At 43.7% G+C, this 141,421-nt stretch overlaps 7 protein-coding genes, 1 long non-coding RNA gene and 4 pseudogenes across 14 annotated transcripts in view; 4 read left to right on the plus strand and 8 right to left on the minus strand.

Moving 5' to 3' along the window:
- Positions 1 to 3,763: 3,763 nt before the first annotated feature.
- LOC106556499 (uncharacterized) lies at positions 3,764 to 13,538 on the minus strand. The gene is made up of 6 exons (XM_087711460.1): positions 13,479 to 13,538; positions 12,244 to 12,839; positions 11,131 to 11,245; positions 10,941 to 11,008; positions 8,295 to 8,424; positions 3,764 to 5,897 (listed from the first exon to the last, which is right to left on the minus strand). Exons 2-6 carry the CDS (start codon positions 12,655 to 12,657, stop codon positions 4,540 to 4,542), a joined length of 2,085 nt encoding a protein of 694 aa, XP_087567586.1. The 5' UTR covers positions 12,658 to 12,839; positions 13,479 to 13,538; the 3' UTR covers positions 3,764 to 4,539.
- Positions 13,539 to 16,666: 3,128 nt separating this feature from the next.
- Positions 16,667 to 29,803, minus strand: LOC106551337 (uncharacterized; annotated as a pseudogene). Its single transcript, XR_015695832.1, has 7 exons — positions 29,736 to 29,803; positions 28,527 to 29,096; positions 27,939 to 28,038; positions 27,798 to 27,841; positions 25,969 to 26,098; positions 22,009 to 23,441; positions 16,667 to 17,232 (listed from the first exon to the last, which is right to left on the minus strand). The product of XR_015695832.1 is annotated as an uncharacterized LOC106551337 (transcript).
- A 9,881-nt stretch (positions 29,804 to 39,684) lies between these two features.
- Positions 39,685 to 49,220, minus strand: LOC148047287 (zinc finger MYM-type protein 1-like). Of its 2 annotated transcripts, none has more exons than XM_087711418.1 (6): positions 49,126 to 49,220; positions 48,301 to 48,484; positions 46,151 to 46,280; positions 45,045 to 45,323; positions 40,700 to 42,836; positions 39,685 to 40,063 (listed from the first exon to the last, which is right to left on the minus strand). In XM_087711418.1, the coding sequence occupies exons 3-5, from the start codon at positions 46,182 to 46,184 to the stop codon at positions 40,702 to 40,704; spliced, it is 2,448 nt and encodes an 815-aa protein (XP_087567544.1). In that variant the 5' UTR covers positions 46,185 to 46,280; positions 48,301 to 48,484; positions 49,126 to 49,220; the 3' UTR covers positions 39,685 to 40,063; positions 40,700 to 40,701. The 2 variants fall into 2 exon arrangements, with proteins under 2 accessions (XP_087567544.1, XP_087567545.1); XM_087711419.1 differs by lacking the exon at positions 49,126 to 49,220 and adding an exon at positions 48,653 to 49,075.
- Positions 49,221 to 51,778: 2,558 nt separating this feature from the next.
- On the plus strand, positions 51,779 to 64,243 carry LOC148047288 (zinc finger MYM-type protein 1-like). Of its 3 annotated transcripts, XM_087711415.1 has the most exons (6): positions 51,779 to 51,828; positions 52,419 to 52,602; positions 56,982 to 57,111; positions 58,649 to 58,927; positions 61,067 to 63,203; positions 63,835 to 64,243. In XM_087711415.1, exons 3-5 carry the CDS (start codon positions 57,078 to 57,080, stop codon positions 63,199 to 63,201), a joined length of 2,448 nt encoding a protein of 815 aa, XP_087567541.1. In that variant the 5' UTR covers positions 51,779 to 51,828; positions 52,419 to 52,602; positions 56,982 to 57,077; the 3' UTR covers positions 63,202 to 63,203; positions 63,835 to 64,243. The 3 variants fall into 3 exon arrangements, with proteins under 3 accessions (XP_087567541.1, XP_087567543.1, XP_087567540.1); XM_087711417.1 differs by lacking the exons at positions 51,779 to 51,828; positions 52,419 to 52,602 and adding an exon at positions 56,434 to 56,883; XM_087711414.1 differs by lacking the exons at positions 51,779 to 51,828; positions 52,419 to 52,602 and having other exon boundaries at positions 56,434 to 57,111.
- On the plus strand, positions 63,728 to 69,427 carry LOC148047289 (uncharacterized; annotated as a pseudogene).
- On the plus strand, positions 68,278 to 85,253 carry LOC148047290 (uncharacterized). The gene is given in 8 exon segments (XM_087711372.1): positions 68,278 to 68,584; positions 70,436 to 70,587; positions 70,590 to 71,041; positions 73,059 to 73,173; positions 73,314 to 73,381; positions 75,235 to 75,364; positions 81,341 to 83,372; positions 83,374 to 85,253. Coding segments are annotated over 7 exon segments (3,036 nt in total). The 5' UTR covers positions 68,278 to 68,584; positions 70,436 to 70,511; the 3' UTR covers positions 83,537 to 85,253.
- On the minus strand, positions 75,602 to 81,332 carry LOC148047291 (uncharacterized). Its single transcript, XR_015696152.1, has 3 exons — positions 81,243 to 81,332; positions 81,069 to 81,132; positions 75,602 to 75,838 (listed from the first exon to the last, which is right to left on the minus strand). It is a non-coding gene; the product is annotated as an uncharacterized LOC148047291 (long non-coding RNA).
- Positions 85,254 to 91,499: 6,246 nt separating the features above from the next.
- On the minus strand, positions 91,500 to 98,361 carry LOC106556498 (uncharacterized). Its single transcript, XM_087711420.1, has 6 exons — positions 98,276 to 98,361; positions 97,226 to 97,824; positions 95,288 to 95,402; positions 95,102 to 95,169; positions 93,958 to 94,087; positions 91,500 to 93,502 (listed from the first exon to the last, which is right to left on the minus strand). Exons 2-6 carry the CDS (start codon positions 97,649 to 97,651, stop codon positions 91,815 to 91,817), a joined length of 2,427 nt encoding a protein of 808 aa, XP_087567546.1. The 5' UTR covers positions 97,652 to 97,824; positions 98,276 to 98,361; the 3' UTR covers positions 91,500 to 91,814.
- Positions 98,362 to 105,662: 7,301 nt separating this feature from the next.
- LOC106546776 (uncharacterized) lies at positions 105,663 to 132,111 on the minus strand. Its single transcript, XM_087711404.1, has 5 exons — positions 131,661 to 132,111; positions 108,872 to 108,986; positions 108,626 to 108,693; positions 107,966 to 108,095; positions 105,663 to 107,483 (listed from the first exon to the last, which is right to left on the minus strand). Exons 1-5 carry the CDS (start codon positions 132,066 to 132,068, stop codon positions 105,856 to 105,858), a joined length of 2,349 nt encoding a protein of 782 aa, XP_087567530.1. The 5' UTR covers positions 132,069 to 132,111; the 3' UTR covers positions 105,663 to 105,855.
- LOC148047292 (zinc finger protein 287-like) lies at positions 111,368 to 115,807 on the minus strand (annotated as a pseudogene). The gene is made up of 5 exons (XR_015696129.1): positions 115,229 to 115,807; positions 114,874 to 114,988; positions 114,693 to 114,760; positions 113,924 to 114,053; positions 111,368 to 112,858 (listed from the first exon to the last, which is right to left on the minus strand). The product of XR_015696129.1 is annotated as a zinc finger protein 287-like (transcript).
- Positions 122,146 to 141,421, plus strand: part of LOC148047293 (uncharacterized) — a 53,760-nt pseudogene continuing 34,484 nt past the window's right edge. Inside the window, exons 1-3 of the transcript XR_015696128.1 lie at positions 122,146 to 123,345; positions 123,592 to 123,706; positions 123,817 to 123,884. The product of XR_015696128.1 is annotated as an uncharacterized LOC148047293 (transcript). The remainder of the gene's footprint in view (positions 123,346 to 123,591; positions 123,707 to 123,816; positions 123,885 to 141,421) is intronic.
- The window catches only part of LOC148047294 (uncharacterized), a 5,601-nt gene continuing 4,219 nt past the window's right edge, over positions 140,040 to 141,421 (minus strand). Inside the window, exon 5 of the mRNA XM_087711436.1 lies at positions 140,040 to 141,421. This exon is cut by the window's right edge and continues 1,377 nt beyond it. Within this exon, the coding sequence (XP_087567562.1) occupies positions 141,144 to 141,421 (278 nt within the window). The 3' untranslated portion in view covers positions 140,040 to 141,143.

Consider the following 141,421-nt stretch of genomic DNA (forward strand, 5'->3'; position numbering starts at 1 on the left):
GGACAGTTTGCCTTCAGACATTGTGGGCACTTCATTTGGACAATCATGTCTCAAATAGAATTGAGCTATCCACTCCAGTGCGCATGCGTGCACCGGGCGGCTGATTTTCAGCCTTCCGGAGGGCCTAGGGAGGCCATTTTCACCCTCCCCAGGCTTCAGGCAAGGGCGAAAAATGGGCCAAACATACCAACTGGAAGTTCGGAAATGATCCGTTTCCGGATTCCAGAGGGCCACTGGGGGAGGCTGTTTTTGCCCTCCCCAGGTTCTAGAGGCTTTCCTGGAGCCTGGGGAGAGTGAAAACAGCCTCCCCCGGAGGAAATACCAAGCTCAGCTTGGAGGCGAGCAGTGTGGCTTGCGTGGGGGGGGGGGAGCGCCAGGGGGATTGTGCACACATGCGCATGTGGTGTGCGCTTTGCATTATGGGTGCCGGCATGTGCAGTAGCCAGCATGCCCTCCCATTTTTGACACTCAACAACAAAAAGGAATATAGAATTCTTTATTGGCCAAGTGTGATTGGACACACAAGGAATTTGTCTTTGGTGCATAACCTCAGTGTGCATAAGACTAAACATACATCAAGAGTAAAAGGACACAACACTTAGTCAATAATAGCAATAGCAGTAGACTTATATACCGCTTCATAGGGCTGTCAGCCCTCTCTAAGCGGTTTACAGAGAGTCAGCATATTGCCCCCAACAATCTGGGTCCTCATTTTACTCACCTCGGAAGGATGGAAGGCTGAGTCAACCCTGAGCCGGTGAGATTTGAACCGCTGAACTGCTGATCTAGCAGTAGCCTGCAGTGCTGCATTTAACCACTGCGCCACCTCGGCTCCTCGGCTCAAGGTAGCCAAGGTTACTAATAAGCTATCAATACAATACAATAGCAGAGTTGGAAGGGACCTTGGAGGTCTTCTAGTCCAACCCCCTGCCTAGGAAGGAAACCCTATACCGTTTCAGACAGATGGCCATCCAACATCTTCTTAAAGACTTCCAATGTTGGGGCATTCACAACTTCTGGAGGCAAGCTGTTCCACTGATCTAACTGCCAGGAAATTTCTCCTCAGTTCTAAGTTGCTTCTCTCCTTGATTAGTTTCCACCCATTGCTTCTTGTCCTACCCTCAGGTGCCTTGGAGAATAGTTGCTGGTTCTGCTGCTCTGCCCTGCCCTGCATAGATAGAGCGGCTGGGGAGCATGTGATCTGGGGTTGGACCGGGCGCGGGTCTCTTCCTCCTCTGCCTCCCTTTGCACCAGAAGAGCCCCCCACCACCACCCCGAGCACGTCTGGATCTCCCTCCACCAGACTCTCCGCCTCCTGCGGAGCCACAAGGGTTAAGGAGAGTGAGTGCAAGATCCTAGAGCGGCAATGTTTGTAACATCACACCTCATCTGGAAAGCCAGCTATGACATTCACCCTCGACTGGACCAATGCAGAAGCACCTGACATTGCCTTCTCTTAGCCTGGCCACCCCCTGGAGGATTCTGCTTGCAATGCAACTGCTCATGCCAGGAATGGAGAGAGGAACCGTTTTTCCATGAAGTTGGGAAGGAGGAAGAAGGAAGTTATCCCCCCCCTCCCTCCCAATCCACAATCTTCTCAATCCAGCAGCGTTGGACAACTTTTGAATGTATCCATCCTTCCATTTTCAAGGAATTGTAGACTCTGTAAGGTTGGAAGAAATTCAAATACTTTGGCCCCGTAATGAGAAGGAAGGACTAACTGGAGAAGAGCCTCATGCTGGGAAAGATGGAGGGCAAAAAAAGAAGGGGACAATAGATAATGACGTGGCTGGATGGACTCATCGAAGCAGCATGAGCTTAAATGGACTCCGGAGGATAGTAGAGGGTAGGAAGGCCTGGAGTAACGTTGTCCTTGGGGTCGCGATGGGTCAGGCACAACTTCGCAACTAACAACAACAAAGGTTGGAAAGGACCTTGGAGATCTTCTGGTCCAACCCCCTGCCCAAGACTTTGTATACCATCCTAGACAAATGGTTGACGAGTCTTTTCTTGAAAGCCTTCAACAATGGAGCATCCATGACTCCAAGAGATAAGCTGTTCCACTGATTGTTATCGCTGTCGGGAAATTTCTTATTTCCCGGTTGAATCTCTCTGACCAGCTTCTATCTATTGACAGCCTGTCAAATATTGGAAAACGGCTATCATGTCACCCCAGCCTTCTCTTTAATAGGCTAAACCTAGACCTAGTTCTTCGCTGCTCTTGTAGAAAGCCCCCAACCCAGGAGAATGAAATATTTTGAGAAATATTTTAAAAAATAAAGGCAGGATAGAATATTTCCCCTAAAGGAAAAATATGGGGGGGGGGATCTTGAGAGGCAGAAAACAGTACCAGTCTCCCTGCCCCAAAGCAGAAACTGAGGCCAGCTTTTAGAAATGCAGATTTGGTCATCCAAATCTGGTACCCCTCTTATTGGTATGATGATGATTGTTACTCGGTTGCTTTGCATGTACACTCAGAGTTTCTGCATGGGAGACTAACTCATTGTGTATTTAATTGCACTTGGCCAAATTGAAAGAGCCAAGGTGGCGCAGTGGTTAAATGCAGCACTGCAGGCTACTGCTAGATCAGCAGGTCAGCGGTTCAAATCTCACCGGCTCAGGGTTGACTCAGCCTTCCATCCTTCCGAGGTGGGTAAAATGAGGACCCAGATTGTTGGGGGCAATATGCTGACTCTCTGTAAACCGCTTAGAGAGGCCTGAAAGGCCTATGAAGCGGTATATAAGTCTACTGCTATTGCTATACAAATAAAAGTATTTGTATACAACGGTTTCTCCATCATCAGAAGCTTTTAAGGGACTGGACAGCCATTTGCTTGAAATGTTATAGGATGTCCTGCTTGAGCACGGGGTTGGACTAAAAGACCTCCAAAGCTCCTTCCCATTCGAATATTCTATGAGAAAATGTGCCTTTGGAAAATCTAAAGCCGTGATGGCAAACCTATGGCACGCATGCCAGAGGTGGCATGCAGAGCCCTCTCTGCTGCCACGTGCACCATCGCTCCATGTCGTTTCTTTCGTGAACTTCTGTTTCCCTGCAAACGACGAAACAGAAGCTCACGAAAAACAAATCTTGCCACACTGCCAGTGCTGGAATGCCCCATCTCCCATCGGCCAGCTAGTCTTCGGATCTTTGCTGCGCATGCACGCATGTCCAAACTGTGTGCGCGCACCTTTCAGTTTGGGCATGTGCACGCGGTTTGGTCACTCAGTCTCTAAAAGGTTCCCCATCGGCTGATCTAAAGGATCGATTTACCTGGAGAAAATCTGTCTCCGTGGTTATAAAGAATTTTTACAGACATGATATCTCATAATCAGTAGACCTTTAAAAAGGTTGGGTACTAAGGCTAGCATTGTCCTTTTAAGGTGGCATGCTTTTCCATATATCTTCTATGTGTCTTATAATATCACATTTGTGTTTCTGATTCATGAAAACTGACTCTTGCATGCTTGGTGAGATATCTTTCTTCCTCTACAACAGTAATGGCCAATCCATGGCACTCTGCCCTCTGCCATTGCCCAGCTCAACTCTGCCGCGCATGTGCATGCACCTCCTGGCCAGCTGATTTTCGGGTCTCTGCCATGCATGCAGAAGACACTCTTGCATGCGGGTGGGGGAGGTCACCCCCCCCCACCCTACTGCTAAGCTGCGTTTAAGTAAACAATTTCAACCTGGACTCCCAAACCCTCACGATTGTCATTTTTAATTGCGTCCAAGGACAATAAAATACAATACAAAAAAAAATCATTATATATTTGATTTAATCTAAGGTTACAGGTAAATGTTTTGTGGGTGTTTTATTATTTCAACGTCTTTTAAATGGTTTTAAAATGTTAAGACTTCTAAGCTTCTCAGAGTCGCTAGGTTGAGTTAGGCAGCCATACAAACTAAACAAAGAAAAAAGAAATGCAATGCCTATTAGCTTTGGTCGTACCCTTGACATTCCCTAGCAAAGCAGGCCTCGAATCGCTCACAGGAGAAAAGGCTGTTCATATGCAACTGTAGGCCTTCCCATCTCCTTTAATGAGAAATATGACCTGTATCTTCACTGATCCTCATTTCGGCCTTGGAATTTGCTACTTCTCAAAAGTCGCAATCAGGAATTAGGATTCCTTGTCTTGTTTGGACCAGAAAGGCAAGATATGCAGGTGTACTGAAGGAGACATATCATTTATATGGATTATTGCCCAAGTAGATCCTTGCAAGTGATTTTAGATGACTCTTCAAATCCAGGCTCTTTTCACATTCTCTGCATTGATATGGCTTCCCCCGTGTGGTTCCTCTTACAGCAGGTAAGATGACTGGTCTTAGTTAAAGCTATTTGTGCATTGCATGAAATTATTTGATTTCGTCCATCTAGATCTCCTGTTGCAAAGTCATATCTGCTCCGAGCAAAGATCTTTCCACATTCCATACATTCATAAAGCTCCTCCCTTTGCAAGCATCCTTTTATGAAAAACTAATCCATCTAAAGCCCCTTTCACATTCCATGCAATTATATGGTTTTTCCCATGTGGGTCTTATGTGAGGTAAGAGTACTCCTCCGAGCAAAGCTCATTCCACACCGCATGCATGTACGTAGCTTTTCCCATATGTACCCTGTTATGGGCAGTAAACTCACTGTACCATCTAAAGTCCCTTCCACATTCCATGCATTTATATGGTCTTTCCCCTGTGTGGATCCTGTTATGGGAATTCAGGGTACTGACCCGAGTGAAGGTCTTTCCACACTTCATGCACTTATAGGGCTTCTCCCCTGTGTGTTTCCTCTTGTGGAAAATCAGATAGCGGTTTTCCAGAAAGGTCTTTCCACACTCCATGCATTTAAAGGGCTTCTCCCCCGTGTGAATCTTCTTATGGGAAAGAAAGGAACTGCGTTCACTGAAACACTTTCCGCACTCGATACATTTATATGGCTTCTCCCCCGTGTGTTTCCTTTTATGGGAAAGGAGATAACGGCTCTGAACAAAGGTCATTCCACACTCCATGCATTTATAGGGCCTCTCCCCACTGTGGATACGGGTGTGGCAAATCAGATAACTGATAGTGCTAAAGCTCTTTCCGCATACCACGCATTTATGCTCCTTCTCTCGTGCGTGGGTCCTAATATGGGAAGCAAGGGATCCGCTTTGAGCAAAAGACTTTCCACACTGCCTGCAGTTGTACGGCTTCTCCCCTGTGTGTACTCTCTTGTGGCGAGTAAGAGAACTGCTTGTCGTGAAACCGTTTCCACACACCATGCATTTGTAGGGTTTCTCCCCTGTGTGGATCCGTTTGTGACTTGTAAGATGGCTGCTCTGAGCAAAGGTTTCTCCGCACTCCATGCATTTATATGGCTTTTCCCCTGTGTGGATCCTTTTATGGGAAATAAGTTCACGCTTTCCCCTAAAGTCCTTCCCGCACTCCATGCATTTGTATGGCTTCTCCCCTGTGTGGATCTTGCGATGGGAATTAAGATGGCCAATTCTTCTGAAGCCTTTTCCACATACCAAACATTTAAACGGCTTCTCCTCTGCGTGACTCCATTTTTGCGATGCAAGAGAAATATTTTCATGAGAAAGAGTGAAAGTCAAAGTTTCTCCATCGTCTCTGAATAGATCGTCCTCTTCTTTAATTTGATATTCTTCATTGGCATCGAATACACCTTCATTTAGCTTCCCAGAGTTCCCAATATATTCTTTATCTATTCTGTCTCCTGGGACAAGAATGTTTTGCATCTGAGCATCAATGGAAGACGAGCTTTCTGAATTCCAATTTTCTGACGGGTTTCTCTCATAGGTTTCCAGTTGCATTTGAATTGCAGGCTCCTCTATTTCCTTTCCAGCATTGATCACTTGGAACAGTTCACAGAAATCCTGGTTCCCCTGGCCGTTATTATCTTCAAAGGAAAAGGAAAAATAAAAATAGCAAGGTTAAGCAAAAGATCAAACTGTAGGACGTCGTATGAATTTCCTTCTGAATTTTGGCCAAATACCAATATATATAGTCCACTACTGACAGCACTTCATTTAGTGATCATTAACATTACAAATCTGGAAAAAAAAATGGATTTATTTCTGTTTTTTACAATTACAACCATAGCAGCACCTCTATGGTCACATGATCAAAATGGTTGGCAACTGGTTCATATTTATGACCAATATATTCATATTTAAACTACACTGGGTATGTCTAGTTTAATGAAAAGAAGGACTAGGAGAGACATGATAGCAGTTTTCCAATATCTCAGGGGCTGCCACAAAGAAGAGGGAGTCCAAAGCACCTGAGAGTAGAACAAGAAGCAGTGGGTGGAAATTAATCAAGGAGAGAAGCAACTTAGAACTAAAGGAGAAATTTCCTGACAGTTAGAACAATTAATCAATGGAACAATTTGCCTCCAGAAGTTGTGAATGCTCCAACACTGGATGTTTTTAAGAAGATGTTGGATATCCATTTGTCTGAAGTAGTGTAGGGTTCCTGCCTAAGCAGGGGGATGGACTAGAAGACCAAATGTTTTTCACAGTTATGACCTTTGGAGTATCCCCATGATCATGTGCCCAAAGTTCAGATGCTTGGCAACTGGGATGAGCATTATGTGTCCCAAGGTCATGTGATTATCTTTTGCAACCTTCTGACAAGCAAAGTCATTGGAGAAGACAGATTCACTTAACAACCAAGTTTATCAACTGCAGGGATTCGGCTATTTGTCTTTCCACTTTTATACTTGTCCTTTCTATTAACTGGATCCTATGGACTACCTTAGGTTGCTACCAGAGGTGGTATTCAGCAGGTTCTGACCAGTTCTGGAGAACCGGTAGCAGAAATTTGGGTAGTTTGGAGAAACAGTAAATACCACCTCTGATTGTCTCCGGCCCCATTCTCTGCCAGCTGATCGGGAAGAAATGGAGATTTTACAGTATCCTTCCCCTGGAGTGGGATGGGAATGGAGATTTTACAGTATCCTTCCCCTGCCATGCCCACCAAGCCACACCCACAGAACCGGTAGTAAAAAAAATTGAATCCCACCACTGGTTGCTACATAAGTCATACAAGATCTTTGTTATTGAAGCAACATTTGAGGAATGCTCTTACCTAAACCCTGCAACCTCTGAAAACTACATGAATAATGTTAGATGCTCCAGAGCTCAAAAGAGAGTGCAGTTCTCTCATTCAACTTTTGGAGACCGCATAAAAGCAGCCTCCAAAAAACATGCAAAAATGAGGAGCATTTCAAGAATAGTTGTTGGGTAACGGCGACCTGTTCCCCATAATTTCATGGCGTCACCTTTGACACCGGTGTCATAAGTTTGTCATTGCTGATATAGACCCCAATCCCAAGGCTCAAGATATAAATTAAAAGGTGGAAAAGTGATCTACTCAACAGCTTGAAGAAATGATAGTGTTGTTGTGGCTTGCTGGCAGCCAGCAGAACTGGCAGCAGAGTCAGACAGTGAGAAGGTTGGGGAGAAACATGGACCAGTCCTGGGGTCTGAGGGAAGCTCAGACAAGGGCTCTGCGTCGGAGGCATAGAGGGAGCTAGACAGCAGTGAGGCAGAGGAACAGCTAGAGCCTGTTCCTAGTGTGCACATGTGCAAAGCTGCCAGAAGATAAGAACGACTAAGAAATCAGAGTTGACTTGGGAGTAAAGCCACATCTTGAAGGTGATTGGCCCCTCCCATAGGGGCGAATGGAGAGTGAGCTTTTGCAGGAAACAATTTGTTTCTTCCATCGTTTCAAGAGTGGAAAGTTCTGTTTGTGATTATGAGAGACTCTGCCAAGAGTTGCCTTGCCCTGCGTTTGGAAACTAGTTATCTGGCAGCTCTCCAAGCGAGATAAGGTTTGTGTTGATAAATATTCCTCTTAAAGACTGCTTGCCAAGCCTTGCAGATTGTGAATGAAAGGAATTCACAGTCGTGTAAATAAAAGAGGTTTTGCCAGGACCAAGACACTGCTTCATGCTTGTTAAGGAAGCCTAGGTCAGAACAAGTCATTCTTAACAGAGATGGAGCAGCATCCGGGCCCAAAAAAGCTGAAATCGATATGATACAATTCAGCAACTCTTGAAGCCAAGAGGTTAGGTTCTCACTGATAGGTCAACTAGAAGTAGAAAAATACAGATGAGAAAAGGCACAGGGTGCATTAAAGCAGAGAGGCAATGAGCTCTTTCCTTTGTTGAAGTATGAGAAGGACAGATCTTTTCCTTCTCTCCGAGGAGATGACATAACAAGTAACTTGACATTATCCGATTTCAATCTATCTTCCCAAGCTCTCTGATTGGGGAGTAACAAATCCTTACCCAGAAAGGCCACATTCCTGTAATTTTCCAGCATGACTTCCCAATGCAGTGCTCTTTGGTCAGGATCCAGCTGAGACCACTCCTCCTTAGAGAAATACACAGCTACTTCCTTGAAGGACACAACAGCCTCCTGCATAGGGGGTGGGGGGGAAAGAACAGAACTAACCCATGAGGATCTGAAAGTTCTGTGTTCCGTTGTTCACAAATGCAATAAGTTAAATGGCTGTGCTTTGTGAGATTTCAAGGTTTGGTTGAGAATTTGCCTTTAACTAATTCTACAGCAGGTTTCATCAACTTCCTTGATTCTGCAGGACTTTCAGTCCCCTTCAGGGAAAGAAACTCCATTTCTGTCTGTCTGTCTGTCTATATATCATCTGTCTGTCTATCTATCTAGGTTTAGGTTTAGTTTATTGGATTTATATGCCGCCCTTCTCCCAAGGATTCAGGGCTGCGTACAACATTAAAAAAAAACCCCACATATTACAAAAGTTTTTTAAAAATTAAATAGAATATCCAAAAAACAAACCCAATTTAGATTAACAATAACATTTTTAAAAGAAATTCGGTTAAAATTAACAATAATCAATAATTTATTTTGTTTTGTTCAGGCCAGGCTGGCTTGCTGGAAAACCCAACTTTTTAGGGCGCGTCAGAAGGACCGGAGGTTGGGGATTATACGAAGCTCCGGGGGCAGCTCATTCCAGAGGGAAGGCGCTCCCACAGAGAAGGCTCTCCCCCTATCTATCTATTTATCTATCGTATCTATCGTATCTATCGTATCTATCGTATCTATCGTATCTATCGTATCTATCGTATCTATCATATCTATCGTATCTATCTATCTATCGCCAAAAAAGCTAATGCAATCATAGATTGCATCAACAGAGGGATAGTTTCAAGATGACATTAAGTTCTACGGTAGTATCACTTTATACTGCGTTAGTGAGACCACACTTGGAATGCTGCATCCAGTTCTATTCATCAAGGTACAAAAAAGATATGAGGCCTTAGAAAGAATGCACAGAAGAGCAAAAAATATGATAAGGAATCTAGAAGCTAAACCATACAATAAAAGATTGAAGACACTAAGTATATCCCGTCTAATGAAAAGAAGGAATAGGGGTGATACGATAGTGGTCTTCTGGTACTTGAGGGGCTGTCACAAAGAAGTGGGGGTCAAGCTATTCTCCCAAAGCCCTGAAGGCAGGACAAGAAATAATGAGTGGAAGATCATTAGAAAGACCTTCAACTTGGACCTTCAACCTCTATCTATCTGTCTGTCTCTCTATGTATCATCTCTCTCTCTCTCTCTCTCTCCATCATCCATCCATCTATCGTCTCTCCATCATTTGTCTATCATCTATCTATCGTCTGTCTCTCTCTAGCTCTCTCTCATCTATCTATATCTATCTATCATCTGTCTATCATTTTATCTATCAATCATTTCTCTATCTATTGTATGTCTCTCTCTCTCATCTACCTCTCAGTTGTCTGTCTGTCTGCCTGCCTGCCTGCCTATCTATTTATCTATCGTCTATCTATCATTTTGTCTCTCTCTCTAGCTCTCTCTCATCTATCTATCTATTTATCTATCTATCATCTCTCCATCATTTGTCTATCATCTATCGTCTCTCTCTCTAGCTCTCTCTCTCTAGCTCTCTCCCATCTATTTATCTATCGTCTATCGTTTTGTCTCTCTCTCTAGTTCTCTCTCTAGCTCTCTCTCATCTACCTCTCAGTTGTCTGTCTGTCTGCCTATCTACCTACCTACCTATCTACTGTCTGTTTCTCTGTCTCTATCTTATCTATCATCTGCTATCTATCTATCTATCTATCTATCTATCTATCTATCTATCTATCTATCTATCATCTGTCTCTCTCTCTTCTTCATATACCTACCTACCATCCTATTCTATTCTATCCTATCCTACCCTGCCCATCTTCTTGCAATCTGGCTGAATGGATGAAAAGCAGAGACAATTCCCTGGGAAAGGCATTTCTCAGGCTTTGCAAAACTGGATTGTTTAGTCTCCACATGCAGGGACAAATCAGAGGATTATAAATTATTTGGCAGGCCAAAAGTGCCTTGATTACATGTACTTTCAGAACCATTTTCACTGAGTTTCCCATTAGCACTGCTCATTGGTTTTTTTTTAAATAAAATACAAAAAGCTTGTTTTATCAATGATTGTGAAGAATGTTTTATAAAACAGTAATGCACCGATGTTTTTAATTATTTACCAGTCTTGCACAATTCAATGACCAAAAGAAATGGTCTCTGTTTAGCAATTGCTGCCATTGTGAGGTGTTTATTCCTACTTCTTGAAGGAGTTTACTTATTCTAAACTCATAGTAAGAATATCCAGCAGAATGAGTTAATTACTGGCTTTAAAAAAACCATTGCTTAAACAGAGTCTGGGGGTGGAAATGACTAACCACTGTGTCCCAACAACAGCCTTCAGATGAAACTAACCTGATTAAGCAATTTGAACCTGCTTTTCCCCTTTCCACGTGGCTCAAAAACAGAAAAATAACCCAGCCCAAGCAAGAGGGGAAAATGGAAGGAGAGAATGGTCTATACAAGGACTTCGTTTCCTGAAGGAAAGCGAGCATACAAATCTTAATAAATTTATTTCTCTTTCTTACTTGGTTTGGAGGTTCAACCACAGTTTCAGCTCCATCATAAAGATCGGAAAAATCCATTCTATGTTTCTCTGTAAGGGAAACAGAATTTTACAATGCACAGTTAACATAATCGGAAGAGATATTCTAACAAAGACATGGGGAGGATAATTGAGCTGAGATCTCTCCGGAAAATAGGAGGACCTTTGATTACCTTCTGAGGTGTCCTGGCTTGGATCTTCCTGAGAGGCCCTCCTGAAAAACATCTCCTGTAAGGGATTTGATGGCTTTATTCTTCCATCAGGATCTATGATCTCCACACTGGAGGACTATGTTGCAGTAGGAGAAAAGAAGCAGAATTAATGGGACATCAGACAACACAAAGTGGATTATTGTGCACTGAATACAACCTCCATGGTCCCACTATCCATCAGTGAAGCTGAATGAGAAATGAATGAAACAATGTCCTACAAGAATTAGTGAGTGTCCATAGAAAGAAGAAAGGAACAGCTGCCTCAAATCTAGAAGTCATAACGGAACAGTTTCAGGAACTGGGCATGGCTAGTCTAGTGAAGAGAAGGACCAGGGATGACGTGATAGTGATGCTCCAATATTTGAGGGACTGCCACAGAGAGGAAGGAGGGTCAACCGATTTTCCAAAGCACCCGAAGGCCAGACAAGGAATAATAGATGGAAACTGAACAAGGAGAGAGTCAACCTAGAAATAAGGAGACATTTTTCTGACAGTGAGAACAATCAGCCCATGGAACAGAAGTTGCCTTCAGAATATAGAAGAATATGGAAGGGACCTTGGAGATCTTCTAGTCCAACCCCCTGCCTAGGCAGGAAACCCTACACCACTTCAGACAAAGGGTTGTCCAATCTCTTCTTGAAAACTTCCAGTGTTGGGGCATTCACAACTTCTGGAGGCAAGTTGCTCCACTGATTAATTGTTCTAACTGTCAGGAAATTTCTCCTTAGTTCTAAGGTTGATTCTCTCCTTGATTAGTTTCCACCCATTGCTTCTTGTCCTATCCTAGAAGTTGTGGGTACTTCATCACGGTCAGCTTTCAAGAAGAAACCAGGCAGTTTTAGTTTAGTTTAGTTAGAAACCAGGCAGCCATCTGTCAAAAACGGTGTAGGGTCCCCTGCTTGGGTGGGGGATTTGGACTAGATGACCAACAAGGTCCCTTCCAACTCTTGCTATTCTATGTTCTATGTTTTAGTATGACATCTCCATATATTATGAGAATTTGGGGAAGGAGGGATGAAGAATTCAAACACATTTCTTATTCCTTTCTGAGCTTCTTAGATGAAAATGTCTCACCTCCAACTGGACCTGCTCCTCCTGCTCCTCCTCCTGGCTCAGGAGGAAGCCTTCCACCAGGGCCACCGCCTGGGAGCTGGTCTCTGCTCCACACTCCCGCACCCAGCTCTCCATCTCTGGGGGCAGAAGGGCTAAAAACTGCTCCAGAACAACCATGTCCAGCATCTGAGCTTTGGTGTGATTTTCCCTTTTCAGCCATTGCCTGGAAAATTCATGGAGTTGACTAAAAAGTCCCCGGGGACCCTCGGCCTCCTGGACGCTCCTGGAATTGCAGGGCTGAAGTTCTTCACAGATGGTAGTTTCCTCCTCCAGGATCTCCTGCCCAGTGCTCGCCCAGTTCTCCCCACAGCTCCCAGCCTGAATAGCAGGAGGGCCTTTTCCCGTTCCCTCGCTTGCTGAAAGTTGCGTCTCCATCCTCTCTCAGTCCCGTAAGGCGACTCCAAACGGGTCCAAGCAATCTTGTGGATCTCCAAACACCTTCTCATTCATAGGATCGCCTCTATTCCTGAGTGGCCAACCGCACTGAGTCCTCCGCGTCCGAGCCACGATTTTTGTCCGTTCGCGTATATCATACCGACGGCTTCCAGTGGGTGGATCTGAGGTGGGAAAGAAACAAAGAAATGGAAAATTTCTCCGAATTAGAAAGTGAGCAAGCACACTCATCCTTATACGGGGAGGGGAGGGTGGGTGGGTGGGCGCTGGGAAAAGAGGTCCATTCTTTGAGGTGGTCGGGGATTTCAGTGGCATTAGGTCCACCTTGTGTTGAGGTGCAGAATAAGGGGTGGGGGGGGTTGAGTTCAAACACACAAGAAATGCATTTTGGAGTTATTTTCCATAACTTACTAGGGGAAGATTTTCTTCCCCTTTTTTTATAAAATTAAGACTTAACCTCCACCTCCTAGTAAGGTTTACACGACCTGCCTAATCGCCCAACCGGCGAACCAACCATGGAAGAAGCCAAGTTCGCATTGGAGATGCTTCCCCCTGCTTCTCTTCCACCCCCACCCACCCACCCCACCATGACAGGCCGGGGAGGCGGTCCCTGGTGCGAATCCTGCGCCGCCGCCGCCCCCCCCCCCCGCCCCCGGGATCCCCGCAGCAGCCTTCCTGGCGTCCCCGGTTCTTATTCTGCTGCTGCTCTGGAGCTCCGCTTCCCCACCTGCATGAAGAGGGCGGCTGGGGAGCATAAAAGCCGTGCTCGGTCTCTCCCCCCCAACCCCCACCCCGGCCCTCACCCGGGGCACGTCTGCATCTCTCCCCGCAGCCTCCTAGATTAAAGGCGAGCGAGCGCGGCGTCCTAGAGAGGCAAGGCTCGGCGATGTCATTTCCTCCCCTTCGCAGCCTCCTCCTCCTCTGCAAAGGGATCTTTGCCCCCTAGTGGCCCAAAGCGGGAATCGCACGCCGTGTTCCCTGGGCGAGTCTGCACGCAACGCAAAGGGTGCTTATAATATAGTCTTAATTGTCTTGTTTTTTTAAAAAAAAATATTTTTCTTTCTCATATATACTTTCCCAAATATATATTCTCATAAGTGCTATCTGTCTGTCTGTCTGTCTATCTGTCCATCTGTCTATCTATTCTATTTCTATCTCTAATCTATCTATCTATCTATCTATCTATCTATCTATCTATCTATCTATCTATCTATCTATCTATATCTATCTCTAATTATCTATATCTATCTCTAATCTATCTATCTCTAATCTATCTATCTATCTATTTATCTACCTATACCTATCTCTAATCTATCTATATCTATCTCTAATCTATCTATCTATATCTATCTATCTATCTATCTATCTATCTATCTATCTATCTATCTAATCTAATCTATCTATATCTATCTCTAATCTATCTTATCTGTTGTACTTTAACATTTATCACAATCCATTTAAAAATTTAGAAATATAATCGGGGTCACTCTCCTGCGGGTCACCCCACACATCCATCATTATTTTATAACAACCCTATTCGTTATCTCATCCTCCCAACCTCTCTTCTCCACCTTCTTCTTTCCTCCTCTTCTTTCTTTTTTCTTCTTCCCCTCCCTCTCCCCACTCTTCTTCCTCTTCTCCTTCCTGCCCTCTCCCACTCTTACTACCTTCCCTTACTTCCTCTCCTTTTCCCTTTCTTCTTTTCCCTCCTCTCTTCTTCTCCTTCCTGCCCTCTCTCCTACTCTTACTACCCCTCCCTTATTTCCTCTACTTTTCCCTTTCTTCTTTTCCCTCCTCTTTCTCCCTCCTTCCGTTGTTGCATTTACTTATTTTCTTCTTCACTCTGGTGGATTTTCCGGATGGGATTCAATCAAACCCGATTTCATCTTTACATAAAAATCAATTTCTTCTTCCATATTTTATTTTCATTAGAATAATTCCACATATGTGATCTTTTAACTGTATATTTGTACATTGATATACAATTTTTCCTTCCCCTCCCCTTAATTTAATAGTGTGTCATCTGGTTTACTTAATCTTTTATTCATATTTCTTTTCTAACCAATCATAAAATCGCCCCCATGTCCTGAAGTACACCAATTCCTCTTGGTCCTTTATTCTCAAAGGTCTTTACTGTCATTGTAAAAAATAAAGACAACGTAATTGGTTTTAGATTCACTGGTGCAAAATTATAGCGGAAAAGAAAAAGAAAAAAGTAAGCATACATATCCACGTGTGCATGGAGTGATTGTGGTTGTGTTTAAAGAGTCTGGCAACCAAGGATAGAAACTATTTTTAAACTTATTTGTTTGGCTGGCTATGCTTTGATGTCTTCCGCCCGATGGTAGAAGTGTGAAGAGACACTGACCAGGGTGTAAATCGGGGTCAAATTTTAAGTAGTTCAGAGAACCGGTAGCAGAAATTTTGAGTAGTTCAGAGAACTGGTAGCGGGAATTTTGAGTAGTTCGGAGAACCGGTGGTGGAAATTTTGAGTAGTTTGGAGAACTGGGCTGGCCCCAGAGTGGGTGGGAATGGAGATTTTGCAGTACCCTTCCCCTGCCATGCCCACCAAGCCACACCCACCAAGCCATGCCACGTCCACCAAGCCACACCCACAGAACCGGTAGTAAAAAAAATTGAATTTCACTACTGGTGTGAATCATCCCTGAATGCATGGAAGCACAGAAGAGCAGAGTTTGTTTTATTTATTTATTTTATTGTATTTGGTTTGTCAAGCATGTATGAGAAATCAAGTATAAATATGAATATGTCACATAAACATATAAGTATAAGCAGGTATAAGTATATACATAAGAAATGAGTACAAATACACGGGGACAGTAGGACAGGGATGGTAGGCATGCTGATACACTTATGCAACCCCCCTTTTACGGACCTCTTAGGAATGGGGTGAGGAGGTCCATAGTAGACAGTTTTAAGGTTGATGTTTTGGGGATTTGAGGATGTAACAACAGAGTCAGGTAGTTCATTCCAGGCATTTACCACTCTGTTGGAAGGGAACTTCTAGGTTATAGATTGACAGAGTTGGAAGGGATCTTGCAGGTCATCTAGTCCAACCCCCCAGCCCAAGCAGGAGACCCTACGCCATTTTTGACAGATGGCAGTCTGGTCTCTTCTTGAAAGCTTGAAAGTCATCTAGTCCAACATGCCAGGAGGGGAAAGCAGTGAATTTTTCATGTGGAGCCGGGAGGAAAGAGGCAGTCATATCTCCCTCCCACACCATCCCAAACCTTCTCAATACAGCTACTTTCAGATTAACAGAGTTGGAAGGGACCTTGTAGGTCATTTAGTCTAACCCCCAGCTCAGGCAGGAGACCCTACACCAGGGGTGTCAAACTAAAGGCCCACAGGTCGGATCCAGCCCAAGGGGATAGAGATAGAGATAGCTAGGTCTATTCATAAGCAAATGCCCTCACCCAAGATCCAAGAAAGGTAGGATTAGCCCTCTACCCATCTAGCAACAGAATTCATGACACCTGGGGAGATTATATCATCCAGCAAGATTCAACCAAGCTTGGAACTCAAAACACTACAAAGCTACACTACATGGCCCCATGGGAGTTTGACAACCAATCAGAATACATTTCTTTCACAGGAACAGGAAGCAAGTTCAAAGCTCAAGAGAAGGTATAAATCTCAATCTCTCTCTCTCACCCATGTGCTTGATTGCCCAGGACCTCAAACCATGTGGTCCTGTCCACCATTTAGCCATCTTTCCAAATAGTTTCCAGTGTCTTTCTCCCCACTTGGAATTGAACCCAGATGGACATTTCTCCCAACACCAGCTTCTTTAATTTGGGCTCGGATACATCAACTCCTGCCTCCTCGCCATCTTAAAGTCCCAGAGTCTCAGAAATGATGATAATTCTACAAAAAGAAAAACAGGCAGCAGCCAAAGGAAGCCTCATTTAAAAAAGAAAGGTAAGTATGCAAAAACTAGTGTCTAAGAAGTAGTGACAGACTTTATTGTTCATTTAAAACAGCTGGTTCCTCCACAGTTAACTTGTTTCTTGGTTGCCCCCGTGTGGATTCTTTCATGGGAAGTAATATAATTCCTTGTCTTGAAGCTTTTACCACACTGTCTGTATTTATACGACTTCTCCTTTTTGTGAACTATTTCATGCTTAGTAAGAACACTGGAATAAACAAAGGTCTTTCCGCACTCCATGCATTGGTACGGTTTTTCCCGTGTGGATTTTTTTCATGGGAAGTAACTCCTCATCTTGAAGCTCTTACCACACTCTCTGCATTTATATGGCTGCTTGTTTTTGTGAATTATTTCATGCTTAGTAAGATCACTGGGATAAGCAAACGTCTTTCCACACTCCATGCATTTGTGTGGCTTCTTCCCCACATGGATGTTTTTATGAGAAGTAAGAGTACTGCATCTTCTGAAGCACTTGCCACACTCTTTGCATTTATATGGTTTTCCACCTGTATGAATCCACTTATGGCAAACAAGTCGTCGCAACTTCAAATTCTTTCCACACTCTGCATTTATATGGCCTCTCCTTTTTGTGAATTAATTCATGTGTACTAATGTTGAAAGAAATGTCCTTCTGGGTTTAACTCCAAGTGGGGAAGAAGACACTGGAGACATGGAGGCTGCTTGGAAAGATGGTTTATTGTTGGACAGGGCCACTTGGTTTGAGCCCTGAACAGAAAAGGTGATCACATGGTTCAATGTAGGTGGAGAAGAAGAGAAGGGCTGAGGAAGGGGCTTGCTAGGCTTTTTATACCCTGTTTAGTCCCACCTCTCTGTTTCCTGTTCCTGTGTAAGAAATGTATTGTGATTGGTTGTGAGACTCCCATGGTGCCATGCAGGGGACTACTCTCTAGGCTGTTTTGAATCCAGGTATAGATGAGTTCTCAGATGCCATGTGGAGAGTTGAGTAATATCCCTTCCCCCTGCAGCTGCAGTGGGGAAGTCTTTATTATGTAAAGTGGGCTAGCCTGACCTTCTCAATGGCCTATTGACAAAGTGTGGATGGGCAGGAAGCTACAGGAAACTATTCTGTCTTTTAAAGCATGTTTCTTTCTTTTCACATCCAGAGAAATATTCTGCCTTTTCAATATTTCCTAGGATATTTTACTTCTCTGGGAGAGGGCTGGATGATAACTTCCCACACTAAGATTACAGGGATAACCAAAGGTTTTTCCACACACTGCATTTATATGGCTTCTGCCCTGTGTGGATCCAGTTATGTAAAGTAAGTTGTTGCCTCCTGGGATCCCCGGTTTTTCTTTTACTCTGGAACTCTGCTGCCCCCCCTGCATGGAGAGGGCAGCTGGGGAGCATGCGACTCACGGTTGAAGCCCTAGAAGGGCCCAGCGTAGGTCTCTCCTTCCTTCCCCCCTTTTGGATATCCTCCCCCCCCCCCGACTCCCCGCAGAGCCATAAGGGTTAAGAAAAGCGAGTGGAGCGCCCTAGGGTGGCAAGTTTTTGTGATATCATGCCTCCTCTGGAAAGCCAGTTGTCACGTTCGCCCTCCAGTGGACCAATGGGGAAGCATCTGGTGTTCTATTCTCATGGCCGAGGGCGTCCCTTGGAGGAGGCTGCGGAAATTGGTAGGAGACCCTGCAAAGGCGGGAAAGAGAAGAGCGCACATGCGCGCCTTGAGGAGAGGGAGAAGACGGGGATGATTGGCATGGGAGTAGGAGGAGGGAAAATCTCTCTCTCAACAGTTACCCATCGGAAAAAGATGGCAGCGTTGCCTGACAGGGGAAAAAATAGTTCCAGTCAGGAAAATGGCAATTTCTCTCCGTTTTTCTTCCTTTAGTTCAACCTAGGCAGTTGCCCCTTCTCTTGCCTCTGGGTGCCTAAGGAGAACTGGCAAGACCAAATGGCAAATATTGCCAAAATAAATGATGCTGAAGAAAAAGGAATATTGAAACAATACCAGTTAAAAAATCAGAGAGGAAGCTCAAACAGGGGGATGTTCCAGAAATTTACCTCACGGTGAGGTTCTTTAGTGGAGAAATGAAGAAGGAGATGGTGCCTCCTCTTTTGAGGGGAGAAAGCTTGGAATTTCAAAAGGAAGGAAGGAAGGTAGTAAAAAAGGAAATGGTGTCTCATCTTTGAAAACTAGAGAAAAGGTAGAATTGCAAAATGAAGTCAAATAGTAAAAAAGGAATATAAATGTCAAATCCATGAGGGGAAAAATGAACAAAAATCTACTTAAGGGCTGACCAGGGAATTTACCTCATAGGGAAACATGAGTAGAAAACTAAAAGGCCTGATATTCCCTTATTCGAAGACTGCAGTTGGTCCAGAATGCAGCCGCGCGAGCGATTGTGGATGTACCTAGGTACACCCACGTCACACCTATCCTCCGCGAGCTGCACTGGCTCCCTGGACACGCTTCAAGGTGCTAGTCGTTACTTTTAAAGCCCTACATGGTTTAGGACCTGGCTACCTGAGAGACTGCCTCCTACCATTTACCTCCCAGAGACCAATAAGATCACACAGATAGGGCCTCCTCCGGGTACCATCGGCCGGTCAATGTCGGTTGGCGGCCCCCCGGGGGAGGGCCTTCTCTGTAGCTGCTCCGGCCCTATGGAACGATCTCCCCGTAGAGATCCGGATCCTTACTACTCTTCCGGCCTTCCATAAAGCTACTAAGACCTGGCTGTTCCGGCAGGCCTGGGGCTGTTGATTTTATCCAGCCCCACCCTAAGCTGTATGCATGTTGTGGAATTTTAATGTTTGTATTTTTATTTTTATTTTTTATATATGTTCCCTGTTTATCTGTGAGCCGCCCAGAGTCTTTCGAGAGTGGGCGGCATAAAATATTAATAAACACTAAACACTTATCTTGGCCAGGAGTGCTCCCTGGTGGATGCTTTTGTGTAATGCAGGTGTCCATGCAGAGAAATGGAACGTTTGTGCAGATCCAGGAAAATGGAAGCTGTTATGTCCCCTTAAAAGGCGTCCTGTTACACACACACATACACCGGTTTTATGGAGTATTTTTATTGTCTGTCTTTTTCTGTTCATTGCTTGAAAGTGTGTGTGTGTGTGTGTGTGTGTGTGTTTCATGCCATATTGAACAGCCTCTCTTCTCTGCCACCAGAAAAACCTGTGTGAAACCAATGAGAAATTCTCCTCTGGTGTTCAGAGCTATTTGTGAGATATCCCAGCTGCATGGGACAAATTGTATATGCCCAGTAGAGTTGGCTTTCTGTGTAATCTAGTATTCTATATTATTCTTTCCTTCTTTATTGAATATTGTAAATGAGGAAAACTGCAGGAATAGCATGTTTCTGCACAAATTGAAGGAAATGGATGAATGTGCTAGGCATTCGTGTGAGGCTTAGAAGTGTGTTAGCCAAGAGTGTCCCCGATGGATGTGTGTGCGCAATGCAGATGCCAACGCAGATAGGGAGCGTTTTTGCAGGAGATCCAGGAACTTGGAGGCAGTCGGTCTCCTAAAATGGTGTTTTGTTACCCTCCAGTTTTGTGGAGAATGTTTATTGACTGCCTTTTGCTCATTGTTTGAAGTGTGTGATTTTCATGCCACATTGAACAGCCTTTCTTCCCTGCCACCTACAAAAACTGAGGTGGCACAGTGGTTAGGGTGCAGTACTGCAGGCCACTTCAGCTGACTGTTATATGCAGTTCAGCAGTTCTAATCTCACTGGCTCAAGGTTGACTCAGCCTTCCATCCTTCCGAGGTGGGTGAAATGAGGACCCAGACTGTGGGGGCGATATGCTGACTCTGTAAACCGCTTAGAGGGCTGAAAGCCCTATGAAGCGGTATATGTCTAACTGCTATTGCTATTGCTAAAAACCAGTGAGAAACTCTCCCCAGGGCTGTTTATCTGTTTCTGTTGCTCCTCTCTCAGAGGAGCTTTCAAAGTATCTGTAGCAGGACTATTAGAGTTTGCAACAGCTTTTTTGTTCCTTATGCCACCCGTCATGTAAATTTGCAGGAATTTTTCCGCCATGTATATGTATACATTCAAACCAGACTGTGATGTTTCTGTGTCATGTGCCTGTATGTGGGCATATGCAAAATGGTTTATGATTTGAGAGCTGAATGCAACCAATTTTCATTTTAATGTAGGCTGCTAGTCTACATTTAAAGAGACAATAAAGTTATTCTATTTATATTCTTCTATTTCCATTCGATTTCTCTTCTATTTCTTATTATATTTCTATTCTATTCTATTCCTGAGATTTGCTCCTTGCTTTGGAAGTCTTCCATTCATCACATCCAATCTCCTGAGTTTGCATCAAGATTTCCCCGAGTATCTCAACCTGTGCAGATGGCAAAAGGAGCTGCTGCTTCCCAATTGACTGTAAACTTAAGAATAACATACCTGAAATTAAAAGTACTGAAAAGAGATCTGGGACAACGTGCCACAATCGACTTGCCACAGCCAGCTTGCCACAGGACAAAGGGGGAACAAAATGAAATGTGAACAACAAAAATGATTATTTTTTAATTCTTTTAAATAAGTTAGTTGTTGAATTGTCCGGTGGCAAGTTGTCCTGCAGCAAATTGTCAACGGTGAGTGGGCTGCGGTGAGTTGTTCCATCCCATTGAAAAAATTGGTATAGGGGGAAAATGGACATTAACAATGATCAATCCATTGTCTATAAAGTATGCCTTTCTTTTACCTCAAGACTTTGTGATGATTGAGTACTGAGAGGCCTTTGAAAAAGATTGTATACTTCAAGTCTGATTTTATACACACACATACACACCGCATTCAGAAAGTATAATCTACACTGTAAATTGATTTAAAAAATGAATTAAAAATATAAAGTTAGGCTGCAGCATAACAAAATTGGCAAAAGTGAAGGGGATCTGAATACTTTCTGAATGAACTGTATGTATATACGTATGTGTGTGCATTCATTCACACACACACACCTTCCAGAGTCAGCTGTTCTTTCTGTGTGTTTGGTCAAGATCAGCTGTGGTAATTTTCTGAAGTATAGACTCAGCTCAATTTACAACCATTTATTTAACATATGTTCAAACTAATTGGATTTATTACATTTATATGCCGCCCTTTTCCCGAAGGGGACTCATGGCACTTCCCCCCCCAATAGAATTTCAACTGCATCTCAAAATTATGACTTGTAATGATGTGATCAACATTTTGCTACTTTGGAATTTCTGGATCTTCTTGTGTAAAGTAAGATCGTCATTTGCAGTAAAGCCTTTTCAACATGTCATGCATTTGTATGGTTTCTCCCCTATCTGGATTCTGTTATGGCAATTGTTGATGATTCTAAAGCAAAACTCTTTTCAGACTCTATGCATTTAAATTGTTTCTCATGTGTGGATCCTGCTATGGAACATAAGAGTGCTTCTCTGAGCAAAGTTCTTTCCACACTTCATGCATTTAAATGATTTCTCCCCTGTGTGGATTCTGTTAATGATGACCAGGTTGATGGTTCCAAGCAAAGCTCTTTTCACACTCCATGCATTTATATGGCTTTCCCCTGTGTGGGTCCTTTTATGTTTTATAAGCAATGCATTTTCACAGAAATCCATTCCATAGTCAGTGAATTTATATGGTTTCCCTCCTGTGTGGTTCATCTTATGGGAAGTAAGTTGACTGTTCTGAGCAAAAGTCTTCCCACACTCCGTGCATGTATATGGCTTCTCCCTTGTGGATCCTTTTATGTAAAGTAAGAGAACTGTTCCGAGAAAAGTTCTTTCCACATTCCATGCATGTGTATGGCTTCTGCCCTGTATGGATCCAGTTATGTAAAGTACGTTGATGATTTGACCTAAAGCTCTTTCCACACTCCATGCATGGATAGGGTTTTTCCCCTGTGTGGATTCTTTTATGGATAGTAAGATAACTGATTGCCTTGAAGCTCTTACCACACTCTCTGCATTTATGTGGCTTCTCATTTTTGTGAACTATTTCATGCGTAGTAAGTTTACTGGGATAAGCAAAGGTTTTTCCACATTCTCTGCATTTATATGGCTTCTGCCCTTTGTGGATCCAGTTATGTAAAGTAAGTTGTTGCCTCAACCGAAAGTTCTTTCCACACTCCGTGCATTGATAGGGTTTTTCCCCCGTATGGATTCTTTTATGGGAAGTGAAACACCTGCTTGTCTTGAAGCTCTTACCACAGTCTCTACATTTATATGGCTTCTCATTTTTGTGAACTATTTCATGCGTAACAAGTTTACTGGGATAAGGAAAGATCTTCCCACACACCTTGCATTTATGTGGACCCTGCGATTTGTGGGTCCTTTTATGAGAACATAGATGACTGTATCTTCTGAAGCACTTGCCACATTCTCTGCATTTATATGGCTTCTCGACCCAGCTATGGGAAGTAAGTTGACTGCCTTTTCTAAACGTCTGTCCATATTCCCAATTTTTAGATTGCTTCTCTTCCATGTGGGTCCTTTTTTGAGATGTAGGAGACCTATTTCCCTGAGAAAAAGTGAATGTCCAATTGTAATCTTTTCCATTGTCTGTGAATAAATTACCTTCTCCATTAGTTTGGTATGGATAGTGTCCATTTGCATCTAATTCGTCTTTGATCTGCTTCACTCTTTCCCCAAAATATCCCTTTATTTCCTCTTGTTGGACCACAAAGTCTTGCACTGGAGCATCAACGGAAGAGGAGCTTTCCTGATTCCAATTGTCAGGCTGGTTTTTCTCACATCTTTCTACTTCTATTCCAACTGCAGATGTCTCCATTCCCTCTTCATCGATTATCCCTTGTAATGGTTCATAGGAATCTTTATTCTCCTGCCCATCATCGCCTTTAAAAAAATGGAAAAATGAAAATGACATCAAAGTTATGGTAAAGATCAAACTATAGGAAGTACTATGAATTTCCCTCTGAATTCTGGTCAAATTCCAATATGTTACATGTTTGCACACTTACAGTGGCATGGCACAGAAATGATAATTTCTAAATAATATTTAACACAGCACAGTACTTAAGCAAAAGGGTTCAATTGAGATCTGCATATGTGGGACCGATTGGAGTAAACTGCAGGGGTGATACCAACATATAATGTTATCATCCCTCCTGAAGAAACCATCCTTGGATCCAGCTGTTCTTAACAGCTATCGCCCGGTCTCCAACCTCCCCTTTCTGGGGAAGGTTGTTGAGAAGGTGGTGGCCTTTCAGCTCCAACGGTCCTTGGAGGAAGCAAACTATCTAGACCCCTTCCAGTCTGGCTTCAGACCCGGTTACAGCACAGAAACCGCTTTGGTCGCATTGATGGATGATCTTTGGTGAGCCAGAGATGAAGGACATCCCTCCATCCTGGTCCTCCTTGACCTCTCAGCGGCTTTCGATACCATCGACCATGGTATCCTTCTGCGAAGACTGCGGGAGGTGGGAGTGGGAGGCACCGTGCTACGGTGGTTCTCCTCCTACCTCTCGGACAGGTCGCAGTCGGTGTTAGTGGGAGGGCAGAGATCGTCCCCAAGGCCCCTAAATTATGGGGTGCCGCAGGGTTCGGTCTTATCCCCCCTGCTATTCAACATCTACATGAAACCGCTGGGAGAGATCATCCGCAGGCACGGGATTAGATACCATCAATATGTGGACGATACTCAATTGTATCTGTCCGCCCCGTGCCAAATCAATGAAGCGGTTGACGTGATGGGCCGGGGTCTTGAGGCCGTTATGGACTGGATGAGGATTAACAAGCTTGTGCTCAACCCAGAAAAGACCGAGTGGCTGTTGTGTTTCCCTCCCAAAGATTTGGCCAACATTCCAACACTCAGGCTGGGGGGTCAAATTTTATACCCCTCAGAGAGGGTTCGCAATCTGGGAGTCCTCCTGGATCCACAGCTGTCATTCGACCACCATTTAGCGGCTGTGACCAGGGGGGCATTCGCCCAGGTACGCCTGGTGCGCCAGTTGCGACCCTACCTGAACCGGGAGGCACTCACAACAGTCACTCGGGCCCTTGTGCTCTCTAGGCTGGAATACTGCAATGTGCTCTACATGGGGCTGCCCTTGAGGAGCATCCGGCGACTTCAGTTAGTGCAGAACGCGGCCGCGCGAGTGATCGCGGGTGCACCCCGATTCACCCGCATAACACCTATCCTCCGCGAGCTGCGCTGGCTACCTGTCGATCTCCGGATGCGCTTCAAGGTGCTTTTACTCACCCATAAAGCCCTACATGGCAGTGGATCTGGATACTTGAGAGACCGCCTTCTGCCGATTACCTCCCTACGACCTATAAGATCGCATAGACTGGGCCTCCTCCGCATTCCATCGGCCAGCCAGTGTCGGCTGGCAACTACTAGGAGGAGGGCCTTTTCAGCAGTCGCCCCGACCCTTTGGAACGAGCTCCCCGTGGAGATTCGTACCCTCTCCACCGTCCAAGCCTTCCGCACAGCCTTGAAGAACTAGCTCGCCCGTCAGGCCTGGGGATAAGGACCGTTACCCCGCCCGAATATTGAATGTATGGTGTTGATTTTATTATATGTTGTCGTCTTAATGTTGTATTCCCCCTCCCTTGGTTTTCTGTGAGCCGCCCTGAGTCCCCTCAGGGAAAAGGGCGGCCTACAAATGTCAATAAAACCTAAAAACCTAAAAAAAACCTAAAATCATATATTATCTACATTCTAATTATTGTGTTCTATTCCAATTTCATTTTAAATCATATTGTATTCCAATTCCATTTTAAATTGCTTTTATCAAATTTTAGTAATAAGGACCTTTGCCCTTTGATATGGCCCAAGGGCTAATCAATAAAGACTCACATAAATGGCGTGAATTATAAAAGCTATTAAAAGTTCTAAAACATCCTGTTTTGCCACTAATCACCAATATTGCAAAAATCCTTTTTTATTTGGAATTATTCTGATTTGAGTTTGGGAAGAATCAGGGGAAATGAAATGTCCGAGAAGGAAGAGTTCTTCTATTAAGTCTCAAAAACATGTTTGCAATTGGAAAATGGCACTATTTAGCCCAGAGATGGCAAAAAAATTCGACTCGGCATGTCAAACGTTTAAAAGACGCTTAACTTAGCTGGCATCACACACAGACATGAAACAAAACATAAACAATTCTCTATCTTTCCCCCATCCAGACCACCCTGAACAGTGGCCCTCAGCAGTAGAGCCAAGACTGGGCTTGAGGTAGGTTTCTGGGAATCAACCAGAGCTCTAAGACCACCGCTTCCACTCAAACAGGCTGCCTTGCATTTTTCTACAAGGTGCAGAACCTTAGGGAACAGCACGATTGCCCCACAGTGCAACTGATGGCATCTGACTACACAATGACTTCTTAAGCAATCTGACTGCAGGGTAGCAAATCCTTACCGAGAGAGGCCACGTTCCTATGATTTTCCCGCATGACTTCCCAATACAGCGCTTTTTGGTCAGGATCCAACTGAGACCACTCCTCCTCCGAGAAATACACAGCCACCTCCTCATAGGACACGGAACCTTCCTGAATATGGGGAAAAGGAACAGAACAAGACTAGGACGATTTGCAAGGTCTGCTCCATCGTTCACAAATTCCCAAGCCAAAGATATGCACTAACTTACATGGCTGTGTTTGGTAGGATTCTGAGGCTTAGCTGAGAAAATTTATGAAGCAAAAAACCTTTGCCTGAAGAAATATTTTAGCCATGTTTGTCAACTTCATTTATTCTTCAGGACTTTCAGTGCCATCCAGTGATATTAACCCACTGCATATTGATTGATCCATCATCTACCTTTTAGCTGCTTCCCTACCATCTCTTCATTTAGAGTTCACTTATTCGCTCACAGTTGGATTGCAAACATGGTGCAAGTCCTATGCAGATGCCCATGGAACTGACCCGCCTAGTTATCTGAGAACAGTTTGATTCTGTTGGATCTGAGGAAGGGTTCTGTAGAATGCAAATGCCATTACCTGTGTGTTAGATCCATGCCCTATTACAATACAATACAATAGCAGAGTTGAAAGGGAACTTGGAGGTCTTCTAGTCCAACCCCCTGCCTAGGCAGGAAACCCTATACCGTTTCAGACAAATGGCTATCCAACATCTTCTTAAAGACTTCCAGTGTTAAGCATTCACAACTTCTGGAGGCAACTTCTGTTCCATTGATCAATTGTTCTAACTGTCAGGAAATTTCTCCTCAATTCTAAGTTGCTTCTCTACTTGATTAGTTTCCACCTGTTGCTTCTTGTTCTGCCCTCAGGTGCTTTGGAAAATAGTTTGACTCCCTCTTGTTGTTCCTGGAGGATGTTGGCGGTTTGGATGGGGAACAACAGACTTCAACAGAACCCGGGTAAGATAGAATGGGCCCCTCTGCATCACCTCTAGTCCTAGATGGGGCTGTACTACCCGACAGATCCGGTGTATAACTTGGGGTTCGGTTTGGTCACACGGCTCCTACTTAAAGGGAAAGCGGCAGCTGTGGCCAGGAGGGCTTGTGACCACCTACATGTTTTATGCCAGTTATGTCCCTTACTCGACAGAAAATGGAGAAAATTCACTAGGAAGGGCAATTCTCAGCATTTGCAAATCTACCTAGTTTGGTTTCCAACTCCAAGTACAAATCTCAGGATTACAAATTACTTGGTGGGCCCAAAGTGCCTTGATTGTATACTATTTCAGAGCCATTTTAACTTCAAGTCTATTCTATATTGCTCCCTTCATTGGATTTTAATTATCTGCCTTTTCATGTAATGGGTTGATTTTTCTTATCACTAGTTGTACTTAAAGCTTTATAAAAGTGGTAAAATCCCAATGTGATTATTTCATTTTTTTTTAATCAACCTTCTACAATTCAGTCAAAAATTACAAAAAGAACCGGTCTCTTTTTAGCACTTGCTGTCACTGTTGTTTATTCATATTTATTGAAGGAGTTTTTCAAAAGTTAATTATTATAAACTCATTGTAGCAACAATATTCAGAATGAATTATCCTTAAAAAAACATTTCTTAAACAGAATCTGACAATGGAAATAACAATCCACTGTGCCCCAATAACAATTTTCAGAGAAAGCTAAGCTAGCTGAGAGCAACTTGATTATGCTATTCCCGTTTCCACATTGCTCAAGAACACAAAAATAACCCAGCCCAAACTGAAAGAAAATGGAAGTAGAGAGTGGGCTTCCTGAAGGAAAGGGAGAATACAAATCTAATTTCCCCCACTTACTTGATTTGGGTGTCCAACCACTCCTTCATCTCCACTACAAAGACCTGTTGGGAATACAGAAGTTTAAAACGTATAATTAGCAAACGTGGAGAAGATGAGATAGCTGAGATTTCTCTCGGGAATGTGAGGACCTTTGATTACCTCCTGAGGTGTCCTGACCTGGATCTTCCTGAGAGAACCTCCGGAAAAACAGCTCTGGAGAGAGATTTCTTAGATTCTTCCTTTCCTCAAGATCCATGATCTCCACAATGGATTAAAAATATGAGGCAAGATTAAAAAAAGAACAATTAATGGATATCATACAATATCAACTAAATTCTTGTACTCTGAACACATTGTCCGAGCCCCAAACATCCATCAATGACAGAAGGTAAGAAAGGAAACATTCCTAATCTACAATAAATAATGGCACAATGTCCTACAAGAATTGGTGTGACATCTCCACATATTATGAACGTTAGAGAAATCTGGAAAAGAGGGATGAAGAATTCAAACACATTATTCCTTTCAAATTCCTTCTGGACTTCCAAGAAAGTTCCTTCTCCTGAAACTCAACTTACTCCTTCTCCTCTGCCTGGCTCAGGAGGAAGTCTCAAATCTACAACGCATGATGGATTTAATCTGACATCTCCATATATTATGAGTGCCAAAGAAGTCTGGGAAAGAGGGTTGAAGAATTCAAACACATTTCTTATTCCCTACTGAGCTTCCTAGATAAAAATGTCTCACCTGCAACTCGTCCTGCTCCTGCTCCTCCACCTGGCTCAGGAGGCCTTCCACCAGGGCCACCGCCTGCGAGCTGGTCTCTGCCCCACACTCCCGCACCCAGCTCTCCATCTCTGGGGGCAGAAGGGCTAAGAACTGCTCCAGAACAACCATGTCCAGCATCTGCATTTTGGTGTGATTCTCCTTTTTCAGCCATTGCGTAGAAAATGCATGGAGTTGATTAAAAAGTCCCCGGGGACCCTCAGCCTCTTGGATGCTCCTGGAGTTGCAGGGCTGAATTTCTGAATGGGTGGTGGTTTCCTCCTCCAGGATCTCCTGCCCAGTTCTTGCCCAGATCTCCCCACAGCTTCCATCCTGAACAGCAGAAGGGTCTTTTTCAGTTGCCTCACTTGCTAAAAGTTGTGTCTCCATTCTGTCTCTGTCTCCAGAGTAACTCCAAGAAATGTTTTAGATCTCAAAAAGCCTTTTCATCCAGAGGATGGTTTCTGTTTCCACCGGAGTGATTTTAGTTCACTTTAGCGGAGATACTTTGGCTGTATGTGAAGACGTACAAATGGCTTCCACTTCGTGTATCTGTGATGGAAAAGAACATATATTTCAAGAATTAGAAAATATGGATTTAACCACTGAACACCACCACTCATCCGATGGAAGGAAGTATTTTTCAGAGCTGGCATAGGAGTTGAAGTTGCTTTGCGATGAGTCATGTGAGCGTGTGAGTATGTTAAACTGGAGTATTTTATATTTTTACTTACAAAAAAGTCTTCCTTTTTAAAACCTAGATCTACCTTTACCTGCACGTAGGGTTCACTGCCAAAACCAAAACAGACAAACACTTCAGTTCGCGTCACCCCAACTCTGTTAATCGGTTATCTGACCCTGAGGATGCTTTGGCCTTTGGAGAGCCCAGTCTCCCTCTGACAAGCTGGCAGGTTTACACAATCTTGCCTCGCTAGACCTCCGCAAGGCCAACCCTCCTCTCCCCCCCCCTCGGGCTCTTTCCCGGACACGGGCGGGAAGGGACCCCCGGATCCCCGCGGCCTTCCTGGGGATCCCCGGTTCTTCTCCTGGTCCTCCGGAGCTCCGCTTCCCCCTGCATGGAGAGGGCGGCTGGAGAGCATGGGACCGAGGGTTGAAGCCGAAGGGGGGTCGGCCGCGGGTCTCTCCCTCCTTCCTCCGCCTCCCTTTGCACGGGAACAGCAGCCCCCTCACCCGGGATACGTCTGGATCTCCCCCCGCCAGATTCTCCCGCAGCCTCACCGCCACAAAGCTTAAGGAGAGCGAGTGCGCCATCCTAGAGCGGCAAGAGTTTGTAATGCCACGCCTCCCCTGGAGAGCCAGCTGTGACGTTCGCCCTCCAGTCAACCAATCGGGAAGCGCCTGACGTTTACCTTCCTTTTGCAGAGAGCGCCCCCTGGAGGATTCTGCGCAATGTAACAGGCACCCTCCAAGGGCGGGAAGGAGGAGAGCACCTTGAGGGGAGGCTGAGGGCAGGGATGATGGGCGTCGGAGTAGCAGTAAAGCGACTTCTAGTTGGTTGTCTGTCAGAGAAAAGCAGCGGCGCCTCCTGAGGGAGGGAAATTTTTCCTCTCAGGAAAATAGATATTTCTGTAGGTTTTTATTTCTTTAGTTCAATATAAAGAGCTGCCCTTCTCAAATTCTCAGCTCTGGGTGCCTAAGAATACTTGAAAGACCAGATGGCAGCTTCTGACAAAGGAAATAATGCTGAAGAAAAAGAAATATCGAAGGAAAACCAGTTCCAAATTAAAGAAAAACTCAAGCTGGTGGATGTTGTAGAAATTTTACCTCACAGCAAGGCTCCTTGACGGAGAAAAATGAAAAGGGGAAAATAGCTTCTCAAAAAGTGGAACTGCAAAATGAAGAAAGTCAAATAGTAAAAAAGGTATATAAATGTCAAATCCGTGAGGGAGGGGAAATGAACAAAAATCTTCTTAAGGGTTGAGTAGGGAATTTTCCTCAAAGGGAAACATGAGTAGGAAACCAAAGGCCTCTATAGAATTTAAGGCAACTGGAACTATCTGATATAGTTATCTATATCTGGGGCATGCATAAGCGCACCAAAGTGTTTATCGATCCTGTCCTAATGTCCCCATTTATTTGTATCCATTTCACGTATTCATAATCATGTTTATATTTACAGTATATTTGTTATCTTATACATGCCTGACAAATCAATGGCCATGAGCGCCCCCTGGTGGATGCTTGTGAGCAATGCAGGTGGCCATGCAGAGATAGGGAGCCTTTTTCAGGAGATCCAGGAAAATGGAGGCTGTTGTGTCCACTAAAAAAGTATCTTATTACCCTCCTATTTAATGGAGTCTTTTTATTGTCTACCTTTTGCTGTTTGTTGCTTGATGTGTGTTTGTGTAGATGGATGGTTTTGTGCCATATTGACAGCCTCTTCCCTGCCACCTAACAAAACCTGTGTGATGAGAAACTCTCCTCTCTGCTGCACGGGACTGTTTGTCTAATTTCCCAGCTGCATAGGACAAATTGTATATGCCCAGTGGAGTTGGCTTTCTTGATAACCTAGTATTGTATCTTCTTCTTTCCTTCTTTTTTATTGAATATTGTAAATGAAGAAAATCACAGGTAAAGCATGTTGCTGTTTAAATTGAAGGGAATGAATGAATGCAATGGACATTTGTGCAGGGCTTAGAAGTGTGTTGAGGAAAGCATGTGAACTTGTCAGTTGCAAATTTGAAAAGTGTAGGAAATCTTGTGTTGTAGTAAGATGTGTGATTAAAATAAATAGGAAGACTTGTGAGTAAGCAGCTAAGTGCTTGCTGTCTCTCCTGAAGACCTTCAGTGCTCAGAAGAAATGCCACAAAGAACAGACGCTGTTCTCCAAATCAAATCAAAGCAATGGAAACTAATCAAGGAGTGGACCACCCTAGAACTAAGAGTAAATTTCCTGACAGTTAGAACAATTAATCAGTGGAACAACGTGCCTGCAGAAATTGAAGGTACTCCAACACAGGAGGTTTTAAGAAATAATTCGAAAGCCATTTGTCTGAAATGGTATAGGCCTGCTTCAACAGGGAGTTGGACTAAAAGACCTCCAAGGCCCCTTCCAACTCCGTTATTCAGAAGAGATTTGCTGCTGGCATCTGGCTTTGTGCTCCACATATTTTTGCCCAAACTCCAAGCTAAGGTCTTTGTGCTGAGGTCTCCCTTCAGCTTTCTCTGGGTTTTTTTTTTCTTCCCCTTTGTGTCAACTCTGCAAAATGGCCTTCCTCCATGCCTCTTGCCTGCAAGTAAACTGATTGGAGGACAGGACCAATGGAGGAAAAGATAAAAGGTCAGAGAGAATTCAAGGCCTTGACAAACAACCCATGAGTTGCCCCCTCCCCATCACCCTTCAGGATATTTGAATTGCACTTACAAATTACATTATAAATAATTACCTTTAGTGAAGCATGCAAACCAGCATTTGTATTTCCTGCATCAGATGAGGAAAGCACATCTTTCTCTTTCTGTTCTGGCTACTTTTTACAGAGGCACGATTGAGAATGTTTTAACAAACTGGATCAGTTTGGTTTGGTGAAAGCAGTGCCTCAAATAGAAGGTTCCAGTGGTGGGTTCCGGATCCTGTTGCAACCGGTACGGTGCAATGGGGCCAGGTGTCCACCACATGCATGTGTGCAGCATGCACATGCATACTTGCTGCCCACAATGCTCCAGCTGCTTGGCGGAGCATCGTGCAGGTGCCGTACACTCCATGTGCGAAAGCCCCGATCGGTTCAAATACCGATAAGGAGGGCCGGCAGGTGGGCTCTCTGGAGCACTGTACTGGAATGGTACCTGGTGCTCCCAGCAGGCACTGGTACACCCGTACCCCACCACTGGAAGGTTCATACATAGAGTAGTAAGAACAGTTGAGAAGGTTACAGGAAGCTCACTTTCTGTTATTCAGGATACTGTTTATAAGTGCTTTGTGCTTAGAGCTCGAAGCATTGTTAGAGAGCTATGTGCTTGGAGCTCAAAGAATTGTTAGAGACCCCACACCCCCACTTCACTGTCTGTTTCTGTTTCTCCCCTCTAGAAGGAGCTTTCAAAGTATCTATAGCAGGACCACTAGATTCTGTAACAGCTTTGTTCTTTATGACATCCATCATATAAATTCACAGGATTTTTTTTCTGCCATGTAGATGTAATATATTCAAATTAGACTGTGATGTTTATGTATGTGTGGGTATGTGGGAATATGCATAATGGTAATCCTTTGAGACTGGATGCAACAGAATTTCATTTTAATGTACGCTGATTAGTTTACATTTAAAGTGACAAAGTTATTCTATTTCTCTTCTTTTCTATTTCTATATTTCTAATTCTATCCTATCCCTAAGATTTGTTTCTTGTTTTGGAAGTCTTCCACTCATTGCATCCAATCTCCTGAATTTGTATCAAGATTTCCCTGAGTATCTCTACTTGTGCAGATGGCAAAATGATGAGATTGAGAGTCTTTGGCTTGACACCAGAGCTGCTGTTTCTCCCAGTGACTGTAAACTCAAGAATGATATACGTGAAATTACAAATATTGAAACTTGCCACAGCCAACTTGCCATAGCCAATTGCCGCGGGGGTTTTCCTGCACATCTTGCCACAGGACAACTTGCTAGGGGACAAGAGTTAAAATCACAGAAATTATGGAACAGAATTATTAAAAAAAGGATGCTAAAAGGGGAACAAAATGAAATGCGAATGACAAAAAATATCTTTTAATTCTTTTAAATAATTTAATTGTTGAATTGTCCCATGGCAAATTGTTCTGCAGTGAGTTGACCATGGTGAGTTGGCTATGGTTAAGTTGTCCCATTCCATTGAAAAAACTGGCATAAGGGGAAAATGGACATTAACAATGATCAATCCATTGTCTACAAAGTGTGCCTTTATTTTACCTCAAGACTTTGTAAGTGAAGATTAATAAATAATGAGGCCTTTGACTAAAAAAAGGTTGCAACTTCTGCACGTCTGATTTTATTACGCACGTATACATAAACAGTGCTTTCAGAAAGTGTAATATACATGTAGATTAATGAGGAAAAAATGAATTAAAACAACTATAAAATCAGGCTGCAGCATAACAAAATTAACAAAAATGAAGGGAATATGAATAATTTCTGAATGCACAGTATATATGTATGTATGTGTGCATATAGGTGTACAGACATATACATTCCAGAGGCAACTTCCATTCTTTCTGTGTATTTGGTCAAGAGCAAGACCATCGGTGACACTGAGTAAAGAAAGGAAAGGTTGTCTCAAATCTACAATGAATAACGGTACAATGTCTACAAGAATTCATCGTCACATAATATGAATGACAGAGAAATCAGGAAGAGAGGAATAAAAATTCAAAGACATTCTTTATTCCTTTTAAACAATTTCTGAGCTCCCTAGATGAAGGCTTCACACCTGCAACTCGACCTGCTCCTTCTGCTCCTCCGCCTGGCTCAGGAGGAAGCCTTCAGCCAGGGCCACCACCTGGGAGCTGGTCTCTGCTCCACACGCCCCCACCCAGCTTTCCATCTCCAGTGGCAAAAGAGTCAGGAGCTGCTCCAGAACCACCAGATCCAGCATCTGGGCTTTGGTGTGCTTTTCTGGTCTCAGACATCACCTACAAAAGTTGTGGAACCAGCTGCAAAGTCCTTGGGGACCTTCAGCCTCCTGGTATTGGAGGCTCCTGAAGTTGCAGGGCTGAACTTGTGAACAGATGATGGCTTCGTCCTCCAGGATCTTCTGCCCAGTTCTTACCCCGATGTCCCCACAGCTTCCATCCTGAACAGCAGAAGGGCCTTTTTCAGTTGTCTCACTTGCTAAAAGCTGTGTCTCCATCCTGTCTCTGCCTCTAGAGTAATCCCAAGGAATGTTTTAGATCTCGAAATGCCTTTTCATTCAGAGGATGGTTTCTGTTACTCAGGAGTGACTTCAGCGAGCCATTCAGTCCAGTTTAGCTGAGATACTTTGGCTATATGTGAAGACATACAAATGGCTTCCACTTTGTATATCTGAGATGGAAAATAAATTTCAAGAATTAGAAAATATGGATTTAACCACTGAACCACACTCATCCCATGGAAGGAAGTATTTTTCAGAGCTGGTATACGGGTTGAAGTTGCTTTGAGATGAATTGTGTGTGTGTGTGTGTGTTTCTGTGTGTGTTTCTGTGTGTGTTGAACTTTAGAATATTTTCAATTTTTACTTGCAAGGGCAGGCTTTATTTTTAAAACCTAGATCTACGTAGTAGACAAAATAGTGGAAACCTTTTGGGAAAAGTGTACAGTATTTTTGAGGTGTGATAGCTAATAATACCACTTTTTTGGAGTAGTGCCATAATATTATATATCAATGGAAAGTTAATTTAATCAAGAATGTAATGCAATGACTTTTATGAAGGATTTGCTATTAGAATAGCAGTTATAAAGAAGAAAAGTGAAACATGTAGAAAAAGCAAGATATACAAAAATTATCACCATAGGAAAAACAAGATATCCTTAGTTAGGTAATCTTTAGTGTGAATTATGCCCTTACATCATCTTCCCAAGGAATGAACCAAGTGTTTCAATTCTGCAACTGTTATAATATGAAACCATGATTGAATGATTGCTTCTATTAACTGGGTTTTATTGCTGTCTATATTTGGCTATAATTTTGCATAGAATACAGATAATTAAACAAATTTTGTTGATTACATTCTTGATTAAATTATCTTTTCATTGATATATTATGGTACTACTCCAAAAAAAGCAGTGTCATTAATCATCAAACCTCAAAAATACCTTTCCCCAAAGGTTTCCACAATTTTGGCCACTACTGTACATTTATGTACATTTAACCTGCCAAACATCAAACAGGTGAACAAACCATGAAAGATCGGTTCACATCCAATCAAACGCCAGGAAACCACACTGGCTAAGGATGCCCCCTTTCCCTTCTTTGGAGATCTGAATTTTCCTCTGACACGCAGGCATGTTCACACAACCTGCTTAGAGCCCAACCGGGTCACCCAAGCACAGAGTACCAGGGGCCAGGAAGGAGACCGCTGGAGAGGCCCGCGAGTTTCTCTCCCCCTCCTCTGGAGGCACGGCGGACTGCGGAGAATGGGGCCCCGTCGGTGCCTCCTCCGGCCCCGGTGCGAATCTTGCCTCCTCCTCGCCCGCCTTCTCTCCTCTCCTGCTGACTCTCACCCTCCGCCAGACTCTCCTGCAGCCTCTCTGCCTCCTGCGGAGCTCCAGGAGTTAAAGGGAGAGAGTCTCAAAACTGGCGATTGTTCTTTTTACCTCACAACTTTTTTTTTTACCTCAAGAGGGGAAAATAGCTTTTCCTCTGTGACATGAGAAAAAGTGGAATTGCAAAATGAAGTCAAATAGTAACAAATGAATATAAATATCAAGTCTGTGAGGGGATAAATGAACAAAAATCTATTTAAGAGCTGAGCAGGAGATTTACCTCATAGGGAAACGAATAGAAAACTAAAGGCCTCTGTAAAATTTAAGGCAACTAGAAGCATCTGATATTCCCTTGGCCAAGAGTGCCCACTGGTGGCTGTTGTGTGCCATGCAGTTGCCAATGCAAGATCTGAAAAATTATGGACGGAGGTTTACAACACTGTATAGATGCACTAATTAAAATCATCGCAAAGAAAAAGAAATAAAAGTAGTAGCTGTCTGATGAAGTTTTACAAATAGTTGAGGAAAGGAAAGCAAAATGCAAAAGGGAAAGTTACATCAACTGAATGCAGGTTTTCAGAAAATAGCAAGGAGAGATAAGGCCTTAAGTGTACAATGCAAAGAAATAAGAGGAAAAGGGTAAAATGAGAAATACTAGTGATTTCAAGGAGATATCAAAGGAGTGTTTTGTGCAAAGATGGGCACAATAAAGGATAAAAATGATAGATAACTAACAGGAGAATAAATTAAGAAGAAGTGGCAAGAATACACAGAATAACTATACAAGAAAGATCTTAATGCCTCTGAAAACTACTATGTTATGATCACTGACCTTGAGCTAGACATCTTGGACATAGTAAAAGCAGAAACATCACTTTGCTGACAAAAGTGTGTATAGTCAAAGCTATGGTTTTCCCAGTAGTAATATGTACATAAGGCTGTGAGAATTAGACCATAAGGAAGGCTGAGCACTGAAGTACACAATTGAGCACACGATTGATGCTTTCTAATTGTGTTGGAGAAGATTCTTGAGAAAACCTTGGACCGCAAGGAGATCAAATCAGTCAATCTTAAAGAATATCAACCCTGTCTGCTCTTTGGAAGGATAGGTACTGAAGCTAAAGCTCAGATAGTTTGGTCACCAGATGAAAGAGGGCCCAGGAGAAAGGTCCTGATGTTGAGAAAGATTGAAGAGAAAAGAGGAAGGGGATGGCGGAGGATGACATGGTTAGATAATGTCATCAATGCAGTAGGCATGAGTTTGAATGGACTCCAGAAGACAGTAGAGGATGGGGGATCATCACATGCTGTGGTCCATGGGGTTGTGGGGGCAGACACAAGTTATTGACAAACAACAAACAAAGAGAGAACATGGAAGAATACTCTACACCAGTGTTACTCCCTAAAGAAAAAGGAGAATACAAATCTAATAAATTAATCCCCCTCCCACTTAGTTGATCTGGAGATTCAACCACTGTTTCAGTTCTACCATAAAGACCAGGAAGCTTCATTTTATGTTCCCCTGTGAGGAGACAGAATTTTAAAATATATAATTAACAAATAAGAAGATATTTTACTGAAAGCACAGGGAAGGGAAAGCAGCTGGGGAATGAGAGGACCTTCGATTAGCTCCTGAGATGATCTGGTTGGGATATTCCTGAGAGAGACTCCTGAAAAATATCTGAGGGGAATTTGATGGATTCCTCCTTCTGTCAGTCTCTGCGATGTCTGCCACAAAGGACTTGAAACAGAAAGGAGAAAAGAAGCACAATTAACAGATATCACAAAACCTGGATTCTTGTTCTCCAAACGTAACTTCATAACCCCCAATGTCCATCAGTGATGCTGAGTAAGAAAGGAATGGTTGCCACAAATCTACAATGAATAATGGGACGACGATTGGTGGGACATCTCCACATATTATGAATGATGGAGAAATCAGGAAGGGAGAGGTGAGGAAATCAAACATATTCTTTATTCCTTTCAAATTCCTTCTGGACTCCACAAACCAAATTCGCTCATGTCCAACTCGACCTGTTCCTTCTGCTCCTCGCCTGGCTCAGGGGGAAGCCTTCGGCCAGGGTCACCACCTGGGAGCTGGTCGCTGCTCCACATTCCCGCACCCAGCTCTCCAGAACCACCAGGTCCAGCATCTGGGCTTTGGTGTGCTTTTCTGGTATCAGCCATCGCCTACAAAAGTTGTGGAGCTTGCTGCAAAGTCCTTGGGGACCTTCAGCCTCCTGATATTGGAGGCTCCTGAAGTTGCAGGGCTGAACTTGGGGACAGATGATGGTTTCCTCCTCCAGGCTCTTCTGCCCAGTTCTGCCCACAACTCTGGAGCTTCGCTTCCCCCCTGCATGGAAAGGGCAGCTGCATAGGATCCGGTGCTAAAACCGGAGGAATGCTAGCCACGGTTCTCTCCTTCCTCTGCCTCTCTTTGCAAATGAAGCGCTGCAAAACTTTCTGCCAGCCTCTTACCCTTTTCTGCGGAGTTCCAAGATTTAAGGCGAGCGAGTGCGGCGCGCTAGAGAGTCAAAATTCAGTGATATCATCTCCATCGCAGCTTCCTCTGGAAAGGCAGGCGTGACTTTTGCCCTCCAGTGGACCATTGGGGAAGCGCCCAGTTGTTCCCTTTTCTTGACAGAGGGTGTCCCCTGGTGGATTCTGAGCAGAATGCCAGGAGACCTGCAAGAGCGGGAAAGAGGAGCATGTCTTGGGGATGGGAAACAGAATATTTAAAATATTTAGAATGACAGAGTTGGAAGGGACCTTGGAGGTCTTCTAATTCAACCCATTGCTTAGGCAGGAAATCTTCTATATTTAGAAGAGCCAGGGTGACGCAGTGGTTAGGGTGCAGTACTGCAGGCCACTTCAGCTGACTGTTATCTGCAGTTCAGCGGTTCTAATCTCACCGGCTCAAGGTTGACTCAGCCTTCCATCCTTCCGAGGTGGGTGAAATGAGGACCCAGACTGTGGGGGCGATATGCTGACTTTGTAAACCGCTTAGAAAGGGCTGAAAGCCCTATGAAGCGGTATATAAGTCTAACTGCTATTGCTATTTCAGACAAATGGTTATCTAATCTCTTCTTAGAAGCTTGTAGTGTTGGAGCATTTACAACTTCTGGAGGCAAGTTGTTCCACTGATTAGTTGTTCTAACTGTCAGGAAATTTCTCCTTAGTTCTAGGTTGCTTCTCTCCTTGATTAGTATCCCCCCCCTCAACTGCTTCTTGTTCTGCCCTCAGGTGCTTTGGCTCCTTTGGATCCAGATCCTTTAGGCAGTCAATCTGGAAAAGAGCACTTCAGAGTTCAAGGATCCTATGTCAGCCCAACAGCGGAAGCCTGCATCTGTGCCCTGAAGCAAGGGAAGTGACCGATGACAATACATTCAAGATTTCTGCTGGGTAGCCAGTCTCTTGGGAAAGTGGTCTGAACACTTGCTGGTCTACCACTCCCACGAAGGACTGAATAAGGAGCTATATCAGAACTGCCTGCAAGCTGCAGGTATGGTACCACATAGCTACTAAAGTAGAGATCAACCTAGTGGAATTCCACAAGCACAGGATACCAGAGGGTTGGTCCCGGCCTTCAGCTGAGCAAAGTTAGGAAGAGGAAAGGGTGTGCACTCCCAACTAAAGGGGGAGACCCCACCAGAGCATGGGTGGTTGCTTTCACTGCAGGAAAGAGGAGCATAAAGCAGTCAAGCGGTCAGTACCATGACCAACGACCATCCTCCCCCCCAGATCCAGTCAAATAAAAAGAGGACTCCACCAAAGACAAGAGAGAGAACTCACATGGGACAACAAGTCATAGAGTTCACCCCTCCATTCAGTAAGAAGGAAACTCTTGACTCCTGCCAAGATGGGACCAATCCTGTATGACAGCGAGAACAAGACAACTTGATGGTAAGTGGCACCTGACAAGGTTCAGACAAATGAACCCAACCAATTCAGCACTCCGAGACTTTCAACTTTCTCAAATAACTTTTATTGAGTACATCATTTTGACATGGATGAAAATAAAACCAGGTCTAACGATTTCCTGTGCTTTCAGTATAACTAAAGGATAGACAATTCACTCCCTTATTGTCGCAGGTCACAGTGTCCAATTAGGTGTTCTGGTGTCTCACTGGTGTCTCCCGTAATCTTTGGCCACCACCTGTTCAGATTACCTTGCTTCCCATGAACTATTGTTGTTGTCTATTGTTGAGCTTTCCTGGTTCCTGTTATTTAACTGGTTTCTTTCGTGTCTTTCTACTGCCTTTTGAACTGCAGACTTCTCCATTCTATCTCCAGCATTGATCACTTGGAACAGTTCACAGGAATCTTGATTCTCCTGCGCATTATTACCTTCAGAGGAAAAAAATGGCTAGTGAAAAACATCAAAGTGTAGGAAGTCATATGAATTTTTGTGACATTCCAACATATTTGACGTTTGCATGCTTATGATGACATGGTATAGAAATTACAATTTCTATATTCATAAGCTAGAGAAACTTTGGAAATATCTAGAAAATCTCTCTTTCTCTACAATTAATCATACATATTCAAATCTCATCCAGACTTAGTTCTCACTTAAGCAATAGTCCAAGGAGGTAGTAGGAGATAGCCTAACATTTATTAGAGTCAGTTCATTTCAGCAGAGATCTGTAAGAGCTAAAACAATTTTGAAACAAATCCTTTTTTTTCTATTCAAACTACCTTCTCTTTGCTATTCATTTTCTCTTGCCAAAATCATATAGCCGCAAAGAAAAAACTCAGGAATACTTCTATTCACTCTCAACCAATGACGTGCAGTGGTGAGGCATTGATGTTATCACAATCAGATTTACAAACATTAAAATCCTACAAATTATCTTATCCAATATTTGATTGGCAGCAGTTAAAGGGTTATGTTTAAGGTCTCATATCAGCATTCTTTACACATACTGTAGCATACAAAAAAGCACATTTAATTGAAAAAAAGGAAGTTATTATGGGTCTTACCATTACTTATAAATGAAGTCTATCCGCCGCTCCTTCTGAACAAAAGCATCTATGACTTGCTGGTAGAATTTTTCCTTATCTTCTTTTAATTTTAAAAGTCTCTCTGTCTCAATGGCGATCACGGCCAGGGAACAATGTTGTCCTTGATTAGTCTTGTTCCGACTGTATGTTTTTAGTCTCTTCAGTGCTGAGAATGACCGCTCCACCGATACTGTCATAGCTGGAACAGTGAGCACAAGCTGGAGCAACTTTGTGGCCTGAGGAACAGTCTGAATGAGATCTTTCTGGGCCAAAAAGCTAAGAAGTTGTGCAGGAGATTTACATGTATCCCTGATCACTGGTGAGCTGTATAGACCAACGAGATCCGCCTTCAGTTTTACAAAGTCAAAAAATCTGGCATATTTTGAAAGGCTCTGCAGTTTCGTGTCATCAAAACGTCGGGACATTTCACTAAATTTTGCGCAATCCACCAAACCAAGGAAAGTCAACTCACCAAAATGATCAAACCTAGCCTGCATTTGATGGCTTATGTTCTCCAAAATGTTACAAAACATTTGTTTTTGTTCAGATATAACTGACTCTCTACATCCAGTCCCTGTCAGGCCAAGTGAGCTGCATTTCTTCTCAAATCGGTCATATAAACTGTTGAACTCGAGTTTCATGTGTTCAAGAGCTGTAAAGGTGTCGCGGATACATGCAAGACAATATTCGATGTCCATCACTTGGTTTTGCAGTACTCTAAAAAGTGTGTCCGTTTCATTGAAAATGTCCTCGTATGCCATAAGGAGAAAACATGTTGACGGTTTTGACAGCCACTGATCATATCCTACTGCCATCATTAGTGTGTCATTGTCCCAGTTGTCAGGATTTTCTAGAATGACATGAAATAACGTGCGTAGATCATTTTGGTGCATGCTTATTGTCTGCACCAGCCTAGAGGTAGAATTCCATCTTGTGGGCGCTGCTCTGGGTAAACGGCGCTTAACAACATCATCCAGCGAGTGAGTGCGCTTTGCGGACTTCCTGAAAAATGACGCTAGCCCCTCAGCTGTTTTAAAAAATGTGCGACACTCTGGCATGCACTTTGCTGAATGCAAAAGCACCAAGTTCAGCTTATGTGCATAACAGTGTGTGAACATGGCTTCAGGCACTTTTTCTTTTATTTTAGCTTGCACGCCATTAAGTTCTGATGCCATTACAGCGGCCCCATCATAGGTCTGAGCTACAAGCTTTCCAACACAGTCATACTTCTCCAACACTCTCAGGATATACTCAGCAATTGCGGGAGCCCGTATGTCCTCACTCAAATCATCAAATCCCAAAAACGCCTCCTTCACCTCACCTTTGGCATCAGCCATAGCCACATATCGTAGTATGACAGAAATCCGAGCTTGGTTTGTGACATCTGTGGTCTCGTCTACTTCTACAGCAACAAATGGAGTTGCACTGATCTCTTTTTTAATGTCATTTCTAATGACATCACTGACTGCTTCAATTAAATCATTCTGTATTCTGTTTGACAAGTCGGAAAATACAGTGGATGTTTTCAAATGTTTAGCTAGCCTGTCATCTTTCTCAGCAAAAGCATGTAAGAGTTCAATAAAGTTTCCACGATTGGTAGAGTCTGTACTTTCATCATTTCCATGAAATGCCAGCTGTTGTTTGGCGAGGAAGCAGGTGACATCGATGAGATCTTTTAAAATCTCTCGGTTTTCCTTTACCTTAGCATTGTGGATGTTGATGTTGAGTCTGCGTTGTTCATCTAAAGCTATGTCTATCCTGGGCACGCTGAACGTTTTTAGCGAGATCTGACTATGTATGTGGGTGGTCGACTGCTCATGTTTGATGAGGCTTCTTTGCAAATTCTTCAGGTCACAATATCCCATCTGAGTCCAGACATTGCCGCAAGTTGAGAAAAGAAGGCAGGGAAAGCAGAAAAGGCGGTTTCTTACTGAACATCCACACAGCCAGCCTTTTCGTGTGTACCACTCCGTTTGGAAACAGCGGGTAATCTGTCTATTCCTCTGAAGCAGGCCCTTTAGCTCCGGCGTTGGTCTTCCTTTAATTATTACCTCCTTCTTTGATTGATAGTCCAGTTTAGAAAACTTTTTTAGTTTAGAAATGTAATCCTCCATTTCTGAGTGAAAAAGATAGGGAAGAAAAAATGAATGACTGCACTTGACTTTTTAACTCTCATACAGAATCACCAAGAGTTTAGTTTCTGGCATTGTCTGCATGGATGGAGATCCATATGGATCTTCAAAAATTCAGTACTTTCCCTGGTGGAATCACAAGGCGACTGCAGGTAACACAAAGATTCCACAATTGTGCCGGCATTACCCAAGATGTGGAGGAAGAGAAACATTTTACATTTACAAAATATAACAAAGACATTTCAGTACTTCAAAAGCATACAGGTAGTCCTCAACTTACAACTGTTCATTTAGTGACTATTCAAAGTTACACCACTGAAAAAATGACTTAAGACAGTTTTTCACTTATGACCATTGCAGCATCCCCATGGTCACATGATCAAAATTCAGATGCTTGGTGACTGGTTCATATTTATGATGGTTGCAGGGTCCTGGAGTCACGTGATCACTTTGTGCGACCATCTGACACTTTGCAACCTTCTGACAGTAGACAAGCAAAGTCAATGGAGGAAGCCAGATTCACTTAACAACCGTGTTAGTAATTTAACACCTGCAGTGATTCACTTAACAACTGCAACAAGAAAAGTCGTAGAGTGGGGCAAAATTCACTTAACTGTCTTACTGTGCAAAATAAAATTTTAGGTTCATTTGTGGTCATAGGTTCAGGACTACCTGCCTCCTATTGAAACACGACAAATGATCATCATGAAGGGAGGACTGTGACATCTTTGATCTCTTTGCAATTGCATAGAAAATGGCGACAATTAATATTCTACTTCAGTTCTACTTGGAAATGAACAGCTATCAGTAATAAAGTTTAGCAGGGAATGGCATACGCTATTGAAAACGTCCCCTACAACCCTGGGTAGAAGTTTTGGAATGTATTTAAGGCAAGTTAAATATTAATAATTAATTTAATATATGTTGCCTGCACTGGATGTTTGCATAAGCCATTGAATAGGGAACATTTCTAACAGACATATTTATGTTAACCTGCAAAAGTTGCTTCAGGTGAAGTTTTCTGCATATTTAATTCGGAATGGAGGAAGGAGGAGGAGAGATGAAAGGCAAGGGGGGAGGAGGAATTCCTACTCTTTCCCCCAATGTAACCCTCAGCAGCAGTATGCTTAAAGTTAAAGCCCTCAATGGCAGGTAGGGGTGGGTAGAAATTAGAAAACAATGAACAATAAATATGTTCCTCCTGGAGCTTGAGTGTTACCAAAGGAACCTCAGGTGGTTCCTCAGGTGGTTATCTGTTACCAAAGGAACCTCAGGTGGTTAAAAGGGAATAAGTGTGACCTTAGCTCAGGAGAAATGACTGGATTCTATTATTAGCCCACCTCGGATAATAAAAAGTGCTATTGCCAATTTGCATCCATGCTCCAGCAGACCGGGGGGGAGGGCGGGGCAACTTCCAACAAAAGGCAGCAACCGGAGAAAAGCAGCGAGGGGCGAGGAAGCTTGTCGGGGAGAGCCACGTGCTCTTTTCGCCTTAGATTCCTCTCCTCTCCTCGTGCACCTTTCCTCCTGGGCTCTCTCCCGGAAACTTCACCAGCTGCTTCTTTTGCCATGACGTTTCCTGGCATGGCAAAAGACTTTTTTTCCCTTCGCCTTCCAGCCCACCAAGAAGCGCCCGATCTGCGCCGCAGCCGCCAATTGATCATTTGCAGCTTGGACCGGATCACGGGGGAAAGCTCGCAAGGGAAAGCACTTTCGGTGGCAGAGCTCAGGCATTCTCTCCTCTCCCCCGACACCCCACTGACTAAAGCACTTTCTTTCGCCCGCCTGAGCCTAAAGTACTTTCTTTCGCCCGCGGCAGAGCTTAGGCGGGTGAAAGAAAGTGGGGTGTTGGAGGAGAGGACACCCCAGTGACTAAAGCACTTTCTTTCGCCCGTGGCAGAGCTCAGCGCTTTAAGCTCAGGCGGGCGAAAGAAATTGCTTTAGTCAGTGAAGGACTTTCTTTCGCCCACTTGAGCTCTGCCGCGAGCACAAGCGGGCGAAAGAAAGTGCTTTAGTCAGTGGGGTGTCGCGGGAGAGGAAAGAATGCCTGAGCATTCTCTCCTCTCCCACAACACCCCACTGACTAAAGCACTTTCTTTCGCCTGCCTGAGCTCTGCCGCGAGGGGACCTATTTCCATGAGAAAGAGTGAATGTCCAGTTGTAATCTTTTCCATTGTCTGTGAATATATTACCTTCTCCATTAGTTTGGTATGGATAGTTTCCATTTGCATCTAATTGGTCTTTGATTTGCTTCACACTTTCCCCAAAATATTCCTTTATTTTCCCTTGTTGGACCACAAAGTCTTGCACTGGAGCATCAATGGAAGAGGAGCTTTCCTGATTCCAATTGTCAGGCTGGTTTTTCTCACATCTTTCTACTTCTATTCCAACTGCAGATGTCTCCATTCTCTCTTCACCAGTTATCCCTTGTAATGGTTCATAGGAATCTTTATTCTCCTGCCCATCATCGCCTTGAAAAAAATGGAAAAATGAAAATGACATCAAAGTTATGGTAAGGATCAAACTATAGGAAGTACTATGAATTTCCCTCTAAATTCTGGTCAAATTCCAATATGTTACATGTTTGCACGCTTACAGTGGCATGGCACAGAAATGAAAATTTCTAAATAATATTTAACACAGCACAGTACTTAAGCAAAATGGTTCAATTGAGATCTACATATGTGGGACTGATTGGAGTAAATTGCAGGGGTGACAATAATATATAATTTTATCATATTTTATCTCTATCTTAATTATTGTATTCTATTCCAATTTCATTTTAAATCATATTTTATTCCAATTCCATTTTAAATTGCTTTTATCAAATTTTAGTAATAATTTGTTTCTGGAACTTTGCCCTTCAATATGGCGCAAGAGGAAACCAAGAGTTCTTCTATTAAGTCTCAAAAACATGTTTGCAATTGGAAAATGGCACTATTTAGCCCAGAGAGGGCAAAAAATTTGGACTCGGCATGTCAAACGTTTAAAAGACGCTTAACTTAGCTGGCATCACACACAGACATGAAACAAAAGATAAACAATTCTCTATCTTTCCCCCATCCAGACCACCATGAACAGTGGCCCTTAGCAGTAGAGCCAAGACTGGCCTTGGGTAGGTTTCTGGGAATCAACCAGAGCTCTAAGACCACCGCTTCCACTCAAACAGGCTGCCTTGCATTTTTCTACAAGGTGCACAACCTTGGGGAACCGCACGATTGCCCCGCAGCGCAACTGATGGCATCTGACTACAGAATGACTTCCTAAGCAATCTGACTGCAGGGTAGCAAATCCTTACCAAGAGCGGCAACGTTCCTATGATTTTCCCGCATGACTTCCCAATACAGCGCTTTTTGGTCAGGATCCAGCTGAGACCACTCCTCCTCTGAGAAATACACAGCGACTTCCTCATAGGACACGGACCCTTCCTGAATATGGGGAAAAGGAACAGAACAAGACTAGGACAATTTGCAAGATCTGCTCCATCATTCACAAATTCCCAAGTCAAAGATATGCATTAACTTACATGGCTGTGTTTGGTAGGATTCTGAGGTTAGCTGAAAAAATTTATGAAGCCAAAAACCTTTGCCTGAAGAAATATTTTAGCCATGTTTGTCAACTTCATTTATTCTTCAGGACTTTCAGTGCCATCCAGTGATATTAACCCACTGCATATTGATTGATCCGTCATCTATCTTTTAGCTGTTTCCCTACCATTTCTTCTTTCTTGTTCTACCCTCAGGTGCTTTGGAGAATAGTTTGACTTCCTCTACTTTGTGCCAACCCCTGAGATATTGGAACACTGCTATCCTAGTCCTTTTTTCTATTAAACTAGACATATCCAGTTCTGCAACCGTTCTTCATGTTTTAGCCTCCAGTCCCCTAATCATCTTTGTTGCTCTTCTCAGCTCTCTTTTTAGAGTCTCCACATCTTTTCTACATCGTGTTGACCAAAACTGAATGCAGTATTCCAAGTGTGGCCGTACCAAGGCATTATTAAGTGGAATTAACCATGCCATCTTGATTCTATCCCTCTGTTTACATAGCCTAGATCTGTGTTGGCTTTTTTGGCAGCTGCTGCACACTGCTGGCTCAGTATTCCAAGTGTGGTCTTACCAAGGAATTATAATATTGGCTGGGAAAGGCCCCATAGGAGGTGATATGTGGGTGTGTCCAAACAATCATAGTGTCATCCTTCTCAAGTGTTCCTGCTCCTTTTAAAGAGGCCCTGCTAGGCCCTCTACTCAAGAAGTAATTGCTAGATCCCACCATGAGCACCTTGAAGGATGGATCCTCTAAACCAGTGGTTTTCCACCTTCCCAATGCCGCAAATTTAATACAATTTCTCATGTTGTGGTGACGCCCAACCATAAAATTTGTGTCTCGGTTCCTAAGACCATCGAAAATATGTGTTTTCGATGGTCTTAGGCAACCCCTGTGAAAGGGTCGTTCGACCCCCAAAGTGGTCCCGACCCACAGTTTGAGAACAACTGCTCTAAACCTTTTCAGTCTGGTTTTAGGCCCAGATATGAGACTGAAACCGTATTGATTGCAGTCATGGATGATCTCCGGCAAGAGTAGGATGAAGGTGGTGAATCCATCCCTGCTTTTCTCACCCTCTGAGCACTGTTCAATACCACTGGGCATGCTTTTGGGCCAACATATGGAACTGAGGGTGGGTAGGACAGTTTTGTGCTGATTTCCCTTCTTCCTCCAAGGCCATTCCTAATCGATGTCTTTAGGAAGATTATGGCTCCTATGGTATGGGATGGAGAGAACATCAAGCCCCTCAGGGCTTGATGCTCTCTCCACTTGTTTTTACATGAAACTGCTGGGAAAATCATCCATCAACACGGGACAAGGTATCACCCATACGCTGACAATACCCAGCTATATACAGTGGGGCAAAAAAGTATTTAGTCAGCCACCAATTGTGCAAGTTCTCCCACTTAATTTGCAAAAAAATTCTTTCCAAATCAGACAATGTGATCGTCTGGATTTGTTTTCTCATTTCGTCTCTCATAGTTGAGGTCTACCTATGATGTCAATTACAGGCCTCTCTCATCTTTTTAAGTGGGAGAACTTACACAATTGCTGGCTGACTAAATACTTTTTCGCCCCACTGTATCTCCATGCTGCTGAAGCGAGTGAGGCATTGGACATCCTCTTGTTGTGCCTGGAGGCTGTTGGGGGTTTGGATGGGGAACAACAGACTTCAACAAAACCCGGGTAAGATAGAGTGTGCCCCTCTGCATCATCTCTAGTCCTAGATGGGGTTGGTGTGATTTTCCTTTTTCAGCCATTGCCTAGAAAATGCATAGAGTTGACTGGGCTGAATTTCTGAATGGATGGTGGTTTCCTCCTTCAGGATCTCCTGCCCAGTTCTTGCCCAGATCTCCCCACAGCTTCCATCCTGAACAGCAGAAGGGTCTTTTTCAGTTGCCTCACTTGCTAAAAGTTGTGTCTCCATTCTGTCTCTGTCTCCAGAGTAACTCCAAGAAATGTTTTAGATCTCAAAAAGCCTTTTCATCCAGAGGATGGTTTCTGTTCCCACAGGAGTGACTTCAGTTCACTTTAGCGGAGATACTTTGACTGTATGTGAAGACATACAAATGGCTTCCACTTCGTGTATCTGTGATGGAAAAGAACATATATTTCAAGAATTAGAAAATATGGATTTAACCACTGAACAATAACACCCATCCGATGGAAGGAAGTATTTTTCAGAGCTGGCATAGGGGTTGCTTTGCAATGAATCGTGTGAGTGTGTTAAACTGGAGTATTTTATATTTTTACTTACAAGAAAGGCCTTCCTTTTTAAAAACTGAAACACTTCAGTTCATGTCAAATGAAATGCCAGGAAATCACCCCAACTCTGTTAATCTGTTATCTGACCCTGGTTGAGGATGCTCCCTTTCCCTTCTTCAGAGTGGCCTTTGGAGAGCCCAGTCTCCCTCTGACAGCTGGCAGGTTCACACAATCTTGCCTCGTTGGACTTCCCTCCTGCTGGGCCTCCGCAAGGCCGACCATCCTCTCCTCCCTCCACAACTCGTGCTCTTCCGCGGAAACGGGGCGGGAAGGGACTCCCGGATCCCCGCGGCATTCCTGGGTGTCCCCGGTCCCTTTCCTGCTCCTCCGAAGCTCCGCTTCCCCCTGCATGGAGAGGGCGGCTGGAGAGCATGGGACCGAGGGTTGAAGCCGAAGGGGGGTCGGCCGCGGGTCTCTCTCCCCCTCCTCCGCCTCCCTTTGCACGGGAAAAGCAACCCCCCTCACCCGGGGTACGTCGGGATCTCCCCCCGCCAGACTCTCCCGCAGCCTCCCCGCCACAAAGGTTAAGACGAGCGATTGCGTCCTCCTAGAGCGGCAAGAGTTTGTGATGCCACGCCTCCTTTGGAAAGCCAGCTATGACGTTCGCCCTACAGTCGACCAATCGGAAAGCGCCTGACGTTTACCCTCCTTTTGCGGAGAACGCTCCCTGGAGGATTCTGCGCAACGTGACAGGGACCCTGCAAGGGCGGGAAGAAGCGCACCTTGAGGGGAGGCTTAGGGCAGGGATGATGGGCATGAGAGTAGCAGCAAAAGGACTTCTCAGTGACTGTCAGAGAGAAGCAGCGGCGCCTCCGTGAGGGAGGGAAATTTTTCCTGTCAGAAAAATAGATATTTCTATAGGTTTTTAGTTCTCTAGTTCAATATACACAGCTGCTCTTTTCCAATTCTCACTTCTGGGGGCCCAGGAATAACTGAAAAGACCAGATGGCAGTTTCTGACAAAGGAAATAATGCTGAAGAAAAAAGAAATATGGAAGGAAAACCAGTTCCAAATTAAAGAAAAACTCAAGCTGGTGGATGTTTTTTTACCTCACAACTTTTTTTTACCTTACGAGGGGAAAATAGCTTTTTCCTCTGTGACATGAGAAAAAGTGGAATTGCAAAATGAAGTCAAATAGTAACAAATGAACATAAATATCAAGTCTGTGAGGGGGAAAATGAACAAAAATCTATTCAAGAGCTGAGCAGGGGATTTACCTCATAGGGAAACAAATAGAAAACTAAAGGCCTCTGTAGAATTTAAGGCAACCAGAAGCATCTGATATTCCCTTGGCCAAGAGTGCCCCCTGGTGGATGTTGTGTGCAATGCAGTTGCCAATGCAGCAAAGTCAAGCTAGTCGTCTTTTGATGTTTTGACCAGGAATGTGCAGTCAGGGGAGGCAGAGCCTCACCACTGTCATCATGAAAAGGAAAAAAAATGTAAAAGGAAAAAGGCAAGAGCTGAGGTCAGGCTGAGCTAGTTGCTGCCAGAGTTACCGTGGATGACTCTGCTTAACTGTTTAAAAAAGCCTCTAAAAAAGCACCCTCTACAGGAGGAGGCAGGAGAAGGACATGCCTCATCTAGTCTGACTTTAGGTGTTTTATGATCACTTGGGCAGAGCTAAGCAAGGGTTAAAAGCCTCAAAAATCCTCACGTAGGTGAGGCACGTCATCCATGGTGACTCTGGCAGCAACTAGCTCAGCCTGACCTCAGCTCTTGCTTTTTTCCTTTTACATTTTTTTTCTTTTCATGATGACAGGCAAGAGCAGAGTTGTAATGCTCTCTGAAACATCTGGAAAAGGTACATGTGGGTCGGCAGGGGGGGGGGAGGAATTCAAACTTCATCCTCAAGTTTAGATCCCTCCCCAAGTGTAGTTTGATTGCAGGCAGAGCCACATTGCCTTTTCAAACACACACACACACACAGCTGGATAAAACTATATAAGCCCAGCTTCATTGATTACAAGTTTGAAAAAGCAACGTGGGGGTGTGTGTGGCAGAGGAGCTGCTTTCAAGCCATTGGAAAATATATCCAATCCAATTTCTGTGTTTGTGTCTGTTTGAGAGAGGGGGAGGGAGGGAGAGAGGGAGGAAGGAGGGGGAGGGAGAAGAAAAGGAACGAAGGAAACTTTTTCGCAAAGGAGAAAAACAAATGCTGTTGCTTTAAATCGGAACTGAGCATGCCTGGCTGTGGAATTCTGGGAGTTGAAGTCCACAAGTCTAAAAAAATTTGAAACCCACCACTGAGTCCGTGCAACCGGTGTCCATGGATTACTGGTGGTCCGTGAGAAACCTTTGGTGGTCCGCAGCGCACCTGGGTGAAGGAACTGCTCTGGGATGACTCTCTTTCTCTGTCTGAAATATGGGACCGGCCAGGCAGTTTGTGATGGGGCTGAAAATCTCCACCATAGAGTATGGGCAAATTGCAACTTTGCAAGAGGTTCAAGCAGTAGTCTAACGAGGTAATGATTTGACTTTCTTCATTTTGCAATTCCACTTTTTCTCCAGTTTTCACAGATGAGAAGCTATTTTCCCCTCTTCATTTTTCTCCGTCAAGGAGCCTTGCTGTGAGGTAAAATGTCTGCAACATTCACCAGCTTGAGTTTTTCTTTAATTTGGAACTGGTTTTCCTTCTATATTTCTTTTTCTTCAGCATTATTTCTTTTTGTCAGAAGCTGCCATCTGGTCTTTTCAAGTATTCTTAGGCACCCAGAGCTGAGAATTTGAGAAGGGCAGCTCTTTATATTGAACTAAAGAAATAAAAACCTACAGAAATATCTATTTTCCTGAGAGGAAAAATTTCCCTCCCTCAGGAGGCGCCGCTGCTTTTCTCTGACAGACAACCAATTAGAAGTCGCTTTACTGCTACTCTGCCGCCCATCATCCCTGCCGTCCCCCTCCCCTCAAGGTGCTCTCCTCCTTCCCGCCCTTGGAGGGTGCCTGTTACATTGCGCAGAATCCTCCAGGGGGCGCTCTCTGCAAAAGGAAGGTAAACGTCAGGCGCTTCCCGATTGGTTGACTGGAGGGCGAACGTCATAGCTGGCTCTCCAGAGGAGGCGTGGCATTACAAACCCTTGCCGCTTTAAAACGGCGCATTCGCTCGCCTTAACCTTTGTGGCGGGGAGGCTGCGGGAGAGTCTGGCGGGGGGAGATCCAGACGTATCCCGGGTGAGGGGACTGCTGTTCCCGTGCAAAGGGAGGCGAGGAGGGGGAGAGAGACCCGCGGCCGACCCCCCTTCGGCTTCAACCCTCGGTCCCATGCTCTCCAGCCGCCCTCTCCATGCAGGGGGAAGCGGAGCTTCGGAGGAGCAGGAAAGGGACCGGGGATCCCCAGGAATGCCGCGGGGATCCGGGGGTCCCTTCCCGCCCCGTGTCCGGGAAAGAGCCCGAGTGGGGGGGGGAGGGTCGGCCTTGCGGAGGTCCAGCGAGGCAAGATTGTGTCAACCTGCCAGCATCCTCAACCAGGGTCAGATAAGAGATTAACAGAGTTGGGGTGATTTCCTAGCATTTCATTTGACGTGAACTGAAGTGTTTGCCTGTTTTGGTTTTGGCAGTGAACCCTACATGGAGGTAAATGTAGATCTAGGTTTTAAAAAGGAAGGCCTTTCTTGTAAGTAAAAATATAAAATACTCCAGTTTAACACACACACACCTATGCCAGCTCTGAAAAATACTTCCTTCCATCGGATGAGTGGTGGTGTTCAGTGGTTAAATCCATACTTTCTAATTCTTGAAATATATGTTCTTTTCCATCACAGATACGCGAAGTGGAAGCCATTTGTACGTCTTCACATACAGCCAAAGTATCTCCGCTAAAGTGAACTGAAGTCACTCCAGTGGGAACAGAAACCATCCTCTGGATGAAAAGACGTTTTGAGATCTAAAACATTTCTTGGAGTTACTCTGGAGACAGAGACAGAATGGAGACACAACTTTTAGCAAGTGAGGCAACTGAAAAAGACCCTTCTGCTGTTCAGGATGGAAGCTGTGGGGAGATCTGGGCAAAAACTGGGCAGAAGATCCTGGAGGAGGAAACCACCACCCATTCAGAAATTCAACCCTGCAACTCCAGGAGCATCCAAGAGGCTGAGGGTCCTCGGAGACTTTTTAGTCAACTCCATGCATTTTCTAGGCAATGGCTGAAAAAGGAAAATCACACCAAAATGCAGATGCTGGACATGGTTGTTCTGGAGCAGTTCTTAGCCCTTCTGCCCCCAGAGATGGAGAGCTGGGTGCGGGAGTGTGGAGCAGAGACCAGCTCGCAGGCGGTGGCCCTGGTGGAAGGCCTCGTGAGCCAGGTGGAGGAGCAGGAGCAGGACGAGTTGCAAGTGAGACATTTTCATCTAGGAAGCTCAGTACGGAATAAGAAATGTGTTTGAATTCTTCAACCCTCTTTCCCAGACTTCTTTGGCACTCATAATACATGGAGATGTCAGATTAAATCCTCCTGAGCCAGGCAGAGGAGAAGGAGCAAGTTGAGTTTCAGGAGAGGGAACTTTTTCTTGGAAGTCCAGAAGGAATTTGAAAGGAATAATGTGTTTGAATTCTTCATCCCTCTTTTCCAGATTTCTCTAACATTCATAATATGTGGAGATGTCACACCAATTCTTGTAGGACATTGTGCCATTATTTATTGTAGATTAGAAATGTTTCCTTTCTTACCTTCTGTCACTGATGGATGTTTGGGGTTCGGACAATGTGTTCAGAGTACAAGAATTTAGTTGATATTGTATGATATCCATTAATTGTTCTTTTTTTAATCCTGCCTCATATTTTTAATCCATTGTGGAGATCATGGATCTTGAGGAAAGGAAGAATCTAAGAAATCTCTCTCCAGAGCAGTTTTTCCAGAGGTTCTCTCAGGAAGACCCAGGTCAGGACACCTCAGGAGGTAATCAAAGGTCCTTACATTCCCGAGAGAAATCTCAGCTATCTCATCTTCTCCACATCTTCTCTTCTGTAGAATACATCCTCCTAATTTGCTAATTATACGTTTTAAACTTCTGTATTCCCAACAGGTCTTCGTAGTGGAGATGAAGGAATGGTTGGACGCCCAAATCAAGTAAGTGGGGGAAATTAGTTTGTTAGATTTGTATTCTCCCTTTCCTTCAGGAAGCCCACTCTCTACTTCCATTTTCTTTCAGTTTGGGCTGGGTTATTTTTGTGTTCTTGAGCAATGTGGAAATGGGAATAGCATAATCAAGTTGCTCTCAGCTAGCTTAGCTTTCTCTGAAAATTGTTGTTGGGGCACAGTGGATTGTTATTTCCATTGTCAGATTCTGTTTAAGAAATGTTGTTTTTTTAAAAGTTGATAATTCATTCTGAATATTGTTGCTACAATGAGTTTATAATAATTAACTATTGAAAAACTCCTTCAATAAATATGAATAAATATGAATAAACAACAGTGACAGGAAGTGCTAAAAAGAGACCGGTTCTTTTTGTAATTTTTGACTGAATTGTACAAGATTGATTAAAAAAAATAATGAAATAATCACATTGGGATTTTACCACTTTTATAAAGCTTTAAGTACAATTAGTGATAAGAAAAATCAACCCATTACATGAAAAGGCAGATAATTAAAATCCAATGAAGGGAGCAATATAGAATAGACTTGAAGTTAAAATGGTTCTGAAATAGTATACAATCAAGGCACTTTGGGCCCACCAAGTAATTTGTAATCCTGAGATTTGTACTTGGAGTTGGAAACCAAACTAGGTAGATTTGCAAATGCTGAGAATTGCCCTTCCTAGTGAATTTTCTCCATTTTCTGTCGAGTAAGGGACATAACTGGCATAAAACATGTAGGTGGTCACAAGCCCTCCTGGCCACAGCTGCCGCTTTCCCTTTAAGTAGGAGCCGTGTGACCAAACCGAACCCCAAGTTATACACCGGATCTGTCTGGGGTAGTACAACCCCATCTAGGACTAGAGGTGATGCAGAGGGGCCCCTCTATCTTACCCGGGTTCTGTTAAAGTCTGTTGTTCCCCATCCAAACCCCCAACAGCCTCCAGGTACAACAAGAGGATGTCCACTGCCTCACTCGCTTCAGCAGCATGGAGATACAATGGGGCAAAAAAGTATTTAGTCAGCCACCAATTGTGCAGGTTCTCCCACTTAAAAAGATGAGAGAGGCCTGTAATTGACATCATAGGTAGACCTCAACTATGAGAGACGAAATGAGAAAACAAATCCAGACGATCACATTGTCTGATTTGGAAAGAATTTTTTTTTTGCAAATTATGGTGGAAAATAAGTATTTGGTCACCTACAAACAAGCAAGATTTCTGGCTCTCACAGACCTGTAACTTCTTCTTTTTAAGAGGCTCCTCTGTCCTCCACTCATTACCTGTATTAGTGGCACCTGTTTGAACTTGTTAGCAGTATAAAAGACACCTGTCCACAACCTCAAACAGTCACACTCCAAACTCCACTATGGTTAAGACCAGGGATCTGTCGAAGGACACCAGAAACAAAATTGTAGACCTGCATCAGGATGGGAAGATTGAATCTGCAATAGGCAAGCAGCTTGGTGTGAAGAAATCAACTGTGGGAACAATAATTAGAAAATGGAAGACATACAAGACCACTGATAATCTCCCTCGATCTGGGGCTCCGCGCAAGATCTCACCCCGTGCAGTCAAAATGAGCACAAGAACGGTGAGCAAAAATCCCAGAACCACACGGGGGGACCTACTGAAACCAGACTGAAAAGGTTTAGAGCAGTGGTTGTCAACCTGTGGGTCGAGACCCCTTGGGGGGTCGAACAACCCTTTCACATGGGTCGTCTAAGACCATCGGAAAACACATATTTTCGATGGTCTTAGGAACCGAGACACCAATTTTATGGCTGGGCGTCTCCACAACATGAGGAACTGTTGAGAACCACTGGTTTAGAGGATCCATCCTTCAAGGTGCTCATGGTGGGATCCAGCAATTACTTCTTGAATAGAGGGCCTAGCAGGGACTCTTTAAAAGGAGCAGGAACACCTGCGAAGGATGACACTATGATTGTTTGGACCCACCCACATATCACCTCCTATGGGGCCTTTCCCAGCCAATATTATATATGCCTTGGTAAAACCACACTTGGAACACTGCATTCAGTTTTGGTCGCCACAATGTAGAAAAGATATGGAGATTCTAGAAAGAGAGCAGAGAAGAGCAACAAAGAGGATTAGGGGACTGGAGGCTAAAACATATGAAGAACAGTTGCAGGAACTGGGTATGTCTGGTTTAATGAAAACAAGGACTAGGGGAGACATGATAGCAGTGTTCCAATATCTCAGGGGTTGCCACAAAGAAGAGAGAGTCAAGCTCCCTCTAACAGCCGAGGTGGCGCAATGGTTAGGGTGCAATACTGCAGGCCACTTCAGCTGACTGTTATCTGCAGTTCAGTGGTTCTAATCTCACCGGCTCAAGGCTGACTCAGCCTTCCATCCTTCCGAGGTGGGTGAAATGAGGACCCAGACTGTGGGGGCGATATGCTGACTCTGTAAACCGCTTAGAGAGGGCTGAAAGCCCTATGAAGCGGTATATAAGTCTAACTGCTATTGCTATTGCTAAGCTATTCTCCACGGCACATGAGGGCAGAACAAGGAGCAATGGATGGAAACTAATCAAGGAGAGAAGCAACTTAGAATTGAGGAGAAATTTCCTGACAGTTAGAACAATTGATCAATGGAACAGAAGTTGCCTCCAGAAGTTGTGAATGCTTAACACTGGAAGTCTTTAAGAAGATGTTGGATAGCCATTTGTCTGAAACGGTATAGGGTTTCCTGCCTAGGCAGGGGGTTGGACTAGAAGACCTCCAAGTTCCCTTCCAACTCTGCTATTGTATTGTATTGTAATAGGGCATGGATCTAACACACAGGTAATGGCATTTGCATTCTACAGAACCCTTCCTCAGATCCAACAGAATCAAACTGTTCTCAGATAACTAGGCGGGTCAGTTCCATGGGCATCTGCATAGGACTTGCACCATGTTTGCAATCCAACTGTGAGCGAATGAGTGAACTCTAAATGAAGAGATGGTAGGGAAGCAGCTAAAAGGTAGATGACGGATCAATCAATATGCAGTGGGTTAATATCACTGGATGGCACTGAAAGTCCTGAAGAATAAATGAAGTTGACAAACATGGCTAAAATATTTCTTCAGGCAAAGGTTTTTGGCTTCATAAATTTTCTCAGCTAAGCCTCAGAATCCTACCAAACACAGCCATGTAAGTTAGTGCATATCTTTGGCTTGGGAATTTGTGAACGATGGAGCAGACCTTGCAAATCATCCTAGTCTTGTTCTGTTCCTTTTCCCCATATTCAGGAAGGTTCCGTGTCCTATGAGGAGGTGGCTGTGTATTTCTCGGAGGAGGAGTGGTCTCAGCTGGATCCTGACCAAAAAGCGCTGTATTGGGAAGTCATGCGGGAAAATCATAGGAACGTGGCCTCTCTCGGTAAGGATTTGCTACCCTGCAGTCAGATTGCTTAGGAAGTCATTCTGTAGTCAGATGCCATAAGTTGCGCTGCGGGGCAATCGTGCTGTTCCCTAAGGTTCTGCACCTTGTAGAAAAATGCAAGGCAGCCTTTTTGAGTGGAAGCGGTGGTCTTAGAGCTCTGGTTGATTCCCAGAAACCTACCTCAAGGCCAGTCTTGGCTCTACTGCTAAGGGCCACTGTTCATGGTGGTCTGGATGGGGGAAAGATAGAGAATTGTTTATCTTTTGTTTCATGTCTGTGTGTGATGCCAGATAAGTTAAGCGTCTTTTAAACATTTGACATGCCGAGTCGAATTTTTTTGCCATCTCTGGGCTAAATAGTGCCATTTTCCAATTGCAAACATGTTTTTCAGACTTAATAGAAGAACTCTTGATTTCCTCCCCTGCAAACATATAGTTTGGTGGAAGAAAATGATTAATAAAGGAAAGATAATTTGTATGGGAAGAAAAAGATGTTTCAAAATTTACTTAATGTATTTTTCGGAGTATAAGACGCAGCAAGGTTTTGAAGAGGTAAAACCTTGCACTTTGCAACCCTCCCAAAAACAGCCTGTTTTTCGTGAAAACAGGTACGTCTCCCCCCCCCCCCCCAAAGGCATAAATAGCCTTTAGGGAGCTCGCAGAGTGTTCCTGGGGACTGGGGGGGGGCATTTTTTGCCCATTTCTGCCCTCCCCAGCCCCCAGGAGCTCTCTAAAAGCTTCCTACAGTCATTTTGGTGAAGGGGGCGGAGTTTTGGCAGGCAAAAAATGCTGTATTCAGTATATAAGACACCCAGATTTTCAGTCTCTTTTGAGGTAAAAAGGTGTGTCTTATACTCTGAAAAATACGTTTGTTGTTACAGGTCTTTCCTGGAATTGGCACCTTGAATAAATGTTCAGTTTTCTCCTAATTCCTTCTCGGACATTTCATTTCCCCTGATTCTTCCCTAACTCAAATCAGAATAATTCTAAATAAAAAAGGATGTTTGCAATATTGGTGATTAGTGGCAAAACAGGATGTTTTAGAACTTTTAATAGCTTTTATAACTCACGCCCTTTATGTGAGTCTTTATTGATTAGCCCTTGGGCCATATCAAAGGGCAAAGTTCCAGAAACAAATTATTACTAAAATTTGATAAAAGCAATTTAAAATGCAATTGGAATAAAATATGATTTAAAATGAAATTGGAATAAAATACAGTCTAAAATAAAATTGGAATAGAATACAATATTTAGGATATAGATAAAATATGATAAAATTATATGTTGGTGTCACCCCTGCAATTTACTTCAATCAGTCCCACATATGCAGATGTCAATTGAACCGTTTTGCTTAAGTACTGTGCTGTGTTAAATATTATTTAGAAATTATCATTTCTGTACCATGCCACTGTAAGTGTGCAAACATGTAACGTATTGGAATTTGACCTGAATTCAGAGGGAAATTCATAGTGCTTCCTATAGTTTGATCCTTACCATAACTTTGATGTCATTTTCATGTTTCCATTTTTTTAAAGGCGATGATGGGCAGGAGAATAAAGATTCCTATGAACCATTACAAGGGATAACTGGTGAAGAGAGAATGGAGACAACTGCAGTTGGAATAGAAGTGGAAAGATGTGAGAAAAACCAGCCTGACAATTGGAATCAGGACAGCTCCTCTTCCGTTGATGCTCCAGTGCAAGACTTTGTGGTCCAACAAGGGAAAATAAAGGAATATTTTGGGGAAAGTGTGAAGCAGATCAAAGACCAATTAGATGCAAATGGACGCTATCCATACCAAACTAATGGAGAAGGTAATATATTCACAGACAATGGAAAAGATTACAACTAGACATTCATTCTTTCTCATGGAAATAGGTCCCCTCGCGGCAGAGCTCAGGCAGGCGAAAGAAAGTGCTTTAGTCAGTGGGGTGTTGGGGGATAGGAGAAAATGCTCAGGCATTCTCTCCTCTCCCGCGACACCCCACTGACTAAAGTACTTTCTTTCGCCCGCTTGTGCTCGCGGCAGAGCTCAAGTGGGCGAAAGAAAGTCCTTCACTGACTAAAGCAATTTCTTTCGCCTGCCTGAGCCTAAAGCGCTGAGCTCTGCCACGGGCGAAAGAAAGTGCTTTAGTCACTGGGGTGTCCTCTCCTCCAACACCCCACTTTCTTTCACCCGCCTAAGCTCTGTCGCGGGCGAAAGAAAGTGCTTTAGTTAGTGGGGTGTCGGGGGAGAGGAGAGAATGCCTGAGCTCTGCCACCGAAAGTGCTTTCCCTTGCGAGCTTTCCCCCGTGATCCGGGCCAAGCTGCAAATGATCAATTGGGGGCTGCGGTGCAGATCAGGCGCTTCTTGGTGGGCTGGAAGGCGAAGGGAAAAAAAGGCTTTTGCCATGCCAGGAAAACGTCATGGCAAAAGAAGCAGCTGCTGAAGTTTCCGGGAGAGAGCCCAGGAGGAAAGGTGCGCGAGGGGAGGAGAGGAATCTAAGGCGAAAAGAGCACGTGGCTCTCCCCGACAAGCTTCCTCGTCCCTCGCTGCTTTTCTCCGGTCGCTGCCTTTTGTTGGAAGTTGCCCCACCCCTCCCCCCATCTGCTGGAGCATGGATGCAAATTGGCAATAGCGCTTTTTATTATCTGAGTTGGGTAATAATAGGATCCAGTCATTTCTCCTGAGCTAAGGTCACACTTATTCCCTTTTAACCACCTGAGGTTCCTTTGATAACACTCAAGCTCCAGGAGGAACATGTTTATTCTTCATTGTTTTCTAGTTTCTACTCACCCCTACCTGCCATTGAGGGCTTTAACTTTAAGCATACTGCTGCTGAGGGATACACTGGGGGAAAGAGTAGGAATTCCTCCTCCCCCCTTGCCTTTCATCTCTCCTCCTCCTTCCTCCATTCCGAATTAAATATGCAGAAAACTTCACCTGAAGCAACTTTTGCAGGTCAACATAAATACATCTGTATTAGAAATGTTCCTTATTCAACGGCTTATGCAAACATCCAATGCAGGCAACACATATTAAATTAATTATTAATATTTAACTTGCCTTAAATACATTCCAAAACTTCTACCCAGGGTCGTAGGGGACGATACGTTTTCAATAGCGTATGCCATTCCCTGCTAAACTTTATTACTGATAGCTGTTCATTTCCAAGTAGAACTGAAGTAGAATATTAATTCTCGCCATTTTCTATGCAATTGCAAAGAGATCAAAGATGTCACAGTTCTCCCTTCATGATGATCATTTGTTGTGTTTCAGGTAGTCCTGAACCTATGACCACAATTGAACCTAAAATTTTATTTTGCACAGTAAGACAGTTACGTGAATTTTGCCCCACTCTACGACTGTTCTTGTTGCAGTTGTTAAGTGAATCACTGCAGGTGTTAAATTACTAACACGGTTGTTAAGTGAATCTGGCTTCCTCCATTGACTTTGCTTGTCTACTGTCAGAAGATTGCAAAATGTCAGATGGTCGCACAAAGTGATCACGTGACTCCAGGACACTGCAACCATCATAAATATGAACCAGTCGCCAAGCATCTGAATTTTGATCATGTGACCATGGGGATGCTGCAACGGTCATAAGTGAAAAACTGTCTTAAGTCACTTTTTTCAGTGGTGTAACTTTGAATAGTCACTAAATGAACCGTTGTAAGTTGAGGACTACCTGTATGCTGTTGAAGTACTGAAATATCTTTGTTATATTTTGTAAATGTAAAATGTTTCTGTTCCTCCGCATCTTGGGTAATGCCGGCACAATTGTGGAATCTTTGTGTTACCTGCAGTCGCCTTGTGATTCCACCAGGGAATGTACTGAATTTTTGAAGATCCATGTGGATCTCCATCCATGCAGACAATGCCAGAAACTAAACTCTTTGGTGATTCTGTATGAGAGTTAAAAAGTCAAGTGCAGTCATTCATTTTTTTCTTCCCTATCTTTTTCACTTTCAGAAATGGAGGATTACATTTCTAAACTAAAAAAGTTTTCTAAACAGGACTATCAATCAAAGAAGGAGGTAATAATTAAAGGAAGACCAACGCCGAAGCTAAAGGGCCTGCTTCAGAGGCATAATCAGAAAACCCGCTCTTTCCAAACGGAGTGGTATACACGAAAAGACTGGCTGTGTGGATGTTCAGTAAGAAACCGCCTTTTCTGCTTTCCCTGCCTTCTTTTCTCAACTTGCGGCAATGTCTGGACTCAGATGGGATATTGTGACCTGAAGAATTTGCAAAGAAGCCTCATCAAACATGAGCAGTCAACCACCCACATACATAGTCAGATCTCGCTAAAAACGTTCAGCGTGCCCAGGATAGACATAGCTTTAGATGAACAACGCAGACTCAACATCAACACCCACAATGCTAAGGTAAAGGAAAACCGAGAGATTTTAAAAGATCTCATCGATGTCACCTGCTTCCTCGCCAAACAACAGCTGGCATTTCATGGAAATGATGAAAGTACAGACGCTACCAATCGTGGAAACTTTGTTGAACTCTTACATGGTTTTGCTGAGAAAGATGACAGGCTAGCTAAACATTTGAAAACATCCACTGTATTTTCCGACTTGTCAAAGAGAATACAGAATGATTTAATTGAAGCAGTCAATGATGTCATTAGAAATGACATTAAAAAAGAGATCAGTGCAACTCCATTTGTTGCTGTAGAAGTAGACGAGACCACAGATGTCACAAACCAAGCTCGGATTTCTGTCATACTGCGGTATGTGGCTATGACTGATGCCAATTGTGAGGTGAAGGAGGCGTTTTTGGGATTTGATGATGTGTGGGAGGACAGAGGCGCTCCCGCAATTGCTGAGTATATCCTGAGAGTGTTGGAGAAGTATCACTGTATTGGAAAGCTTGTAGCTCAAACCTATGATGGGGCTGCTGTAATGACATCAGAACTAAATGGCGTGCAAGCTAAAATAAAAGAAAAAGTGCCCGAAGCCATGTTCACACACTGTTACGCACACAAGCTGAACTTGGTGCTTTTCAATTCAGCAAAGTGCATGCCGGAGTGTCGCACATTTTTTAAAACAGCTGAGGGGCTAGCGTCATTTTTCAGCAAGTCCACAAAGCGCACTCACTTGCTGGATGATGTTGTTAAGCGCCGTTTACCCAGAGCAGCACCCACAAGATGGAGTTCTACCTCTAGGCTGGTGCAGACAATAAGCATGCACCAAAATGATCTGCGCACATTATTTCATGTCATTCTAGAAAATCCTGACAACTGGGACAATGACACACTAATGATGGCAGCAGAATACGATCGGTGGCTGTCAAAACCATCAACATGCTTTCTCCTTATGGCATACGAGGACATTTTCAATGAAACTGACACACTTTTTAGAGTACTGCAAAACCAAGTGATGGACATCGAATATTGTCTTGCACGTATCCGCGACACCTTTACAGCTCTTGAGCGCATGAAACTGGAGTTCAACAGTTTATATGACCGATTTGAGAAGAAATGCAGCTCACTTGGTCTGATAGGGACTGGATGTAGAGAGACGGTTATATCTGAACAAAAACGAGTGTTTTGTAACATTTTGGAGAACATAAGCCATCAAATGCAGGCTAGGTTTGATCATTTTGGTGAGTTGACTTTCTTTGGTTTGGTGGATTGCGCAAAATTTAGTGAAATGTCCCGACGTTTTGATGACACGAAACTGCAGAGCCTTTCAAAATATGCCAGATTTTTTGACTTTGTGAAACTGAAGGCGGATCTCGTTGGACTGTACAGCTCACAAGTGATCGGGGATACATGTAAATCTCCTGCACAGCTTCTTAGCTTTTTGGCCCAGAAAGATCTCATTCAGACTGTTCCTCAGGCCACAAAGTTGCTCCAGCTTGTGCTCACTGTTCCAGCTATGACAGTATCGGTGGACGGGTCATTCTCAGCACTGAAGAGACTAAAAACATACAATCGGAACAAGACTAATCAAGAACGACATTCTTCCCTGGCCGTGATCGCCATTGAGACAGAGAGACTTTTAAAATTAAAAGAAGATAAGGAAAAATTCTACCAGCAAGTCATAGATGCTTTTGTTCAGAAGGAGCGGCGGATGGACTTCATTTATAAGTAATGGTAAGATCCATAATAACTTCCTTTTTTCAATTAAATGTGCTTTTTTTGTATGCTACAGTATGTGTAAAGAATGCTGATATGAGACCTTAAACATAACCCTTTAACTGCTGCCAATTAAATGTTGGATCATTTGTAGGATTTTAATGTTTGTAAATCTGATAGTGATGACATCAGTGCCTCACCAGCCATAAACCTCACCGCACGTCACTGGTTGAGAGTGAATAGAAGTATTCCTGAGTTTTTTCTTTGCGGCTATATGATTTTGGCAAAAGAAAATTAATAGCAAAGAGAAGTTTGAATAGAAAAAAAGGATTTGTTTCAAAATTGTTTTAGCTCTTACAGATCTCTGCTGAAATGAATTGACTCTAATAAATGTTAGGCTATCTCCTACTACCTCCTTGGATGTTTCCTCTGATTATTGCTTAAGTGAGAGCTAATATGTATGATTAATTGTAGAGAGAGATTTTCTAGATATTTCCAAAGTTTCTCTAGCTTGTGAATATAGAAATTGAAATTTCTATACCATGTCATTGTAAGCATGCAAACGTGAAATATGTTGGAATGTCACAAAAATTCATATGACTTCCTACGGTTTGATGTTTTTCACTAGCCATTTTTCTTTTAATTGAAGGTAATAATGCGCAGGAGAATCAAGATTCCTGTGAACTGTTCCAAGTGATCAATGCTGGAGATAGAATGGAGAAGTCTGCAGTTCAAAAGGCAGTAGGAAGACACGAAAGAAACCAGTTAAATAACTGGAACCAGGAAAGCTCATCTTCTATTGATGCTTCAGTGCAAGAGTTGCTTCCCCAACAAGGGAATATAAAGAAATGTTTGGAAAAGTGTGGAACTAATCAAAGCTAACTTACATTTCCAATCCAATACAATGGGACTTTAAATCTTTTGCCTGGAAATAGATCCCTTATATCTCCAAAGGAAATCCACATAGAAGAGAAGTCTTATGAATGTGAGGAATGTGGAAAAAGCTTCAGAAGAAGCAATCATCTTACTTTTCATAAAAAGTCCCATGCAGGACAGAAGCCATATAAATATATGAAATGTGGAAAAAGCTTTCGTACCAGTTGTGATCTTACTATACATAAAATGACTCATACAATGAAGAAAACATATAAATGCATGGAATGTGGAAAGAGCTTTAGTTCTAATGGTGGTCTTTTTTACCATAAAAATATCCACCAAGGGAAGAAGCCATATAAAAGCACTATGTGTGGAAAGATCTTTGCTCATAGAAGTCAACTTACTAAACATATTAGGAGTCACATAGAGAAGCCACATAATTGTAAGGAGATTCAAAAGTGGCCGAATACAAATTGTTCCCTTATTCTCCATGAAATGATCAACAGAAGGCATTTAACTGTGTGCAGTGTGGAAAAGGCTTTCACAGGAACTATAGTCTTACCATCCATAAAAGGATCCACACAGGGGAGAAGCCCTATAAATGCATGGAGTGTGGACAGACTTTTGCTGCGAGGAATTATCTCATTTACCATCACAAGATCCATACAGGGGAGAAGCCATGAATGCATGGAGTGTGGGAAAGCCTTTGCTTACAGGAGTAAGCTTGTGAACCATAAAAGGACCCACACAGGGGAGAGACCATATAAATGCATGGAGTGTGGAGAGAGTTTTGCTGCGAAGAATTATCTCACTTTCCATCACAAGATCCATACAGGGAAGAAGCCATATGAATGCATGGAGTGTGGGAAGGCCTTTATTCAGAAGAGTAAACTTACCACCCATAAAAGGATCCACACAGGGGAGAAGCCATACAAATGCGCAGAGTGTGGAAAGACCTTTGCTCAGAGCTACAATCTTACTTCCCATAAAAGGATCCACACCGGGGAGAAGCCATATAAATGTGCAGAGTGTGGAAAGAACTTTGCTCATAGCAGTAGTCTTATTTCCCATAAAAAGATCCACACAGGTGAAAAGCCATATAGTTGCAAGGAATGTGGAAAGTGGCTGAAAACAAAACATTCCCTTATACACCATGAAATGATCCACACAAGCCAGAAGGCATTTATATGTGTGCAATGTGGAAAGGGCTTTCAGAGGAATTGTGATCTTACCATCCATAACAAGGTCCACACAGGGGAGAAGCCATATAAATGCACGGAGTGTGGAAAGACCTTTGCTCAGACCAGTGGGCTTATTTCCCATAAAAGAATCCACACTGGGAAGAAGCCATATAAATGTTTGGAGTGTGGAAAGAGATTCAGTCGGAGTGATTGTCTTACTTCTCATAAAAGGATTCACACAGGACATGCCATATAATTTTGTGGAATGTGGAAAGGGTTTCTACAAAAATTGATCACTGATGTTACATAAAAGGATCCATACAGTAGAAAAGCCTTATATAAGCCTTATTTTCCACCATAATTTGCAAAAAAATTCTTTCCAAATCAGACAATGTGATTGTCTGGATTTCCTTTCTCATTTTGTCTCTCATAGTTGAGGTCTACCTATGATGTCAATTACAGGCCTCTCTCATCTTTTTAAGTGGGAGAACTTGCGCTGACTAAATACTTTTTTGCCCCACTGTATGTGCATTTGTGCCGACAAATAAATAAAGGGAGACTAGTATAGATCTATCTCAAGCTATTTAGTTCTCATTAGCTAGCCACACAGGACAGATGCCATATAAATGTGTGTATTGTGGAAGAGGCTTACAGTCGTGGGGTGGTCTTTTTTATCATAAAAGGATTCACACCGGGGTGAGGGGACTATATAAATGCATGGAGTGCGGAAAGATCTTTGATCGGAGCAATGACCTTATTTCTCATAAGATGATCCACACAGGAGAGAAACCACATAAATGCATGGAGTGTGGAAAGGCCTTTACTCAGAAGATTCATCTTACAGCCCATAAAAGAATTGAGCATTGAGCCATATTTCTCCCTCTGGAGGCTTCAGGTGGCTTCCCTGAAGCCTCTGGAGGGAGAAAACAACTTTACGGGCAACCCGGAAGTCAGAAAACGAGCCGTTTCCGACCTCTGAAGGGCCTCTGGGTGGGTGGGGTGCGGGGAAGCCATTTTCGCCCTTCCCAGGCTCCTAGAAAGCCTCTGGAGCCTGGGGAGGGTGAAAAACAGGTCTACCATGCCATCGTGTGCCAAAAGCGGAGAAGGGCACATAGTATTGTGGGTGTGGGCACGCACACACATGACTACCCCCCCCATGCTTCCCTCACTTTTGACACACAATGGCAAAAAAGTTAGCCATCACTGATTTAGAGCTTGTAAGTTGAAAAATGTTTTTTCCCAGAAGATTCCAAAAAGGTTTTGATATTAAGTTGATCTGGCTTTATTGATGTTTCTAATTTTTAACCCAGATTACTTTCATAGCAAGGCTTTCACAACAACTTTGGTAATTCCTCTCATTGACCAAAGATGTCCTATATCAAAATGGCTGCAAGAAGAAGAAAAAATAATCAAGGAGAGATCCAACCTAGAACTAAGGGGGAATTTTCTGACAGAACAATTAACCTGTGGAACAAATTGCCTCCAAAAGTTATTGGATGCTCCATCACTGAAGATTTTCAAGAAGAGACTGGACAACCATTGGTTTGAAATGGTATAGGGCAGCAGCCCCCAACCTTTTAGGTACCAGGGACTGGTTCCATTGAGAGAGGTTTTTCCATGGATTGGAGGGGGCATGGTTTCATATGCTGCCTGCATCCCGCAGATGGGATTTCGCTTGTTTCCTCAGATCGATTTTTGGCATGCTGCAGACCAGTGCTGGTCCACGGACTGAGGGTTGGAGACCCCTGATACAGGATTTCCTGCCATAGCAGGGGGTTGGACTAGAAGACCTCCAATGCGCCTTCTGTTATTCTACTATTCTGTCTCTACTACCCTGACTCAAAATACCACAGAAGTACATTTAAAATTTGAATGTCTATTTCCAAGTTATTTATTCTAATGATTTCTATGGCCATACAGAGAGTTAAGAACCATCCTTTAAATGTATCCGGTTACAAATGGCAATTGAGAGGGCTGTATAAATCGAATGCCTAAGTAAATAAATCAACATTTGAGTTTCTAGTCACCTCCCAAATTCCCCGTGGTAACTTCAGAAGCTCCAAAATTAATAAATCACCATCCGGTACGTATTGTGCTAATACTTGAATGAATGAACGTGGATAGCTTAACACAATCTCCTGATTCATGCAACTCTGAGAAACACCTTTCCCAATTCTTAGCCTAAAGTAGGCTTTGTCAAACTTGGCCAGTTTAAGACGTCACCTCCCGGGCTTTAAAAATAGCCAACTTTGACAAACGCTGGTCTAATCAAGCACACGGTGCAAATGCTGCGTCTTAGACCCGCTTGCACCTCTGTCCCTGCAAGGTCTCCCATCTTTTCTGAGGGAAGACCTCCTTTTGCGGTTGTTGGGGAAAGGCTGGAAAGCAGCACCCCAGTTCCCTCCTTGAACCTGGAATGAGCAGAAGGACTTTGTCTGGTCCTTCGCTTCAGTCTGCAAAGGAGGAGATGAGTCAACCCTCTTCAGAAGAGGCAGCCAAGAGGCTGGCCAGAGTACAGGCTGGCCCAGAGGCCCAACTGGCCTGTTTTGGCGTGAATTCTTAGACAGGCAACCAACATGAGGGCAGCAACCCTTCCCTCAGGCTTCCCCTCAGACGCGCTCCTCTTTCCCGCCCTTTTGGGGAATCCTATGTGGTGCGCAGAATTCACCAGGGGCGACCCCCCCCCCCCCGCCGAGACGAGGTAAAGTTACGCGCTTCTCCATTGGGCCGCTAGAGGGCGAACGTCACAGCTGGCTTTCCAGAGGAGGCGTGACGTCACAAGCGCTTGCCGCTCTAGGACCTTGCAGTCGCTCTCCTTAACCCTGGGGCTCCGCAGGAGGCGGAGAGGCTGCGGGAGAGTCTGGCGGGGGGAGATCCGTACGTGCCCCGGGTGAGTTGGGGGCTCTTCCTGGGCAAAGGGAGGAGGAGGAGGAGGGAGAGCCGCGCCCGGCCCGCCTCCGGCTGCAACCCCGGGTCCCATGCTCCCCAGCCGCCCTCTCCATGCAGGGTTAAGCGGAAGAAGCGGGCATGTTCGGGGAAGAGCCAGAGCGGGGGGAGGTGATGAGAGTCTGCCTGCGGGGGCCAAGCAGGAGAAGAGTCAGGATTCGCACCAGGGACCGCATCCTCCGCAAGTCTTCGGATGTGGGGAGAGAAGCAGGGCAACATCACCTTATAGCCCCTTTGGCTAATCGGTTAGGGCTCCGGGCACGGGGTTGTGTGAACCTGCCTGCGTGTCAGAGGGAGAGTCGGATCTCCAAAGGACACCTTGAAGAAGGGAAAGGGAGCATCCTCCGCCAGGGTCACTTCCTGATGATTTTCATTGGATGTGAAGGGCATTTCACGGTTTGTTCATCTGCTTTTAGAGTTTGGCAGGGTTTTAATTCTTGCATTTTATTGTATTTAGTCTATGCTATGCAACATACTATATACTAAGACTTTATGCTAACTGTATACCGTATACCAGCGATGGCTAACTTTTTGGTCGCCGCGTGCCGAAAGCGCGCGCATGCGTGCCCACACCCATAATGCAATGTGCCCCTGTTGACCTCAAAACTGGGCTCTTATTTGGTGTCGAAGCCGATAAGTCACCGGACACCAGGTGTGATACAGAATCATACTTTTATTTCGGTACCAAGATGTAAGGACCCTGGTTTGAAAAACCAACCAAGGGCCAAGAGTAGGATCTTACAGCAGTTTTTATAGTCAAGGGATGGTCGCCGTCAACCCTTCGCACTTCACTTAATAATGCACACATAAGTACAGATCATCTTGATTGGCTATTTGGATTTCACGTCACTTGTTTTTCACCCCAGGTCCCGGGTATCTTGCAAAGTGTGCCTCTTTGTGGGTTTTGGGTTTTTTTTCTTGTAAGTGAGCTGTTCTTGTTGCTAACATCCTGGCTAGTGGTTTTAAAGTGCTAACTTTTGCCTCGCTGTTAATGTGCAATCCCCTGCCCCCCTCCTTCCTGTTGCAGAGCAGAATAAAGGAACAGACAGTTTTATCTGAGGTAGCTCCCCCCACCCCCCCGCAATCCCCCCTAAGAAATGAAGACAAAAGAAAATGTTTTACCAGAATTCACATTCCTCACTCTCATGTCCATTCCATCCACACCTGGGACTTATGGCCACATATGACCCTTCCTCTGATCCCCAGGGCCTCATCTGGACATACATTCGCATCATGTGATCCGTCATACTATACTAAGACTTTATGCTAACTATATACCATGTATCAGCGATGGCTAACCTTTTTGTCATTGCGTGCCAAAAGCACGCACATGTGTGCCCGCAGCCATAATGCAGTGTGCCACGGCCCCTGTGCATTCCTGCGTAACCTCCTATGCTCCCCATGCGCCCTGCGCATGTGCGCACCTCACACCCAGTTTTGGGCCTAGCAGGCCTCTCTGAAGCCTCTTTGGACCCAAAATGGGGCACGGGGGGGGAACGCTGCACCCACCCAGCCTGTGCTCCTTCCCACCCCCCCTGTGCATGTGACCCCGCTGCCCCAGGCATGCACGCACATCTCCCGCGTGCACAGCAAAGACCTGAAAATCAGCTGGCTTGTGGGGAGCGCACGCAAGTGCGCGGTGGAACTAAGCTGGCCGATGGCCTGCGTGCCCGCAGAGAGGGCTCTCTGCGTGCCACCTGTGGAATGTGTGCCTTACGTTTGCCATCACAGCCATTTACTAATATATTAAATAAATTATATACTTTGCTATGCTATGCGCTATAACTGTGATAGCAGTAGACTTATATACCACTTCATAGGCCTTTCAGGCCTCTCTAAGCGGTTTACAGAGAGTCAGCATATTGCCCCCAACAATCTGGGTCCTCATTTTACCCACCTCGGAAGGATGGAAGGCTGAGTCAACCCTGAGCCAGTGAGATTTGAACCGCTGACCTGCTGATCTAGCAGTAGCCTGCAGTGCTGCTTTTAACCACTGCGCCACCTTGGCTCTTGTGATGACGAACCTATGGCAGCTGTGTCAGAGGTGGCACGCGGAACCCTTTCTGTGGGTACGTGTGCCATTGCCAGCTGCTCTTCTGGTTTTTAGCTTTGTTCTTTGGTTATAATTCCTAGTGGAAATAGTTTTGGTTTAAATTCCAGTCTCTGTCCTGTACTCTGTACTATTACTAATCCTAATATACGTACTATATGCTATATAGTATGCTATACTATAATTTTCCATTTCAGATACATAAACTGGAAGGTATTTGCATGTCTTCAGATACAGCCAAAAATTATATTTCAGCTAAAATGGACCGAATGAATGAATGGCTGTTGTTGCCACTCCTATGACAACAGAAGTGATCTTATGAATGAAAAGGCATTTGGAGAGCCACAGGATTGGCCCCTTTGGGAGTTGCCTCACCGGATAGAGAAAGAATGGAGACCCAACACTTAGCAAGCGTGGGAAATGAAAAATGTCCTTCTGCCGTTCAGCCTGGGAACTGTGGGGAAATCTGGGCAAGAGCTGGGCAGAAGATTCTGGAGGAGGAAACTATCATCCATTCAGAAGATCAGCCTTGGAACTTCACAAGCTACCAGGAGGCTGAGGGTCCCCGGGGGCTTTGCAATCGACTCCATGACGTTTGCAGGCGATGGCTGAGACCAGAAAAGCACACCAAAGCCCAGATGCTGGACCTGGTAGTTCTGGAGCAGCTCCTGGTCCTTCTGCCCCCAGAGATGGAGAGCTGGGTGCGGGAGTGTGGAGCAGAGACCAGCTCCCAGGCGGTGGACCTGGCAGAGGGCTTCCTCCTGAGCCAGCCGGAGGAGCAGAAGGAGCAGGTCCAGTTGCAGGTGAGACGCCTTTATCTTGGAACGCCAGGATAGTTTTAGGGAATAAAGATTTGAATACTTCACCTTTCCCTACCAGCTTTCTCTAGTATTCATAGTATGTGAAGATAGAATAGAACAGAATGAGCTGGAAGGGACCTTGGAGGTCTTCTAGTCCAGCCCCCTGCTCAAGCAGGAGAACTTATACTATTTCAGATAAGTGACTGTCTAGACCAGTGGTTCTCAACCTGTGGGTCGGGACCTCTTTGGGGGCCGAATGACCCTTTCACAGAGGGGTCGCCCAAGACCATTGGAAAACACATATTTTCGAAAAAATACAGAAAGCATAAAATAATTTTATGGTTGGGAGTCACCACAACATGAGGAACTGTATTAAAGGGTCACGGCATTAGGAAGGTTGAGGCCCACTGGTCTAGACTCTTAAAAACATCCAGTGATGGAGCACACGCAATTTCTGCAGGGAAACAGTTCCACTGGTTAATTGTCCTCACTGTTAATACGTTTCTCCTTAATTCCAGGTTGCTTCTCTCTTTGATTAGTTTCCAACCATTGTTTCTTGTCCGGCCTTCTGGTGCTTTGGAGAATAATTTCACACACACAAGCACTCTTCTTTGTGGCAGCCCCTCAAATACTGGAATACTGCTATGATGTCACCCCTAATTCTTCTTTTCTTTAGATTAGCCAAACCCAAATCCTGCATTCGTTGTTCATATGTTTTAGTCTCCGGGCCTTTGATCATCTTAGTTGCTCTTCCCTGAACTTCTTCCAAAAGCTCAGCATGTTTTTTGGAGTATGATGACTGAAATTGGTTGCAGTGTTCCAGGTGTGGTCTTACGAGGGTTTTATAAAGTGGCACTAGTACTTCACGAGATCTTGATTCTATGTCTCTGTTTATACAACCCAAGACTGTATTAGCCGAGGTGGCGCAGTGGTTAAATGCAGCACTGCAGGCTACTTCGGCTGACTGCAGTTCGGTGGTTCAAATCTCACCGGCTCAGGGTTGACTCAGCCTTCCATCCTTCCTTCCATCCTTCCGAGGTGGGTAAAATGAGGACCCGGATTGTTGTTGGGGGCAATATGCTGACTCTGTAAACCGCTTAGAGAGGGCTGAAAGCCCTATGAAGCGGTATATAAGTCTAACTGCTATTGCTATTAGCTTTTTTGGCTGCTGCTGCACACTGCTGGCTCATATTCGAGTGGTCATCCATTAGGACTCCAAGGTTCCCCCTCACTACTTTTGAGGCAGGTCTCGCCTAATCTGCACCTTTGATTTCTCCTGCCTAAATGTAATTTTTTTTTTGCTTTTCTCCACATTGAAAATCATTCTGTTGGATGGGGTCCGTTGTTCAAGTTTGTCAAGATCTTTTTCGATTCTGAGATGTTTAACCAATGCTTGTAGGACAGTGGCGGGGACCTTTCTTTAACCGCGTGCCAAAATTGCTCGCATGCACGCTATTGCGCATGCGCACACGCCCACACCAATTCAATCCTCCCCGCCCACCTGCGCATGTGCACATGCCCCCTGCCCAGGCTCTGGAGGCTTTCCTGAGCCTGGGGAGGGCAAACATGGAAGGGCGAAAATCAGCTGGCCAGTGCGCGTATGTGCACCAGAGCTGAAAAGTGGCGTGCCAGCAAATATGGCTTTGTGTGCCATCACGGTTGTAGGACATGCACTGGTTTGTCACTGCATGTCGCTGATGGATATTGGCAGTTTTGAGCTTGTGTTGAGCCAAGGTGGCGCAGTGGTTAAATGCAGCACTGCAGGCTACTGCTAGATCAGCAGGTCAGCGGTTCAAATCTCACCGGCTCAGGGTTGACTCAGCCTTCCATCCTTCCGAGGTGGGTAAAATGAGGACCCAGATTGTTGGGGGCAATATGCTGACTCTCTGTAAACCGCTTAGAGAGGCCTGAAAGGCCTATGAAGCGGTATATAAGTTTACTGCTATTCCGAGAACAAGAAACCATTTCTTATTGAGTTGATGTCTGTTCATTCTTCTTTTCTCCTTCTGTCTATTTGAAGTCCTTCCCTGTGGAGATCAGCATTTCTGAGGGAAAGAGGATTCCATCAAATCCCCCTCAGGAGCTGTTTTTCTGGAGGATGCCTCAGGAAGAGCCAAGTCAGCACACCTTGGAAGGTAATTGAAGGCCCTCCCCCCCCCCGCCAATTATACAGAGTGATCTCAGCTCTCTCACCTTCTCTTTGTCTTCCCTTTGGCAGAATATACCTCCTCCTATTTTGTTATTTATTCATTTTAAAATTCTGTCTCCTTCACAGGGAATCATAGAATGACGTTTTCTGGTCCTTGCGATGGAGCTGAAACAGTGGTTGAACCTCCAAATCAAGTAAAGATAAGATAGATTTGTATTCTGCCTTTTCATCAGGAAGTCAAGCTGATGTACAAAACTCTCCATCATCCCATCCCCCCCCCACCTACCCACCCACACCCCGTTTGGGCTGTGTTATTTTCATATTTCTGAGCAATGTGGAAAGGACAACAGCAGGTTCAAGTTGGTCTCAGCAGGTTAGCTTCTCTGAAGACTGTTGTTGGGACACAATGTTTTGTCATTTCTACCCTCAGACTTTGCTTAAAGGTAAAGGTAACACGTAAGTGCTAGTCATTCCCGACTCTAGGGCGCTCTGTGGCGCGGAGCTAGGGATTCGAACCATCGAAGGTAACACATAAGTGCTAGTCATTCCCGACTCTAGGGCGCTCTGTGACGCGGAGCTAGGGATTCGAACTGCCGAACTGCCGACCTTTCTGATCAACAAACTCAGCGTCTTAGCCACTGAGCCACCTTAGGAAATTGCTTAGGAAATCTTTTTTAAAAAGACCACTAGTTAACTTCCACTGCTGGGTACTCTTCCTACTATTAATTTACAAGAAGTAATTTTAAAAAAAACCTTCAAGAAATAGGAATGTAGGAATAAACGCATCACAGCGGCAGCAACTGGTAAACAGATCCATGCTTTTTATTATTCTTTGACCCCAAATTAATTGTACAAAGCTTATTAAAAAATAACTAAATGGTCACACTGTAGCATTACAATTTTTAAAAAGCCTTGTTTGCAACCTGTGATTAAAAATGAGTTTGTCAGAGTAAAAGATAATGCAGATTGTTAAAATCCAATGACAATGGCCAGATGGGAAAGTCTCGAAGTAAAGAAGGAGCATATAATCAAGGCAGTTTTGGCCTGCAAAGTAGTTTTCAATCCTCTGATTTGTGCCAGGATTTGGAAACAAAACAATCCAGCTGATGAATGTCCTTCCTGGGGAATTTCCTTAGTTTTGTCTTCTCCCCTCCCCATTAATTAATTTATTTATTTAGTAGATTTATAGGCCGCCCAATCCCGGAGGACTCCGGGCGGCTTACAAAACAAAAAGAATGATTAATAAAAATAAAAAGAACAAATTAAAAAACATCACCCATGCACCCAATCTGATTGGGGCTGGATCTCAGAAATGAGGTCAACAGCCCCAGGCCAGGTTTTAACAGCTTTTCGGAAGGCCATGAGAGTGGGCAAGGTCCGGATCTCTGGGGGTAGTTCATTCCAGAGGGTCGGAGCAGCCACAGAGAAGGCCCTCCTCCAGGGAGCCGCCAGCCGACACTGTCTGGCCAATCTGATTGGGGCTGGATCTCAGAAATGAGGCCAGGTTTTAACAGCTTTTCGGAAGGCCATGAGAGTGGGCAAGGTCCGGATCTCTGGGGGTAGTTCATTCCAGAGGGTCGGAGCAGCCACAGAGAAGGCCCTCCTCCAGGGAGCCGCCAGCCGACACTGTCTGGCTGACGGCATCTGAAGGAGGCCCACCCTGTGGGATCTCACCGGCCGTTGGGAGGTATGTGGCAGTAGGCAGTTTCACAGGTATCCTGGTCCTAAGCCATGTAGGGCTTTAAAGGTAATAACCAACACCTTGAATTGCGTCCGGAGACCAATAGGAAGCCAGTGCAGCTCGCGGAGGATAGGTGTAAGGTGGGTGTATCTTGGTACACCCAATATCGCTCGCACGGCTGCGTTCTGGACTAGTTGCAGTCTCTGAATGCTTTTCAGGGGCAGCCCCATTTAGAGCGCATGGATTCTTTGGATTCATATCAAGCACAGCCTTTTAAGTTAGCAAATATCTTTGCTTTGGGAATTTGTAAACAATGGAACAAACCGAACAAATACTCTTTGCCCTTTTCTGTTTTTCCTTGTTCAGGAGGGCCTTGTGTCCTTCGAGGAGGTGACTGTGGATTTCTCTGAGGAGGAGTGGTCTCATCTGGATCCTGAACAGACAGCACTGTATTGGGAAGTCATGCTGGAAAATCATAGGAACATTGCCTCTCTGGGTAAGAATTTGATACGCTTCAATAGAGTGTTCAGGAAGATATTCTATAATTACATGCCATCAGTTATTTCGGTTCACCGTCAAATGTGCGCTCAACAAAAGCACGCCGATGAAACCGCGGCAAGAAAACCGCGAGTTCGAAAGCACGCCGATGAATGAGCGCAGAAGCGCGCTCTAAACCTAACCCTAAACATAACCCTAACCTAACCCTAAACCTTACCCTGAACTTAACCCTTACCCTAACCCTTACCTTAACCCTAATCGCGCTTCTGTCGGTGCTCTTTTGTCGGCACGCCTTTGTGAGCACGCTGTCGACATCGCGGTTTTGTCGGCGTGCTGTTGTCGGCGTGCTGTTGTCGGGTCACGGTTATTTCTTAACTAAAAAATCTCCAGTCAAGATGTCATTTCTGCAAATAGCGAAGGAAAACATCTGGCCTTCTCCTGTTCCAAGATGGAAAGAGGTGACGGTACTTTGCTATGGACAAAGAGATGGAGTCAGATTGATCCGATAATAGCACATTAAGAGAAAACAAATCAGGCTGACCAGAGTATTTAACAAAATAAATGATTTTATCTCCATTTATTTTAAATGGAAATAATAACTCATCCTACACTCCTGCGTAGATAGAGCTTAACACGTTGTAATGATTCAGTTATTCCACCACCGCATGGATACAATCTTTCTTTGAAGGGAATTTATTACAACCTTTCTTGAGTAACAGCTGTTGAAAGGGCATTAAATCTGGCTAAAGAAAGGGCCCATCTGAATTTTGGGATTGTTATGTGATTGAGATATTTGGCTAATTGGAGAGGGTGTGCCGATTGGCACAAGATGGTGTTTCTGGGTAGAACTGAGAAGTGCATACTTCCCTCCATGTAGATGTCGTTCTATTGAGGACTACACTTTGAGTGTGGTTGGTCAGCCAGTTACGAATCCGTCTGGTGGTGATGCTGTCTAACCCACATTTTTCTATCTGATCAAGTGGTCTATTTTATCAAATGCCTTATTGAAGTCCAAGTAAATTATATCTACAGCATTCTTCTAGTCACTAATTTTGTCACTTTGTCAAAGAATACAATAAGATTGTAAGAGCCGAGGTGGCGCAGTGGTTAGGGTGCAGTACTGCAGGCCACTTCAGCTGACTGTTATCTGCAGTTCAGCGGTTCTAATCTCACCGGCTCAAGGTTGACTCAGCCTTCCAGCCTTCCGAGGTGGGTAAAATGAGGACCCAGATTGTGGGGGCGATATGCTGACTCTGTAAACCGCTTAGAGAGGGCTGAAAGCCCTATGAAGCGGTATATAAGTCTAACTGCTATTGCTATTGCTATTTGTTTGACATGATAAACTTTTGATTAACCAAAGTTGGTTTTTTGGTTATAACTTTGTTTGCGTCTTGGTGTTCAATAATTCATTGCTTGATTATCTTTTCTAGAATCTTCCCAGGTATTGAGGTCAGGCTGATAGGTCTGTAGTATCCTGAATCAATTCCCCCCCCCCTTTTTTTTTTTGAAGATAGGAACTACATCAACTCTTTTCCAGTCCTCTTGTAATTCTCCATAAGGGATGTATTAAGTGACAAAAGTCTATGTTATGTGTCTGGAGCAGGTCACTGCCTGGCTCAGATTGTAATTCCCGGGACTCTAAGCAGTCAAAACTGTCCTCTTGTATATACAGTAAGCAGCATTTGGTTTATTATTCTTGGAAGATTCTGCATGTTTTTTTTATTGAAAATTTAAAAAAAAAGTTTTACAAGTATATGCCTCCCCTCCCCCTCAAAACCCAACTCCCCCCCAACCTCCCAGAGCAAATTCAGGGTATAAACATTAACATCCATATTCTAAAATAAGCTAACAGACTTTGGCATCATCCCTCACTTGTGCTTTAACTCTCCTTTTGTAAAGCTAACTTTAAGCAAATTGTATCATTCCTTGCTCATTCACTTATAAGCTATCTGGAATTTCTTGGTCCCATATTTATTCTGAATATAGTCAAGCCATCTTCTCCATTCCAGCTTATATTTCTCATCTGAATGGTCCTTAAGATATGCTGATATTTTAGCCATCTCTGCTAAGTTTGTTACTTTTAGTGTCCATTCTTGAATAGTAGCTAATTCTTCCTTCTTCCAGTTCTGTGCCACCAATAGTCTTGCTGCCCTTGTAAGGCTCAAAATCATATTAGTCTCTGTAATTGCACAGTCTGTAATTATACCTAACAGGAATAACTGAGGAGTAAACTTTATCCTCTTTTTAAGAATATTTTGCGTAATCCGTCAAAATGCTTTAACCTTTTTACAAGTCCACCATATATGGCAGTGGTTCCCAAACTTGGCAACTTTAAGACTTGTGGACTTCAACTCCCAGAAGCAGAGCTGGCTGGAGAATTCTGGGAGTTGAAGTCCACAAGTCTTAAAGTTGCCAAGTTTGGGAACCACTGTTATATGGTAATACGTAGCATCAACACAATCACATCTCCAGCATTTAGGTTGTAAATTCGGATACATACAAGCCAATTTTTTAGGATCTAAGTGCCATCTATAAAACATCTTGTTCTACATGTTGTAGTACTTTGACAGGGCAGGGCAGAGGAATTTTAATCTGCTCCAGGACATCCTATATTGATGGTATAGGGATCTGGATTCCCCTAGTCAGAGGAATGGTCCATCATGCTGACACATCTTTTATCAATGTGCTGACTGCTGTCTTGGGTAATTGGTGAAATCAGGTTAATTAAAAATCTGGTTGCTTTTTGTGTAGCCACTAGTTCCTCTCAAGTTGTCCAGTCTTTGGATAATATCAGCTTGTTGTAAGTCTGGCAGGTCCCTGAGAGGGTTAATCAGACACCACCCCCACCACCCCCCGGGAGTTGTCTGTGCAGTGTCTTGTTCTAAAAAGAGCTGGCTTTTTGCCTGCACAGTTATTTCCAGTTGCCTCTTGAAAAAGCACCTTTGAGATATGTGAAATTAGGGTTTCACAATAAGAAGGTTCACAAGGCAAGAAAAGTCCAGAGTTCACAAGGCACGATCCAAAACAAGATACTGTATGATGTCAATCCAAATCAAGGCAAGAAAATGCACAGTTAGGAAATGAACATGTTCCCAGCATCACCTCCATCTCTCTGCCGTGCTCAATAGCCAGCTTCTGATACAACTCATCAAGATGGCGAGGCTTTCTCCTCATGAGTTATCTGGCTGTCCTTCTCTGCTTCTGCTTTTCTCTGCCCTACCTGTGTCAGCATTCCAAGTATCATGTAGAATTAAATCAGAGTCCAAGGCAAAACGATCCTTAAAGTTCCAATTTAATAAATCAGACATCTTAGCACATCTGTGAAATCCCAATTCTGGAAATTACATCAGAATCCCACCCAGTTAAAAGTTCATGATCTTGTCCCCACACCCACAAATCCATCACATGGTCCAATCTTCTTCTTCCACGCTGTCATCTCCACCCAGCTGCTTCCGGGAAAGTGTAAAAGTGTGAAGACAAAAGATGACCTTGATGTTTATGTTTATGTTTATGTTTATTGGAATTTGTAGGCCGCCCTTTTCCCTGAGGGGACTCAGGGCGGCTCACATAAACTAGGAAGGGGGGGAATACAGACAACAAAATAGAGACAAATACTAAAATGGTAAGCAACATACATTCATCATTCGGGAGGGGTCACTATCCTTATCCCCAGGCCTGGCGGGCGAGCCAGTTCTTCAAGGCTGTGCGGAAGGCTTGGACGGTGGATCTTCTAGAAAAGAATGACAACAATACATTCCACAATCCTACTCCTTTCTGTTCCCCCCTCCCATCAACTATACTAAAGAAACAGCATAATGAAATAAGAGAAAGTGTGACAGGCCAAAATTCTAAAAGGAATATAATTGCAGGCCTGACACCTGTTCTTGGATCAGGTAAGGAAGGCAGTTCCTCTTCCTCATCACTGACCAGCTGCGGGGGCATGCTTTCCTCACCTGAAGCCTCAGAGCTGTCTTTCTGAAGCTGTGCTTCAACCAAATCACTCTCAGACAGCTGCTCAGAGCCATTAACCCACTCCCCGCTTCATGCGCCATGAACTGGTTCATCTTCCTCCAAGCTGACATCTAGAGAGGTATTGGGGAAGCATCCGGGGGAGACATCACATACATTGCCTTTGAAGCCTCCAAAAATCATGGGGAGAGTGCCTTTAATCAGAGGTGGATTCCTCCTGGTTCGGACCGGTTCGGCTGAATAGATAGTAACCCAGCCTGCCATGCCCCCAAACTGGTTTTATAGGCAGCGCCATCTTGTTTTTTGCTTCTGCGCATGCACAGAAGCATTTCCCCCAGTACTGTGTATGCGCATATAGCGCACATCAAGTGTGCTTCGCAGGCCGTGTCCCTGAGCGAACCGGCAGTAGCAACAGCCAGAACCCACCCCTGCCTTTAATGCAGTTTTGGAGGCTGAAGAGACCATAGAAAGTGAACAAAGGCCATGTCAGGCCTGCAATTATATTCCTTTTAGAATTTTGGCCTGCCACACTTTCTCTTATTTCATTATGCTGTTTCATTAGTATAGTTGATGGGAGGGGGGAATAGACAGGAGTGAGATTGTGGAATGTATTGTTTTCATTCTTTACTAGAAGCCAAGGTCATCCTTTGTCTCCGCACCAGTACACCTGATCGGAAACAGATGGGTGTGGATGCCAGCATGGAAGAAGAAGATTGGACCGTGTGATGGATTGTGGGTGTGGGGACAAGATCATGAACTTTTAACTGGGTGGAATTCTGATGTCATTTCCAGTATTGGGATCCATAGCATGATGCCAACATGTCTGTCTTATTAAATTGGAAACTTAAGGATAGTTCTGCCTTGGACTCTGATTTAATTCTGCATGATATTTGGAATGCTGATAGGCCTTCTGTAATGGGACTCAGAGCAGCCTTGAATAGTCTGTATAGGTTTGTCAACAAAAAAAGAACACTACCTGAAAGTAAAGCAAGATGTAGCAGACCCTGGAGAGCATTGAATAGTAGGACAATCACAGCTTTTTTTGAGGTGAATCACTGATTGTAGGGGTGAAGTTGAAGCACGGGCCTCTATTTCAAGCCCAGGTTTGGGGCTGCTGCTGCTGAGTACCACTGTTTAGAGAGGCCTAGATCAGACGTGATATTCAGCAGGTTCTGACCAGTTCTGGAGAACCGGTAGCGGGAATTTTAAGTAGTTCAGAGAACCAGTAAATACCACCTCTGAGTGGCCCCGCTCCCAACTATTCAGTGCCTCCTGAGTCCCAGCTGATCGGGAGGAAATGGGGATTTTGCAGTATTCTTCCCCTGCCACGCCCAGCATGCCCACCAAGCCACATCCACAGAACTGGTAGTAAAAAAAATTGAATCCCACCACTGGTCTAGATGGGGGGAGATAATTTTCTCTTGATGGAGGGGCAGAAGTCATGTATGTTACACCAGCAGAGAAAAGTATTTTCTAAAATTTTGGACATTCCAAGCACATATGTTATACCACCATTGTGTTAAATCATGCTGTTTTTCCATTGCAAACATAGTGTTGAGAGTTAATAGAATTCCTGGTTTTTTTTTCTCTCTGCAGCTATGTAATTTTGGCAAGAGAAAATGAATAGTAAAGAGAAAGTAGTTTCGATAGGAATAAAGGACTTGTTTCAAAATAGCTTTACTTCTCAATGTTGAAATTAACCCACTCCAATAGATGTTAGGCTATCTGCTTACCTGCCTGGATGTTTCCTCTGGTTATTCCTTAAATGAGAGCTGAGTCTGGATGAGATTTGAGTACCTATGGATAATTGTAGAGAAAGAGGTATTTTCTAGATATTTCCAAAGCTTTTATGGCTTATCAATGTAGAAATTATAATTTCTATAGCATGTCATAGTAAGCATGCAAACCTGCAATATATTGGAATTTTGCAAAAATTAAGATGAAGATTCATATGATTTCCTACAGTTTGATGTTCTTCACTAGCCATTTTTCTTTTCCTTTGAAGGTAATAATGGGCAGGAGAATCAAGATTCCTTTGAAATGTTCCAAGTGATCAACGCTGGAGATGGAATGGAGAAGTCAGCAATTCGAAAGAAAGTAGAAAGACTTCAAAGAAACCCATTAAACAACTGGAATGAAGAAAGTTCATCTTTCATTGATGATTTGATGCCAGACTTTCTTGCCCAAGAAGGGCGGGAAAAGAAATATGAACACTATCGAATCCAAAACAAACAAGATACTATAAGCAGAAACAATGGAAAAAATTACACTGGGACTTTTTCTCCTGGAAATAGATCCCTTATATCTCCAAAACAAATTCACTTACAAGAGAAGCATTATGAATGTGTGGAATGTGGAAAAAGCTTCAGAACAAGAAGTCAACTTACTTTCCATAAAATGATCCACACAGGACAGATGCCATATAAATGTGTGTATTGTGGAAGAGGCTTTCGGTCATGGGGTGGTCTTTTTTACCATAAAAGGATCCACACGGGGGGAAAACTATATAAATGCATGGAGTGTGGAAAGATCTTTAATCGGAGCAATGACCTTACTTCCCATAAGATGATCCACACAGGAGAGAAACCACATAAATGCACAGAGTGTGGAAAGGCCTTTACTCACAGGAGTAAACTTGCGATCCATGAAAGGATCCACACAGGGGAGAAGCCATATAAATGCATGGAGTGTGGAAAGACCTTTTCTCAGAAGAGTCATCTTACAGTCCATAAAAGAATTCACACAGGGGAAAGACTATATAAATGCATGGAGTGCGGAAAGACCTTTGCTCGAAGCAATGACCTTACTTCTCATAACTTGATCCACACAGGGGAGAAACCACATAAATGCACAGAGTGTGGAAAGGCCTTTACTCAGAAGAGTCATCTTACAGTCCATAAAAGAATTCACACAGGGGAAAGACTATATAAATGCATGAAGTGCGGAAAGACCTTTACTCGAAGCAGTGACCTTACTTCCCATAACATGATCCACACAGGGGAGAAGCCATACAAATGTATGGAGTGTGGGAAAACGTTTGCAGAGAGGCGTAATCTTACTTCCCATAACATGGTCCACATAGGGAAGAAACTATATGAATGCATGGGAAGTGGAAAGGCCTTCGCTTCCAGCAGTCTTCTCCCTTCCCATAATATGATCCACAGAGGAGAGAAACCACATAAATGCATGGAGTGTGGGAAGGCTTTTGCTCATAGAAGTAAACTTGCAATCCATAAAAGGAACCACACAGGGGAAAAGCCATATAAATGCATGGAGTGTGGAAAGACCTTTGCTCATAGAAGTCAACTTACTAAACATAAGAGGATTCACACAGGGGAGAGGCCATATAAATGTCTGGAGTGTGGAAAGGCCTTTGCTCAAAGTGGCGGTCTTGTGTCCCATAAAAGAATCCATTCTGGGGAGAAGCCATATAAATGCACGGAATGTGGAAAGACCTTTTCTCAGAGGAGTCATCTTACAGTCCATAAAAGAATTCACACAAGGGAAAGACTATATAAATGCATGGAGTGTGGAAAGACCTTTGCTCAAATCAGTGACCTTACTTCCCATAACATGATCCACACAGGAGAAAAACCATATAAATGCATGGAGTGTGGGAAGACCTTTGCTCACAGAAGTAAACTTGTGATCCATAAAAGGATTCACACGGGGGAGAAGCCATACAAATGCATGGAGTGTGGGAAAACGTTTGCAGAGAGGAGTAATCTTACTTCCCATAGCATGATCCACATAGGGAAGAAGCTACATGAATGCATGATGTGTGGAAAAGCCTTTGCCCATAGAAGTCAACTTAATAAGCACAATAGGATCCACACAGGTGAGAAGCCTTATAAATGTCTGGAGTGTGGAAAGGCCTTTGCTCAAAGTGGTGGTCTTGTTTCCCATAAAAGGATCCATACAGGGGAGAAGCCATATAAATGCACGGAATGTGGAAAGACCTTTTCTCAGAGGAGTCATCTTACAGTCCATAAAAGAGTTCACACAAGGGAAAGTCTATATAAATGCATGGAGTATGGAGACATTTGCCCAAAGCAGTGACATTGCTCCCTGTAACATGATCCACACAGGAGAGAAATCACTTAAATTCATGGAGTGTGGAAAGACTTTTTCTCAGAAAAGTTATCTTACGCCCCGGGCTGCTGCAGTATGTCTCAGGCGATCTGGTCCTGGAAGTAAATAGCAATGGATTTCATAGTTGAGCTCCCTGAAAGTGGGAGGAACACTGTCATTTGGACAGTAATACACCTCTTTTCTAAACAAACCCACTTCGTAGCCTGCCAAAGCGTTCCAACTGTCCAGAGGCTGACCATGCTATTCCTGCAGCACATCTATTGATTGCACAGGAAGCCAAAGAGAATTTTTCTCAGATTGAGGGACCAATTCACTGTCACGTTTTGGAGGGGGGTAGTAAAGCTGATAGGATCCTCCCAAGAGTTTAGCTCTGCATTTCATCCAAGTACAAATGGAGCCAGTGAATGAGCAAAAACAATGATAGAGCAGTACTTGAGATGCTGTGATAACTAGTCAGCAGTCTACCTGAGTGGATCTCCTGCTGTTTGCTGAGATTACATACAATAATGCAATACACAGCAGTGTGGGGCATACCCCATTCAAAATAGCCATGAGGTGGAGTTTATCCCCATGCCAGAATACCCTTAGGAATCTTTCTCAGTGGGCTTAACAGAATGGGTGGGTTCTTTGCAGAGCATGTGGGGAAATTTAAAACGGGCACTAGCTAGAGCAACGGAGACTCAAAAAGTACAGGCAGATAAGAGGCGGTCACCCCAGAGACTGTTTCACATTGGAGAGAAAGTGTCTCCACAAAATACATTCAACAAAATTGAAGCTGCTGTGTCAAAAGCTGGGTCCAAAATGTATAGAGCCTTTTCCCATAGTGAAAATAATATACCCAGTGACGGTTAAAGTTAAAACTGCCACACCTATAGGGAAAAATAAACCGGGTGTTCCATTGCAGCTTGCTTAAACCGGTGGTAGGGTCAGAACTGAGGCCAATAGCCAGGATAGCTCCAGGTCCAATCGTCGTGGAAGGGGAGACACATTGTGCGGTAAAAAGGATCCTGGATTCCAGGTTATACAAAGGCAAATTCTAATACTGAATACAATGGGAGAGATATCCAATATCAGAAGCTAGATGGTGAAAGCACAAAATATGAAGGCAGATTAGTTGATCAGGAAGTTTCACAAGAACTATCCCCAGAAACCCAAATGACCTTCCTAGGGATAAAGGGAGCCAGATTTCTGTGTGTGTGTGTGCATTTTTGATGTTTTCCAGATGATTCTCACTTTCTAGGGGAATCCGACTGTCAACTTTGAAACTGATTAGGCTTGCTGCAGCCATTTTTCTGTTTCTCAGCTTGCCACACAGTGTGGGAGGGGGGAGATCTGGAATGTCAGACCAGACACCAACAATAGATCATGGGAAGCAAGGTAATCTGAACAGGTGGTGGCCAAAGACTACGGGGAGTTGCCTGTGAGACACCAGAACACCTAACTGGGCACTGTGACCTGTGACAATGAGGGAGGGAGTTTTCTATTTAGTTATACTGAAAGTACAGGAAATAGTTAGACCTGGTTTTGTTTTCATCCGTGTCAAAATGATGTACTCAATAAAAGTTACTTGAGAAAGTTGAAAGTCTCGGAGTGCTGAATTGGTTGGGTTCATTTGACAGAACCTTGTCAGGTGCCACTTACCATCATGTTATCTTGTTCTCGCTGTCATACAGGATTGGTCCCATCTTGGCAGGAGTCAAGAGTTTCCTTCTTACTGAATGGAGGGGTGAACTCTATGACTTGTCCCATGTGAGTCCTCTCCCTTGTCTTTGGTGGAGTCCTCTTTTTATTTGACTGGATCTGGGGGGGGGGGGGAGATGGTGGTTGGTCATGGTACTGACTGCTTGACTGCTCTATGCCCCTCTTTCCTGCAGTGAAAGCAACCACCCATTCTCTGGTGGCGTCTCCCCCTTTAGTTGGGAGTGCACCCACTTTCCTCCTAACTTTGCTTCTCAGCTGGGTGCTGGGACCAACCATCTGGTATCTTGTGCTTGTGGAATTCCACAAACTTGATCTCTACTTCAGTAGCTATGCGGTGCCATGCCTGCAGCTTGCAGGGAGTTCTGATATAGCTCCTTATTCAGTCCCTTCATGGGAGTGGTAGACCAGCAAGTGTTCAGGCCACTTTCCCAAGAGACTGGCTACCCAGCAGAAATCTTGAATGTACTGTCATTGGTCACTTCCCTTGCTTCAGGGCACAGATGCAGGCTTCCGCTGTTGGGCTGCCATGGGATCCTTGAACTGCTCCTGCAGGGTTTGTATGAATGTGTCAAGGTCGACCAGCTCTGGGGCATCTTCGTCATGCTGGGACACCAGCCACTCTTAAGTACTCTTTTCCAGATTGACTGCCTAAAGGATCTGGATCCAAAGGATCCAAAGCACCTGAGGGCAGAACAAGAAGCAATTGGGGGAGGTGGGAACTAATCAAGGAGAGAAGCAACCTAGAACTAGGGAAATTTCCTGACAGAACAACTAATCAGTGGAACAACTTGCCTCCAGAAGTTGTAAATGCTCCAACACTACAAGCTTCTAAGAAGAGTTTAGATAACCATTTGTCTGAAATGGTATAGGCTTTCCTGCCTAAGCAATAGGTTGAGCTAGAAGACCTCCAAGGTCCCTTCCAACTCTGTCATTCTAAATATTTTAAATATTCTGTAGGCAGACAAATAAACTCCAATTATATATCGACCCACACAGGGGAGAAGCCATATAAGTCTATGAAGTGTGGAAAGAGCTTTGCTCGGAGTGGTCGACTTAGTTCACATAACAAGATCCACACAGGGAAAATGCCATATAAATGCTTGAAATGTGGAAGGGATTTTAGATGGAATAATGTTTTTGCTTTGCATAAAAGAATGCATGTAGGGGAGAAGCCACAGAAATGCAGAGAGTGAGGAATTACATTTGCTCGGCGCAGATAACTTACTTCCCATCAGAAGTGTTAGATACTTGTTCTAACTACAAGTTCTTTCCACCAAGGTCCTCTGTTCTGGCAAGAGAGGTTTAATCCCATTGGTCGAAGGGTCTGACAGCTCCCTATAAAGGGCTGCTGTCAGACTTAACCTTCGCTGGATTGTTCTCACTTGTTGTACTTAATAAAGAGATGTTGTTACCGTTAAGCCTATGTGTGCCTATCCATTCACATGGACAAAACCATAATTACATGGAGTATGTAACTAATTTAAAGAATCTGAAAGAGAATAGTGATTTTTGCTAATATAAATGAGGATAGTCTATGAATAATACGTGCAAATAGAAACATTTTCCACACCAAAGAAAAAAAAGTACAGATAGTTAAATTGATTCCTTTATTAAAATAAATTAAAATATCTAATTTTGTTTTTATTGGGAAACTGCTTCTGGCTTTTGTGCTTGTGATGGGAAAATGAAATTTTGACTTTGTGCCGATTAGATAGATTTGTTACAGAAATGGCTAGTATATATTAATTGTATAAAAGAGAAAAGTTCAGGTTGTAGTAGTATTTTCTAGTGTGCTAAAGAGGAAGTCGACGTGTTTTTTTCTTGTTTCCTTTCTACCCCAAGCGTTTTTTTCCAACTTCTCCCTCCCTTAGTTCCCATTTTTATTTTCCTTTGTATTTTATATTCTGAAAAACTAATGAAAAAATTTGATTTTCAAAAAAGAAAAGGGAGTTTTGAATATCTGGGACCAGAAATAAGTTTGGGTCAATTAGAAATAAGGTTGGGACAATCACTGGAGGCATATACTTACATCAAACTGAACAGCAAAAGGCAGACAATAAATAGACTCCATAAAACAGCAGGATAATAAGACACCTTTTTAGGGGACACAACAACCTCCATGTCCATGGACCTCCTACAAAAACTTGCATTGGTAACTGCATTGCACACAACATCCACCAGGAGGCACTCTTCGCCAAGGGAATATCAGATTTAGATTTAGATTTAAATTTATTTTATTTGTATGCCACCCTTTTCCGGGAGGGACTCAGGGCGGCGAACAACTCAAGGGGGGAAAGGGAACATAGAACACAATACAAGTGATTAAAATAACCAAGAATCACACAGCCACACAGGTCGAGAGGGGAGGGGAACTCATCAACCCCAGGCCTGCCGGCACAGCCAGGTTTTAACAGCTTTCCGGAAGGCCTGGAGAGAGGTGAGGGTCCGAATCTCTGCGGGGAGTTCGTTCCAAAGGGCCGGAGCTGCCACAGAGAAGGCCCTCCCCCAGATGCTTCTGGTTGCCTTAAATTCTACAGATGCCTTTAGTTTTCTATTCATTTCCCTATGAGGTAAATCCCCTGCTCAGCTCTTAATAGATTTTTGTTCATTTTCCCCCTCACAGGCTTGATATTTATATTCATTTGTTACTATTTGACTTCATTTTGCAATTCCACTTTTTCTCATGTGACAGAAGAGAAGCTATTTTCCTCTTGCGAGGTAAAAAAAAAGTTGTGGGGTAAAAAAACAATAGCCAGTTTTGAATTTTTTCTTTAATTTGGAACTGGTTTTCCTTCTATATTTCTTTTTCTTCAGCATTATTTCCTTTGTCAGAAACTGCCACCTGGTCTTTTCAGTTATTCTTGAGCCCCCAGAGGTGAGAATTGGAAAAGAGCAGCTGTGTATATTGAACTAGAGAACTAAAAACCTATAGAAATATCCATTTTCCTGGCAGGAACATTTTCCCTCCCTCACGGAGGTGCGCTGCTTCTCTCTGACAGTCACTGAGAAGTCCGTTTGCTGCTACTCTCAAGCCCATCATCCCTGCCCTCAGTCTCCCCTCATCGTGCGCTCCTTCCCGCCCTTGCAGGGTCCCTGTCACATTGTGCAGAATTCTCCAGGGGGCGCTCTCCGCAAAAGGAAGGTGAACATGAGGCGCTTCCCGATTGGTCGACTGTAGGGCGAATGTCATAGCTGGCTTTCCAAAGGAGGCGTGGCATCACAAACTCTTGCCACTCTAGGACAGCTGCATGGCTGCATAAAGAACTCTGACAAATTTTAAGACAAAAAAGGCAAGTATAAAAAGTGGGAAGAGGGACATATATATTCATAAAGCAGAATATCAGCAAATAGCCCGAGCCTGCAAAGATGAAGTAAGGAAAGCTAAGGCTCACAGTGAACAAAGGCTTGCGACAAAAAATAACAAATAACAAAAAAAAACTTCTTTCATCATGTTAAAAACAAGGAAAAAGTCAAGGAAACAATTGGTCCATTGATGGGAGAAAGTGGCAAGAAAGTGACAAGCAATGGAGAAAGCAGAACTACTTAACTTGTTTTTTGCATCTGTTTTACACAAAGGGAAAACAGTCCAACCTATCAAAAACAGCACCACAAAAAACAGGTTAGGAACACAAGTTAAAATAGGGAAGAAAATGGTAAGTGAGCACCTGTCTACCCTAGACGAGTTCAAATCACCAGGACCAGGTGGATTACAGCCCAAGGTTCTGAAGGAACTGACTGACGTCATCACAGAACCACTGAACTATATCTTTCAAAGAACCTGGAACACTGGGAAACTGCCAGAGGACTGGAAAAGTGCTGATGTAGTTCTCATCTTTAAAAAGTGTGGGGAAACAGATCCAGGAAACCACAGACTATCAGCTTGACCTCAACACCAGGGAAGATTCTGGGGAAAAATAATCAAGCAATGAATCAGCAAACACCAAGAAACATCAGGACAGAAATTCCAACTTGGGATCTCTTTCAGCCTCCTGGTGCAGGGCTTTGGGCAAAGGCTGGAGGGAAGCACTACTGGTGGCGAAGAGCCAGAGAGGTTTGTTCCTTGCACTCCCACTGGTCTTCCCTCTGCTTGGAAAGCCTATGCTCATAGTGTGCTGGGTGCAGTCAGGGTAATCTTAAAATGAGGCAACCAACGAGGATTTAAACTTATGAATTTGGCGGTCCGCAGGATTTAAAATTATGAACTTGGTGGCCCCTGAAGTCCAAAAGGTTGGGGAGCCGTGCCTTAGTTTATAATTCTAGCTCTGACACCTATCTGTCCTGTGCTTTGATTTACCTTTGGGGATGTGGGGAATATGTAAAGGGGGAGAGCGATCTGTTTTTTCTTAGTTCTGAAGCCTCCGGAGGGAAGGGCCTGGGAACAGTCCCTTATCTCCTTCCCAGGATGACAGTCTTCCCCACATCTTCACACCTGTGGATTGTCTCATTCAACATCAGACTGAGGGGAAGGGTTTCCAACAGAATTGCCTAAGGGGACCTCGGAGTCTGCTGTGTTTTGTTTTGCAATCACTTCCTTTCAATAAAAGGTTCCTTTTGAAATGCTGCTCTTTCAAGCGTCCATGCTGATTTGGGGAGTAGAGGCAGGATCTTACACTCTACATATATTTATCTATCTATGTGTCATCTATCTCTAGCCATCTATTTGTTGATCTAGCAGTATTTATATATGCATCATCTATCCCTATCTAGATATTTGTCTGTCTTGTCTCTCTATTGATCTATCTAGCGATCATCTTTATCAATCTATCACCTATCTACCTATCGTCTATCATCTAATATCTCTATCCATATTTGTCTAACATTATTATCTATATGTAACTATCCATCCTATGTAATCTGTTCTGACCCCTCTCGTCCTACACCAAACCACGCCGAGACAAAGATACTTCACGGACTTTATTAACAGACGGACAGGACCGTGGCAGCAATCCAGCACAGTCCAAGCCTTGGCTGCAATCCAGCACAGACAAGACGTTGCCAGCAATCCAGCACAGACTAATCTTGGCAGCAATCCAGCCTGCCAAGCTAGCCCCAAAAGTTCTCCCACTTTAGTGCCTACGTTGACTCCTGCAAAAGGGCGTGTGCACAATCACTCCTTTTATAGTCTTGAGAGGAGCCTAATTACCACCAGCTGAGTGCAATTATCTCCTGTAACTGCGCAACTGTTCCTTCCGGCTATCATCTGTTCGGTGTCGGGCATCCAGGAATAACTCCCTTGGCTCCTCCCCACTGCTCCAATGTATGTCTTCAGGATCACACTCCCTTGTCTCCTCCCCACTAGTCCAAGGCTCAGGCGCCTCCTGGTGGCCAACCAGCCTCTTTGCGCCCTGCTTGAAGTTGGAACCCTGTCCAGGGTCCTCCACATCCTCCAGAGCCAACTCATAGGGCCCCTTGCTGTCGGAGTCTGGTGGCAGCCATAACAGTAATCTATCTCATCTATCTCTATCTCTCTATCTCTATCATACACAAACATACACACACTTTAGAAACTGCCGATCTTCCCAATGGACTCTGGGTGATGTTCAGACAAAATGTTAAAAACATAAAAATTAAACATATTTAACATAGAAGTGTAGGAAGTTAGCACCCACTCACCCCTAGAAAAATGAAATATATTTGGAAATATTAAAGGGGCAGAATATTTCCCCCTAAAAAGGAGGCAGAAACTCATTCCCCCCACCTTTGTGAATGGACTATTAAGGTCTGAGTCAGTCTATTCATGTTTTTAAGCAGGAAACAGACTCACTCTTAATAGCCCCCACCTTTGTCAATTTGTCACCATTAAGGCCTGGGCTACTCTACTCTACATAACAAAGAGCTACCCCCTTCAGGTGGAGCCATTTCATTGCACCAGCCACCACTCCAACAAACTTAGGACAAAGAGAAACCTGCCCCCCCCCGCGCCCCTAGGAGTCTGACAACCAATCAGGATACATTTCTTACACAGCAAGAGGAAACTAAGGTGGGGCCCAACAGAGGGCATAAAACCCAGGGACTCTCAGCATCTCTTCCCTTTTCTGCTCAGGAACTCAAGCCATATGATACTGTTCATCAATAAACCATCTTTCCAAGCAGCCACCATGTTTCCAGTGTCTTTCACCCCACTTGGAACTGAACCCAGAAGGATATTTCTTCCAACAAAGGCAAGGATCATAAAAATTTGACAATAAAAAAATAAAAATTAGGTGAGGGCCATTGGAACCCAACCAACCTCATGGTTACATACTCCTAAAAGTCCCAATCGAAACAGCAGAATATCACTTGTCGGGGTTTGGCCCTTTTTTAAAAACCTTCCCTAGATCATTACACACATATAGGAAATGCAGAGATTTAACCAAGAAAGTCTATATGGATTCTCACACAAATATATTTATTGAAAAATTAGGTCATTACTTTTCCTGAAGCTCTTTCCAAGTTACTCATATAATTTCTGTTTTGTATAGATCCTTTATGATATGTAAGGGAACTATTATGACTGGAGCCCTTTCCACACTCCATACATTTTTATACCTTCTCCCATGTGGATCCTTGTATGGGAAGTAAGATGACTGGTCTGAGTAAAGGTCTTTCCAAACTCCATGCTTATCTAAGGCTTTTCTACTGTGTGGATACTTTTATGTAACATCAGTGATCAATTTTTGTAGAAACCCTTTCCACATTCCACAAAATTATATGGCATCTCCTGTGTGAATCCTTTTATGATAAGTAAGACGATCACTCCGACTGAATCTCTTTCCACACTCCAAACATTCATATGGCTTCTCCCCGGTGTGGATTCTTTTATGGGAAATAAGCCCACTGGTCTGAGCAAAGGTCTTTCCACACTCCGTGCATTTATATGGCTTCTCCCCTGTGTGGACCCTGTTATGGATGGTAAGATCACAATTCCTCCGAAAGCCCTTTCCACATTGCACACATATAAATGCCTTCTGGCTTGTGTGGGTCATTTCATGGTGTATAAGGGAACGTTTTGTTTTCAGACACTTTCCACATTCTTTGCAACTATATGGCTTTTCACCTGTGTGGATCTTTTTATGGGAAATAAGACTACTGCTATGAGCAAAGTTCTTTCCACACTCTGCACATTTATATGGCTTCTCCCCGGTGTGGATCCTTTTATGGGAAGTAAGATTGTAGCTCTGAGCAAAGGTCTTTCCACACTCTGCGCATTTGTATGGCTTCTCCCCTGTGTGGATCCTTTTATGGATAGTAAGTTTACTCTTTTGAATAAAGGCCTTCCCACACTCCATGCATTCATATGGCTTCTCCCCTGTATGGATCTTGTGATGGAAAGTGAGATAATTCTTCGCAGCAAAACTCTCTCCACACTCCATGCATTTATATGGTCTCTCCCCTGTGTGGGTCCTTTTATGGTTCACAAGCTTACTCCTATAAGCAAAGGCTTTCCCACACTCCATGCATTCATGTGGCTTCTCCCCTGTATGGATCTTGTGATGGTAAATGAGATAATTCCTCGCAGCAAAAGTCTGTCCACACTCCATGCATTTATAGGGCTTCTCCCCAGTGTGGATCCTTTTATGGATGGTAAGACTATAGTTCCTGTGAAAGCCTTTTCCACATTGCACACAGTTAAATGCCTTCTGCCTTCTGTTGATCATTTCATGGAGAATAAGGGAACAATTTGTATTCGGCCACTTTTGAATCTCCTTACAATTATGTGGCTTCTCTATGTGACTCCTAATATATTTAGTAAGTTGACTTCTATGAGCAAAGATCTTTCCACATGTAGTGCTTTTATATGGCTTCTTCCCTTGGTGGATATTTTTATGGTAAAAAAGACCACCATTGGAACTAAAGCTCTTTCCACATTCCATGCATTTATATGTTTTCTTCATTGTATGAGTCATTTTATGTACAGTAAGATCACAACTGGCACCAAAGCTTTTTCCACATTTCATATATTTATATGGCTTCTGTCCTGTATGGGACTTTTTATGAAAAGTAAGATGATTGCTTGTTCTGAAGCTTTTTCCACATTCCTCACATTTATAAGGCTTCTCTTCTATGTGGATTTCTTTTGGAGATATAAGGGATCTATTTCCAGGCAAAAGATTTAAAGTCCCATTGTACTGGATTGGAAAGCGTTCATTTACATGTAAATTAGCTTTGATCAGTTCCACACTTTTCCAAACATATTTCTTTATATTCCCTTGTTGGGCAAAAAACTCTTGCACTGAAGCATCAATAGAAGATGAGTTTTCCTGGTTCCAGTTATTTAACTGGTTTCTTTCGTGTCTTCCTACTGCCTTTTGAACTGCAGACTTCTCCATTCTATCTCCAGCATTGATCACTTGGAACAGTTCACAGGAATCTTGATTCTCCTGCGCATTATTACCTTCAATTAAAAGAAAAATGGCTAGTGAAAAACATCAAACCGTAGGAAGTCATATGAATTTTTGTGACATTCCAACATATTTCATGTTTGCATGTTTACAATGACAAGGTATAGAAATTACAATTTCTATATTCACAAGCTAGAGAAACTTTGGAAATATCTAGAAAATCTCTCTTTCTCTACAATTAATCATACATATTAGCTCTCACTTAAGCAATAATCAGAGGAAATATCCAAGGAGGTAGTAGGAGATAGCCTAACATTTATTAGAGCCAGTTCATTTCAGCAGAGATCTGTAAGAACTAAAACAATTTTGAAACAAATCCTTTTTTTTCTATTCAAACTACCTCCTCTTTGCTATTCATTTTCTTTTGCCAAAATCATATAGCCGCAGAGAAAAAACTCAGGAATACTTCTATTCACTCTCAACACTAGAGTTAATAGAAAACTCTTACCCAAAGAGGCCATGTTCCTATGATTTTCCACCATGACTTCCCAATGCAGCTGTTTTTGGTCAGGATCCAGCTGAGACCACTCCTCCTTTGAGAAATACACAGCCACCTCCTCGAAGGACACAACATCCTCCTTAACAAGGAAAAACAAAAAAAAGCCAGGGAGGATTTGTTCCATTATTCCCAAAACCACAACTATCTGCTAAATTAAATAGTTATGCTTAAGAAGATTTCAAGGTTTAAGGGAGACAGGAGAAGGCAAAACAGAAAGTTATGCTTATTTCTTCATTGCTATTTCTTTAAGAGATTTTTTCAAAATTGCTTCTTATAAACTAATAGTAGGAAGAATACCCAGCAGAGCAAGTTAACTAGTTGCCTTTAAAAAAACATTTCCTAAACAGAATCTGAGAGTAGAAATGACAAAACATTGTGTGTATCCCAACAACAGTCTTCGGAGGAAACTAACCTGCTAAAAGCAACTTAAGCCTACTAAACTCCCTTCCACATAGCTCACAAACAGCAAAATAACACAGCCCAAATAAGTTGGGGGAGGGGAGAGAATGGAGTGCAGTGTACACCAGCTTGACTTCCTGAAGGCAAAACACAACACAAATCTGTTGTGGCCCAGTAGGAGCCGTTGGAGCTGCCGATGGACTCCGATAGTGAGGGACCCTATGAGTCGGCTCTGGAAGATGTGGAGGACCCTGGGCAGGGTTCAGATTCCGAGCAGGGACCAGAGAGACTGGTTGGCCACCAGGAGGCGCCTGAGGCATGGAGCAGTGGTGAAGATCAAAGGGAGTTGTCCCTGACGCCAGGCAGAGGAGGGCTGAGAAACGAAGACAGCAATTACGAAGGCAGACTCATACAAGATAATCAAGCCCGGGTGGTTGTGGTTTGGCTCCTCCCAAGAGAGTATATAAGAAGAGACTTTGGGAGGAGACTTTTTGCAGGACACAACCGTTCATACCAAGCTGGAGAAGCTCTTGTGTGTATTGTATCTCTTATCTGTGGGAGTCTGGGTCGCTGCCAACGTCTTGTCTGTGAGTAATACTGTGAATAAAGCGTGGCTAACAGTAAGCCTGTGTCGGCGTTAATCACTGGACGGAGGGGGATCAGAACACAAATCTACCTTATATCCCCCACTTACTTGATTTGGAGGTTCAGCCACTAATTCAGCTCCGCCATAAGGACCAGAAAACTTCATTCTATGTTTCCCTGTGAGGAAGACATTCATGATTAATAACAAAATAGAAGGACATATTCTAACAAAGAGAAGGCATAGACAAGGTAAGATAGTTGGGATCTCTCTGGGGAGTGAAGGACCTTCGGTTACCTCCCAAGGTGTCCTGACTTGACTCTTCCTCAGATACCGCCCTGAAAAACAGATCCTTGGGGGAATTTGATGGATTCCTCCTTCCTTCAGGATCTCTGATCTCCACAGTGAAGGACTTGAAATAGGAGGAAGGAGAAAAGAAGAAGAATTTATGGACATCATACAACATGAAGAGGATTCTTGTTATCCAAACACAACCTCAAAGCACCCGATAGTCATCAAGGACCTGAGAGATGAATGAATGGAACTACCGTATTTTCCGGAGTATAAGACGCACCCTTTTCCTCAAAAAAGAGACTGAAAATCTGTGTGCGTCTTATACACCGAATACAGCATTTTTTGCCTTCCGAAGCCCTGCCCCTTCACCGAAATGGCTGTGCATACCCTTATGGAGGCCTTCAGAGAGTTCCTGGGGGCTGTGGAGGGCAGAAATGAGCAAAAAATGAGACTTTTTTTGCCCCTCCCCATCCCCCAGCAGCACTCTATAAGCCTCCATAAGGCTATGCATGCAATTTTTTTGACAAAAAACAGGGCCGTTTTCACGAAAAACGGGCCATTTTTTGCTCATTTTTGCCCCCCCAGGATCACTCTGCAAGCCCCCCCCCAAGGCTATTCATGCCTTTTTTAAAAAAAAACTGGGTCCATTTTCATGAAAAATGGGCCGTTTTTGGGAGGTTTGCAGAGTGCAAAAAGGTTTTTTTTCCTTTCCGAAAGCTCTTTAATTGATTGATGAGAATTACATTGATCAAGTGCTGTGCCAGCAGAAACACCTACCTATCTACTGTATTTCTCTCTATCTCTATTTCTCTCTCTATCCCTCAACCTATCTACACACTCTCTCTCCCTACCTACCTACTGTATTTCTCTCTCTCTATCCCTGTACCTACCTACCTACCTAGCTACACACTTTCTCTCTCTCCCTACCTACCTACTGTATTTCTCTATTTCTCTCTATCCCTTTATCTACCTACCTACCTACCTACCTACCTAACTACTCTCTCTCTCTCCCCCTACCTATCTACTGCATTTCTCTTTCTATTTCTCTCTCTATCCCTCTACCTACCGACCTACCTACACACACACGCTCTATTTCTCTCTCTCTCTCTCTCTCTCTCTCTCTCTCTCTCTCTCTCTCTCTCTCTCTCCCTACCTACCTACAGTATTTCTCTCTCTTTCTCTCCCTGTCTATCACTCTAGCTACCTACTTACTTTTAATGAATTAGTGAAACACCTCCATGTAGTACCTCCATGCCAGAGGAGTCTGGAAGGGAGGGAGTGAAGAATTCAAACTCTTTATTCACTTTGTTGGAAGAACTGGCCTTCTGGCTTCCATTCCAAGTAGAGAAAAAGACACTAGAAACATGGAGGCTGCTTGGAAACATAGGAAGTTCTTCCAACAGAAAGATGGTTTTAATGGTGGACAGGATGTGGTTGAGGTCCTGGGGAAAAGGGGGGGGGGCACATGCCTCAAAGATGTTGAAGAAAAAAAAGGGGGGGTTCTTGCTGAGAACCCCTGGGTTTTATGCCCTCTGTTGCCCCCCTCCCCCGCTCCTGTGCAAGAAATGCACTCTGATTGGCTGTCAGAATCCCATTGGGCCATGCAGGGGCAACTCTGTAGGCTGTCCTGAGACCCAACCCTGTTTGTCCTGCTGGCTGATGCAATCCTCCCAGGTGCCATGTGGTGAGATGAGTGGAAGGCTAATCCTACCTTTGTTATATAGAATAGAATGGCCCAGGCACCAATGGCCCATTGACAAAGGTGGGGAGAGCAGTAAGCTGCAAGGAGCTACTTTGCCTTTAAAAACACCTTTCTCCCTTTACATATCCAGAGAAATATAATATCCTGCATTTTTAATATTTCCTAGATTTCATTCTTCTAGGACGAGGGTGGGTACAATTTCAAAGCCCATCAAGACTCCAGAGTCAAAAGTCCCTTACCTCCAACTCGACCTGCTCCTTCTGCTCCTCTGCCTGGCTCAGGAGGAAGCCTTCCGCCAGGGCCACCGCCTGGGAGCTGGTCTCTGCTCCACACTCCCGCACCCAGCCCTCCATCTCTGGGGGAAGGATAGCCAGCAGCTGCTCCAGAACCACCAGGTCCAGCATCTGGGCTTTGGTGTGTCTTTCTGGTTTCAGCCATCGCCTGCAAAAGTTGTGGAGCTTGCTGCAAAGTCCTCGGGGACCTTCAGCCTCCTGGTATTGGAGGCTCCTGAAGTTGCAGGGCTGAACTTCTGAATGGAGGATGGTTTCCTCCTCCAGGAACTTCTGCCCAGCTCTTGCCCAGATCTCCCCACAGCTCCCAGGCGGAACATGAACAGCACGAGAGCCTTTTCGAGTGGCTTCACTTGCTAAAAGTTGCGCCTCCATTCTGTCTCTAGCCTGCAAGGCAACTCCAAACAGATCCCAGGAATCTTGTGGATCCCCAAACGCTTCTCATTCATGGGATGGTTTCTGCTGTTGCGGGACGGACTGCTTCCTTTGCTCAATCAAGAGATAATTCTGGCTCCCAAAAACATACAAATGGCTTCGAGTTTGTCTATCTGAGATGGAAAAGTAAATAAATGCCAAGAATGACAAAGTGGAGAATTCAGGCACTGAACAATCTTCACCCAACCTGCCTGGAGCCCCAAAGGGGTCATCCCAGAGCAGGGCCGAGGTCCTCCCCCCCCCCCCGGGCAGGGCCGGGAAGGAGGCAGCTGGAGAGGTCGCCCTGCTTCTCTCCCCTCTCTCCAGCGCTCAGGGAGCAGGGTGCGAATCCTGCCTCCTCCTGCCCGGCTTCTCTCCTCTCCTGCTGGGTCTCCGCAAGGTCGACCCTTCTCTCCCCCCCCGCACACCTTGGGCTCTTCCCCGGATCGCCTCCGCCGGGGCGGGAAGGGAGCCTTCCTGGCATCCTCGCCTCCCCCTGCATGCAGAGGGCGGCAGTGTAACATGGGACCCGGGGTTAAAGCCGGAGAAAGGCTTCCCTTTGCACGGGAAGAGCCCGCAACTCACCCGGGGCACGTCTGGATCTCACTCCCCCCGCCAGACCCTCCCGCAACCTCTTGGATTAAGGCGAGCGAGCGCGGCGTCCTAGAGCGACAAGAGCTTTTGATGTCATTTCCTTCCCAGCTTCCTCTGGCAAAGTAGGCGTGACTTTCGACCTCCAGTGGCCCAATGGGGAAGCGCCTGATGTTCCCTTCCCTTGGCAGAAGGCGCCCCCTAGTGGATTTTGCTTAGATTTGCAGGCTTCCCTGCAAAGCGCGGGAAAGAGGAGCTCATCTGAGGGAAGGGCAGGGATGATGGGCGTGGGAGCAGGAGGAAAGGCCCTCTCTCAATGCCTCCCTGCCCATAGAAAAGCTTTGAAGTCTCCAGAGGTGCCACTTTCTCCAACTTCCTTTCCTTCCTGCCCAGGAAACTGTTGTGGAGATGAAGAAAAATTTCTCTGGAGGATTTGAACTCGCTTCCCTCAAGAACAGCCGCCCTGAAGGGTGTGCAGAGATTGGAGGTGGCTGAAAAGGGTCCAAAATCCTGTCAGAAACAGCCGGGCGGTCAGAAGGAGGAGGACCATGAGGTTTCTCTGGGAAACACAGCTTGTGTCTTGCGGTTGTTGCGACAACCTCCGGTCTTAAGTGGAGGAAGGTGGGACACAGCCAGGGAAGCCACAATCACAAAAATGATTTTTATGCATTTGTTTTTTTTATTTCTTTAATTAAATACAGACAAGTGCCCTTTTCAAATCATTCCTTGAGCCTCATAGCTAGCAAAAAGGCCAGAGAACCCTCCAGGTTGGGTGACCCGTCCTTGGTGCCCGAGGAAAGACTCTGAAGGGGGGAAAAAACCCAGTTCCAAAATGGAGGGAAAGCTGAAGCTTGACTCAAAAAAAAAAATGACTCGGGGGAAAAAAAAAAAATGAAGCTCATGGACATTCCAGAAATTTTACCTCATAAAGAGGCTCTTTAATTGAGAAATGAAGAGGGGAAAGGGCCCTTTCATCTTTGGCTAGAGAAAAGGTGGAATTCCAAAAGTAAGAAAGGAAGGTCATGAAAAAGGAATATAAATCTAAATTATGATGAGGAAAAAAACATGTTTACATAGGGATTGAGTAGGAAATTCACCTCAACAAATGTGACTAGGAAGCTTAAGCCCTTTGGAGAATTTAACACACACATATATCATTACACCATAAAGAAAAAGAGAAAAATATAAATAAGAAGAGATGAAAATTCCATTGGTATGAAAACATTCAAACACATTTGCAGACAACAGTGACACCCAAAGAGCTAAAGTCAGCAAAACAAAGAATTTAAAAGGATGGAAAAGTGGTTTAAAAAACCATTTTAAAAGAATGAAGGTAATGTCTGCTGTGTGTGTGTGTGTATGCATATATCTCTATCTATATAAATAAAAATGTAATGATTGTTTGTTCAAAACCGCTAATCTACAAACGTTCTTCACCGATTGCTTTGAAATTTTGACACAACGTTGCATTCGAATACGTGAATGTTTTTATATACATATATTATATAGATGTCACACCTGTGACAGGGAAAAACATGATTTTTTGGTAAAAACATTCTTTTTTGAAAACCAGCGCCATCTGGTGGACGTAAAAGCAACACACGCTATACTAAATATTTCATGATTCCATTTCAGTGTTTCCAGCGCCATCTGGTGGACGTAAAAGCAACACACGCTATACTAAATATTTCATGATTCCATTTCAATGTTTCCGATTACATTGTTATATTGAATTTTCATAGATTTAGATTTATTTTAATTTTGATTTAATTATTTCGTGTGACATTGCGTTGGAATTGACCTGTGTCGTTTACCATAGCGTTCAGTGAGTATAGTATATTCGGCTTCTCTCCAGCTTCGTCCCGACGGTCCCTTTATATGTGTGGCTGGACTGCGGCCACACCCTTTCCCTTTCCGCCCCTCCTCTGACGAGCTTCAGCCATTTCTGCCAAGGGGAGCCAAAGCCCTTCGGCCTCTCTCTCCCCTCCCCTTCCGCCGGGCCTTTGCTGTCTGCGGCAGGGTGCCACCTGCATCACCCCTCGGCCGCCTCCCCTCACCCTTAAGCCAGCCTATCCCCGGCCAGCCCAGTGGAGTTCCAGAGGAGGCGGAGACAAAGCGCCTCCTCAGCCCGGCCAGCCACGCACGCTCTGCACCCCCCCCCCTCACAGTGAGGCAGCTACGGCCTCACCAAGGCGGCTCCAACGGGGCAGCAGCAGCAGTGTCAGCCTGAGGTGCAGCAGGGCTGGGGCGGCCCCTGGGTGCCCCGTGAGGTGGCACACCAAGGACTTCTCCTCCTCCGAGATCCTGGACGTCTCACTCTCCTGGGCCACCAACTTGGGGAAGCCCGAGCGCAGCTCCTCTGAGGAGATGCTCAACAACTTCTATGAGGCCGACAGCCCCGGCGCCGTCTCCCCCAACCAGCCTCGCCCGGTCCAGCAACCCCGAGTCCTGACCAATGGCCGCACCCACCTGCCGCCCCACTACGCCCAAACTGGGACACAGCAATGCGTGGCCGGGTACAGCTTTTATAGATAGATGATAGATAGATAGATAGATAGATAGATAGATAGATAGATAGATAGATAGATAGATAGATAGATAGATAGATAGATAGATAGATAGATAGATGATAGATGATAGATAGATTTTGATGGGTGTAGGTATGCTGGTCTTGTATTCGGGTCTTTTCCCTTGTAAGATTGAGATTGTCTTGGTAACGTTTCGGTGAGGTCTCACTCACTATCTTTAGACTGGTGTTTTCGGCTTCGTGTTTTTGTGAGTAAAGCGTGGTCAGAGCTGCCATCTTTCTATAAATTTTGGTGGGGTGTGTGGAGTGCTGGCTTTGTTTCAGTAAGTGGATTGATTGGCTGTGTGGTTGTATCATGATTGGTAGATTGGTGCTGATTAGTGCTGGCTGTGTGTCCGTTGTTTTGTGTTGTAACAGCCTGGGTGGTGGGTGGGGCTCATTTGTTGTCCAGGGCTGGTTTCCAGATGTCTGGTAGGCAGGGGGTATCATCATATGTATTCATTTTATGGGGTGTTTCTCTATTTCAATAGCTTCCATAATTATTCTCTCGTTGAAGTGTTCAGTTTTGGAAATTAATTTGGTTCCTTCAAAATTAATTTCATGTCCTGTAGCTTTAAAGTGCTTTAAAGTGAAAAGGGAGGAAGTTTTTTCTTTTTTTTTCTTACTGCGTTTTTTTTTGCAGATTTTTTCATTATTTTTTCCCTTCTACACCTTACAGTCATTACAGCAACATTGTTATGTCATCATACCTGTACATGTATATAATATTTCGCTTCTATATTTACACACCTCTATATATATTTATATCTAGTTTTTTGGCTTAATTAATTTTATTATTATTTTGCAGCCATTTGTACCAATTGTTCCAAATTTCATAATATTCTGACTCTTCTTTATCTTTTAATTTCATTGTTAATTTGTCCATCTCTGCACAATCCAAAGTTTTTTTTTATCACTAATTCGTCCAAGGGGGTATTATTTTGTTTCCAGCATTGGGCAAATGCTATTCTAGTTGTAGTTAGCAGATGTATTAATATGTACTTAGTTTTCTTTGTATATTTCCCTTTGATTATTCCCAGTAGAAAGATTTTGGGTTTGTATTTTATCTGTTCTCCTGTAATTTCTTGCACCCATTTCCAAATTTTTGTCCAATATTTTTGTGTTTCCGGGCAGGTCCACCATATGTGATAATAAGTCCCTTGTACTTTTTTACACTTCCAGCAGATCGGCTTCATGTTTGGGTACTTTTAGCCAATCTTGTTGGTGATAAGTGCCAACGATAAAACATTTTGTATATATTTTCTTTAAGTGCTGCTGATCGTGTTAGTTTATAATTTGTGTTCCAAATTCTTTCCCAATCCACTAGATCTATGTTGTAACCAAAGTTTTTGGCCCACGCTATCATGCAACCTTTAACTTTTTCTTCTTCTAATGTTACTTCTAATAAATATTTCTAAATTTTCGTTATGAATTTATTTTCCAGGCCAATTAAAATTTTATCTATTTGTTGTAATTCTGTGTATATTCCATATTCTTTTACGTCTTTTTTGTATCTCGATTGTAGTTGGAGATATGGCCACTGCATTCTTGTGTTCTGCGATGTGTGCATTTATTCTCCTGTTAGTTTGTCCTATGTATGTTGCAGGGCAGATTTTGCATGGTATTTCGTAGACTCCTTGGTTTTCTAGCTGGATTTTGTCTTGGGGTTTCTTAAGATGTTGGCTATTTTTGGGTCAGTGTTGAAGGCTGTCTTGATATTATGTTTGTGGAGAATTTTGCTGATTTTATCTATGGTGCCTTTGATGTAAGGGAGGAGGGCAATGCCGTTGTCCTGTTCTGTGTCTCGGTTATTGGGGGGAGTCTCCCTTTGGATTAGTTTGGTAAATATTTTTCTTTGGAATCCGTTGGAGATTAATACATTTGTGAGAGTGTGTAATTTAGTTTTCAGGTGGACTTTGTCGGCTAGGCATTTGGTTCTGGAGATGAGAGTCTTGGCTACAGAGTTGATCTGTGCAGGGTGGTGATGGGATTGTGAGTTTAAATAGCGGTTGGTGTGTGTTTTTTTCCGGTAGATGGTGTGTCCTAGGTAGCCATTGGGTTTTTTGTAGATTACGACGTCCAGAAAGGGAGGTTAGTTGTTTGCTTCTATTTCCATAGTGAATAGTATTTTGGGGTGTAGGCTGTTGAGATGTGTCAGGAAGTTGTCCAGTTTTTCTTTCCCATGTGGCCAAATCACGAAAGTGTCATCAACATATCTAAGCCAGAGTTTGTGTTTATGTTCAGATTTATCTAAGGCGTTAATGTTCCATGTATAAGTTTGTGATGACGGGTAAGAGGGATGATCCCATGGGTGCTCCTTCTCTACCTGTTTGTATCTTTGTCCATTGTGGATGAAGTATGTGTTGGTTAGGCAGTGGTTTGTCAGGTCCAGGATATGTTTAGAGGGGTTGTGTTTGTTCTGGATAGCTGTCAAGGCTTCTTTTATAGGCACTAGGGTGAAGAGGAATATGACATCGAAGCTCACAAGTAGGTTGCTGGGTTGGTTTTGTTTTTTTACTGTTTCTGTGAAGTGGAGTGAGTTTTGTATGTCTGGTGATGGATTCTGCGTAGGGTTGGAATTGTTTGGCGAGGAATTTGGCAAGATTCTGTAGAGGTGAGCCTATGGAGCTGACTATGGGTCTGAGTGGTGTTCCTTTTTTGTGTATCTTGGGGAGGCCATAGAGTTTGGGGCATTAGGAAGATTTCTCTCTGGGGATGATTCTTTGCTGGATCTCTTCACTGATGGGAGAGGCTTTTATTTTGGATTTGGTGGTTTTTCCCACGTAGGTGGTGGGGTCTGTGCCAGCCATAAGGGAAGGGAATTTGTGGCTTAGTGGTTAATACAACTGCCTAACATGTAAAAACAGCCCAGGTTCAAATCCCAGTAAGGGTATGTCTAGCTGATGAAAGCTAAATAGCTTGAGATAGATCTATACTAGTCTCCCTTTATTTATCAGCACAAATGCACATATATTCCTCCAGTGTGACACACAATCTTTAATGAGAAATATTTGGAAAAACAGCTTTAACCAAGCAGGAGGCTCTGAAACCCTGAAATATGCCCACCCCCCAAGGTTGTCCAAACACTTTCATGTGTTAGTAATTTTTAATCCAACAAAGGGAAAGATAATTTTATGCATGTTTAGCTATTAACCACATCATTGACATTTAATTTTAAGTTACCGTTATACTATTTCCGAGCCCTTGGAACACCATAAAAAGACAAAAACATGGCCATAATGCTTGAAAAATATTTTCCCCCATGCATTTTTCCAGTTTCTATTGATTTTGGCTCCTTGTTTGAAAGATGAATTGTTTTCAGCCTGAAGCTTTTTCCACACACTCTACTTTGCCATCTGTCATTATTCCATCACATCATAAGAGGTCTTTGCCAGAAAAAGTTTCCCTGCTTCTGCATTCATACTGGTTGAGTCAGATCTTAATTTGGCACAGCAGAAGCAAATTGGATTGAAGGATCTTTGGTGCCCTCTGAGGTTGGTTGGTGCACTGATGACGTTCCCTAGTTTCGGTAATGAAATGACTGCAACCAAACAAATAAAGATCAGTGAGCACCAAGGACTTTTCATTTCAACCGTGATCTACACATTTTCTCCTTTATTGGATCATTTTTGGTATCTTCACATCCCAGACAAAGTTCCCATTCATATTTCTGCAGGTTTCTTCAGGAAGGACAAAAACAGTTTTATGAAATGATTCTTCATTTCACGTAATTTTGGCCTCATTGGTTTTGGCAGCTGCCAAAAAGGCCAACAGAGTTCTAGGTTGCATAAACACAGGGATAGAATCAAGAAGTGTTACACGGACAATGCAACCAATTACTTGGTAGCTACCAAGTGATATGCCATTAACTAATTCTAACTCATTATCATGTAGGTTGATAACTACCACCTCATGGTGTATTTTTACTATGCTAATAATAAACTTTGTTTACCTCCAGGTTTTCTCTGGACACCTCTAACCGCTGCTTAAGGTAGCAGCTCACCTTCCTTGATTTCAGCAATGGCTACTTTGTGAAGTTTCTTAAGACATTGTGCTCAATCACTACGGTTAACTCCTCTTCTAGCTCGTGCAGAAAGGTGCTAAAGAGATGTTATTTCAAGCAGGCAAAGGCGCAACGAATCATTTTGGCTGAAGTTAATTCAAAGCCTACAAAACCCTCTAATAATTATTCATAAGTTAACAGATCCTCAAACTGGAAGGGTGTCATAGCTTTGAAGTAAAAACCAGACACATTTCTCCTCATCCTAAACCCACTTGCATGAGAGGCTCTAAGGCTGGCAGCAAACTGGAGAGGCATGATAAGTACCATGGTGACAAGTGCACCATTGGCATTGCTAAAGGAACAGCTGAGGCACAAATCCTCCCGAAGATAATGTCTATCTGCTTGCAAAACATTGATTGCAAACCTTGCAAACCAGATGTCTCCCACACCTCCATGGAGTGCTTATCCTAACTATATTGTGAGGGTTTGATCCCCATCTCTTTTTTTTTGCAAGAGAGTTAACCAAGAAAGTTTATATGGATTCCCACACAAATATATGTTTATTGAAAAATTAGGTCATTACTTTTCCGGAAGCTCTTTCCAAATTACTCATATAATTTGTTTTGTATAGATTCCTTTATGATATGTAAGGGAACTATTATGATTGGGGCCCTTTCCACAGTCCATACATTTTTATACCTTCTCCCATGTGGATCCTTGTATGAGAAGTAAGATGACTGGTCTGAGTAAAGGTTTTTCCAAACTCCATGCTTTTATAAGGCTTTTCTATTGTATGGGTCCTTTTATGTAACATCAGTGATCAATTTTTGAAGAAACGCAGTCAAGCCCCATATATTTCTTTTGAGACGCGGGCTTTGTGGTGGGAGTAGGGAGGATTGGATAGATCTCTATATGAAGTTTCTGTTTCCTGCATCACTGTACTGTTGGGGGGGGGGAGAGATTGGAGAGGCAAGACCTTACAAACCCTTTGCACATTCCACAAATTTATATGGCATGTCCTGTGTGAATCCTTTCATGAGAAGTAAGACAATACCTCCGACTGAAGCTCTTTCCACATTCCTTGCAACTATATGGCTTTTCCCCTGTGTGGGTCCTTTTATGGATTGCAAGTTTATGCCTCTGAGTAAAGGATTTACCACACTCCATGCATTTATATGGATTCTCCTCTGTGTGGATTCTTTTGTGGGAAATAAGACCACCAGTCTGAGAAAAGGTCTTTCCACACTCCATGCATTTATATGGTTTTCCCCTTGTGTGTATCATCTTATGGCGATGAAGACATCCATTTTGAGCAAAGGTCTTTCCACACTCCATGCATTTATATGGCCTCTTCCCTGTATGTATCATCTTGTGGGAAATAAGATTACCTTTTTGAGTAAAGGCCTTTCCACACTCCATGCATTTATATGGTTTCTCCCCTGTGTGGATCCTTTTATGAGAAGTAAGACAATCACTCCGACTGAAGCTCTTTCCACACTCCATGCATTTATAGGGCTTCTCCCCTGTGTGGATCTTTTTATGAGAAATAAGACTATTAGTGTAAGCAAAGGTCTTTCCACACTCTGCACATTTATATGGCTTCTCCCCTGTGTGGATCCTTTTATGAGAAGTAAGACAAACACTCCGAATGAAGCTCTTTCCACACTCCATGCATTTATAGGGCTTCTCCCCTGTGTGGATTCTTTTGTGGTAAATAAGACTACTAGTCCGAGAAAAGGTCTTTCCACACTCCATGCATTTATGGGGCTTCTCCCCTGTGTGCATCCTTTTATGGACTGTAAGATCATAATTCCTCCGAAAGCCCTTTCCACATTGCACACATATAAATCCCTTCTGCCTTGTGTGGATCATTTCATGGCGTATAAGGGAACATTTTGTTTTCAGCCACTTTCCACATTCCTTGCAACTATATGGCTTTTTCGCTGTATGGACCTTTTTATGGGAATTAAGATTACTGCTACGAGCAAAGTCCTTTCCACACTCTGGACATTTATATGGCTTTTCCCCTGTGTGGGTCCTTTTATGGATTACAAGTTTATCCCTCTTAGCAAAGGATTTCCCACACTCCATGCATTTATATGGCTTCTCCCCTGTGTGGATTCTTTTGTGGTAAATAAGACCACCAGTCTGAGAAAAGGTCTTTCCACACTCCATGCATTTATAGGGCTTCTCCCCTGTGTGGATCCTTTTATGGATTGTAAGATCACAGTTCCTCTGAAAGCCCTTTCCACATTGCACACATTTGAATACCTTCTGCCTTGTATGGATCATTTGATGGAGATCAAGGGAACATATTGTTCTGAACCAGTTTCCATGGTCCTTGCAATTATGTGGCTTCTCCTCCGCATGGCTCCTATTATGTTTATTAAGTTGGCTCCTGCGAGCAAAGGTCTTTCCACATTCCATGCGTTTTTGTTTTCCTTTGTGGATCTTTTTATGAAAGTCTTGCAGTGAAGCATCAATAAAAGATGAGGTTTCCCAATTCCAGTTAATTAACGGGTTTCCTTCATGTTTTTCTACTTCCTTTTGAATTGCAGACTTCTCCATTCCACCTTCAGCACTGATCACTTGGAGCAGTTCAAAGGAATCTTGATTCTCCTGCCCATTATTACCTTCAAAGGAAAAGAATAATCGCTGGTGAAAAACATCAAACTGTAGGAAATCTTAATTCTTAATTTTTATTAACTTCCAATACATTGCACATTTCCATGCTTCCAGTGACATGGTATACAAATTACAATTTCTATACTAATCAACTATAGAAGCATTGCAAATATCTAGAAAATATCTCTTTCTCTACAATTATACATATGTATTCAAATCTCATCCAGACATAGCTCTCACTTTATCAGAGGAAACATCCAGGAAGGGGATTGGGAGATAGCCTAATATTTACTAGTCAGTTAATTTCAGCAGAGATCTGTGAGAGCTAAAATAATTTTGAAACGAATCCTCTTTTTTTCTATCCAAACTGCCTTCTTTTTGCTATTCATTTTCTCTTGCCAAAACCACGTAGCCGCAGAGAAAAAACCTGAGTAAATAAAAATACTTCTATTTACTCTCAACGCTAGAGTTAGGAATAGCAAACTCTTACCCAGAGAGACCACGTTCCTATGATTTTCCACCATGACTTCCCAATGCAGCTCTTTTTGGTCAGGGCTCAGCTGTGACCACTCCTCCTCAGAGAAATACACAGCCACCTCCTCGAAGGATACAACGTGTTTCTGAACAAGAAACAACAAAAAAGGCCAGGGAGTGTTTGGTGGGTCTGTTCCATTGTTCACAAATTCCAAAACCACAACTATTTGCTAAATTAAAGTTATTTGCTAAATAGTTAAATCATTAGCTTGATAAGATTCCAAGGTTTAAGGGAGATGGGAGAACAGAAAATTGTGTTTCTTCCTTCCTTCATATTTCTTGAAGATATTTTTTTTTAAAAAAAAGTCTTGTAAACTAATAGTAGGAAGAGTACCCAGCAGAGCAAGTTTACTAGAGCAAGTTAAAAAACAGTTCCTCTTAGGTATAACAATGACTAAATATAAAAAAGAGACCCTATAGCTAATCTTACATATAATTACAGCGTCTAAGCAACCTGAACCTGCTATTCTCCTTTCCATGGTGCTAGGAATCAGGCAAATAACACTGCCAGAACAAGGGTAGGGGTGGAAGGGGAGACGAATGGAGTGTACTGTACACCAGCTTGACTTCTTGAAGGCAAGAGACAATACAAATTTAGTTTATATCCCCCACTTACTTCATTTGGAGGTTCAACCACTGATTCAGCTCCGACATAAAGACCAGAAACATTCATACTATGTTTCCCTGTGAGGAAGACATTCATGATTAATAAGTATAAGTATAATCTTTATTGTCATTGTACTTAAATACAACGAAATTGGTTATATAATAGCAAAATAGAAGGATCTATCCTTCTTAAGAGAAGGCATAGACGAGGTAAGATAGCTGGGATCTCTCTGGGGAGCGAAGGACCTTCGGTTACCTCCCAAGATGTCCTGACTTGACTCTTCCTCAGATACCGCTCTGAAAAACAGATCCTCAGGGGAATTTGAGGGATTCCTCCTTCCTTCAGGATCTCTGAGCTCCACAGTGAAGGACTTGAAATAGAAGGAAGGAGAAAAGAAGAATAATTTATCACACAACACGAAGTAGATACTTGATCTCTGAACACAACCTCAAAGTGCCCAATATTCCTCAAGGACCTGAGAGTGGAATGAATGGAACTGTGTCCAACAAGAATTAGTGAAAGACCTCCATGTAGCACCTCCGTGCCAGAGGAGCCTGGAAGGGATTGGGTGACGAATTCAAACTCTTTATTCCCTCAAAGCTCATCTAGACTGCAGAGACAAAGGTCTCTCACCTCCAATTTGACCTGTTCTTCTGCCTGGCTCAGGAGGAAGCCTTCCGCCAGGGCCACTGCCTGGGAGCTGGTCTCTGCTCCACAATCCCGCACCCAGCTCTCCATCTCTGGGGGCAGGATAGCCAGGAGCTGCTCCAGAACCACCAGGTCCAGCATCTGGGCTTTGGTGTGCTTTTCTGGTCTCAGCCATCGCCTGCAAAAGTTGTGGAGTCGGCTGCAAAGTTCTCGGGGACCCTCAGCCTCCTGGTATTGGAGGCCCCTGAAGTTGCAGGGCTGAACTTCTGAATGGAGGATGGTTTCCTCCTCCAGGTACTTCCGCCGGCTTTTTTTCCTGATCTCCCCACAGCTCCCAGGCTGAAGAGCACAAGGGCCTTTTGGAGTGGCTTCACTTGCTAAAAGTTGTGTCTCCATCCTTTCTCTGGGCTGCAAGGCAACTCCAAGTGAATCTTTTCTTGTGGATCTCCAACCGCTTTTCATTCATAGGATGCTTTTTGTTTTTGCAGGACTGACCACCGCAGGTTATTCTGCTCTCTTTGCCCAAGAGATACTTTTGCCTTGAAAACATTGGAAATGGCTTTGAGTTTGTGTAGCTGAGTTGGAAAGAAAAATAAATCGCAAGAATTACAAAGTGGAGAATTCAGCCACTGAACAAGCTTCACCCAACCTGCCCGGAGCCCCAAAGGGGTCATCCCAGAGCAGGGCCGGGAAGGAGGCAGCTGGAGAGGCAGCCCCGCTTCTCTCCCCCTCCGGAGACAGGGTCGGGCCTTCGAGGAGCCGGGTGCGAATCCTGCCTTCTCCTCGCCCGGCTTCTCTCCTCTCCTGCTGGGTCTTCCCCCTTCATGCAAAGGACGGCTGGGGAGCATGGGACCCGGGGTTGAAACCGCCAAAGGGCCGGGAGAGGGTCTCTCTCCTCCGCCTCCCTTTGCCCGAGAAGAGCCCCCAACTCACCCGGGACACGTCTGGATCTGCCACGCCCCCACCTACTCTCCCGCGGAGCCCCAGGGGTCAAGGAGAGCGAGTGCGGCGTCCTAGAGCGGCAAGGCTCTATGAAGTCATTTCCTTCACGTCCTCCTCTGCAAAGGCAGCCGAGACTTTTGTCCCCCTGTGGGCCATAGGGAAGCGCCTGATGTTTCCTTTTCTTGGCAGACGGCGCCCCCTAGTGGGTGTTGCGTAAATTTACAGGCTTCCCTGCAAAGCGCGGGAAAGAGGAAGGCGTCTGAGGGAAGAGCAGGGATGATGGACATGGAAAGAGGAGGAAAGGCCCCTCTCTACCTCCCTGCCCATAGAAAAGCTTTGCGGTCTCCAGAGGCGGCACTTTCCCCGTCTTCCTCTCCTTCCTGTCCAGGAAATTGTTTTGTGGAGATGGAGAAAAATCTCCCTGGAGAATTTGAACTCGCTTCCCTCAGGAACAGCTGCCCTGTAGTCTGGGCAGAGATTGGGGGAGGCCTCAAAAAGATCCAAAAACCCAAATATAGGGAGATTATGAGAGGAGGTTTAAAAGCTTTATCTAGAATATGTTATAAAGATGTATTGTGATTGGATGATTTTAGGATGATTTAATGGAATGTTATTATATAATCCTATTCTAGATTTTGAATATTATATATAAAAGGACGTAAAACAATCATAGTCAAATTAAGGTTGAGATACAATAATTGTGATATACATGAATATAGGTGAATTTAAAATATACGATTTGATATGAAAAGCAGGTGGTGACTATGGAAGAGATGCATGGAAATACTGTAACCAACTGACACACTTTCTACAATTTGTAATGGAAGATGGTTTTCTTTTTATGTTTGTCTTTGTTTAAAAACAAATAAAAATTGTTTTGTTTTTTGTAAAAGATCCAAATCAAAGGTGTTTTGCTCCCGGTTCGGCTGGGTCAAACCAATAGTAGCAGTGGCCGGAGCCTCCGCCCAACTGTCCAGATGCTTCTATGCATGTGCAGAAGCTTTTGCGCAGAAGCATTGCCCATGAGTATGCGCAAACTAGTAGTAAAAAGATGGGAAACCAACCACTGGTCCAATTCCTGTCATAAACAGCCAGGCTGTTTATGAGAAGGGCCCGGAGGCTCTCTGGGAAACACAGCCAGGGAAGCCACAATCACAAAAATGATTTTTATGCATTTGTTCTTTATTTCTTTAATTCAATACAGACAAGTGCCCTTTTCAAATCATTTGCTCAGCCTCACAGCGAGCAAAAAGGGCAGAGACCCCTCCAACAACTTCTGATAAACACCCCTGGTGACCCACCTTTGATGCCCGCAGAAAGACTCTGAAGAAAAAGAAAAAAGAAAACGAGTTCCAAAATGGAGAAAAAGCTGAAACCTATGGATATTCCAGAAAGGTTACCTCATAATGAGGTAAAATTTTACATAGGAATTGAGTAGGAAATTCACCTCAACAAATGTGACTAGGAAGCTTAAGCCCTTTGCAGAATTTAAAGCACAGATATATCATTGGTACTCGGATTACTGGTGGCAATATGCCGACTTTGTAAACTGCTCAGTGTGTGTTATGAAGCATTATGGTGATAGATAAGTCTAAGTGGAATTGACATTGCTATATACTTTCTCTCGAGCATGGATCCTTTTGTGAGAAATAAGATGACCATTCAGAGCAAAGGTCTTTCCACATTCCATGCATTTAAATGGCTTCTCTCCTGTGTGGATCATATTATGGTAAACAAGACTATCACTTCAAGCAAAGGTCTCTCCACACTCCATGCATTTAAATGGCTTTTCTCCTGTATGGACCTTTTTGTGACTACCAAGACTACTGCTGAAAGCAAAGGTCTTTCCACATTCCATGCATTCATATGCCTTCTCTCCTGTATGAATCCTGTTATGGCAAAGAAGATCACAATTTCGAGAAAAGGTCTTTCCACACTCCATGCATTTATATGGTTTTCCCCTTGTGTGTATCATCTTATGGCGATGAAGACATCCATTTTGAGCAAAGGTCTTTCCACACTCCATGCATTTATATGGCCTCTTCCCTGTATGTATCATCTTGTGGGAAATAAGATTACCTTTTTGAGTAAAGGCCTTTCCACACTCCATGCATTTAAACGGCTTCTCCCCTGTGTGGATCAACTTATGGGAAATAAGATGTCCATTTCGAGCAAAGGTCTTTCCACATTCCATGCATTTAAATGGCCTTGTCCCTGTATGGATCATATTATGGCAAACAAGACTAGTATTTCGAGTAAAGGTCTTTCCACACACCATGCATTGATAAGGCTTCTCTTTTGTGTGAATTACTTTTTGAGATGTACAGATGTTATTATCAAGACAAGGAATGAATGTCCCATTGTAATTTTCGCTGTTGTAGGTTCTTAGAGCATCTTCTCCTTTGTTTTGGGTTAAATAGTGTTCATTTACATGTAATTTAGCTTTAATTAGCTTCACATTTTTCCCAATATATTTTTTCCTTAGTTTCTCTTGCATGGGAGCATCAGTGGAAGATGAGCTTTCCTGATTCCAATTGTTTGGCTGGTTTCTTTCATGACTTTCTATTTGAATTCCAAAGTTCTCCGTTCCATCTTGAGCATTGATCGCTTGGAACAGTTCACAGGAATCTTGATTCTCCTGCCCGTTATTACCTTCAAAGGAAAAGAGAAATGAAAATGATAAGAAGGTTAAAGAAAAAGATCAAACTGTAGAAAGTCAACGAATTATCTTCTGAATTTTTCTGAAATTCCATTATGTTGTATTTTGCATGATTACAATGCTGTGATACGGACATGATTTTTATATTCATGAGTCATGAAAGCTTTGAAAATATCTAGAAAATATCTCTCCTTCCAATTATCTCTATATATGCAAATCTCACTCAAAGTCAGCTTTGAGTTAAGGAATAATCATGGGAAACATCTGAAGAGGAATTAGGAGAAAACGTAAGATTTATTGGGGTGGGTTAAGGATGTTTCACTATCCAAAGTCTCACGGCCTTTCAAGGACTCTTCTCAGTTTGCAGAGAACAAACCCTCACACTAGTTTAGTGTGAGATCAGCTGAGATCAGTAGTGCAATATTTCACTATAGTACTTTAGGACTGTGTTCTCTACGAACTGAGGACTGCATGAGATCCAGGCAAAAGTGTTTGAAACCAAACTCTGTTTGCAAAGCCTATTTCCCTGGATCTTGTGCACGCCTCAGTTAGCAGAGGCCTATAGTATATAGTGTGAGATCTTGCAGGATCAGTAGGTCTAGATTTCACGCTACTGATCTTGCATGATCTCTCATTACTTTAGGCCTGTTTTCTGCAAATGCACCAAAGCAGGCAAAGGAACTTATTGCTTGCTACATTGACGCAGGTTTAGTCTCAGCGGGGTAGGGTGTTTATAGGCCAAGAACGATTAGACAATATGAATTTGTCTTCAGTGCATAAGCTCTCAGTGTACGTAAAAGCTATGTGATAAATCATGATCATCATAAAAATACATTCATCGTAAATCATAGGATACAACACTTAGTGACAGTCATAGGATACTAAATAACCAATCAACATAAATCATGCTAGGAAACTAAATAAAACAATGTAAATCGTAAAGATACAAGCAATAAAATTATAGTCATAAGCCAGATCCTTTCCTTCTCCCTTCCAGGAGACAATATCTGATTAGTAAAATAAAAACTAACTATAATTTTCTTCTTGAACTCTCTTACCCAGAGAGACCACATTCCTATGGTTTTCAAGCATGACTTCAGAATGGAGTACTTTTTGGTCAGGATGCAGTTGAGACCATTCCTCCTCAGAGAAATAAACAGCCACCTCCTCGAAGGACACAAGACTCTCCTGAACATGGAAAAAAGAACGCAACAGGAGGATTTGCAAGATCTGTTCATCTTCATCAATGGTTTAGAAAAGGGGATAGAAGGGGAACTCATCACATTTGCAGAGAAGAACAAATTGACAGAAATACCAATACTCCAGAAGATAAACTTGGGATAAAGAAGGATCAACAGCTTGAGCCCTATCTAACTAATGAAATTCAGCAGCTAGAAATATAAGGTTTTACATTTAGGAAAGACAAAACAAATGCACAGGCATAGAACAGGTGATACCTAACTCAACAGTAGTAAGTGCAACAGGGATTTTGGAGTCCTAGTCCACAATCACTTCTACTTCTTGTAAACTCATAGTTGGGGGGGACACCTAGCAGAACAGGTTAACCAATGGTCTTTAAAAAACATTTCCTAAACAGAATGAGGGTAGAAAGGACAAACAATCATGTCCCAGTAATATTCTACAGAGGAAGCTATGCTGATTGAGAGCAACTTAAACATACTATTACGCTTTCTATGTCACTCAGGAACACAAAAATAATCCAGTCCAAACAAGGAAGGGAAATAGAAGGAAAGAGCACTCTGCACACCTGCTTTACTTCCTGAAGGAAAGGGAGAATACAAAACTAACAATTTTTGCCTTTCTTACTTGATTTGGAGGTTCAACCGCTGTTTGAGCTCCATTATAAAAACCCGAAAACTTCATTCTTTGTTTCTCTGTAAGGAATAATTTTAAAATGCATAATTAACAAAATAGGAGGAGGTATTCTATAGGAGACAAGGGATAGTGAAGGTAAGACAGGTGGGTAATCTGAAGATCCTTCAATTACCTCCTGAGGTGTCCCGACTTGGATCTTCCCAAGGGATCCTCCTGAGAAATGGCTCCTGAGGGGGATTTGATGGATTCTTCTTTCCCTCAGGGTCTCTGATGTCCACATTGCAGCACTTCAAATTGGAGGAAGGAAAAAAGAAGAATTAATATACATCACACAAAATAAAGTGAATTCTTATATTCAGAATTCAATCTCAAAGACCCCAGAATCCATCAGTGAGGTTGAGTGAGAACACAATGAAACAATGTGGAACATCACCTATTATGAATGCCAGAGAAGTTTGGGAAGGAGGGGTGAAGAATTCAAACACATTTTCTATTCTTTTGAGCTCCCTAAGAGTAAAGTGTCTCACCTGCAACTCAGCTTGCTCTTTCTTCTCCTCCACCTGACTCAGGAGGAAGCCTTCTGCCAGGGCCACCGCCTGGGAGCTGGTCTCTGCTCCACACTCCCGCACCCAGCTCTCCATCTCTGGGGGAAGGATAGCCAGGAGTTGCTCCAGAACCACCAGGTCCAGCATCTGGGCTTTGGTGTGCTTTTCTGGTCTCAGCCATCGCCTGCAAAAGTTGTGGAGCTTGCTGCAAAGTCCTCGGGGACCTTCAGCCTCCTGGTATTGGAGGCTCCTGAAGTTCCAGGCTTGAGTGTTTGACCGCATGGTGATTTCCTCCATCATGCATGCAATCCGGGACTGAGCCCGGAGGAGCGCTGGGCATGTGTCTCTCTTTCTCCACGCCCTCTCTTTGCATGGGAAGAGTCCCCACACAACATCAGGTCTCGATGCCTCCCACGCAAATCTCTCCTGCAGCCTTTTCAGCGCCTGCGGAACTCCAAGGGTTAAGGAGAGCGAGTGTTACGTTCTAGAGAGGGAAGGCTCAGGGATGTCCCTCCTTTTGCAGCCTCCTCTGGAAAGCCAGCCGAAACCTTCGCCCTCTAGTGGCCCAAAGGGGAAGCGCCTGTTCCTTTCTCACGCCCGAGGGTCCCTCTTGGTGGCACCTGGTGCAATCCGAATCATCTGAATCGGAATAGAGCAGGAAGAGTAGAAAGGGAGATTTTTCAATGGGGAAAAGTGGGAAGGACGCTGTTCAGTCTCAGGAGGAGTGAGGAATGGAGGGGAGAAAAGGTGTATTAAACGGATGAGGGTTTTCCTCCGGGGGTCCGGATTTCCCAGCTGGGAGAACGTCCCCGGCTGAGTGAATGAATTTAGGATCGAAGCAAGCTGCATTTGAAAACAAGTTTCCTTTATCATTTCAGGAAAGCCAGACATACAGTGGTGTAGATCAGCGTTCCTGGGTAAGCTGACCCCAACATACCGTAAGTGTACATTTTTTATACCATTTTCCTCTTTTTGTACTATTGTTTTATCACTTTTTGTGTGTGCCTTTGGTAATGGTTCTAATCCTGTCTCGTGTTTTGTTATTTCTCTGCCCTGAAGTACTTCCCATGGAGCTGGGATGAACCCAGGTGTCTTCTACTGTATTCCCTATTTTTACATTTTTGCCCTGAGCTAATCAATCTTTGTTGCCACTCTGACCTTTTCCTTTTCTTAAGGGTAACTTCTTCCTGCCCTTCCCGGGTCTTTTGTATCATTTTTCCACTCTGCAGTTATTTCTAATTGTCCTGATATCCTGGTAATTATTCATCAGGAGGTTTCTTTTAGAATGTATCCTGGCTTTGTTATTCTAGTGACTTCCAGTTTGGTTATGGGCTGTACTGGTCTACCGAATGCAACACTGTCTTGGTGAAGTTCCCTTCCCACAATCCTACCTTTTGTTTTTTTAAGTTGACAGCAACTGTGGGAAGTTATCATCCAGCCCTCTCCCAGAAAAATGAAATAGCCTAGGAAATACTGAAAAGGCAAAATATTTCTCTGGATGTGAAAAGAAAGAAACATGCTTTAAAAGACAGAATAGTTTCCTGTAGCTTCCTGCCACACTTTGTCAACAGGCCATTGAGAAGGCCAGGCTAGCCCACTTTACATAATAAAGACTTCCCCAACTGCAGCTGTAGGGGGAAGGGATATTACTCAACTCTCCACATGGCATCTGAGAACTCATACCTGTATTCAAAACAGCCTAGAGAGTAGCCCCCTGCATGGCACCATGGGAGTCTGACAACCAATCAGAATACATTTCTTACACAGGAACAGGAAACAGAGAGGTGGGACTAAACAGGGTATAAAAAGCCTAGCAAGCCCCTTCCTCAGCCCTTCTCTTCTTCTCCACCTACATTGAAGCATGTGATCACCTTTTCTGTTCAGGGCTCAAGCCGCGTGGCCCTGTCCAACAATAAACCATCTTTCCAAGCAGCCTCCATGTCTCCAGTGTCTTCTTCCCCACTTGGAGCTGAACCCAGAAGGACATTTCTTTCAACACAACTATGTGTGTTCTTCCACCTTTCCTGTTTCTAGTGTAGTGTCTGAGTATACTTGGTACGCCTGGTCAATCTGAATCACCACGAGGGCTGCCTGGTGGCATCTGGTAAGGGGGAGGGGTCGGCAAGTCCTTAAACAGGTCAGACAGGGAGGAATGCAATGACAGAGGCAACACATGCGGGCCCCTATGACACAAACAGCGACAATCCCTATCAGTAAAATTTTGAGCCAATGGAAGTCTGGCTGCCAGGAAAAGAGCCAGGAAAAATCTAGGGATGATTGGTTATGGCCAATATTTTGGGCCAGTTCTTTCAGGTGGTGGATGTCCTTTTCTACAGGGGAAAGGAAATGAGAGGACAAGGGGGGGAAGGGAAAAAGCAAAGGGGAAATATATTGAGAGGGAAAGGGGGAAAGAAGGAAAAGAAGGTTTGGGTGCAAGAGTGAGGCTGCTGGTAAAAGCAGATGGAGCTGCTCCTAACAGTCAAGAGAAGCTACCAGGTGGTCTCTCTGGGGCCTCTTCCAATGGGGAAACTGTCAGAGGGTTGGAAACAATGCATTGCCCCTTGGTGAGGTGGGGAGGGGGCTTTTGCTGCTCCAATTCTCTCCCACCTGCAGGAGCCAAGGTGGCGCAGTGGTTAAATGCAGCACTGCAGGCTGACTGCTAGATCAGCAGTTCAGCAGTTCAAATCTCACCGGCTCAGGGTTGACTCAGCCTTCCATCCTTCCGAGGTGGGTAAAATGAGGACCCGGATTGTTGTTGGGGGCAATATGCTGACTCTGTAAACCGCTTAGAGAGGCCTGAAAGGCCTATGAAGTGGTATATAAGTCTACTGTTATTGCTATTATTATTATTGCTATTATAATAATAGACGAGTGGAGATGGATGGATGGATGGATAGATGATAAACATCTTAAATGTGCCCTGCGATGGATGGATGGATGGATGGATGGATATATGATAAAGATCTTAAAGGTGTTCTTGGCCAGGCTCTCCTTTGTGATGCTGCCGTCTTGGCAAACAAGATGTGCTCCTTGAGCATAAAAGAGTCAAATAAATGAAGCCTGAGGTAAATTTTACCTCAAAAGATGTTGGTAGACAAATATAGAGATATTAGATGATAGACGATAGTTTGATAGAGATGATAGATAGATAGATCAATAGACATGACAGACAAATACTTAGATATGGATAGATGATGCATATATAAATACTGATAGATCAACTAGTACATGGCTAGATATAGATGATACATAGATACATAAATAAATGTAGATAAATAGACAAATGAAATAGATGAATGGATGGATGGATAGATAACAGGAGAAGAACAAGATAACAGGAATAAGAATAAACATGAATAAGAACACAGGAAATGAGTAGAAATAAATGGGGATAATAGGACAGGGATGTTGGGCACGGTTATGCATGCACCTAATAGATGATAAAGATGATAGATGATAAACATCATAAAGGTGCTTTTGGATGGATGATGGATAGAAAGATGGATGGATGGATGGATGATAAACATCTTAAAGGTGTCCTTGGCTAAGGTGACCAGACATCCCAATTTCGGTGGGACAGTCACGATTTATAACAATTTGTCCCATGTCCCGGGGTATTTTTAAAAAGTCCCGATTTTCTGGCTTCATGTTGAAAGCCCAGTGGATTTGCTTAAGAAATCCTAACCGGGGCAAGACAAAAGATACCCTGTCTAATCCCTCTCTATGTCTCAGTACTTTCATTGAAGATATTAAAACGTTAAAGCAACAAAATGAACCCCCCCCCCCCCGGCCCTTTTACCTCATTTTATAAGAAAAAATAACCCAGTACCATAGAGCTGCAGGAAATACTTGGCTAGAGAAGTAAGGACTGATTCTTCCTGGATTTTCTGGAGAAGAGGGACACGGAGGTTGGAGGTCGGCTCGTGTGGAAAAAATGGTGGCAAAGTTTCTTTGAAAAATATTTCCCTGACTAATTTCACCATTTTAATTTCCTCAGTTCTTTGTATTAACATTTACATCATTCTGGATTGACTTGGAGTTCCTGTCTGCTGGTAAGTGAGCTGGGTTTTTTCTTTTATTTTTTAATGTATTTTAAAATAATATTTTATTTATTGTGCATAGGATTTTTTAAAATAGTTCTATTCTATGTGGATTCTTTTTTTAAATTGTCTTAGACTATTTTAAAAAAGATTTTATCCAAAATAAATTGAAGTGAAAGCATTTTTAAAAATTCTATGCACAATACTTTGAAATATATTGTGCATAGAATTATTAGAAATAGTTTTACTTAAATTTATTCTGTGTGGAATAGTTCGAAATGTTTTACTTCAATTTATTCTGTGTGGATTCTTTGTTTAAATTGTCTTAGACCAGTGATGGCGAACCTATGACACACGTGTCAGTGCTGACACGCGTAGCCATTTGGGGTGACACGCACAGGATTTCATGCGATTCATCCTCGGCTCCTGCACGGCCGCCGAGGATGAAAGAATCTGTGCTGGAGGAACGGGGGGGGGGACGTGTGATCTCCCCCGCCCACACTCACTTACTGTATCACCGCCGCCCCTTTCTGAGCGCAGGGGCTGCTGGTAAGGCGTGCGTGCCGTGCGCACACACGTCATCAGCGCGGCGAGGGAGGACCCGCAGGAGAGGAGCGCGGGAACAGTGCGCGCCTCTCTCCAGTCAGGCCGGCACAGAGAGTCTACTCCTGGGACTGTCGGTTACGACCGCACCACAGCAGGGAACAGCGGAGTGCCAACGGGAACTGTGAGCGCCATTAGCAGCAACTATTGGGGTGCCATGGACTTGTAATTGCCCACAATAACTGAGATAAGTGAGGGGGAGGTTGTGTTAGCTTGTTAGGCTAGTTAACCCCTAATTGGCTATCTATAATTCTATCTGCTGTCACTGGCCCACTGATGGAGCACCCAAAAAATAAAAAACAAAGGTTAAGTAAAGGGAGTGGTAGTGGCAGTGACCGACCCTTTCAAGAGACATGGAGCGAGATGTATGGCATTATAGAAAAAAATGGCGGATCATTTTGCGTTCTATGTACTGAAACGGTAGTAAGCAGAACGTGGAATATAAATAGACATTTTGAAACTAATCATTCCCAGCTCTTGGAAAAAAGTGAGGATGAAAGGAGGGAATACATTTCCAGGAAGCTACACCTTTATAAGAGCCAATCTAACTCCATCCTTAAATTTATGGAAGGCTCTACAAATTTAAACTCTGCAAGTTTGAGCATTGCTAAGCAGGTATGTTAAATAATTTGTTTTTGGTTTATTAAATACAATTATATATTGCAATTATACATTTTTGTAGTTTAAACTATAAATTGCGCAAAATTATGTTTTTGTCGAAGTGACACACAACGCGAGTTATGCTCGATTTTTTGCCGATTTTTGACACACCACGCCAAAAAGGTTGCCCATCACTGTCTTAGACTATTCAAAAAAAGATTCTATCCAAAATACAAAATACCAGCTGCAATTATTCACTTAAGAACTGTGGCAAGAAAGGTGGTATAGTGACCAAAGTTACAATGGCATTGAAAAAAGTGACTAATGACCATTTTTCACACTTAGCGACCATTTTCACACTTAGCGACCGTTGCAGCTTCCTCATGGTCACGTGATCAAAATTTGGATGTTTGGCAACAGTTACAATTTATATTTGTAAATTGTAGTTATGTTGAAATAAAAATATTACAGTACTATTTTTACGTTATATGAAAATTTTTGTTGCTCTGTATAAAATTTTTAATCAAACTGCCCCCCCTCAAAGGTGTCCCTCTTTACCAATCTGAAAATCTGGTCACCTTACCCTTGGCCAAATTCTCCTTGGTGCAAAGAAGACTCCTTGAGCAGAAAAGATTAAAAGAAATGAAGTCTGAGGTAAATTTTACCTCAGAAGATGTTGGTGAAACCAGGGCCGGAATGGCTTCCCTTCAGCGGGAGAGAAAGGGGGAATTCCTCTAAAGGAAGGAGCAGGGAAACCTTTCGGAGTCGGGGGGGTGGGGGGGGGTGGGGACCGCCCCCAATCAAACCCCTCCCCAATCCCTTTGGGGAAGCCCCGTTTATTTTCTGCTTCTCTCCGAGTCTTTCCCGCCCTTATGGGGAATCCTGAACTTTTAGGCAGAATCCTCCAGGGGGCGCCCTCGGCCAAGAAAAAGTAACGCCAGGAGCTTCCCCGTTGGAGGAGGCGTGACGTCACAAACGCTGGCCGGTCTAGGACCGTGCACTCGCTCGCCATAACCCCTGGGGCTCCATAGGGAGGCGGAGGGGCTACGGGAGAGTCTGGCGGGGGGAGACCCAGACGTGTCCCGGGTGAGGGTGAGGGCTCTCCCCGTGTAAAGGGAGGCGAAGGAGGGCGAGACCTTGCGGAGACCCAGCAGGAGAGGAGAGAAGCGTGGCAAAGATTTGCTTTTTTTGGGGGGGGTGCTAAGTGTTAGGACAAAGTGTACATTGGGTTTCAATAGATCCAAATAAATATCAGTGATGTGGTTGCTTTCCACGCATGAATTGAATCCTTTCTGGTGGCGTTAAATTTTACTAAAATGTACAAATATTTGGAGGTCTTTGGGTGGGGGGACAAATGTCAGGGTTTTAAAGGCTCCTGCTGGGTTGAGGCTGTTTTTCAAATATCGCTCATTAAAGTTTCTGAGTCAAACCGGAAAATGAAGAAGTAGAAGTTTCTTTTTCTCTGTTGATTGATGATCTAATGCTATCTATCCCCCTTGCCTTCTTCCATTCTCCAAAGGTCTTCAGCTTCCCTGTCCCGTTTCCTGAGGGGAATTCTCTACTCAATCTCTATATAAACATGTTTCTCTGTCTCTGTCTATCTGTCTGTCTGTCTATCTCTCTATGTGTGTGTGTGTGTGTGTGTATACGTATATATATTTGAGATTCATATTCCTTTTTCACTATTTTCCTTCCTTTGTTTTGCCTTTCCAATTTTATTCCAGTCACAGACCAGATGCCCTCTGCCTTCCCTTCCAACACAAGGCAGCAGCACAGCCGGTCACACTTTTCATTTTGAGGTCATTGTGAAGATATGTGTTTTTGCAGGTGGGAGAGAAATGGAGCAGCAAAAGCCCCCTGCTCACCTCACCAAGGGACAATGCATAGTTTCTAACCCTCTGACAGTTTCCCCATTGGAAGAGGCCCCAGAGAGACCACCTGGTAGCTTCTCTTGACTGTTAGGAGCAGGTCCATCTGCTTTTACCAGCAGCCTCACTCTTGCACCCAAACCTTCTTTTCCTTTTGCGTCCTCTTTCCTTCCCCCTTTCTCTCTCAATATATTTCCCCTTTTCTTTTTCCCTTCCCTCCCTTGTCCTCTCATTTCCTTTCCCCTTTTCTCCCCTCCATTCCACACCCCTCCTGAAACCAAACAGTGTCCTTCCTGCTTTTCCCCATTGAAAAATCTCCCTTTCTACTCTTCCTGCTCTATTCCGATCCAGATGATTCGGATTGCACCAGGACGCAACCTGGGATGTGAGAAAGGAACAGGAGCTTCCCCTTTGGGCCACTAGAGTACGAAGGCTTTCCAGAGGAGGCTGCAAAAGGAGAGACATCCCTGAGCCTTCCCTCTCTAGAACGTAACACTCGCTCTCCTTAACCCTTGGAGTTCCGCAGGCGCTGAAAAGGCTGCAGGAGAGATTTGCGTGGGAGGCATCGAGAGCTGATGTTGTGTGGGGACTCTTCCCATGCGAAGAGAGGCCGTGGAGAAAGAGAGACACATGCCCAGCCCTCCTCCGGGTTCAATCCCGCACTGCATGCATGATGGAGGAAACCACCATGTGGTCAAACATTGAAGCCTGGAACATCAGGGGCCTCCAATACCAGGAGGCTGAAGGTCCCCGAGGACTTTGCAGCAAGCTCCACAACTTTTGCAGGCGATGGCTGAGACCAGAAAAGCACACCAAAGCCCAGATGCTGGACCTGGTGGTTCTGGAGCAGCTCCTGGCTATCCTTCCCCCAGAGATGGAGAGCTGGGTGCGGGAGTGTGGAGCAGAGACCAGCTCCCAGGCGGTGGCCCTGGCAGAAGGCTTCCTCCTAAGCCAGGCAGAGGAGAAGAAAGAGCAAGCTGAGTTGCAGGTGAGACACTTTACTCTTAGGGAGCTCAAAAGAGAGTAGAAAATGTGTTTGAATTCTTCACCCCTCCTTCCCAAACTTCTCTGGCATTCATAATAGGTGATGTTCCTGTAGGACATTGTTCCATTGTTTTCTCACTCATCTTCATTGATGTATTCTGGGGTCTTTGAGATTGAATTCTGAATATAAGAATTCACTTTATTTTGTGTGATGTATATTAATTCTTTTTTTCCTTCCTCCAATTTGAAGTGCTACAGTATGGAAATCAGAGACCCTGCGGGAAAGAAGAATCCATCAAATCCCCCTCAGGAGCCATTTCTCAGGAGGATCCCTTGGGAAGATTCAAGTCGGGACACCTCAGGAGGTAATCAAAGGATCTTCAGATTACCCATCTATCTTACCTTCACTATCTCTTGTCTTCTATAGAAAATCTCTTATTTTGTTAATTATGCATTTTGAAATTATTCCTTACAGAGAAACAAGGAGTGACGTTTTCGTGTTTTTATGATGGAGCTCAAACAGTGGTTGAACCTCCAAATCAAGTAAGAAAGGGGAAAATTGTTAGTTTTGTATTCTCCCTTTCCTTCAGGAAGTAAAGCAGGTGTGCAGTGTGCTCTTTCCTTCTATTTCCCTTCCTTGTTTGGACTGGATTATTTCTGTGTTCCTGAATGACATAGAAAGCATAATAGTAGGTTCAAGTTGCTCTCAATCAGCATAGCTTCCTCTGTAGAATATTATGGGACACGGTGGTTTGTCCTTTCTTACCTTCAGATTCTGTTTAGGAAATGTTTTTTAAAGACCACTGGTTAACCTGTTCTGCTAGGTACCCCTATAACTATGAATTTACAAGAAGTAAAACTGATTGTCCACTAGGACTCCAAAATCTCTGTTGCACTTACTACTGCTGAGCTTGGTATCACCTGTTCTATGTCTGTGCATTTTTTTTCCCTGAATGTAAAATCTTACATTTCTAGCTACTGAATTTCATTTTGTTAGATAGGGTCCAAGCTGTTGATCGTTCTGTATCTCGTGTTTATCTTCTGGAGTGTTGGTATTCCTGTCAATTTAGTCTTGTCTGCAAATGTGATGATTTCCCCTTCTATTCCCTTGTCTAAATCATTGTTGAAGATGAACATATCTTGCGAATCTTCCTGTTCTTTTTTCCATGTTCAGGAGAGACTTGTGTCCTTCGAGGAGGTGGCTGTGTATTTCTCTGAGGAGGAATGGTCTCAACTGCATCCTGACCAAAAAGTACTCCATTCTGAAGTCATGCTTGAAAATCATAGGAATGTGGTCTCTCTGGGTAAGAGTTTTCTAGTCCCCAATCAGAGAGTTCAAGAGGACAGATTATAGTTATTTTTTTATTTAAAAACCACTAATCATATATTGTCTCCTGGAAGGGAGAAGGATCTGGCCTTCTCGTACTCCCAGGAAGGGAAGAGCTCAATTGCTTAGATGCCTAGATGCGAAAGGTTTCCCTGCTCCTTCCTTTACAGTAATCCCCTTTTCTCTCCCATTTATTCCTTCCCTCATTTAAGGGAAGTCATTCCGGCCCTGGTTTCCCTAACATCTTCTGAGGTAAAATTTACCTCAGACTTCATTTCTTTGAATCTTTTCGGCCCAAGGAGTCTTCTTTGCATCTTGTGTGCTGCTGCTGTGCAGCGTCACAATGGAGAACCTGGCCAAGGGCACCTTTAAGATGTTTCTGTATTTTTCCATTTCTATTTGAACTTATCTGTGGAGGCTGAACAGAATGAGGTGTGCTTTTATGTGTCCTCTGGAGGTCATGTGAGAGGATTGTGTTGCCAGTAACTCCTCAACATGGTGCCTTAACTCCTCAAGTTAAGCATTTCACCAAGGCTTAACTCTGCAGCCTTGGTGAAATGGTCTCCTATTAATTAATATTATTCGCTGTGATTTGCTTTGGATCTCATACTCAAGGCACCAACTATTAAGCATCAAGAAAGCTTTCTGTGACTGTCCCCCTTCCCCAGTCTTTACAAATGCAGAAGAGATTCTAATGCAGGAGAAAGCAACTTCCTCTGAACAATGGATAAACAAAAAGAAAAGGAGGAGCCGATGGGGTTGGAGAAGGGGTAAGCGAGAAAGATTTTGAATAGACTAAGAAAAAGAGGAATAAAAACTCCTTCCTTCACTCTTTCTGACTAAGTTACATTCACCTGCTAATAAGTTGGGTTTAGCTACAGGCTTGCCTTGAGTAGTGCACTCATTGGAATGATTTTGAAGACACCTCTGCAGACTTGGAGGAACTCAGAGATACTGTAACATCATATGTTAGTTATTGTGAAGACCTACATGTGCCTACCAGAAATTTGCAAATATAGGGTAACAGCAATCCTTGGTTCACAGCTAAACTCAAGCAGCTACATCGTGCCAAAGAAGAAGCACTTTAAAAAGGCGATGGAATGTTGTACAATCAGGCCAGAAATGTATTAATAAGGGAGATCAGAGCAGCAAAAAGAAGCTACTCTGAAAATCTAAGGAATCCGTTCTCAACAAATGAATCTGCAAACATGTGGAAAACTCTTGAAAATATCACGGGGTACAGCAAACCTTTCCATGCTGAAAGAAATTGACAACTGGCAGATGACCCAACCAAATGTGTTTTTCTGTAGGTTTGAGAGCAAACTACTCTCACCTATCTCCACAATCCCCATCTCAGACACACCAACAACAGACAAGCCTCCTACAACTGAGTCCATCCCTTTGGGCCCTGCACCCCTGGTGACTATAGAAAATGATAAGAAAGGTCTATTTCACGGGAAAAAGCAAGGAAAAGCACCAGGACCAGACAAGATAACTCCTGCTTGCTTAATAGCTTGTGCTGATCAACTGGCCCCTATCTTCACCAGCATCTTTAATAAATCACTAGAGATGTTCAAATGCTCTACTATCATCCCAGTGCCGAAAAAAACTTCCATCAAGTAACTAAATTTGTAAACCGCCTGAGTCTTCCGAGAGTGGGTGGCATACAAAACTAATACTTAATAATAATAAATCACTACAGACTGGTTGCTCTTATATCCGTAGTTATGAAAACCTTTGGAATGCTGGTGCCGGCTCACCTGAGAACCACCACGGATCTGCTGTTAGAGACCTGGCAATTTGCCTACTGAGCAAATAGATCAGCAAGTGATGCTGTTAATATGGCTCTCACTACATCCTACAACATTTTGAATCTCCAACGACCTATGCAAGGGTCCTTTTTGTAGACTTCAGCTCAGCATTCAATACCATCATTCCAGATAGTCTTCTAATTAAACTAAATCAGCTAGCTGTGCCTGACCACACTCGTAAGTGGATTATACGTTTTCTGGGAGACAAGAAGTAGCAGGTGAAGCTAGGCAAAACCACATCAGATACCTGTACAATAAGCACAGGGCCCCTCAGAGCTGCGTGCTCTCTTCACAATCTTCTTTCTGTGCCAACACAGAAAGTTTATGATTTATGATGAATATTTTTATACTGACAACGATCACGATTTATTACTTATAGGTTTTATGTACACTGACAGCTTATGCACTGAAGACAAATGCATATTGTCTAATCACACTTGGCCTATAAATTAGTCTAGTCTAGTCTAGCCCAGTCTTGACTTGTCGTGTCTTCCTATTCCTATTCCTATTCTTCTATCCGTATCCTACCCAGTTCTTTCCTGTCCTATCCTATCCATTACCCTTCCTCTGAAACCTCCAAAAATTATGTGAGTACAGCACTTTCATTATCAGGTCATGGAAGAGCATTTAGCCAAACCATATCAAAAACAAAGGCCTCATTCAGTTTGACTCGGAGCATCCTTTGGTATAGGTAATCTCTGAGTTACGACTGTTCACTTAGCGTCTATTTGAAGTTAGGACCTACCCTCACCCCCAAGTACTTTAGACACAGCCCCTGCAATTACGAATGTTGCAGCACTATGGCCATCATTCACACTAATAAATGACAGCAGAGGTGCTGCAACGTTCACCCTTCTTATTCCCCCACCTTACCCCGCTGAGACTAAACTTGCGTCAATGTAGCGAGACATCAGTTCCTTGGCCTACTTTGGTGCATTTGCAGAAAACAGGCCTAAAGTAGTGAGAGATCATGCGAGATCAGTACCGTGAAATCTTGTACTACCCATACTGTATGATCTCGCACTATATACTTTAGGCCTCTGCTAACTGAAACCTGGGCAATAGGCTTTGCAAACAGAGGAAAGACCTCTTTGGTTTCAAACACTTTTGCCCAGATCTCATTCAGTCCTCAGTTCATAGAGAACACAGTCCTAAAGTACTAGCATGAGATATTGCACTACTGATCTCAGGTGATCTCGCACTAAAGTAGTTTAGGGGTCTGTTCTCTGCGGACTGAGAAGAGCCCTTGAAAGCCGATGAGACTTTGGGCAGTGAAATATTCTTAACCCACCCCAATAAATCCTAGGTTTTCTCCTAATTCCTCTTCAGATGTTTCCCCTAATATTTCATAACTCAAAACTGACTTTGAGTGAGATTTGCATATATAGAGACAATTGTAAGGAAAGAGATGTTTTCTAGATATTTTCAAAGCTTTCATGACTCATTAATTCAGAAATCATGTCCATATCACAGCACTATAATCATGCAAAATATAACATAATGAAATTTCAGAAAAATTCAGAAGATAATTTGTTGACTTTCTACAGTTTGATCTTTTTCTTTAACCTTATCATTTTCATTTCTCTTTTGTTTTGAAGGTAATAATGGGGAGGAGAATCAAGATTCCTGTGAACTATTCAAAGTGATCAATGCTCAAGATGGAACGGAGAACTTTGGAATTCAAATCGAAAGTCATGAAAGAAACCAGCCAAACAATTGGAATCAGGAAAGCTCATCTTCCACTGATGCTCCCATGCAAGAGAAAATAAGGACAAAATATATTGGGAAAAGTGTGAAACTAATTAAAGCTAAATTACATGTAAACGAATGCTATTTAACCCCCCCAAAAGGAGAAGATGCTATAAGAAGATACAATGGAGAAAATTATAATGGGATATTCATTCTTTCTGTTGGAAATAACTTCCATACATCTCAAAAAGTGATTCACACAAAAGAGAAGCCTTATAAATGCATGGTGTGTGGAAAGACCTTTGCTCGAAATAATCATCTTATTTCCCATAAGATGATCCACACAGGGGAGAAGCCATTTAAATGCATGGAGTGTGGAAAGACCTTTGCTCATAAACGTTATCTACTTCGCCATAAGATGATACACACAGCGGAAAAGACATATAAATGTATGGAGTGTGGAAAAACCTTTGCTCGAAATAGTCATCTTCTTCGCCATAAGATGATCCACACGGGGGAAAAGCCATATAATTGCATGGAGTGTAAAAAGACCTTTGCTCATAGGAGTGATCTTGTGATCCATCAAAGGATCCATACAGGGGAGAAGCCGTATAAGTGCTCAGAGTGTGGAAAGACCTTTGCTCAGACCGGTGGCCTTATTTTACATAAATGGGTCCACACAGGGGAGAGGCCCTATAAATGTATGGAATGTGGAAAGAGCTTCAGTCGGAGGGATCGTCTCACTTCTCATAAAAGGATTCACACGGATATGCCATATAAATTCGTGGAATGCGGAAAGGGTTTCTTCAAAAATTGATCATTGATGTTACATAAAAGGATTCACAGTAGAAAAGCCTTATAAAAGAATGGAGTTTGGAAAAACTTTTACTCAGATCATTCATCTTAATTCCCATACAAGGATGGGAATTAATTTCTATACCTTTCCACATGGGAGAAGGTATAGAAATGTATGGTGTGTGGAAACGGCTCCAGTCATAATAGTTCCCTTACATATCATAAAAGGATCTATACAAAGCAGAAACTGTATGAGTAACTTGGAAAGAACTTCAGGAAAAGTAATGACCTAATTTTTCAATAAACGTATATTTGTGTGAGAATCCATATAGACTTTCTTGGTTAATTCTTTTGTATTTCTTGTATGTGTGTAATGATCTAGGGAAGGTTAAAAAAAAAGGATCCCAAATCCTCACAAGTGGTATCCTGAGAGGTGAAATGACTGAGGAAAACAAAAAGCAATTAGCATGTTTTATTTATGAACCCCAGATTTTTGAAGGTACTATCATTTGAAGATGAGCAATGCTACTTGTAGATGAAAATTTATAATCTTTTTCTTAAGTTTGTTTATTGCAGCTTACCTTTGGGGGTTAAGATTAGGTGTGGCGAACTGAGTGGGCATGGCCAGCTTGACACCACTCACTGGGCATGGCTGATGGTGGGTGTGGCCACCTGGATGGGCATGGCTAGCTTGACACCAGTCCCCAAACTGCGGTATGTCTCCTGTTTGCATTAGGTAGACGGGCCGAAGCCACGCTGGCCCGATGACTGCTGTATACATTGGGTACACTGGGTGGAAGCAACATGGGCTGCCCTGGGATGATGGATGGATGGATGGATAGATGATAGATAGATAGATAGATAGATAGATAGATAGATAGATAGATAGATAGATAGATAGATAGATGGTAAGTATCTTAAAGGTGCCCTTTGCCAGGCTCTCCTTTGTGATGCTGCATAGGCTCAGCACACAAGATACAAAGAAGACTCCTTGGGCAGAAATGATTCAAAGAAATGAAGTCTGAGGTAAATTTTACCTCAGAAGATGTTGGTAGTCAAATATGGATAGAGATATTAGATGATAGATAATAGAGATGATAGCTAGATCGATTAATAGATAGACAAGACATATACCTAGATAGGCATATATAAATAGTGATAGATCAACTAATACATGGCTAGAGATAGATGATACATAAATACATGTAGAGAGTAGATAGATAAACAGACAAATGAATAGAGATGAATGGATGAATAGATATTTCATTTATTTATTTAGTTTGTCACATATGTACAAGATAACAGGAATAAGAATAAACATGAATAAGAACACAGGAAATGGGTACAAATAAAATGGGGATAGTAGGACGGGGATGTTGGGCACGCTGGTGCTCTTGATAAAGATGATACATGATAAACATAAAGGTGCCTGGATAGATGATAGATGAATAGAAAGATGGATGGATGGATGGATGGATGGATGGATGGATAGATAGATAGATAGATAGATAGATAGATAGATAGATGATAGATAGATGATAGATAGATGATAGGTAGGTAGGTAGATTAGACAGATAGATAGATAGATAGATAGATAGATAGATAGATAGATAGATAGATAGATAGATAATGATAAACATCTAAAAACATATAAAACATGAAAACTAAAAAAATATGAAGAACGGTTGCAGGAACTGGGTATGTCTAGTTTAATAGAAAGAAGGACTAGGAGAGACATGATAGCAGTGTTCCAATATCTCAGGGGTTGCCACAAAGAAGAGGAAGTCAAACTATTCTCCAAGGCACCTGAGAGCAGAACAAGAAGCAATGGATGGAAACTAATCAAGGAGAGAAGCAACTTAGAACTGAGGAGAAATTTCCCGACAGTTAGAACAATTAATCAGTAGAACAACTTGCCTCCAGAAGTTGTGAATGCCCCAACACTGGAAGTCTTTAAGAAGATGTTGGATAGCCATTTGTCTGAAACAGTATAGGGTTTCCTGCCTAGGCAGGGGGTTGGACTAGAAGACCTCCAAGGTCCCTTCCAACTCTGCTATTGTATTGTATCTTAAAGGTGTCCTTGGCCACACTCTCCTTTGTGATGCTGCACAGGCTCAGCCCACAAGATGTGAAACTTGGGCAGAAACGATTCAAAGAAATGAAGATGTTGGTTGATAAATATGGATAGAGATATTAGATGATAGACAGACGATAGATTGATAGAGATGATAGCTAGAAAGATCAATAGATACACAAGACAGACAAACACCAAATAAGGACAGATGATAAATACTCATAGATCAACAAATCATGGTTAGAGGTAGATGATATATAGATAGACAAATATGTGTAGAAAGTAGTTAGATAAATAGACAAATGAATAGAGATGAATGGATGGATAGGTAGATATTTTATTTATTTATTTAGTTTGTCACATATGTACAAGATAACAGAAATAAGAATAAACATGAATAAGAACACAGGAAATGGGAACAAATAAATGGGGATAGTAGGAGAGGGACCTTAGGCACACTGGTGCGCTTATTCATGCACCTAATAGATGAAAAAGATGATAGATGATAAAACACCTCCATGTAGCACCTCCATGTCAGAGGAGTCTGGAAGGGATTGGGTGACGAATTCAAACTCTTTCTTCCCTCAAAGCACATCTAGACTCCAGAGACAAAGGTCTCTCACCTCCAACTTGACCTGTTCTTCTGCCTGGCTCAGGAGGAAGCCTTCTGCCAGGGCCACCGCCTGGGAGCTGGTCTCTGCTCCACAATCCCGCACCCAGCTCTCCATCTCTGGGGGCAGGATAGCCAGGAGCTGTTCCAGAACCACCAGGTCCAGCATCTGGGCTTTGGTGTGCTTATCTGGTCTCAGCCATCGCCTGCAAAAGTTGTGGAGTCGGCTGCAAAGTTCTCGGGGACCTTCAGCCTCCTGGTATTGGAGACCCCTGAAGTTGCAGGGCTGAACTTCTGAATGGAGGATGGTTTCCTCCTCCAGAAACTTCCGTCGGCTTTTCCTGATCTCCCCACAGCTCCCAGGCTGAAGAGCACAAGGGCCTTTTGGAGTGGCTTCACTTGCTAAAAGTTGTGTCTCCATCCTTTCTCTGGGCTGCAAGGAAACTCCAAGTGAATCTTTTCTTGTGGATCTCCAACCGCTTTTCATTCATAGGATGCTTTTTGTTTTTGCAGGACTGACCACCGCAGGTTATTCTGCTCTCTTTGCCCAAGAGATACTTTTGCCTTGAAAACATTAGAAATGGCTTTGAGTTTGTGTAGCTGAGATGGAAAGAAAAATAAATCCCAAGAATTAGAAAGTGGAATTCAGCCACTGAACAACCTTCACCCAACCTGCCCGGAGCCCCAAAGGGGTCATCCCAGAGCAGGGCCGGGAAGGAGGCAGCTGGAGATGCAGACAGGGTCGGGCCCTCGAGGAGCCGGGTGCGAATCCTGCCTTCTCTTCACCCGGCTTCTCTCCTCTCCTGCTGGGTCTTCCCCCTTCATGCAAAGGACGGCTTGGGAGCATGGGACCCGGGGTTGAAACCGCAAAAGGGCCGGGGGAGGGTCTCTCTCTTTTCTCCGCCTCCCTTTGCCCTGGAAGAGCCCCCAACTCACCCAGGACACGTCTGGATCTGCCACGCCCCCCCCCCCCCCAACTCTCCTGCAGACTCTCCATCTCCTGCAGAGACCCAGGGGTTAAGGAGAGCGAGTGCCGCATCCTAGAGCGGCAAGGCTCTATGAAGTCGTTTCCTTCACGTCCTCCTCTGCAAAGGCAGCCGTGACTTTTTTTTAATTAAATTTTTTTAATTTTTAATTTAAAACAAATACAACATACATGCTATAGAAAGTGTATCAGTTGGTTACAAATAGACTTTTATGCATCTCTTCAACAAACATAATTCATGTTAACTCGAGCATTTTAACTCAAATATTCATACATATCACCATCATCATATATCCATTTTCATTTGACTATAATTATTATTTAAAATAATAATAATAATAATAATAATAATAATAATAATCATAATCATAATCATAATCATAATCATAATCATAATCATAATCATAATCATAATCATAATCATCATAATAATAATAATAATAATAATAATAATAATAATAATAATCCGCCGTTGCCGGTCCCAAGCCCGGATGAGAAAGGAGGAGGGTTGGGGTCAGGTTGGCATCTGGTCCCGTAAAAAAAACCCCGCCAACCCATACAAAATGGTGAAAAAAACAAATAAGAATTCCATACCGCATCGGTCGTCGCGCGGGTTAACAAGGGCCGCGGCGGATGTTGGGGTCCCTGGACATAGCAGTAGACTTATATACCGCTTCATAGGGCTTTCAGCCCTCTCTAAGCGGTTTACAGAGAGTCAGCATATTGCCCCCAACAATCTAGGTCCTCATTTTACCCACCTCGGAAGGATGGAAGGCTGAGTCAACCCTGAGCCGGTGAGATTTGAACCGCTGAACTGCTGATCTAGCAGTAGCCTGCAGTGCTGCATTTAACCACTGCGCCACCTTGGACATCCGTCGACAAGTGGGCTACAAGTGGACCAGCCAACAAAATGACAAAAATATAGTGCAGATGAAAACCGTGCCATAATGGCCTGTTACTACAACTCAGAGCCAGAAAAAAGTGGCTATTTAAAGCGAATGTATGAATTATGGAAACAACAATATCCAGATTCAAATGTTAGTGAACAACGATTAGCAGATCAAAGGCGATTTATTATACGGAATAAAGTGTTTAGTGAAGTTGAACATGAGGAAATTCAGGCAAATTGCAAAACCCAAAAAACAATATCACAAGCGGAAATAACTGATATTCAAGACACAACTAAAGACATTATAGTAGAACTCCCAGAAGAAGCTCTCGGGGAGGAAATAACATCACCACCACTAGAACCAGTTATCACTGAACCAACTGATGAACTAACTCAAAAACAAAAAGAATTGAAGGATAAGATCATGGAGCATTTTCTGCTTAATGAGGAAAGGCAACGTTTACCATCACTAAAAACTGTGCCTAAGAAAATTTTGGCCCCTATCATGAAAATGGTTAATGCAGTGTTTTCAACAATTGAACCGGAATCCATCTTGGAAACAAACCAGTTAATGTACAGCGCAGCTGTAATAGTCACTAATGAACTAGGCATTAAAATTAAAGTACCTAGTCACACAACAGAAAAAGCATCAAAGTCAAAGTGGAAAATCCGTTTAGAACAAAAAATCAAAAAATTAAGAGCAGATGCCAGTAACGTAAAGAACATGCATGAACAATGGCTTAAAAACAACAAAATCATAGATCGGCTAATCAGAAGATATAGATTGGATACAAGAAACATCAATGAAGCTGTGGAGATTGTAAAACAGCAGATAACAGCAACAGCTAGAAAAATGGAAAGATATGAGGCACGAATCATCCAATATAAACAAAATCAGCAATTTCGATCAGACCAATGGCGTTTTTATCAAAGTCTTAATGTGAATGGTGACACCAAAAGTGAAAAACCAGAAAAACAGGCCACAGTTGAATTCTGGAAAGAATTGTTGGAAAATGCAAAGGACTACAACAAGGAAGCAAAGTGGATACATGACTTTGAGAAAAGCATTGGCAACAAACAAATGCAAGTATTAGAAATAACAACTGAGATGGTCAAAAATCGAGTTAAAAAGGTAAAGAATTGGACATCACCTGGAAAGGACCAATTACATGGTTTCTGGTCAAATATCTGACCAGTTTACATTCAATATTGGCCAGGCAACTGAATGAAATTTTACAAAAGGGCCAAATTGATGAATGGTTGACAACTGGAAAAACATACTTGATTCAGAAAGATGCAACTAAAGGAACAACACCTGAAAACTACAGACCAATAACATGCTTGCCAACAACCTTCAAATTACTCACAGGCATTATTGCAGATAACATGATGGATTATTTGGAAACAAACAACATCTTGCCAGTAAAGCAAAAAGGCAACAAAAGAAGGAGCAGGGGCACAAAAGATCAGCTTCTAATTGATAAAATGATATTAGAAAATTGTAAGAACAGAAAAACGAACTTGAATATGGTCTGGATTGATTACAAAAAGGCATTTGACTCACTGCCACATAGTTGGATCATAAAATGCTTAGAAACAACTGGCATTAGCAAAAATATTACATTGTTTGTATGATGTATAATAACGTTGTCCTCGGCTTGTTACACTTTTCAGTTTGTTTTTAATTCTAAAGGGTGGTATCGAAAATTCTGCAAATGATGTTTCATAAAGTATAGCTTCTTTAATGCTTCTCATTCCTCCTGCGCTCTGTCTTTTGAAATAAATCTTCTGTATGGCTGTCCCCCTTTCAAGCGTTGCATCTCTTTGTCCCTCCGAAGTAAACCAGATGCCCAGTGTGTCAGCAAGTTGAAAGACTTCATTTCTAACATTCTTCATTTGTAGTTTGTAGTTTTGTAGTTTTATTAGAATTTGTAGGCCGCCCTTTTCCCTGAGGGGACTCAGGGCGGCTCACATAAAACTGGGAAGGGGGGAAAGACAAACATCAAATAGAGACATATAATAAAATGGTAGGCAACATACATTCATCATTCGGGAGGGGTAACTATCCTTATCCCCAGGCCTGACGGGCGAGCCAGTTCTTCAAGGCTATGCGGAAGGCTTGGACGGTGGAGAGGGTACGAATCTCTACAGGGAGCTCGTTCCAAAGGGCCGGGGCTACTGCTGAGAAGGCCCTCCTCCTTGTAGTTGCCAGCCGACACTGGCTGGCCGATGGGATACGGAGGAGGCCTAGTCTGTGGGATCTTATTGGTCGCAGGGATGTAATTGGCAGAAGGCGGTCTCTCAAGTATCCAGATCCACTGCCATGTAGGGCTTTATGGGTGATTAATAGCACCTTGAAGCGCATCCGGAGATCGACAGGCAGCCAGCGCAGCTCGCGGAGGATAGGTGTTATGCGGGTGAATCGAGGTGCACCCGCGATCACTCGCGCGGCTGCGTTCTGCACTAGCTGAAGTCGCCGGATGCTCTTCAAGGGCAGCCCCATGTAGAGCACATTGCAGTATTCCAGCCTAGAGATCACAAGGGCCCGAGTGACTGTTGTGAGAGCCTCCCGATTCAGGTAGGGTCGCAACTGGCGCACCAGGCGAACCTGGGCGAATGCCCCCCTGGTCACAGCCGTTAGGTGGTGGTCAAATGACAGCTGCGGATCCAGGAGGACTCCCAAGTTGCGAACCCTCTCTGAGGGGTATAAAATTTGACCCCCCAGCCTGAGTGATGGGATATTAGTCAGATCTTTGGGAGGAAAACACAGCAGCCACTCGGTCTTTTCTGGGTTGAGCACAAGCTTGTTAACCCTCATCCAGTCCATAACGGCCTCAAGACCCCGGCTCATCACATCCACCGCTTCATTGAGTTGGCACGGGGCGGACAGATACAATTGAGTATCGTCCGCATATTGATGGTATCTAATCCCGTGCCTGCGGATGATCTCTCCCAGCGGTTTCATGTAGATGTTGAATAGTAGGGGGGATAAGACCGAGCCCTGAGGCACCCCATAATTTAGGGGCCTAGGGGACGATCTCTGCCCCCCCACTAACACCGACTGCGACCTGTCCGAGAGGTAGGAGGAGAACCACCGTAGCACGGTGCCTCCCACTCCCACCTCCCGCAGTCGTCGCAGAAGGACACCATGGTCGATGGTATCGAAAGCCGCTGAGAGGTCAAGGAGGACCAGGATGGAGGGATGTCCTTCATCTCTGGCTCTCCAGAGATCATCAATCAATGCGACCAAAGCGGTTTCTGTGCTGTAACCGGTTCTGAAGCCTGACTGGAAGGGGTCTAGGTAGTTTGCTTCCTCCAAGGACCGTTGGAGCTGGAAGGCCACCACCTTCTCAACAACCTTCCCCAGGAAGGGAAGGTTGGAGACAGGGCGATAGTTATTAAGGACAGCTGGATCCAAGGATGGTTTCTTCAGGAGGGGTCTCACTACCGCCGCTTTCAGTGCGGTGGGGAAGTTCCCCTCCCGAAGGGAGGCGGTCACGACCGCCTGGATCCAGCCTCGTGTCACCTCACTGCAGTTCGTAACCAGCCATGAGGGACACGGATCCAGAACACAGGTGGAGGTACTTACAGCTCTCATGGCCTTGTCCACATCCCCGGGGGTAACGTCCTGAAACTCAACCCAGAGCTGTTCTACTTGGTCCCCCTGTGTCTCGGCTGGAACTGCGGGGGTGGAGTCCAAGTCCGACCGAAACCGAGCAATTTTGTCCGCTAAGAATTGGGCATACTCTTCAGCTCTGCCCTGCAAGGGTTCCCCCGCCTCCCTTTTGTTCAGCAGGGAGCGGGTTATCCTAAACAGGGCGGCTGGACGGGACTCAGCGGATGCAACCAGGGTGGCTATGTGAGATCTTTTTGCTGCCCTAAGTGCCCTGGTGTATTCCCTGGTGCAGGTGGTTACCATTGCTCGGTTCGATTCGGACTTATCGGACCTCCAACGGTGCTCTAGGCATCTCCTCCGGCGCTTCATCTCCCGGAGTTCCTCGGTGAACCAAGGAGGTCTCCGGGATCCGCTGCCTCGGAGGGGCTGCAGTGGCGCAATCCGGTCGAGGGCCTCCGACGCTGCCGAGTGCCACGCAGCAGCCAGAGTCTCCACCGGACTGTGGGCGAGAGTGTCAGGAATAACCCCAAGCTCTATCTGGAACCTTGACGGCTCCATAAGACACCTGGGGCGGAACCACCTGGTCGGTTCCTCCTCCCTACAGTGGGGGTTTGGCCTCCGGAAGTCGAGCCTCAGTAGGCAGTGGTCTGACCACGACAGGGGTATGATGTTGCTCCCCCTCAGACCAAGGTCACAAATCCACTGCTCCGAGAGAAATACAAGGTCAAGCATGTGTCCCGCTGAATGGGTTGGGCCTCTAATTACTTGGGTCAAGCCCATGGCTGTCATGGAGGCCATGAACTCCTGCGCCCCATCAGAGTTTTCACCGAGCGACGGCAAATTGAAGTCCCCCAGGACCATCAACCTAGGGAACTCAATTGCCAGCTCGGCTACCGACTCGAGGAGCGAGGGGAGGGCTGCTGCAACGCTGTTGGGAGGCAGGTACGTTAGCAGCAGACCCACTTGACCCTTGAGGTCCAACTTTAACAGCAAAGACTCACACCCGACAATCTCCGGAGCAGGGACCCTACGAGGAACTAACGACTCCCGGATAACGGCGGCCACACCCCCACCCCTTCCCCGGGCTCTCGGCTGATGCAGCACCTGGAATCCTTCTGGGCACAGCTCTACAAGGGGGACTCCTCCCTCTGGGCCCAGCCAGGTTTCAGTAATACATGCCAGGTCTGCCCTCTCGTCTAAAATTAAGTCCCGGACGAGAGGAGCTTTATGAACAACAGACCTGGCATTTAGCGACAACAGCCTGAGACCAGGGTCCTGACTACTTACGCCATCTGGTCTTGGAGTGGGACTCCTAGGGCCGGAAGGAGGGATCTCTGCAATGTAGCGAACCCTCCTTCCCCGGTAATGGCCTGCCCTAAAGTCCCCACCGTATCTGCCCCTCCCTGTTACGACCGCAATACCCCGACCCTCTCCTGTATCTCTGGTCCCCTCAACCACCCCCATAGCCCCCGCCACTCCCGGCAGGTCCTCCGAATCAAACATACTCAAACACTCCCCCAAACAGTCCCCACGTAGTAGTTAAAAACACAGAAAATACAACAATAATGGTAATAAAAAGTGGGATCATTCATTCAATTACATACATACCCCTAGCATATCCCATACAAAGTAAGAAGAGAAGAGATAGAGAAAAGGAAGAAAAGGATAGATTGCGCAGCTGTTAGGGTGCGAGTCCAGGCAGAGCCAAATGGCTCTCAGTAATCAAGATGGTTAGAATGATTACGATAATTAGTATTGTATTTCAGGAACATTCAAACATTCAACATTCTCACTTTTTTCTTCATATTTTAATGTTAAATAGTCCAATTTTTTTTCAAATCTTTCATACGAGTCAAACAACTTTTGAAATGCAGAGAAAATCATTTGAAACAAATCATTTGAAGTGTATGTAGTCGCCATGTTGTGACGCAGCTAGAAGCTTTAAAATATTTGCAAGTAAGAACACGCTGGGAGCTTTGCGATCTTATCTGATCTTAGACCAACACAGCCAAGCAATAAAAGTGTCAGATTGTGAAAAGCCAAATTGGTTTACAGCCCACTTAAGAAGAGTCAAAGGGAATGTTGGAGTAATCTTTCCTTTATCCACGTAAATATCATTAAAACCACCGGCCATAAATCCATTTTAAAAAAAACCAATTCGCCGCTAGATTTTTCTGTTCTTTGGCTTCAGTTAGCTTAAATTTTAATGTGGACCGTATCTCTTTGAGTAATAAAATCAGCTTACCAGTTGAAACCACTTCCATCATTCTTAGGAGCAACCTGCAGTTTCAGTTAGCTTACAGCTAATCCAGGAGCTGGCAAAAGGGGTTAAATTCCAAGCCCCCAGAGACTTGCGAACGTCTCTGAGGTCACTGGATCTCCCCTAACCTTTCACTGTCTCTACGGGACAGCTAGGATCGGAAACGACCCGTCCAATTTCCTTCGGAATAGGGGAATTTCAGGAACAGCCTGAAACTCCGTCTTCTCACTGCTAAGCCCCGCCTTCTTCCTCCGGCAGCCGTGACTTTTGTCCCCCTGTGGGCCAATAGGGAAGCGCCTGATGTTCCCTTCCCTTTATGGAGATGAAGAAAAAATCTCGCTGGAGAATTTGAACTCGCTTCCCACAAGAACAGCCGCCCTGTAATCTCGGCAGAGATTGGGGGAGGCCTCAAAAAGATCCAAAAACCCCAATATAGGGAGATTATGAGAGGAGGTTTAAAAGTTTTATCTAGAATATGTTATACAGATGTATTGTGATTGGATGATTTTAGGATGATTTAATGGAATGTTATTATATAATCCTATTCTAGATTTTGAATATTATATATAAAAGGACGTAAAAACAATAATAGTCAAATTAAGGTTGAGATATAATAATTGTGATATACAGGAATATAGGTGAATTTAAAATGTGCGATTTGATATGAAAAGCAGGTGGTGACTATGGAAGAGATGCATGGAAATACTGTAACCAACTGACACACTTTCTACAATTTGTAATGGAAGATGGTTTTTTTATTTTTATGTTTGTCTTTGTTTAAAAACAAATAAAAATTGTTTTGTTTTTTTTAAAGATCCAAATCAAAGGTGTTTTGCTCCCGGTTCGGCTCGGTCAAACCAATAGTAGCAGTGGCAGGAGCCTTCGCCCACCTGTCCGGATGCTTCTCTGCATGGGCAGAAGCTTTTGTGCAGAAGCATTGTCCATGAGTATGCGCAAACTAGTAGTAAAAAGATGGGAAACCAACCACTGGTCCAAATCCTGTCATAAACAGCCAGGCAGTCAAAAGAGAACGGCCCAGAGGTTCTCTGGGAAACCCAGCTTATGTCTTGCGGTTGTTGCGAACTCTGATCTTAAGTGGAGGAAAGTGTGACACAGCCAGGGAAGCCACAATCACAAAAATGATTTTTATGCATGTTTTTTATTTCTTTAATTCAATAGACAAGTGCCTTTTTCAAATTATTTGCTCAGTCTCACAGTGAGCAAAAAGGGCAGAGACCCCTCCAACAACCTCTGATGAACACCCCAAAGGTGACCAGCCACCTTTGATGCCCGCAGACAGACTCTGAAGAAAAAGAAAAAAGAAAACCAGTTCCAAAATGGAGAAAAAGCTGAAACCTATGGATATTCCAGAATGGTTACCTCATAATGAGGTAAAATTTTACATAGGAATTGAGTAGGAAATTCACCTCAACAAATGTGACTAGGAAGCTTAAGCCTTTTGGAGAATTTAAAGCACAGCTATATCATTAGTACCCAGATTACTGGTGACAATATGCCGACTTTGTAAACTGCTCAGTGTGTGTTATGAAGCATTATGGTGAAAGATAAGTCTAAGTGGAATTGACATTGCTATATAGTTTCTCCCGAGCATGGAGCCTTTTGTGAGAAGATGACCATTCAGAGCAAAGGTCTTTCCACATTCCATGCATTTAAATGGCTTCTGTCCTGTGTGGATTTTGTTATGAGAAGCAAGACTACTGCTCTGAGCAAATGTCTTTCAACAATTCATGGACATATGTTTTTTTCCACTGTATGGATCTTTTTGTGGCTTCTAAGTCTACTGCTCAGAGCAAAGGTCTTTCCACACTCCATGCATTTAAACGGTTTCTCCCCTGTGTGCATTTTTTTGTGGGTAGTAAGTCTATGGCTCAGAGCAAAGGTTTTTCCACACTCCATGCATTGAAATGGCTTTTCTCCTGTATGGATCTTTTTGTGACTACCAAGACTACTGCTGAAAGCAAAGGTCTTTCCACACTCCATGCATTTATATGGCTTCTCCCCTG

This window comes from Thamnophis sirtalis, unplaced genomic scaffold (assembly GCF_051295495.1).
Source record: "Thamnophis sirtalis isolate CommonGarterSnake01/CBP01778 unplaced genomic scaffold, rThaSir2_p1.2 scaffold_3, whole genome shotgun sequence".
In the NCBI taxonomy this organism is placed as follows: Eukaryota; Metazoa; Chordata; class Lepidosauria; order Squamata; family Natricidae; genus Thamnophis; species Thamnophis sirtalis.

Coding starts and splice junctions, on each gene's coding strand:
- LOC106546776 (XM_087711404.1), bottom strand. CDS start 132,068: ATGGAGACACAACTTTTAGCAAGTGAAGCCACTCCAAAAGGCCCTTGT. Junction 108,096..108,625: donor TGGTTGAACCTCCAAATGAA/GTAAGTGGGGGA, acceptor TTTCTTGTTCAG/AAACACGTTGTATCCTTCGA. Junction 107,484..107,965: donor TAGGAACGTGGTCTCTCTGG/GTAAGAGTTTGC, acceptor TTTCCTTTGAAG/GTAATAATGGGCAGGAGAAT.
- LOC148047288 (XM_087711415.1), top strand. CDS start 57,078: ATGCGGGAAAATCATAGGAACGTGGCCTCTCTCG. Junction 57,112..58,648: donor TAGGAACGTGGCCTCTCTCG/GTAAGGATTTGC, acceptor ATTTTTTTAAAG/GCGATGATGGGCAGGAGAAT. Junction 58,928..61,066: donor ATACCAAACTAATGGAGAAG/GTAATATATTCA, acceptor TTTCACTTTCAG/AAATGGAGGATTACATTTCT.
- LOC106556499 (XM_087711460.1), bottom strand. CDS start 12,657: ATGGAGACGCAACTTTCAGCAAGCGAGGGAACGGGAAAAGGCCCTCCT. Junction 11,246..12,243: donor AGGAGCAGGTCCAGTTGGAG/GTGAGACATTTT, acceptor ACTGCAACATAG/TCCTCCAGTGTGGAGATCAT. Junction 8,425..10,940: donor TGGTTGAACCTCCAAACCAA/GTAAGAAAGAGA, acceptor CCCCCTATGCAG/GAGGCTGTTGTGTCCTTCAA.
- LOC106556498 (XM_087711420.1), bottom strand. CDS start 97,651: ATGGAGGCGCAACTTTTAGCAAGTGAAGCCACTCGAAAAGGCTCTCGT. Junction 95,403..97,225: donor AGGAGCAGGTCGAGTTGGAG/GTAAGGGACTTT, acceptor TCCTATTTCAAG/TCCTTCACTGTGGAGATCAG. Junction 93,503..93,957: donor TAGGAACATGGCCTCTTTGG/GTAAGAGTTTTC, acceptor TTTTAATTGAAG/GTAATAATGCGCAGGAGAAT.
- LOC148047287 (XM_087711418.1), bottom strand. CDS start 46,184: ATGCGGGAAAATCATAGGAACGTTGCCGCTCTTG. Junction 45,324..46,150: donor TAGGAACGTTGCCGCTCTTG/GTAAGGATTTGC, acceptor ATTTTTTTCAAG/GCGATGATGGGCAGGAGAAT. Junction 42,837..45,044: donor ATACCAAACTAATGGAGAAG/GTAATATATTCA, acceptor TTTTTCACTCAG/AAATGGAGGATTACATTTCT.